At 43.5% G+C, this 144,179-nt stretch overlaps 2 protein-coding genes across 5 annotated transcripts; one reads left to right on the top strand and one right to left on the bottom strand.

Annotated features, from left to right (window-relative positions):
- Positions 1-73,073: 73,073 nt before the first annotated feature.
- Positions 73,074-97,991, bottom strand: MTPAP (mitochondrial poly(A) polymerase). Of its 2 annotated transcripts, none has more exons than XM_084618452.1 (9): positions 97,705-97,991; positions 94,156-94,328; positions 92,691-92,924; positions 90,360-90,584; positions 82,304-82,515; positions 78,703-78,929; positions 76,477-76,569; positions 76,320-76,393; positions 73,074-73,961 (listed from the first exon to the last, which is right to left on the bottom strand). In XM_084618452.1, the coding sequence occupies exons 1-9, from the start codon at positions 97,898-97,900 to the stop codon at positions 73,596-73,598; spliced, it is 1,800 nt and encodes a 599-aa protein (XP_084474578.1). In that variant the 5' UTR covers positions 97,901-97,991; the 3' UTR covers positions 73,074-73,595. The 2 variants fall into 2 exon arrangements, with proteins under 2 accessions (XP_084474578.1, XP_084474579.1); XM_084618453.1 differs by having other exon boundaries at positions 97,176-97,798.
- A 7,601-nt stretch (positions 97,992-105,592) lies between these two features.
- MAP3K8 (mitogen-activated protein kinase kinase kinase 8) lies at positions 105,593-131,778 on the top strand. 3 transcript variants are annotated; one of them, XM_084618456.1, is made up of 8 exons: positions 105,593-105,666; positions 114,830-115,190; positions 119,044-119,208; positions 121,009-121,270; positions 124,672-124,778; positions 127,642-127,794; positions 128,489-128,735; positions 130,336-131,778. In XM_084618456.1, the coding sequence occupies exons 2-8, from the start codon at positions 114,855-114,857 to the stop codon at positions 130,467-130,469; spliced, it is 1,404 nt and encodes a 467-aa protein (XP_084474582.1). In that variant the 5' UTR covers positions 105,593-105,666; positions 114,830-114,854; the 3' UTR covers positions 130,470-131,778. The 3 variants fall into 3 exon arrangements, with proteins under 3 accessions (XP_084474582.1, XP_084474581.1, XP_084474580.1); XM_084618455.1 differs by having other exon boundaries at positions 105,630-105,731; XM_084618454.1 differs by lacking the exon at positions 105,593-105,666 and adding an exon at positions 105,848-106,006.
- The last annotated feature ends 12,401 nt before the right edge of the window (positions 131,779-144,179 follow it).

The following is a 144,179-nucleotide window of genomic DNA, read 5'->3' as shown; positions in this document are numbered from 1 at the left end:
AGTCACTTTTGAAAAGGAAATGAATAAAGGGAAGAACTATTCTGTATGAAGGATGGAAAATATCCTGCATAGTAGCTTTAATGTTTGTGAAATATGGCTATTTGTCATCCATACCTTCACCTCTTAAATGCATTAATAAGTGATAACTAATGAGGGCCTCTGAAAATGATGAAGGCTAACCAAGTGACCTGGCAGTGTACGGGCATAGCAGGATGCCTTTCAAAATGGGATACCCGTCTACATACATTGGACATCGGAAGGAACTCCAATAAAATTTAAAAAGCAATATACGAAAAGCAACACAGTCCAACCATAATCTCAAATGAAAAATACAAATATAGACTGCTTTGGAAACAGTGGTTCTCAGCCTATAGGTTGTTACCTCCAAGGAGGTCACTAGCAATTGTCTGTGGAGAATGTGAGTCTGATCCCAACCCTCTCTTTCATCTTCTGCTGAAAACAGTCTGTTAAGTCAGTCATTGGCAAATGGCCTTCCTCAGACACCAAGAGCCAAATGCTGCTCTCCATTGCCCTACTGTACATCTGGAGGGATTCCATTGACTTTAGTCATGTTACTCTGCACTGCAATGGTAAATTGTTCTGCGAGACCATAAACCACTCCACTGATTCCCCCAATAATTTCTTAGAGTGACATAAGAACTGGCACAAGGGATTCTGAGGAGCATCTGAGTGATCGCTGAGTAAGGGCCAGCATTTGGGAAAGCTCAAGAATCTCTGTTCTAACACCTGCTTATGTAGGAACTTCACCGAGAGCCTGTCACAAGGAATCCCACACTGTAAGAGTTCAACAGGAGAAGAAACAGTCTATTTTTGATCTGGCTTGGTCAGAAGTTAGAAGACATGTGCTAGAGCAGTGTTTCTCAACCTTTTTGATACCAGGGACCGACTCGCTGTCTTACTAAACCATGTTAGGGATATCTCAGGGACTGGCGCCAGTCCACGTTGAGAAACACTGAGCTAGAGGACCTTAAAGAACTGGCCTTTACACAGCAGTCCTGAGGGTGAGCAGCTCACAAAAAAAGTAAGGTGTCCACCCAGAGATGACTTCATATGTAAATACCATGGGCCTGAGTCTGATCTCACTCACCTAGTAAAAATTAGGATTAAATCCACTGAAGTCAATAGTTACGTGATATCAAATCAGTGTGACTGGAGAATCAGGCCCCAACATTTTTAAACCAATTAACTGACTTTCAGGGAGTCAACTCAGCCATGTAATGCAGGTATGACCCACACAACCCATCTCAGAAATGTACGTGCCACATTCTGAACCAGTAGAAAGAACAGTGAAAGCACATATCTGTCAGAGAAAGTATATGCTTTTTCTTGGCTACATCTTTCTGACGGAAACATAGATTGCACTAAAAGTCTGCTCCAACATGGAACGCAGCCCAGAAATTCACAGAAGAATGACTTTTTGGAAGGTTTTGTCTGTAGAGTCTGTGCTGAATGAACAAGAGAATAAAACCACTTTATAACTGCTAACCAGAAACCCTGCAATTACTGTAGTCAAAGAGTCACAGATATTGGAGATGACAAAGAGCTATTAAATTAGGTCAGCTAGTCCATCAGCCCTGCCAGTGCACATCCTAAGGTGCAGAGGGCTTCCCTTACAGAAATACACATACACAAAATACATGCAGTATGTTTGCCACCCACATATAAGGACAGGCCAGTGTTTTGCACCAGTGAATAAGGATGGACCAGTGGTTCCAGCCCTACCCTGAACCATAGCAAACCTAGGTTCAGTACCTTGCTCTGCCGTAGACTTCTCATGTGATCTTAGGCACATCTCTATGCCTCAGTTCTCACTCTGTAAAATGTGGATAAAAGCATTGCTCGACCTCATAGGGGTGATGATGATAAATACATTAGAGATTGTGAGGTTCTCAGATACTACAATAATAGAAGCCATATAAGCAGCTAGATATGCCAGTGTAACTGCACTAAGAGTGGTGAATCAGGCCCAAGATATTTGTCATCACTTTTAAAATCCTGGCATCTACTGGTCTGTAATTCACACTAGAACTACTATCTGCACTGGGAAAGCTCACCTTTAAAAACTGCCTGGTAGAGCTGTCCAAACAGGGATACTTTTCTACATTACGTCATGGGAGGCTTGAATTCTGACCCTGGTCTCTCACTTCCTTAGCTGCAACAAGGACTGGGCCCGCTACAGAGCATGGAGTAGAGAATGACTGCCGCTCATTGTTTTATACCCAATTTACAGAGAGAAATGGAGGCATGGAGAAGTCAATTATCTCAGTCACACAGAAAGTCTGCAGCAGAGCTAGGAACAGATCTCCCACCTCTGTATCCTGTGCTCTAACCACAAAACCCAGCTTTTGCCTAGTATTCCAGACTGAACATTTGATTTCTGAGGAGAGGGCACTGGAATCGTCCTCATCTACAAGAATTATGACCACAGTGAGGATCCTTGATGGAGAGGAGCAGGGTTCCAAGAGACATGCAGAGGACTCTCTGCAAAACAAGACCGTGGCATTACATTTAGCAAGGCAGTTTGCTCCGCTAACCTATATCAACAAAAATTTCCTGAGGAATTTTAGCAAAAATAATCTAAAGCGAGAATAGCCCCTAGGCACGCACTGATACAGTACCCCTTTTAACAGCTGCAAGAAGCCCCGAGGAGTGTATTTCACCCTGAAACCTGAATTTCCTGATTTGGGTGTATTTGCGCTAGACTCTAAACATTGTTTTTGTGAGGGAATAAGATCCAAGGTGCTTTGAGAAATGAACACTTTTATGTTATGTAGGGAAAGGAATGTCCTGTGTATATAAAACTCACAATGCCACACTGTATCATCAGCTGAGAGTCCAGGGTACCTAGCAGAAAACGGCTTCCCCAAGACTGTCTGGTGGAGACAGATTTAACAGCTGCATAGCATGAACAGCAATCGTTTAATGGCTCTGCTGTGCTGCCTGTTTTTCTTTCTTTACAGTGTGCTACTGTTTTTCTATGGGTAGGGCTATGATATTGGTGAGAGGAAATTAGGTTCCTGGGCTCTTCTCATGTGTACTGAGGTGAGCTTCAAAATTAACAGGGAGTCTTTCCTATTCCACTCTCAAATATGAAGCCCTGTGAGGTGCTGAGGGCCTTCAACTCTCATTGTCTTCAGTAAACTAACAGGAGGTGCTGAATGAGGCCCAATCTGAGCTAATTTCATGGCCATCAGACATAGGTACTAAACAGGGCCAGGGAAAGACCACTTGGCGATGAATTTGAGTTGTGGGGAATTTGCCTCTGCCCTCCGAGGCATGAGAGAGGGTTCTGGGGAATCTGCGGAGGCCCTCACTTATCTGAGTGAGCCAGCTTGACATTTCTGAGTGAGGTGTCTTGGGTCTAATTCCTTCGCCAGACATGCTTTAAAAAAAGCCTTAAAATCACAATGGCATGTCTGTCACCTCCTCTACCTGCCAGCAGAAGGAAATCCTATTTGTACAGCATCTTGGGGGCCCATCTCAAGCTGGAACAACAGAAGCAAATTTCAAGGGCCGACTTCCTCTCCTCTCCTCAAATTCAAATGGAAAGCAGAGAACCCAGTTAACCTCATTTCCCTCCACGCAGCCTGACCACACAGACAGGGGTTTTGTGCTTTATCTGGTAAAAAACTGCAGCAATGTGACTGCTTTACCTTGGAGCACTGCTCTCCTTTAACCCAGCCTGAATGCAGCGCCTCTGCAGCCCCCACACAGCTCCGACACGCTCATGTTTGATTTCCTCCTCTCTGCAGGTGCGCAGAGGTGGGAAGTACATTTCACCACTCAGTCGCTTTCATTTCCTCTGACGCTAGTCAGGCCTGTGACTTCGCTGCCAACAGACACTCAGAAGCCAGGGCTACCCTAGTCTTGGCTAGTATTTAACAGGTCTCCAGTCAATCAATCAACCATACTCACGAAGAGAGGCCGAGATGTGAATATTTTAGAGCACCAGCTAGTGTGCATGTGCACCACTGCCCCCTAGTGGCTAGCTTACAGCATATAAAAGGCCTATTAGTGACACCAAAGGAAGATTCTTCTGAAAAGCTCTTGGATACTACAGTGATAAGGCTGTATAGGTACCGACATAGAATTCATAGAATTTTGTTTAGCTGGGGATCTTTCACCTGCTATGCAAGCTAGGGATTCTCTCTCCCCAGCTTTCTCCATTTAATTTCCTCTTTAGCTCTCTTCCTTCCCCCCGATTTCACCACACACCAAAAGGTTTTTACACGAGCACCAGCTCCAGCTGTACTATAAAGATACAGAGAAGTCAGATGCTTCTAGCAAAGGCATCAAAACAGATTTTCTCTCCTAGTACTCTCAGGGGACCCTTTTAGCATCTGCTTTCTCTGAAGTGCTAGCATATCATTGATACTAATAAGAAACATCAGGGTCATTTTGACAGAAATGATAATTATTTTGTGCAATTGGGTGATAATTTTAGGAACTTCTCCAGAGGAAAATATTTCACTGTTTAATGAGAAAGAATTCTAACAAGCAGCAGCTTCCAGAATGATGGGCATTGAGTCAGTTCCCTTAGCACATGAAGGAGGAGAAATGTTAGATTTTCCCCCTATAAAGAAGCTATGTACAGTGGCAGATTAACGTACAGACCCACAAGGCCTGTGTCCAGGGGTCCTGGCCAATTTGGGGGCCCTTGTAGAAGCACCAGAACCTGTATAGAAGTGGGGGAGCCATCATCTCCAAAACTGTGGCCCTGCCCCCTGCTCCTCCTCTTCCCCCAGGCCCTTGCCTTCCTCTTCTCCCCCCTCAAGGCCCTGGCCACGACCAGGCTGGAAGCCAGAACAGGACCATGGTAAGACCTGCCCAGGGAACCTGGGCCACCGTGGGGAGCCCCATACCCTCCATCTGCCCTGAGAAGAGGCTGGTGCTACTAGCAGGGGCTATACTTTACAGCAGGGGAGCTGATCACCTTATCAGCTCCCCTGCTGCGAAGTGCAATCCCTGCTGCCACCACCATTCCACACCTGCCTGAGGCTACTACACCCATGATAAAAAGTGGGCGGGCATGGTTCCAGTGCCCCTGGGCCCTGGGAGGCCGAAATGTTCTTTGTCCCCCGTGCTCCAATAAATCTTAATCCGCCTCTGTATATCGAGAGAGAGAGAGAGAGCACCTGTGCAAACTAGCCAAATCTAATGTAGAGGCAGGCTCTTTGATAGACAGAGGCAAAGTCAAGGGATCTAAGCACAGGCCAGCGAGTTAGGAACTCCTCAGTGTTAATCCTTCCTGATACGAGCTCTCTCTGTGGCACTGAAGTCACTGAACCTGTCTGCCTCAACTTCCTCATCTGTAAAACGGAGCTAATCATGCTTACCTCACAGAGGATTTCAATATAATTTGAAGATGAAAAATATTATTAGCTAACATGGCAAATAAAGCCAGCTCACATAACTCAAGCTTGACTAAGGGGTGCTGTTTACTGCTATTGAGCAGGCAGCAGTGTTAGTCACACATCAGTTTTGTGCTCAGAAAAAAATGTACTTTTTGTTTTAAGAAAAAAACTGTAATGAAAGGGATAAAATCTGTAAAATTTCTCTGTGGCCCCTTCCAGACCTGCATATCTCACATATTTAGATACATATGCTGTGTGTATTTTAGGTACTTTTATTGCTTATACTGTAACAACTCATTTGCAACAGAGCAACACTAGCATGTATGAATCATGCGTGCCAGACATGGACATTCATTTCCAAGTGACATATGCTGCCCAGATGCAACACACATTTCAGTGTGTGGCATGCATGTGTACTTTATTGCTTGGAACTTACATCTGCCTACTCTAAAAGGATGAGGTGTGTGCCCTGACATCCAACACAAAGAAAAGGTCCTTAATTTTCCTAATTTGAAAACAGTTTGAGAATTTAGGATACTTATTTAGGATGTCACCATTCAGTCTCCTCCACACTCTGTCAGCTCGTATCAACATGCATGGTACTGAAGCCTTGTCTACATTACAAATGAGTTGCCGGTATAGCTGTATTAGCAGAGCCCCCTTAGTGTAGATGCAATGTACACCAACAGGAGTTTTGCTGCTGGCATCTAACTCCTTGAATGACATTAGCAATGCCAACAGAAGCATTCCTCTGTTGGCAAAGCTGTGTCTGCACTGGAGGTTTGCCAGCAGAGCTAAGTCAGCTAGGGGTATAGTTCTTTCCACATCCTTGACAGACATCGCTATGCTGACAAAACTTTCTAGTGTAGACCTGGCCTGACTTAGCCTTACATCCCAACCCAACCCTTTGTTTAGATCAATGATAAGTACCTGAAGAGTATAAATAACTCCCTTCTGCAGGGAAGGCTAGATTGAAGGTGGCATAAACATGATTAATGGGATGAAACTGAGCAAAGAAATATTCAGGATGAATATCAGGAAAAGTTTTCTAACGGGAATACTAGGGATTGTGGAAGTCTCCCAAGGGCAGCAGAGCAAACCCCACTGCTAGGCAGATTAAAACCCCCAGAAATTACTTGAGAAGAGTTATTTGCTTGAATTGCCAAAATGCATTTATCTCAAACTCAAGTCACATTACTAAGTGTACAGGAAAGCAATGGAAAAGCCTAACGGAACAGGGTACCACACCAAAAGCTACCTCCCTTAAATGATGTAAAAGGGATGGAGCAATGTAAAAGGGCCCCTGGCTCCAGCCAGGAGAGGCTACCCCAAATGCAGGTACTGTGGTGACAGCCTTCTGGCTGCCTTTCAAGGACCTCTCCTAAGCGCTGCACTGGCATGGGGTTGGGCTGCTGGGGTATGTCAGGAACAAAGCTGCTGTCTATATTATGCTGGGGGCTCCTCAGCCCCCAAAGCAGCCCATGATTGGGAAAATGCAAAGGTGGCTTAAAGCCAGCTCCCTCCCCTCACCCTGGGCTCTGAGTTCTCACCCCTTAGAAAGATACGCCCTCCCACAACCTCTTGCTGACTCCAAACAACATTACCCACTCCATCCGCCTATTTGTCTCCTGCTACAATGAAAACTGTAGAGCTGGAGTGAAAGGTACCACCTCATGACCTGAGCATTCCTTCATACTATACCATTGAAGTGGCATGTGGACAGTGACCGACCGGAAGGGGTTCCCCAGCATATAGTACCTAAGGGTGTCAATCACCCACTTCACCATCAGGGCCTCCTTCTCTATCATTGAATACTTATTCTCTCAGAAAAACAACTTCCTGCTCAAACTGAGCACTGGATGCTCCCCTCCCTCAACCTCTTGGGACAACACTGCTCCCAGCTCCACTTCTGATGCACCAGTCTGTAATATGAAGGGTCTGTTGAAGTCTGGGTGGAATAGGACAGGCTCCCTAGTTAATTGGTCCTTCAATTCCTGGAAGGCTCTCCTGTGCTCTGTTGACCACTGTATCTTGCAAGGCTGCAAGCTTTTCATTAGGTCGGATAAGGGTGCCGCGAGCATTGCAAACAGCGGTCGGCACCACCATGTTGCGCGATGGACATTTGACAAAATTATCATACTTAGTGACGGACATGGGGGGGTGAAGGTAGGCTTATGTCATTCAGTCATTCAACCCATCAAATGGTGCAACATTTTCCACACTGAAACCCCCCCCAGTAACCTAGCTATCTAATAAATAATAATAGTAATAAATTCAACTCACTTTAATGTTTTTGAACGTACATCGCCACCGCAGCTACATCGACGTCCTTTGTGCTCATTGCTGAAGTTGCAATATGTAGACAGGCATCAACCCAATAGTTCTCAAGGCAATTCCTTGTGGATGCTTTGATTGAGTTCATGTGGCTGAAGCCTCATTCGCAGCAACATGTGTCAGGGCTCAGTGTCAGTAAAAGAAGTGAAAGCCTTGCCAGGTCACTGTATTCACTCTCACTTGACTTAAACAAAAGACACCATAATTTGATAATGTTACTGCCACAGCAGTCTGAGTTGAAAAGTGTCTTGACTGCGTCATCCTCACAGTACAATGTATACTGCATTTCAACCTTGCTGGAGTCAATGTGCTTTGTAAATTTTGCTGAAAGTTTTTGAATTTCTGAGAGTGGTGGCTTCTTTTGGTTGACTTGCAGGGGTCCAAGTAAAGCATGCTTTTCACCAGGTCTTTTTCAGGAAATCTGGCCTTGAATGCCTGTTCAAGTTTCTTTGCACATTCGATGAGTGTTGCTTTTACCTGAAGAATCTCCATTTCTGGCAAGTAGCGCTGCTCCTCACACTCCCTGAGCATCTCTCTGACCTTGGCACAAGGAACAGACAGGTTGCTTGGAGATATGAAAGATTCCAGCGTTGAATCCCCATTTGAAGGCTGTTTAAATGGCTTCAAAATGACCTTGCAGTACTTCTCCAGAGAGCAGTATGTGTTGTACAGATCAGAGATCTCTTCCTGCAATGCCAAATTCATTGCTGCAAGAAGTGGTAAAACCCGATTCAGGAAACTGAGATATAGAATTAATTTAGGAGACTGTAGCATGTCATAGATATTCTGGCAACCTGTTCTATAATTCAGCAACCCATTCCCAAATGACTCTCTCTCCAAGTATTGCACTAGAGAATCCTGCAGTAGCTTGAACCTCTCAACACAGGCAGCCAAACTTAACCAGATTTGAATATTCCTCTTCATTCAGCTCACAGATCTGTCCAAACTCCTTTTTTCTCAAAGCCCCACTGAAATGTCTAAGTGTTGCTTTGATTGTATCTTCCACAAAGTCAGGTATGACTGATTCAGCATCTCTAACCATTAAGGCCTGGCAATGGGTCATACTGTGCTGGATGAATAAATCATCATAGCTATCTTTCAGTCGCTTTGAAATGCTTTCATGTGTGGCTACTATTGCAGATGCCCCATCCGATATAAATCCCACAATTTTCTCCACAGGATACTTGTTCTGGTCATTTTCCAAACAATCAACGATGGCTGCATTCAGATTTTCAGCATTACAGCGTTCAGCTATTTCAATTAAGCTCAAAAACTTGGAGTGAATTTCACTTGTGTCAACATTCACAAAGCTATGGTAAATAATAAGCTGACTCTTGTCACTGTGGTCAGTACTCTTGTCACGCATTAAGTTAACAAACAGAGCATTTATTGCTGCTTTAACATTTTCACTGTAAAAGGTAGCCACCTAAATCCTCAGAGTTTCTTGCCACAGTTCTGGCACTGCAGTGCACTCTATGAAAAGGAGCAGATTTTGGGTCAATTTTTTCAGTGATTTCTTTTAAGCTAACACCTGCTGTAAATGGCAATTTGGCTTTTACTAAACTGTAGGCAAGGCAAAGATCATTCTGTGCATCTTTGACATCCTGGTTAAGAAAGTCGATCATTGACTTTACCTGGCTTTCTCTTTTGGCTTTGGCCTCCTCGATGAATTTGTCCTTCTCTACACTCGACATATTTGAAGTCTTGGACATTTTTTTGCACCACTTCTCAGCATGGTCACAAACTACAGTTGAGTTGAGCTGTTTTATTACTTGGTCACATCTTGCACATTCCATAGAACAACCTTTGGGTCTTTCGAACATAAAATATTCTCTTTCCCAAGCTGGGTTGAACAATCTTTTTTTCAAATTTAGCGCCATGTTGTGTACATTTCCCCCCCGCCCCCCACTGGAATGAGCGTAAAAAAGGTGCACAACATTGAATGTAGCTAATGCTTTGTCTGATTGGATAACAAAGCCTCTTTTGTTAAGTGTCAAGATTCTACAGTAACTATAGTGACTGTAGAATCTTGGCTTCACTGTCACTTTATGGAGAGCTATAGATGCCAGATCTGGTCCAGTCTCATCGTAATTGGAGATGTTCCTCCCATGTGAGGTTGTACACCACTATATTGTCTCTGTCAGCTGCTGCATATGGGTGGTGGAGTTGCAGCAGCCTGTCCATCAGTCATTGGAATGTGGCTGCAGCCCCATGCAGAACAAAAGTTGACAGCATGGTGGGAAAGGCCCAGACTAGGTGCTGTAGCTCTTCTTGTTGCTCTGGGTCTAGTTCTACTCCAGCTGAGACAGGTGTTGGGTCTATGAGTTCACTGGCCAGTGGGCCCAGTTCAGATTTTGGGGGATACAGAGTGATCAGTTAAGTCCTCCTGGGTCTTTCGCTCCTTTAGGAGGTTTATGTGATAAGTCTGGACTTCTTTTCATTTACTCGACACACGCACCTCATAATCTATTGGCCCTACTTGTCTGACCACCTTAAATGGCCCTTGTCATTTGGTGAGCAGTTTGGACTCGGTGGAGAGTAGCAGTAACAGGAGACTACCTTCAGGTTCGAAAGTGCGTCGTAGTCTCACTCCTTGATTGTAGTGGTGTGCCTGGGACTGTTGTGCTCATAGGAGGTTTTCTTGTGCCGAGCTAGTCTTCAGTTCTCCAACCACCTCCCCGTAAAGACTCCCTGGGTTACTTCCTACCCACTTCTCTGCAGCTTGTGGCATCGTGCTTCCCCCAGTTTCTCCTCCCTCTGCGGCACCCGGAGCCAGGGGGGTCGTAGGTTGCTGCCATCTGGCTGGCCTCCATGTTGTGAAGTGCTGGTAGTCCTTCAGCAGAAGCCTGCAGCACACCTCCTTCCTCTCCGGCGGTCAGCCCTAAATGAAATGGGCTGCTCCCTACTGTACCTGGCCTCTAGCCGGAACATGCCCAACAGGGTCGAGGTGGCATGACCTCCTCGGCCCAAAGAGAGGAATTAACCCCTGCAGTCCTAGTGTAGGCCATGCACATCTCGTCACACAGACCAAGGAATGAAGTCCCAGACTCAAGGACCCTTCCAGAAAACACCCTGCTATCAGCTCCCTCCCATGTTTTGTATAGATGAAGGGGGTGCTTAGCTCAAGTGCCCCCGAGAGTAATTGTCATGGGAATGCATGAAAAAAGAGAGAGAGAGAGAGTCTGCATCCGATGAAGTGAGCTGTAGCTCACAAAAGCTCATGCTCAAATAAATTGGTTAGTCTCTAAGGTGCCACAAGTCCTCCTTTTCCTTTTGCGAATACAGACTAACACGGCTGTTACTCTGAAATCTCTCAAACAGCTGGCCCCCAAACCAGGAGAGGATTATATAGTACTTAACAGGGAACCAGGTAGCATTGGCAGGGGGCGGACAGGTCGGGGGGCTGCAGTGGGGGTTCAGATAATACGCCTATGGTATGCATGCAGACACTCCCCCTAGCAAACCAGCTATTTGTTTAGGTTGCATAAAATGGAGGTAAGTGGTGACACTGATTCAATTTTTCTCACTTCACTTCCTGCTCCAGCTGAGGAGGCACATGTCCATGCCAGCACCGGCAAAAAGGGAGGAAAGAAGCAGCGGGAGCCACTGGTGGGCGTGGCTGCCTCCGACAATGCTGCTGCTGGAGGCAGAGCACTACACTACGGTGACCCACACTGAGGAGAGGCAATGAAGGAAGATGTCAGAGTGGAACGTAGTTCCTGACATGCTGGCGATCTGCCTGTGTTCAAGAGAGCGCAGGCTCCAAGGTGTAGATTTAGGCCCCTTGCTAGTTTAAATGTGGCTCTTTAATTCAGACTAAAAGCCAGAGACACAGCAATTCCCCACTGTACTGCAAATAGAAAATTACTGTGCAGTTCAGCCCTCCTTGTTCCTCGGTCACCCTCGTCACTTAGCAGCCCCATTCTGTTGTCTACTGCAGCCCGCTCAAAGATTCAGTCACCTGCAGGGCTTGGCGGCTGCAAACCTTAAGCATGGCCTTTGTGATGCCAGAGGTTGAATTACTTCAGGATACCATCAGTTAACAAAGGAAAATGAGCAGGAGGAGATTTTCCCAGCTGCGAGCAAGCCTGGGAGGAAGTGTGGCTCAGTGAATCAGGCAATGCTGGCCGAACAATTGGAGGAACTGGCTGGAGGAAATGACTAAACTCAGCCAGACGGGCAGTGCTGGAGAGGCTGTTTTTAAAATAAATAACTTTTAATAATAAATTTTTTTGATCCACAAAAGCTAAACTGTAAAGGTGAGAGGGAGAGACTTAGGTCAAACTTCTGTGAACAGAGGTTGCAAGATGAAGGCTGATAGGTATCCCCCACTTCCTATATAGATGAGTGGCACTTCAGCTGTGAAGTTATTGCCACAGGTCGGGGATATTCAGCCAGTGCTGCTCCAGAAGGGGCATCTCCTGGGGCTTGCATAGACTGCAGGGATGTGATCAGCATGCCAGTTGTAGGAACAGTTCCCAATGCTGCCTGACATGCATGCCAGCCCGTGGAGTACAGGGTCCAGTAGTCATGGCCAGCAGGTTCCCCACCGGCAGAGTGGAGGGTGGGAGAGACAAAAACAGACGTTTGCCCTCCCACCGCTGCATTGTCCCAAAATGCAAACAGAGTGCCATGATGTCAGGCTGTCAACACACTCTAGGCTCTGGCTCTCTGTGACTGTTCAATCACGTGGCGCTTGGAGTGCAGATCTGCTCTGAAAAGTGACAGTGAGGCTTCATTCATCTCTCAATGTGCTTGGGTTACAAAGGTAAAAGGCAGCTTCTCTAACTGCCAGTCCTGCAAACAGACCACAATCAAACTAGGCTCTTGCCATTTCATACATTATCACGAGTCAGGAAGATTCTGCCGGCCAATTCAGACCATTGGTTATACCCGTGCAACCCCCTTTGTACAGCTGGATTTTGGACAACAGATCTCTTGACACACAAGGTGGAACAGACTTGTGCTCAGTCTTTCTTAGTTGTGCTGACTCTGCAAGACACACAAGAGTAAACAGCTGTAAAATCTACTTTCTTCCCTGAAGTCAGCAGCCGTGACACCGAATTCACACATTTCAACAGACGTGTTGGGTGAGAAAGGGAATACCTAGTCACTTTACAGACTGGAACTGAACTTCCAGGCTTAGACATTGTTTCCATTACAGAGCATATTTCTGTTTAACATTCAACGAATGTTTAGACGTGATAGTGGTTCACTCAAATACAGGTTCTTCACTATCTCCTGTCCTTTTGAAACACTGGGGACAAATTAATCCTTGGCCTAGCAACACTGAAATTAAAATGTTTTCCAAGTGGCTTGGATGAAGAGAAGAGTCACACAGCCATTGAAGTAAAACCCAACCCCTGTCCCCTCCACTACAGCTCAGATTAATACTGAAATTCACTTTCAGGAGAGAAAGAGCTTTACTGCCTTGTGGGTTCAGCTAAGAAAACAACAAGCCTGCGGAGCATAAACATTCGTCTGTTATCACACTCATTAGCCTCAGCTTCAAAGAACCCAACTGTGTTTATACAAAGTACAGGAGAGTTAGCTGAGTTTATTTTAAAATAGGAGCTCTAATAAACAGTACTTTTATAAAAACAAACAAAAGAACATAACTGTTTCTGCCTTTGTTTTATAGAAGAATCAAAACAGAGCTCTCTCCTTTGACTCTAGAATAAATGAGTTTGTTTCTTCGCAACAGTTATCCCCCCTATACAAAATGTATTGTTTAATAGCTTTGATCTCCCTACAGGCAGTACTTGAATTTGATTCAAAGTTCCGTATAGTTAAATGCTACCACATGCTATAAAATCTCTCTACGGCCTTTGCTGTTAACTACAGTAAATTGGAATAAGAATTTGAAAGTCATGCTGCCAAAATTGAGGGTGGTGCCCTTCACTCAAGCTAAACACTTTTTCCATCCCTGACCTGTTCACAGTCACCGTGCAACTTAGAGGTCTGAAGTTTATACAATAGCCATTATGCTATCTACAGTAACACTGCAACCTTTCTATGGCACTGGGAAATGCAGAATAAATATATCAGCCAAAACCAGCAACAGCTATAAAAGTCTTTCTGATCCTTGTTAATCCCTCAGCAACCTGGTTATACTTGTTTATAAAAACCACAAATGCTTAGACAAAAAAATGAAGAAGAAAATCAGCAGAATGTGTGAAAAATCCCCATGCAGTGAAGTCTGATGTAATGATTTGGGGAGTTTCATGGAGGGGGCACGGCCCTTTCAGGATAAAGAATTTTTTCCATTTCAAACTTTTTCCTGAAACGGATAAGTCAGTATTCTTCAAAAGCTCAGTCAGCTGCCGTAAATCCGTTACAATTTCACCTTTCCTAGATACAATCCAGACACCATTGTTTATAAACAGGTATTGCTGTACAAATGATTACATGACTCCTATTTGTCACATAATTCTGCCCCCTTTTAAAGATGATCATGTTTATTTGAATTGTGGTAACTGATGAAGGCCCAGCCTTGCTTTGCTAGGCACCATAAAAACATATAACCAATGGATGGTCCTTGCCGTGAAGAGTTTGCATCTAAAATGCTGCATCATTTCTTATAGACATAATCTTGATACCATAATTTCCATTCTTGTGTAGGTTAGGAGCACTGAGTGGTAGCAATCTCTTCCCTTCCTGCAGATCTCCTAAACTGTTCAAGAGTGGAACAAAACATTGTCCAGGCTTAGAAGTAGTTTGTGGCATGCTACCAGGGTCCATACCATTGCCACTTTTAGAATGGGCTACTCTACTGCAATATGACTGTGCCATTTAGGAGCTGAATCTAGTGCAGAACATGGCAGCTCACTTATACAGTGAGCACATGACACCTGTCTTTCGTGATCTCCACTGGCCGATTGTTGGCTTCTGGGTGGAGCTGAAGGAGTTGTTTTTGACTTATAAAGGACTAACCAATTTGAGATCACCACTCTCTTTGTGCCACATTGCTGCAGCTGAGATTATCAAGAGAGCTTGGAAACAACTCACAAATCACAACTCTGGGGCTGAAGCACCCATGTTAAAAAAACAGTGGGTGCTTAGCACCCACTGGACGATCAGCTGTTGGCAGCCAATCAGCTAGTGCATGGGCAGCCCCCTTCAACTGTTTTCTCCACTGCAGCCAATCAGCTCTCACCATCCGGCCAATCAGGCGGCTTCGTGCGAAAAGCTATCTTCAGCTGTTTTGGCCTGAAGCCAGGTTCCCAGCGTGTGCAGTGGCTGCAGTTCCCAGCCTGGCTCTGACTGCAGGCAGGTGAGTCTTTTTCCAGGGCAGAGGGAGCTGGGCTGGGGCAAGGAGAGACACAGGCAGCTTCTGGGCTGGCCTCAGGGAGCTGCAGGGAGACAGCCTGGGGAGGCCAGCAACTTCTTGCCTGGCCGCAGGGGCCTGGGGCTCGGGCTGGGGTGAAACAGGCAGGCAGCTAAGCTGATGCAGTGTCTGGCACCCCTCTTTGGTATGAGGACCTCAAAATCCAAACTTCCCTCCACCCGAGAACCACCCTGAACCTCCCAAGCCAACCCAGTAGCTTATGCACTCTCCCACAGTCTACCCCCACAGGCACTCTGGGGTTATAGTTTAACTTTTTGGGGACCACATAACATTAAAGCAAGGAACACAAGTTCCTTTGCAAAGCCTCAAACACACATACACACGCACTTTATCCAGACAACACTAGAGCTAGGCAAAACAAAGCTTCTAAAACCCCCTTAGACTGGTTTCACCCTTGTTCTGAGTCTCTGGGTTTGGTTCAAGTCTTTAAGGGAAGCCAGGTCCTTCCTGCCTCCATTCTTTCTGCTGACACTTCTGATTCTGGAAATGACATGACTCCCCTTGCTTAAAGAGCATGTCATTTTTAGAAACAGTGACCGTTTTTCTTTGGTCCTGTACTTCTGCTGGGATTTCCATCCTGCAACCCTGTATGGGATTGCTGGCAAAGAGTTGTTAGAAGTCAAGAAGTCTTACTCCAGGGTAGAGCTAATCAATGTTGATGACTTGTTGATGACCATGGTTCAGTTTCCAGAATAGCCTGTTTTCTGCTACAAAAATGGAAGTTAAATCCACTTTGAAGTTTACAAGTAAATGCTATAAAACAGGAATTCATATTTGGACACAAACATGCTCCCCAAACTGTCACAATGCGTGATCTTTGATTAAAGCACTGCTTTTTAGTATTTATTTATTAGTGTTCAGAATATTTCATACCATACTAAGTAATTGAATTATGTACCAATAAAACAAATTCAAACATCTATTAATAACATGTTGTAGGATCACACTTTGTGTTTTGGCCCTCATGGGGATACTTAAAAGACAAAAATAAAACCCCAAACAAAACAAAGTATAGCTCTTCAAGCTTGGCTCGCTGCATGGGGCTAGGGCTGGGAAGAGGCAGGAGGGCAGACAGCTTCTCAGCTCAGGGGATGGAACGTAGGGAGTGGGGGTTGGGCTTATGTGGAGGGATGGAGCCAGAACGGGGCACCCACTGGCAAAACCAAAAGTTAGCACTTCTGTCACAAATTGTCACCCTTGTGCTTCCTCTCCATTTTCTCTACCTCTTGCCTGTTTTTGACCCCCAAGACATATGCGTAAGGCTACAGTTTTGTCACAGAGGTTATGAAAATTGTGAATTTGAATAAAGTCTGTGAAATTTTGGAAATGGCTGTAAAAACATTTGATTAGGCCACAGAAGCAAGTGGCATTGCAACCCGGTGCATAGAGTTGCAGTGCCACTTACGTTGGCCATCTGCCCCTCTGGAGATGGAAGCAGAGGGATGGATGGGGCAAAGTGAGTGGTTTACAAGCCTACGTGCTAGGTTCCAATGCTCAGAGCAGAGAGCTGGCCCGAGCTCCATGGGACAGGAGCTGCCGCTGCAGTATGAGTGCAGGGCAGACTTGCTCTCCAACCCCCTGACTCCCTTGAGCTTCACCTTTCAGCATCCCCACTATTCTATAGTGTATGTTAATGTAGAAAAAGCTACATTTGGTGACCTTTCTGTGACTTAGCAGAGAGGCTAACAGAGGGAGTTTGCCTGGGATCTGTCTGAGAGGAGGTACGCTAAGGGCTGCATTAGGGAGGCTGTGTTGGTGAGTATCTGAGTGTCTGTTCTGGGGACAGTTTGACAGTTTGACCGTGTGCTTGATTGGTTGTTTGAAAAGTGTGAATTGGGAGTGCTTTGTTCCAGGAGAGCCTTGAGTAGGCCTGACTGTCATAAAAAACCAGTCAGCTGTGAACCAGCTGAGCGGCAAACAGCAGAGAGGCTAACAGAGGGAGTTTGCCTGGGGAGAGCCCACTGAGGCTTACATCTTGCCGGCTTCTCTGAGTAGTCACTACAACTCCTGAGGAAGCTCGTAGAAGGAAGGTAATATGGATGGGGAGTGTTCAGCTGTTGTGACCTGCACTGGATGTGCCATGTTTGTCCTTCTTCCACAGGACAGAAGTGACTTTGTCTGTACAAAGTGCAAGCTGGTCTCCATATTGGAAGAGAAGGTTCAAGGTCTGTAGAAACAAGTATCGACCCTGCGTTGCATAAGAGAAACTGAAGATTTCCTGGACAGACGTCAGGATATGCTTCTATGGACACAGTGTTCTGAAGATTCAGAGCAGGCTGCGCAGCGGGGACAGGAGGACGGTGAAGAAATTTGGCAGCATATGACCTCCAGAAGAAGAAAGGGGAGTGTCCATGTACCAGCAACACACATACAGGTAAGCAACCGTTTTCATGTTCTCTCCACAGGTGCTAATGTGGAGAGTGAACTAGATGACACATTTGAGGGAAGGGAGCACAAGGAGACTCCGCCGATTGGAAGGCATGAGATGCAGTGTCCTAGGGATGGGGGTTCCACAACCACCGCTCCCAAGAGAAGGAGGCGGGTGGTGGTGGTCGGAGACTCTCTCCTCAGGGGGACTGGGTCATCTGTCTGCCGCCCCGACCGGGAAAACTGAGAAGTCTGCTGCTTGCCAGGAGCTAGGATTCACGATGTGACGGAGAGACTGCCGAGACTCAGCAAGCCCTCGGATCGCTACCCCTTCCTGCTTCTGCACATGGGCACCAATGAAACTGCCAAGAATGACCTTGAGCAGATCACTGCAGACTACGTGGCTCTGGGAAGAAGGATAAAGGAGTTTGAGGCGCAAGTGGTGTTCTCGTCCATCCTCCCCGCGGAAGGAAAAGGCCTGGGTAGAGACGGTCGAATTGTGGAAGTCAACGAATGGCTACGCAGGTGGTGTCGGAGAGAAAGCTTTGGATTCTTTGACCATGGGATGGCGTTCCAAGAAGGAGGAGTGCTAGGCAGAGACCAAAGCCCTGAGGTAAGTGGGGACATGGGATACCGGGAGGAAGCACGAGCAGAAGAGCGCGAGAGGGGAGGGCTCCTGCCTCATACTAAGAAAGCAGGACAAACAGCAAATTATTTCAAGTGCCTATACACAAATGCAAGAAGCCTGGGAAACAAGCAGGGAGAACTGGAAGTCCTGGCACAGTCAAGGAATTATGATGTGATTGGAATAACAGAGACTTGGTGGGATAACTCATATGACTGGAGTACTGTCATGGATGGATATAAACAGTTCAGGAAGGACAGGCAGGAGAGAAAAGGTGGGGGAGTTGCATTGTATGTAAGAGAGCAATATGACTGCTCAGAGCTCCAGTATGAAACTTCAGAAAAACGTGAGAGTCTCTGGATTAAGTTTAGACATGTGAGCAACAAGGGTGATGTCGTGGTGGGAGTCTGCTATAGATGACCGGGTAATGAGGTGGATGAGGCTTTCTTCCGGCAACTAATGGAAGTTACTCGATTGCAGGCCCTGATTCTCATGGGAGACTTCAATCATCCTGATATCTGCTGGGAGAGCAATACAGCGGTGCACAGGCAATCCAGGAAGTTTTTGGAAAGTGTAGGGGACAATTTCCTGGTACAAGTACTGGAGGAACCAACTAGGGGCAGAGCTCTTTTTGACCTGCTGCTCACAAACAGGGAAGAATTAGTAGGGGAAGCAAAAGTGGATGGGAACCTGGGAGGCAGTGACCATGAGATGGTCGAGTTCAGGATCCTGACACAAGGAAGAAAGGAGAGCAGCAGAATATGGACTCTGGACTTCAGAAAAGCAGACTTTGACAACCTCAGGGAACTGATGGGCAGGATCCCCTGGGAGAATAACATGAGGGGGAAAGGAGTCCAGGACAGCTGGCTGTATTTTAAAGAATCCTTATTGAAGTTACAGGGACAAACCATCCCGATGTGTAAAAAGAACAGTAAATATGGCAGACGACCAGCTTGGCTTCACAGTGAAATCCTTGCTGATCTTAAACACAAAAAAGAAGTTTACAAGAAGTGGAAGATTGGACAAATGACCAGGGAAGAGTATAAAAATATTGCTCGAGCATGCAGGAGTGAAATCAGGAAGGCCAAATCACACCTGGAGGTGCAGCTAGCAAGAGATGTTAAGAGTAAGAAGAAGGGTTTCTTCAGGTATGTTAGCAACAAGAAAGTCAAGGAAAATGTGGGCCCCTTACTGAATGAGGGAGGCAACCTAGTGACAGAGGATGTGGAAAAAGCTAACATACTCAATGCTTTTTTTGCCTCTGTCTTCACGAACAAGGTCAGTTCCCAGACTACTGCACTGGGCAGCACAGCATGGGGAGGAGGTGACCAGCCCTCTGTGGAGAAAGAAGTGGTTCGGAACTATTTAGAAAAGCTGGATGAGCACAAGTCCATGGGGCCGGATGCATTGCATCCGAGGGTGCTAAAGGAGTTGGCGGATGTGATTGCAGAGCCATTGGCCATTATCTTTGAAAACTCATGGTGATTGGGGGAGGTTCCAGACGACTGGAAAAAGGCTAATGTAGTGCCCATCTTTAAAAAAGGAAAGAAGGAGGATCCTGGGAACTACAGGCCAGTCAACCTCACCTCAGTCCCTGGAAAAATCAATTCTGATACTTAATATGGGGAAATAATGTTTATTTCTACCTCTTGCCTGTTTTTAAATGTTTATTTCCCCATGTTAACTATCCTCACACCTCCTTGTCAACTGTCTAAATGGGCCATCTTGATTATCACTACAAAAGTTTTTTTCTTCTGCTGATAATAGCTCATCTTAATTAATTAGCCTCTTACAGTTTGTATGGCAACTTCCACCTTCTCTGTATGTATATATATACACATCTTCTTACTATATGTTCCATTCTATGCATCTGATGAAGTGGGCTGTAGCCCACGAAAGCTTATGCTCTAATAGATTTGTTAGTCTCTAGGGTGCCACAAGTACTCCTGTTCTTTCTATGGAGGTGGTTGCACTTTGCACCAGCTCCCTTGCTGTAGAAAAAGAATGAACCCATCATCCACATGTCAACCAACTGATCTGCCAAGCTACCTTACTCTCTCCTTCTCCTGGGTAAATCTGCATATCATTTGGCTCATGGCTTGCCTGGTTTTTACAGTGTGCAGACTTGGCGCTTCCTTGGTAGAATAAAAGAGTACATGCAGAGCACTGTTAGCTCTCTCTCTCTCTTCTCCAGCCTTTTGGTGTGAGGGAGACACTGATTGGCCTTGGCAGATTTAACACAGGACAGTACATTTTCCCAAGGCAGGTCGTGTGGCAGTGAGAAGGTGATTGAACTTTCTGCCATGCAGCCTGCCCTAGGAACAGTGAAGTGTTTTCTTTGGGTCAGGACTGGCACAAGTCATTTTCTCAGCATGTCTTCAGGTTTCATGCTACATAGGGATTGTTCTTCTTGCATGAGTTCTTTTTCCTTTGGGCAGTCTCTGAGGATTGTTGGAGGTGTTTACAGTCACTTTTCCACAGTGTGGTTGCTTGTTGTTCTCTGGGGCTGCAAATGCAAGGATAGGTTCTCTGGATTGATAAAATATGTGGGTATACTACCCTGCTTGACGGGAATGGTGATCCACCAGGAATTCCTGAAGAGAAGCTCCTGCATGGACTTTCCCAGTTTCTAACTGTACATCACCACCCTGATACACCGGCCTCAGTGGCAAGTTTCTTGTGAATCCTTTCAGCATAAGGGCCTGGAGTGCTGAAGGCAGCTTTTTCCTGCAGTGGACTGAAAACAAGAAGTAAGAGACCATCTTCAAAGAGGATTAGGATATTAACTTGATTTGGTTTTTCAGTTTATGCAATTCTTATACTTTGCAGCACTGATGGCTCTTTGGAGAGGTTTCAAAAATTCAATGTATTAAAAAAAAAAAAAAGCAATTAGCGCTTACTCCTGCTAACTGTTGAAGTACGAACAACTGATCCTTCTTCCATCTGGCACCCACCTTTGACCCCGATTTCTTACTTGGGACACAAACAGGAATAGCTCAGAGGGGAAAAAACAGTGGGAGAGATATTAAGATTCTGCACTTGTGTTAGAAATATAAATTATCTTTGAAGTATTCAAGATTTTTTGGCCTCATTAGAGAAAGAACTTTCCCAATCAGAATAAGGTCACATTGTTGTTATTACCAAAAATGTACTATTATTCCGGCTGCTGGAAACTGGTATTTTTTCCCACACATTCCACTGGTGATGTGTTAATGGCAATATTTGATGATAAGCTTATTAAAGAAGGGAAAATATAAAATCAGAGAGCGTTAAAAAGACAGCGGTTGATATAATTACAATCCCTGCCGTGAAAGTGTTACTTTCAGGGAAATATGAGAACAAAGCTAAAGAGAATACATCCCACAACAGTCCCAAACTGTAAGCAGGAACATGTTTTAACTTAAATGAAGCATGCGGAGAAATGAGGAGACCATGGGAAAAAAGAGGACTCTACTCTTGTTCCTCTTGTGTATCTATTTTCTTGTCTTTATTCTCTATTTTTACCAGGTTACTACTGATTCCCTCCACAAGTCTTATTGCAGGAGGTTCCTCCTATGCTGACTCAGCAGCGTTTGCCTCACACACTTACTAGCTGAATGGCAGGAAGTGCTGAGTCCCTAACATTTATGCTGGGGGACTGGTTCATTAGTAATTCAGAGGAAAGAGTGCCATCTGCTGAATCAGCACAACCTGCTGCAGTACTGAGATCTTCCCAGAGGTCCCCACGCTGATTAGACTATGCAACCTGAAAAGATCAAAGCCGGAGGTGGTTTATACAGCTGTGAGACAGATATACAGCTGCTGGCCAGATACAGTCCTATATTTGAGTTCAGTGTCAACAAGACAGTTAGTTTGTTTTTATCAGATGAATAAGCAAAAGAAACCATTTGTTCAACTTTAACTGATATTAGTCTTGAGAAAAGAAGACTGGCAGAGGGTGAGCCTGTTAATAGTTTTCCAACATGTTAAAGGATGTTATAAAGATGATGGTGATCAGTTGTTCTCCATGCCCACTGAAGGTAGGATAAGAAGTAATCAGCTTAATCTGCAGCAAGAAAGATTTAGGTTAGACATTAGGAAAAAACTTCCTAACTTAAGGGTAGCTAAATAGTTGAAAAGGTCAACAAGGGAGGTTGTGGAATCCCCATCACTGGAGGTTTTTAAGAACAGATTAACAAACACCTGTCAGGGATGGTCTAGGTTTACTTGGTCCTGCCTCAGCAGACTAGATGACCTTTCAAGGTCCCTCCCAGCCCTACATTTCTATAATTCTAAATTAAATACGTGCAAATGAGACTGGAAACGCTTGCGGCTGCCTGCCTATTAGTCTAGCAGTCCTTCTCCTACTGAGCTCCTGGGAGAAATAGTAGTTTAAACACAAAGTCCAAACAAACATTCTAGAATCCAAAGAAAGTTTCTGCCTCCAAATCTGTGGTCGTGTCTGCACATTCCATTTAGTTCCACGTGCACAGAACAAAAAGCCCAGGTCCCACTACAGATTCATCCACCCCAAAAATGCTAAAGCACAGGTTAGTCGTTGCAACTTCCCAACTGCCACAGCATGACTTTACAGATCTAGGATAATCATTTTTAACTAATCCTGTGCATCAAAGCAGAACTTTAACTTTAAAAACGGTCATTCATTTGTGCCCAGAATCCTTTATTGCATTCTGCCTTATGGAGTCCTCCTAATCCTCCCTTTCTGGATTTGAAGTTAATTGCTCAGATAACATATCCAAAAATATGCAAACCAGAGGAGTTTTGCAGGATATATGGAAGATCTGCCCCAGTGCTTTATTCTTTAAAACTTGCTTTTAAAAGGAATATATATTTTGCTCCTATCCTTTATGAGGTCATTGGCATCTAGGAATACAGTTCAACTCTCCAGGGCCAAAACATGTGCCTCTAACATTTTAATGTGTGACAAAGATCCAGAATGAGAGAGAACAAAAATATTTGAGAAACTATTTCAGTAACTGGGGAGGGAAGAAGGGTTAAATAAATAAAGAGCTTTACACTTCTTTTTCAAGGTGTTTAAAATTAATTATAATTTAAACAAATCAGCAGTGAAAAGATAAGGGCCTGCATGGAGTGGAAGCAAATTTGGATCTCAGGTTAGCAATACATCTCATCTCAGGGAAATATGAGAACAAAGCTAAAGAGAATACATCCCACAACAGTCTCAAACTGTAAGCAGGAACATGTTTTAACTTAAAGGAAAGCTGAGAAATGCCCACTAATAATAGACCTTTCTCTTCATATTTAGTTCTTCTTTAAACATGTAGATAACCCAAACTCCCAGGACCAGCTCCCTCTCCAAACTGGTACTGTAAAGCTTAATATTAAACCTGCTTTCTTCCTGCAATCTGTTATCCACAATAGCAAAACAAAATTTACTACCTTGGACACAGTCATCTCCAATTGCTTTTCTAGTGTACTTGTTCCCAGTTCTGAGTTTCCCAATCTGGCTCTGATCTTTTAATCACAGTGTTCATAACACTGAAGTTAGATGTCAGAGGGGTCTTCTCTTTTGCACGCAAAAACTTCTGTCAGTCTGAAGGGAGAAGATCTTTCTGGAAATTGAGAGCTACCATGGGCCTCAGTCTTGAGAGAGAGGAAGATGGCAGTGGAGCTTTTTCTGCCCTCAGGGGGGGTCTTGTATAAAACCAGTACTATTCCTTTTCTATTCACTGGTCCTAGACTAATGATCAGAAAGAAAAATTAGCTCCCCAAATCCCAACATGACTACCCATCTGCAATGACCCAAAAGCACGATTACCACCCACATGCATCCAGCAGCACCACCCTTCAACACTTGCGACCAGCACTTAACACGGGTGCACAATGCATGTGCACTACAAGGAGAAGAGGACAATGAGAAAAAGTTGAGTAGGTATCTGCACTAGCAGCAGACCATGCCCATTGTGTCCTGTATTTGTAGCATAGCATCCAAGCTTGTTTCCCAGCCAGTCCACCTTTGATCTGCAGTACGCTGATCTTTGAAATCATCCATGAAGACAATTCTGCTCTCCACTTCAACCAGTCTACTTTTTTCAAGCATACTCCCTCACTGATACGCCTTGGTCATTTCCACAAGTTATTGTGGAATACAAGCATTCACAGGGAGAAAATGGTTCTGTTGCTGGCTGATGAGATGAGGGCTTTAAAAACAAAACACTAAGGATATGTCTACACTGCAATTAGGCTCCCAGGGCTGGCTTTGCCAGCTGACTTGGCCTTGCTGGGCTTGGGTTAAGGGGCTGTTTAACCCCTGGGTAGACATTCGGGCTTAGGCTGGAGCCTGAGCTCTCGGACCCTCCCCCTCACAGGTACTAGAGCCTGGGCTCCAGCTGGAGCCTGAACATCTGCACAGAAGTTAAACAGCCTCTTAGCCCAAGTCAGCTGGCAATGGCTGGCCACAGTTTTTAATTGCAGTGTAGACATATCCTAAGATGTCTAGATTCCTTCTTCAGCTGTTTGGTCAGTGCCAATATCACTAAGCTAACTACATGGGATGGAATCTTTCCCTCATTTCTCTAATGGAAATGTGCTGAAGCACACAGTTGTTTTTCAGTCACTTATTTAGCAGCAAACACAAAAAATTATACTAGCACTGAAACATAAGGTTGATCTCCGACTAAAGAACACAGGCAGCTGGAGGTACTTTGACTTCAATATTGATCACGATTTTTCATCATTTTAATTTAATTTCAAATTGTTTCTTCAATCCATCCCCCTTTTGTAGGCTCTACATTGGTCTAGCCTAGAGCTGGTCAGGAATTTTTGAACTAAACTTTTTCTCTTTCCCTGCAAAAAATGCTGATTCATTGAAACAAACTGTTCATGAAACAGTGCTGATTTAGATGAATCTCCCAACTCAACATTTTTAAAAAACAAAGTTTCAAAAATCATCACAACATTTTGTTTCAACATTTTTGAACCAAAAATTCCAGTTTTCCAGTGTGAAATAACTTTTAATTAGAAATTGAAGGTAATTAGACTGAAAAATGTTTTTAAAATGGTCAAAATCAAATCAAAGCATTTTGAAATAATTGAAATTAAATGTCTGGAGTGACCCAAACTGAAACAGAAATTGGTTTTTTGGTTCATGAACATTCTAGATATTTTGACACTTCATCCCAATTCAGGACATTAAAAACATTCAAACTCTCATAACTATTTGCAAACTGGGAAAACCATTTCCTGAATAGTCCTGTCTAATCACATTACCAAGGGCTAATGCAGTCTGTGCAATATGTTTTAAACTAAAAGAGTGACTTTAACTGTTAGAAGATGAGAGTAGGTAGAGTTGGAGAAAAACCACGATTACCATATTGCAACTCCTTTCAAGGGAAGACATAGTTCCCAAGAAAGAACACATCACACAACAAATTCAGTCTTAGCCAAAAAGCTCTTTTTGGGTGTAGTCACATACTGATATTTATTTGATCACCTAAAGCAAGTCAACATGACTCTTTCAAAGGTACTTGAAAAACATACTTTTCCATTTTCACTAGTGTCCCTAGCCTCTGCGAGGGGTCAGATCACTTGATGATTACCTGTTTTGTTTATTCCCTCTGAAGCACCTGGCATTGGCCACTGTCGGAAGACAGGATACTGGGTTAAATGGACCTTTGGGCTGACCCAATATGGCCGTTCTTATGTTCTTATTGTACATCAGTGTGAATGTTCTAGATGAAAAGCCTTACATCAAGGACTGGATTTTAAAGAGTGGTACTGACCTTAATGTTTGTGTACTCTTAACTTCTCCAGTGTCCCCTATTGAAAAGAACAGCCCTGGTACAACTGTCATTATCTTTCAGTGTCTCTTAGAATCATAGAATATTAGGGTTGGAAGAGACCTCAGGAGGTCATCTACTTCAATCCCCTGCTCAAAGCAGGACCAACACCAACTAAATCATCCCAGCCAGGGCTTTGTCAAGCGGGGCCTTAAAAACCTCTAAGGATGGAGATTCTACCACTTCCCTAGGTAACCCATTCCAGTGTTTCACCACCCTCCTAGTGAAATAGTTTCCTAATATCCAACCTAGACCTCCCTCACTGCAACTTGAGACCATTGCTTCTTGTTCTGTCATCTGCCACCACTGAGAACAACCTAGCTCCATCCTCTTTGGAATCCCTCTTCAGGTAGTTGAAGGCATCTATCAAATCCCCCTCACTCTTCTCTTCTGCAGACTAAATAACCCCAGTTCCTTCAGCCTCTCCTCGTAAGTCATGTGCCCAAGCCCCCTAATCATTTTCATTGCCCTCTGCTGGACCCTCTCCAATTTGTTCACATCTCTTCTGTAGTGGGGGGACCAAAACTGAACACAATACTCCAGGTGTGGCCTCACCAGTGCTGAACAGAGGGGAATAATCACTTCCCTCGATCTGCTGGCCATGCTCCTACTAATACAGCCCAATATGCCATTGGCCTTCTTGGCAACAAGGGCACACTGCTGACTCATATCCAACTTCTCATCCACTGTAATCCCCAGGTCCTTTTCTGCAGAACTGCTGCTTAGCCAGTCGGTCCCCAGCCTGTAGCAGTGCATGGGATTCTTCCTTCCTAAGTGCAGGACTCGGCACTTGTCCTTGTTGAACCTCATCAGATTTCTTTTGGCCCAATCCTCCAATTTGTCTAGGTCACTCTGGACCTATCCCTACCCTCCAGTGTATCTACCTCTCCCCCCAGTTTAGTGTCATCTGCGAACTCACTGAGGGTGCAATTCATCCCATCATCCAACTCATTAATAAAGGTGTTGAACAAAACCAGCCCCAGGACCGACCCCTGGGGCACTCCGCTTGATGCCAGCTGCCAACTAGACATCAAGCCACTGATCACTTCCTGTTGAGCCCGACAATCTAGCCAGCTTTCTATCCACTTTATAGTCCACTCATCCAATCCATACTTCTTTAACTTGCTGGCAAGAATACTGTGGGATACTGTATCAAAAGCTTTGCTAAAGTCAAGATATATAACAATCATTTTCAGTGCTTTGTGGTTTTGGACTTTTACTGTACAGTACATAGATGCCTTGTGAGAGGTGGCCTATAATTGGGTTAAACTGTCTGATCTTAACATAATAAGTATTTTAATACTCCAGCCTTAGTATTTAACTCAACCTTTATGAAAAAGTCCTATAGATTTTAATAATGATTAATCCAATAGGATTCTACAGAAATTGCTCTACAATTTTATAGAATTTAATGAAGGATAACAAAGGAATTAACTTTCTATTAAATTCAATAGGGTGGTTAAAAAAAGCCCTATGGCAAACTTCTCTATTTGTATTCAACCCTCTAAGAGCTTTCCTATCTCAAAGTTAAAATTACACACTCAACCAGCATGTAATTTAATTGACAACTTTAACAGAAATCTTAAATCCTGAGGCCTGGTAGGCCGAAAATTAGACACAGCCACTTTTGGTTTGGTTTGTGGGTGCACATGTGCACATTGTGTTGACCCTGTGCTTTGCCCTGGGGAGCAGGATTCCTGCCAAATGCAATACCCTGTGGGTTCACAAACATGGAGCTCTGGGGAGGGGCAAAGGAAGCGCACATATGCCCATCGCTGCGGAGAAATACCGCTCTGAAAGCGTTGTTGTTATAGGGTCTCCCAGGAGAGCACTTTTCTGTTGGTTTCTGAACTTTTCACTACTTTTTCTCCCCAAGGAAAGATTTTGTTTTCCAGGGTGTGGCTTTGGCAGTGGTATGTCTCACAGGCTACGTGGCAAGTTTTCAAAGCAGTAGAGTCCAAACTCAAGAGAGAGAACACTCAGATGTTAAAGCTATGGTAGGATCCAGTTGTATTAACGGAGCAGAAGAACAGTGACCATCTCAGAAGACAGAGGTGGCATTGTGCAGCTGGAATGGAGGATGGTGAGTAAGGATCAGTATAGGGCTGGGCTGGGATTCAGTTGCTGGGGAGGTGAATGGCATGTCAGGGGAAAAGAGGAGGATTTTTAAAACATCAGCTGGTTGGGACTCTGAACAGGCAAAGGACACATCAATATTTAATAAACTATTTTGAATTTTTAAAATCAGGATAGCATTCTTCTGCTTGAAGAGACATGCATAAAAGGGAAAAAATCTTTCAGAAAAAAAATGTCATTTTAAAATATACCTGCTCTGCTGAAGCGCGAGGATTGGCACGTTTAAAAGTAGTAGCTGGAAACTTTAATTGTGCTTGGCTTTGACTCATTTGTGAGCTTGATGTGTTTGAAGTGAGTGTTAAAAAAAATTCAAATGCTGCTGCTCGCTTGACCAGACAGGATTTTCCAAGCTCTACAGTAACCCTAAGCCTGGTCTGTCATCTGTTTTGATGCTGATCATTTTAACCTTGTATGGGCTGTGGGTTGGGGCACCTGCCAAATGACTGGTTAAAGGCTGGTTACCAAGGTCTACCACAGAAAGCAACTTATCCCAAGCATGCTGTAGGGGGCAAACCTTTCTGGGAATGTGGGAGCACCATCTTCTGTTGGAACCCTGCTGCTTGAGACAGGAAGACATGAAACAACATACCAGATAGGCTAAGGGGCGGGCTAAGAAGAAAAGCGCAGAGAGGAGCCAGCCAGAGACTCCAGCCAATAGGAGCAGAAGCAGCCAAAACAGGAACCTTTGGTCTTCTAGGCAATCGGAGAACTTTCTACAGTTATGACTGGGACTTTCTCTGCTCGGTGCTGATTGGCTGTTTGCACCAACCCTCTCCTTCTCTCACCATCACCTCAGCCTCATTCCACACCTGCCCCTCATACCCTCTTCTCCCCTGCCCTGTCCCCATCATGGCCACTCCTTCCCTTTTCTTTTCATTTAGCTGATCCCCTCCTCGCTAAACTCAACCCCCACCCTACGGAACTAACATGACCTTTGCTCCCATCACTTAGTGCACTCTGCTTGAGTTACACCCTTCCCCCACCCAGTGTCTGTCTAGTCTACTTAGACTGTAAGCTCTTCAGGGCAGGGACTATCTGCTACTCTTTGTACGGCCCCCTAGCACAATGGGCTCCCACGTGGGGAGCACAAGGAAACAATGAGACCATGTGGGTCAGCATGACAGGCAGTAAGCTCAGCACACCATCAGTCTAACTTGTCCGCTTGCTGCAGGCATCATGGCAAAGGAGAGTTTTAAAGAGGACAATGAGGTGGCTTTGGGGATATTTACAGCCTTGCATTTTCACACCTTTCCAGGGATTGCTGCTGATATTTTAATAAGAGGCTTCCACAAAATTCTCCCTTTTAGCCTGCAGTTAGACCCTTTTTCCCACCCCCTCACCTCCAGAGCTTCCTACACTCGCAGAGAGGAGTAGGGATGCATTGGAAAATCTATTTGACTCCCCATGTAAACAAAAACCATAACTAACCAAACAAACAGTGCATTTTCTGGCAATGCTAATACTTTGTCCCTGAATACAGCACTCAGCATATTGACTGTGTAATACAGTGTTCGACTCAGCTAATAAAGTGGTAATTTTGGGGCCAAGGCCCTGTACCCAATAAACTTTTGAAGATACTCCTGACACTTGTAATCTGTTGAGTTTCAGGTGTATTTTTGAGTGTTGCCTACTAGAAGTATTGATTATTTACCATGTTTATTAGGGTAGGGCCTAAGGATATTTGGATGTAGACAGCTGGGGTTTTTTGCCTTATACTTTGATTGTAAGCTCTTGGGGGGGGGGAAGTGTCTATTTGTTCTGTATTTAGTATTCGATACAGAGAGGGGTTCAGTCAGACTAGGCTGCATTATCACCCTTGGTGCCAGGACCCTGATCCAAAGACTTTCAGCTAATTTCAATGTGTTTAGGATCAAAGCACAGGTAAATTGCAAGTCACCTCATCAATGTTAATGAAGCAGATTACCCACAGAACAGAAAAGATAAAACACACTGAAACCCAAATATCACCCATGCGCTGAAACTTAGCAGCAGAAAGCAGACTCATGCTATTCTCTCATGCTGACCAATACTTTCCTGAACACAGTAACTATTTGAGTAGTTCCTACCTCTCCTGTTGCTTTCAGTGTGTGTGCAGCCACTGGGGAAAGCACAGACCTTGATGCCCTCTGTTGGCCACACTAGGCTACAATACAGCATGGACAACAATAATAGTTCAGAAGGGATGGGGTGAATAGTTCTGAGCAGAGGTGAAAGTAAGCCGGTAAGCCCCGGTACGGCATACTGGTAAGAGCCGGTGCGCCGTACCGGGACCGGCTTTCCCAGACAGCAGTTTAAAGCCCTGGGGTGTAGTGGTGGCGGGGCTGCGGTGGGAATTTAAAGGGCCCCCAGAGCTCCAGCTGCTGCTACTGCCCTGGCCCTTTAAATCCCCACCTGAGCCCTGCTGCCGAAGCCCTAGGGTAGTGGCGGCAGGGCTCTGGTGGGGATTTAAAGGGCCCCGGAGCTCCAGCCCCTGCTACTGCCCCGGCCCTTTAAATCCCCGCTGCTGCTACCCCAGGGCTCAGGAAGCAGGGCTCAGGCAGGGATTTAAAGGGCCCCGGAGCTCCAGCCACCACAACCCCCCCGGGTCCTTTAACTCTCCACCTGAGCCCTGCTGCCGAAACCCTGGGGTAGCGGCGGCGGGGCTCCGGAGGGGATTTAAAGGGCCGGGGCGGTAGCGGCTGCTAGAGCCCCAAACCCTTTAAATCTCCACCTGAGCCCTGCTGCCCCAGTCCTGGGGTAGCAGCAGCGGGGCTCTGGCAGAGATTTAAAGGGCCACAGAGCTTCAGCCGCCACTACCGCCCCGGCTCTTTAAATCCCCTCCGGAGCCCTGCTGCCGAAGCCCCGCAGTAGCGGCGGCTGGAGCCACGAGGCCCTTTAAATCCCCGACAGAGCCCGGCCGCCGCTACCCCAGGGCTCGGGCAGCAGGGTTCAGGTGGGGATTTAAAGGCCTCGGGGCTCCGGCAGCCGCTACCACAGCGGAGTCCCAGGCCCTTTAAAGCTCTGCCAGAGCCCAGAGCCCCGGGGTAGCAGTGGCAGCTGGGAGCCCACAGGGCTCCTCAGTGATTTAAAGAGCCCGGGGCACCGCTGCAGTAGCAGCAGCTGGAGCCCTGGGCCCTTTAAATCGCCCCCGAGCCACGGGGTTCCCAGCTGCCTGTGCAGCTGGTAGCTTGGGGGTGATTTAAAGGCCCCTGTGTTCCCAGCCGCCAGTACTGCAGCTGGAGCCCTGGCCCTTTAAATCAAGATTTAAAAGGCCCGGGGATTTAAGGCCCTGCCTCTTCCGGTTAAGGCCATGCCTCTTCCGGTTAAGGCCACGTCCCCTGCTCAGGACTCCGGCATACTGGTAAGTCCTCTAACTTACTTTTACCCCTGGTTCTGAGGCTCACGTTCACAGATTTGCCACTTTGTTTTCCCTTGTTCCTCCTCTCTTGTTATACTGGGATACTCCCTCGGCCATGGCATTATATTTAAAAGTCCACTGAAAAGACTGAACCCATTTTGAAACTATTAAGGATCTCAAATTAGGAACAAGATGTAGACTTAAAACTAGAGCTATGGTCTAAGGAGCCAGATAGTTCAGAAATGGATCTGAATTTCTGCCACAGTGGTATGTGGTTTAATTTTCATGCCCGTCTCATTTACACACTAAATTTAAAACTAAAATATTTGAAATTCAAGTTTGTTCTAAGAAATTCAAGTTTGTTCAAGGTTATTTTTCTCCCTTCCAATACCTGATGCAGTAACATAAGCACTTAGGGCCTGATCCTACTCCCATTAAAATCAAAAACAATCTTTGTATAGATTTTAATGGGAACTGGGCCAGCATCTTAAAGCATAGCAATTCTCTGCTTGAGATCATCTCTGCTTGTTGGGGAGATACAAATCTGTACTCAGTACTTGGTAGAATTTTGATTATTTTTTAAAAGTGTAAATATATTGGTGTAATTTAAATCCACACATTTGACACAATTGATCTGGGATCTTAAACAGTATTTTAAAATTGACAGAACGTCTCCCTTGTAGGGCAAAGAGGCACTGCTTCCATGCCTGCATTTGGCTTTTACAGTGCCAGAATCAGAATATGTTTCTAAATGCAGCTGATTTCTCCCTTTGGAACGTCTGATCATCATTAACTTTTCAGGAAAAGCCCATAAAATTCTTATGCATACACTAGACTTCAGGCCAATATAGATATTTGAACATCTCTTTTTCCTTATATACTGAATATTTGTTGGCAATAGCCCTTCACTAGAGACCTCAATTGTTATTGCTGTGTTGTATGCAAGATCAGTGGGATGAGGTTAATAAAAAGCCTTCCCTGTAGCTCTCTCTCTCTTTCTCTCTCTCTCTCACACACACACGCACACACCATTGTCAGCAATTGATTTAGTGTATGATCTTAGTTCCCAGAGTCATGATGTGTTAGACTTCTGGACATGCTGCAAAACCCATTAATTCTCTCCGACATTCAGGAAGAAAGTGGGTTGAGGAATGAAATGTTGATGTGTGGATTATTCTTCTGTGGGGACATTTTTACAGTTGTCCTTTATGGAAAAGTCCAATAGAATTTATTACAAAAAATGAATGTTTATGGGTTTTTAAACCATCTCAGAGAGTTTAATGGCAAATTAATCCTTGATTTCTATAGGATGGTTCAAAGAAAAAAAACAATAGAAATGTATTGTATCAAATTCTATAGGTTTTTAGAGTAATTTCCACAGAAATCTACCAAATGTGTATAGAGTCCTACTGTTTTCATCACTATTTGATTCTGCAGAAGCTACAGACCACAAATACAAGTTGAAATACATAAGCAAAATCGCCTGGGGTCTACCTCAATAGATTCAGAGCCTGTACTGGCTGGCACTAAAATCAATGGCCCTAGAAGAAGCTTGCCTCAGATTATTGAGTTCCACCTTTTCATGTGATTTGGCTCCTTGTTTATCAAAGGGAATAATACATGGACCTTTTCATTAATAAGAAGCATCTGATAATCTAGAAATTATCAACTTTCATTCCTACTGGAACAGTTCTATTAAATTTCACAGGGATTAAACCCATGCATTTCTATAGAAATTTAATAAGGTTTTAAATAATTGCTCTAAAACACTAATAGAAAGTAGAAAGCCACAAAATGGCATTTTCTAATAAATTCTATAGGATAGCACAAAAAACCCCCCCAACACACTACAGAAAAGCTGTTTTCCATTAAATTCTAATTGGCTTTCCCATAAGGGATTGGAAAAACTGGAATTCTTGAACAAGCTAAGGGAGGTGGGCATCTAACTCCTTTAGGCCCCTTTGATAAATTAATGTTTCAACCTCACAATCAAAGGTCAAACGTATTTGATTCTACGAATGCTGTAGCTTTTTGTGCATTGACACATGCGTCTGGCACCTGCAGGAGCAATTTCACATTTCAAAGTACACACTCCAAAAACTCCCTCCCGGTTACAGCCACATTAGAAAACCAAGGTTTGTAGGCTGGAAGGGAGCTGGGTCAGTGAGTCTAGTGGGAGGCAGAACAGACATATGGCTCATACTGGAAAACCCACCCAAGCTGCTATGATAGCTATTAAGTGACTCCTTTAACCTCCCCACCACTAGTTTGATGTCCTATGATTTATTGAAAAGTGGGCCCTCCTCATAAAAGTTTTCAGTTATTTTCCCTCCTTAGGAGCTATTTTTTCTGGCAGAGCCAGGAACACTCTTTGTTTTTCAAAGGTTTCCAAGCAATCTGTTGTGACTTTCTAAAAACTCCAATAAGCTACACTGGGATGTGTAACTTGGCTACTGCAGTGCGCCTTGGGTGGCTGAAGGTGCTTTGCCTCCCAATGCACTTGAACATATACTAAGACACTCAAATATGTGCCCATAGCCAAGTAACCCACACTTTGTCGTTGTGCCTTACAATGCTTAAGGTACTGGAAAATGGGAGAATGCTTCAGTTTAGTTAAGTAGCAAATATGTTCTGACAATGAAGAGCAGTGTAAATTTTAGTCTTCTGTGCACCATTGAAGTCATGCAAAATCATGATGTGTGGCAGTTCCCTTACCCACCAATTTGCTATCCAAGGGGCAGACAACCCAGTGTATCTTTCCGTGTATTACATTGCTAAGACAATTCTGTACTTTGCCACTCCCATGCCTAATGGAAAGAAAAACTTTACACACCACTACATTTGCTGCATGAAAAGATCAGTTGCTCCAAAAATGAATGTGAATTTAAACCGTTTCAATTAATGCTGAGGATAAACCAAAATTAGAACTAGCCTATTTCTTGGGGTTGCAGAAAGTATTGTAATAGGAAGGCAGGTGTAGCTGTGACTGCTCGGTGAGAGGCCAGGTTGAGAATCCTGGGCAAAGGCAGTCCCATCCAGCACTGCCTCTTTAGGCCAGGAATCCCCCCTGCCTCCATTCTGCCTGGCCACTCTCCTACTTTCAGTGCCTGTCCCCCACACTGGCTGACTTGGAGATATGCAGAAAAGGGCAGCCAGCTCCGAGAGCCACAAGTGTCCAGGATAAGGGACTTCCTAGCGTTGAGCCCAAAAGCGGATCTATGCTGAATAAGTTGGTAGGTAGATGGCAGAGAGAGACTGAAGAGCAGGAGGATGGATAACCACCCACCCACCATCCCTTTCAGCACATGGGAGGGAGAGGAACAAGAAGGGGGAGGTGGTTCTGAGCAGGGGGGGAAGGAAAGGACAAAATAGAAGCACAGAATGTGCTCTTCTTTTATCGCGATTTCACCAACAAAAGCAAAACAAAACCAAAAAGAACGCAGGCACAGGTTTCCCAAGGAGAGAAACAGAGGAGGAGTCACGCAAGACACGGCTTAATGCACCGCTGCAATGCACTCACGTCACCGTGATGGGCATGGAATACGAACAGAAATAAAACAGAAGACTCTGCTCTAATCCGTCACTTTAGGGTTCTAGAGCAAAACACATAAACTGCCTAAATACATGGATTTGTGACAAAATCTATTTAACACAAAACAGCTACATTTATAAAAAAGGCTGATCAAGGACAATTCCAAAGCAGCTAGTCACTAATTTGGGGCTAAAGCGTCAGTAAGGTCTCTGTCCGTATGAGCGTACTTTGGTGCATGTAGCTGAATGACGCTAACATTTGGGGCCGGGGGGGGTGGGGGTAGTACAGTTTTCACTAGTAAAACGTATGTGTCCCAGTGGGTTTGGCCTTGGAGAATTCTATTGTCTACTGTGACAGAGTGCAGGGAGTGTGTAGGTAAGCCTGCACTCTGATCACTCTAGAGGCTGATTAGTGCCCCAGGAGAAGCTGACTGCGGGCTATGATCTGAATCAGTCTGGTGGAGATAGGAACTTAACTGGCCCCATCAGCCCAGGGCTGATAAAAAAAAAGGCACAGGAAGGAAGTGCGGCCGGGGTGGGGTGGGGAGGAAGGAAGGAACAAACAAGTAGGGCTAGCTGAGCCTAGGCATACAGAGACTCAGAGATCTCTGTTCCCCTCAGGTCTTGCTCAGAGATCCTAAAGCTCGGCAAATATTGTTAATAGGCAAGAGCACAGGAGACCATGATGACATTGGTAAAGGGAAACAGAAATAAAGTTACACTAAGAGCACACCTGGTGGAGTCCGTGTGGGTTCTGCAGGGAAGATGATGGGGGTGGAACGGGCCCCTGTTACACTTACACATGCAAGTACTGGAATCTTAGGCACCTGCCTGCAGGATAGTGCATAGAAGTGTGTCCACCAAAGTGCAACATGGTCAGGATCGTAAAGTCAGTCCTTTGCTTAGATTAGAGTGTGTGCATGTCTATACATACATACACAGGCACAGAAGTATAGCTCTCTCTAGGATGAACTCATGATAACTGTTTAAAAGTACACAGCACCAGTACGTGAACATTTAGTACAAGATGCGAAGATATAACAGTAACATAGAAAATGAACAAACCTTGAGGACTTCTTCTCTCAGTCAGGGTTGTTGGCTTACACGCTGGAAAATAAAGTTTTAAGTTAGCACCTGAGCTTCAGGTCATAAATAAGTGCAGGTAGGAATTTTTTGTTTCTAAATTGCTTTTAAGACACTAACTTTGAAAACGATATGCAGTCACACATTCCTTTATGTATCCAAAGGGCTAAGAGTGGGTACATGGGGAGACAGTCAGAAGGGAGACTTTCCTAGACATTTTGGGGTAGCATTGGAGAAGTGATTTTGATCAATTGTTGTAACCCTTAACTCAGTGGTTCTTAGCCTACATCTAAGGGGACCACGAAAGGTTGTCATTACGATAGAACAGTGGTTTTCAGCCTGTGGTCCGTGGGGACCCACGGACATGGTCAGCATGTCATGGAGGCTAGGGGAGGTTGAAAGAGCTCTTGTTCCCCACTGCTGCCCTGCAGGAACAGCAGAGGCACAGAGCTTTTCCGATATTGGGTTGGGGTGGTGGGGAGAGGAGCGAGCTGGGAGCAGGGCCTTGGGGGGAAGAGGTGGAAAGGGGTGGAACAGGGATGGAGCCATGGGCAGAACAGGGACAGGGCTGCGGGGGAAAGGGTGAAATGGGGTGGGGCCATGGGTGGAACCACAGTTGGAACAGCGAAGGGGCTCCAGGCTTGGAGGTCCACCAGGGCAGAGAGCTCTGCCGTGGTCCCGGCCAGGGCTGAGCTTTCAGCTGCCCCCCCCCCATGGCCCCAATGAAACTCTCAGCACCTCTCCCAGCCTGTCTGGGGCTGTGAGGGTGCAGAGAGCAGCAAGAGGGGGCAGGGCCTTGGGCAGAAGAGGCAGCGCAGGGAGCTAGCCTCCTCAAGAGGAAGCTTCATCCACTGCCCATGCTCACAGAGTATGTCTAAGATTTCCAAACGGGTCCATATATCCATTCAAAAATGTTTAGGGATCCGCAAATGAAAAACAGTTGAGAACCACTGTCTTAACTGACTTGCAGTAATATTGGCACTGATCTGACTTTCAACTTTCACTTTACAATTGAGCCTTGCACAGAGATAAAACCTTGACCTCTGCCCACCTGACCTGCCTATATAATCTGTAACTCAACCACCACACGACTGAAGGGTTTGTGAGTCTGCCTGGAGGGTGAGTTAGACTCACAATTGAGGAAAAATTGAGCTATAATTCATCCACAAATTCTAGTCAAAACAAGGCTATGAAGGGAAGTCTGTTTTCTGCAAGGAGCAATTAGGAGAGACTGGCATGGGAGTAACTCACTAGCTTTAGTGTCTCCGACCTGGCTTTTCAGATTGGTGATAAAAAAGTAATTGTCTCTGTATATCTGGTGTGAGGTTGATTTCTTGTAGCATTAAGGCTGTTTGTGATCTCACAATTTCCCTGCAGATCTTATTAGATCCAGATAAAATCCTCTTTTTTAAAGAGAGACCATCATAAAAAGGCAAGTGGTCTTTTTTGCCCGGAATCATCCCAGAGCAATACAGCTCCCTTTCTGCCTGTAAACCCATTCATATTTACTAATCAGCTGTTCTTATCATGAAAAAGGTTTGGGCTGTTTTTGTTTTGTTTTTTAAAAATAAGACAATGAGAAAAGTATCACACTGCTGAATATCAAGACACTGGTGCAAATCCTAATGTCGCTTTGTGATGAATCCCTCCCTAACCCAGCCCATTTTTAAATTGGGCCAGTACATTTTCAAACATCCAGATGTACTACTACAGATGAGGCTACAGGAACAGCCTCAGAAACCCCACCACACTCTCTCACACATTGACATTAGAACTGACTCTACGTCTGAATTTGCAACATGTTCCACTGCCTGATCACCTGAAAAACAAAATACACCTATTCAAACTGAGCAAACTATCTTTAAAAGAAAAAAAAGGAACAGAATAAGCAGTTTTAAACAGTTTCAGTGTAGAGAGGGGTTTCACCCCCACAACTGTTGTGCTAGGGGAAACTGCTTTGGACTAATCCCCTAACAGGACTGTAACACAATTTATATCACCCAGAATTATGCTATGTGCTTCACGCAAGAGACAGTGAAATCTTGGCCCCCACTGAAGTCAATGGAAATTTTGTCATTGACTTCAGTGGAGCTAGGATTTCACAAACAAAACCTAACCAGAGTTGTGATCAACGTTTTACACATGACCACACAAGTGAAGACGATAAAGCAGTAGGCAGAAGTTGAAGTGGGTAAGGCCAAGGGTCACAACAATACAACCATGTGGTTACTTGGTTAAGCCATGTGCACAACCTGATGGCTGTTTTCGCCCACTTCTTCCATACATATATAAAAATGATAAAAGATACAGATTATTGAATATCTATGACTTGCTTATTGTGAGCCTCAGGGGAAAAGCATGTTTCCTAGAGATGGTGGCAGCTTGCTGGGCCAGAGTAATGGGTGCCATGGGGAAAGGTCTCCATGTTTTGGAACAGTGTTGAATGTGTATACAGACATGTTACTATTGTCATATAGGAATGTGAAAGTAGAATGAATTATATTTAAATTATAATTCATTAAAGAAATGCTGCTTGAAACGTTTGTTGAAATATAGTTGTCAGGAAGAGAAACATTAAGGGACATGAGACAATGGGTCCTCAAACTAATTAACTTAGAGCTCCTACTGAGCTAGGAGATTGGTAAACATTAGTATGCAAATAAGATATGTATGTATATTTGTCAGTTTCTCTTCCTTTTGTCTCATGTTAAATTGGCTTTGGCTTATCTGTATAAATAAGTTAGCTTGAGCTTTTGCAGGAGTCTCACACATATCTGGGTGCATTGGCAAAGCGCTTTGCTAATAAACAGAGTGGTCTGACAAATTTGTGACAGATTTGTGACTTTGACAGGAAGATGTCCAAGAAACTCATAGACAGCAGCAATGCTGGTCTCGTTCTAAAATCTTAAAAGGTAGATTTACCAGTTTATAATTTTCTTATTGATTGCTCACATTAAATTATATGAATATTAATTTATTTCTGAAAACTGATTGCTAAACTATTATATAGACTACCCTATGGTTAATTTACTACATAGACATAAAAACACTTTAGTGTGGTGGGCTAAAGAAGAACCATGTCTACACAAATCAGAGAAGTGATGCCCAAATCTCACTAGGGATCCTTCTAATTTACACAAAGTCAAAATTTTAAGAAGCATTTCAAGTAAACACTTCCACTCCACACTGTCAAATGCCTTCTCAGCATAAAGGGAGAATGCCTTACGAAGACCATTTTTGTATATATTGACTTAGACTAAAGCAAGAAACACATTATTTTAAAATAGTTTTATTAAAAATAAGTACATAAAAATTAGAGGCATAATTTCTATATATCCATAATCTAGGATATATGTAAATACTACATTATATAATATCTGTGCATGCCTCTCTCCATCTTCCATTACTCTTTACCAGACTTAGAAACACCAGATGTGAGCCTTGGATAAAGGCTATGTGGTTAAGACTTATCTACATTTTTCCATTATTTGGCTACCATATTGATGGTTCAAAAATTAAACAGGAAGCTTAGGTGTTATAATATGACCCACATGCCTTTCTATATTTGTTTTAACAGTAAAAAGTAGTGGCCATGTTAATTGCAACTATATTATCTTCTTTGACTGAATGATTGAACACATTCAACAGTGTGAAGGTCAATCACACTTTTATCCTAGCATCACCTAGTCTATTTGCTGGATCAGTTTTTGAGTTCAAGATGACTTTCATTCCTTCTAAATGCACGTTAGTTTGTTTATAGAAATGGAAGATTTGCCAGGCCAGATCAGTCTGTCAGTTCAACAAATCTCGTACTCTGTGGCCAATATCTGGTGCTCTAGGAGAAGGCATGCCCCCTTCCCTATGCCCTATATATACTGCAATATATATTCAATTGATGTAGTCTGGGGTTTTCAAAAGGTGCCTAAGAACTGAAAATCCCAACCTTGATTACTTAAACAGAGATGCTTATCCACATCATCCAAAATATTTTAATGTGGTGTCCTACTGCTATATTCCCCATAAAAAAGAGTGCAATAATAAAAGCCAAGAAAAGCTTTTATTATTTTTCTTATGCACCATTTTCCATCAACAGTGTGCAAGATTCTCAGCTGGCACAAATCCATGTAGCTGTAGCTCAAGAAATCCATGGACCTACAGCCATTTATACCAACTGAGGATCTATCCCAAAATGCTTAGTTAGTAAAATAGTAGTAGGGGAAGACTGACCTTTAATTAGACAGGCTAGGATTTCCCGAGGCTTACTTTTTTGCTGATAAAACTTCAGTTTAACAAGAGACAGATTAATTTTAGCCTTCTGGATGAGATTTTGACTTTAAAGAGATCCTAGACCATTCACTTCTCTTCAGAACCCCAAGTTTTAATTTAAGTTGTTTGCATAAGCATATTTTTGCTTCAAATCTATTATCGCCTCGCTTGATTTTTTTAAATGATTGAGGCTGATGTTTATGAAATAATTGCACCCTAGAGAAAAGTCTTTCTGCCTTCTACAAAGGGTTGGGATTGATAGAAAGAGAGGGAACAGTCTCATAAAAATCCACAATGTGCATTTGAATGTGCCAAGAAAAGTAGGATCACTAGACAATGTCATGTCCAACCACCAGGATTTATGTACTTTTTTTCAAGAGAAAAATAAAGTGGTGTGTAATCTGATCTAGGAACATTGCCTGCAACTGCTTCAAAGACACATTTGAATCCAAAGGTTAGGAGACTAGAAAATAAATCTGTCCTTGAAAGGAAATGATGCAAAGCCCCGTAAAATATCCTTTTGTTGCAATCTTTGCCATAATGTATATTCACCTAATTCTGTATGCCACTGTACATTTTCCCCAAGAATATGAGAACAGACACCCATTCTCGAAGAGAAGGATGGGCTGGGACAGAAGATAGTTGCCTGTTGTCAGAAGACTAAGGTACTTCTAGATTTCTGTGCATCTTTTCTGGCTGTATAGCCATAACTAAATAACTAGTCTTAGAACTTATTTATTATTTGTAGTGTGGAGGCACCTAGACACTCCAGTCACGGACCATGCACCTGTTATGCTAAATACTGTACACGTGCGCATACACACCAGAAAACTTACAGTCTAAAGAACTGTGCTGATCTCAGGCCTATTTCTGTTCACTTCACTCATACACTCACACGACTGAGTTGAGGGACGCATGCTTTGGCAAATTATCTCTGACCAGAGTAAAATTTAGGATGTTTCAGGAAAAGACAGTGGGCTGAAGTTAATTGACACTCATTAGAAGGCATTTTGTGGTGATGGAGTAAGGATGCCAAATAAGCATTGTATTAAAGAAAAGAATACCCACGTTGACTTTGTCTCCAAAATGTATATGTGTGTGTGTCCTGTGTTTACCAAATGGAGAAGAGAAAGAACTGGCGGGTGGACAACGGCTTGAAAAGACTGTTACAAACATTAAAAAGGTACCATATTACAGAAGAGAAATACAAGTTACCTGACAATTTTTCCCATTCTTTAAAATTGTATGTGAATTTAGCACACATGAAATGGCTACATTAACAGCTCTGGAAAATTAACCCCCTCCTTCATCTACAGAACATGTACAGCAATGTCAGTGACAGGAATTGCTCTACACCAAGCTGCCTATACCTACCCCCTTTGCTGCAGGGACCAAAAAGAGGCCAGGGACTAATTCCTTCTCCAAGCCCACTCAGTCCTTTGTCTCTTTTTTAAGACTGCAAACAAAGATGCCAGTTAGAATCCTTTATGCTTTGTGTGTTGCAACAAGTATGACTGCATTATTAATGTGTCATAAAAACACTGGGACTGGGTCATTACTTTGTCCCCTGGCATCATGGCAGGACTGAAAATGTTCTGTTGCAGAATGTCATCTGGATTCTGAATCTACTGTTTGCAGTCCACCATGACACCAACAAGCAAATAATAGCCACTATCTGTGAAGGACCTAGTTTGTATTCTTCTAGCAAAGAGAGAAAAAAACACCCACCAAAGAAAACACAATTTTAAATTATATTTCCATGGCTGTGCCAGGACAAACAAGGGAGCAAACAAAGCATAACTCTATTGGCTTTGGCTCGTTAAACTCAGGAAAAAATTCCAGTATGTCAAATAAAAAAAGGAGAAAGATGTTTGGAAAATGAACATTATTTTCAAACATTTTAAGAGGTGATAGAAACACTGCAGAGTGAAAACAGCAAATTACTTTCCCTTTAGATGGGCCATCATCTCAAAATGATACTCCTCAGTTATATTTTCTCTCCAAATAGCCCCTGGTATAACATTTCTACCCACTTTACCTTTAAGAAACTAAGAATTTTAAGACCTGATATCTACTGTCATTTAAGTCAGTGGGAATACGATCAAGATTAGATGTTTTTCTAAAAGATAGTTCCTGTTTGAACTAGACCCTATTTAAGGGAATTTGTGTGGCCTGTGTTGTATAAGAGGTCAGACTAGATGATCACAATGGTCCCTTCTGGCCTTGGAATCTAATCTGTGAACACTCCATGTAAAATTTGTGTAAGAAACAAACAATTCTCTGGGACATAAGAGAGGCTGATAAAAACAAACAGATGACCTGGGAAGTCCATGATCAGCTTGACATTAAAAGTTCCCCATTGTCAGAAAGGTTACCAACTCCAAGTGTGTAGGACAGTGAAATTAAACCTGTACAGTGAACAGCTGGTGCTGGTTAATATTTATGGTCTTCTGCAGCAATGGTGGAGAGGTTTAAACTGATTCAGGAAACTCAGAGACAAGGTGTCTTTGAATCAAGTCAGCATTGACCTATGTGATCTGAAGCATCTCTCTTACCAGTATTTGGAGCATAAAATCATATCATTTATGCCTAACTGCCACATGTAACTCTGTACATTTGGGATAAAATTAAAGCAAAGCAAACTGAGATGTCCATATTCTCCCTCTGTAATTTACTGCGACAAAGTCTACATTTTCTGACTGCCCTGGCTTCAAAACTTCAGAGATTCTGCTAAAATAAGAATAAAACGTCAGTTCTGCCCAGTAAGGGTTTCTGTTTGTTTCGTTGTTTGTTTGTTTGTTTGTTTGTTTTTTAAAGAATTTGTCAGTGCTGCAAAACAATGTTCCCAATCACTTCAGTGAAATTCAGGATTCAGGAAGCCTTCCATCCCATCACTAATATTTCATAAGCAAGAAGATATAAACCTTGTGTATACTGTCATTTAATCAGACAAAATATTAATCATAAAGTGGTGACAAAGTGACAGGAGGCAGGAAATTCTACGCTGAGGCTATTATTTTATAACCATGCCTTTATAGTATGCACATGTATTTCAGCATGCAAACTAATTTCCTCTACATCTGGAGAAAGAAAGAACTGCACATTTTACTCTTTTTTCTTGAAAGACAGAACAGTAATATACTGAAATACATGTAATACAGACATCTTATAATGTTGTTACTTACCTTGTAAGGGTATGGGAGGATTAAGAACATAAGAACAGCCATACTGGGTCAGACCAATGGTCCATCTAGCCCAGTATCCTGTCTTCTGACAGTGGCCAATGCCAGGTGCTTCAGAGAGAATGAACAGAACAGGCAATCATCAAGTGATCCATCCCTTGTTGTCCACTCCCAGCTTCTGGCAAACAGAGGCTATGGACACTCACAGCTCAGTGTTGCATTCCTGACCATCCTGGCTAATAGCCATTGATGGACCTATCCTCCATGAATTTATCTTGTTTTTTTTAACCTTGTTATACTTTTGGCCCAGAACATCCCCTGGCAAAGAATTCCACAGGTGTGTTGCAAAGCAGTTAGCACAGTGTTTTTATTATTCTAAGTATATTGGTTGTAATGTGTGAGGAGGAGGGCCCCCTCAGTTTACACAACTTACACAGGAAAGTGCAAAAGTTGGTTTTTCACTGTAGGAGTCTGTCTGCATACTCTAGATAAGTGGAAATCTTAATAGTCCACATTTCCTAGCCAACCGTAATTTAGCAAGGGCAAGTTAAATATGTATTTTATCCTGCAGCTAGTAATAAAGTAGGATTTAGTGGTACAAAACAAAGTGTTTGAAAATTTCATGCTCTTTTTAAAATAAGTCTTACTTGACAAGTTTATATATTTGGCAATTACATCAAATCCTCCTTTGACAGATGTCTTAACAATAACAGCATTTTGAAAAGAAAAAAGCATAAGCCACATTAAGACCATTTTTAATACCATTTTTAATACTGATTCACCATTTTAATACTAATATTTGCAGTCACTAAAGATTTCTGAATCTATGTCCATCTGACACCTTTAAAATAGAGTTCAGAAGACTGTACGCTCAATTTTATTTACCTGATACCAGAGCTAAATACTCTTCAAGTACATTTTAGTATTCATCCTTTCCATTCAATTAGATATCTCAAATAATGTCCTTTTATAACAAATTATGTTTCTTTGGAAAGTCCTATAATAAATTGAAAAGGAGAAATTATTTACCTTGTACAGCAACTGGAATCCTTCGAGCCGTGTGTCACTACATATGCTCCATGTGAGCATATGTACGCACCTGTGTACTCTAGACTGGAGATTTTCAGCAGCAGTGTCCACTGGTCTGTGCCTGCTCTTTCAATGCCCTTGTGCTCCAGCATGAGAGTATATAGAGGGGGTGGACCCGCTGCCATGCCACTTCCTTCTCAACCATTAAAGTCCAGCAAGAGACTCTGAAGCAGAGGTGAAGGAGGGTGGGTAGTGGAGCACCCATAGGGACGCACATCTCGAAGAACTCTAGTTGCTGTACAAGGTATGTAACCTCTCCTTCTTCAAGTAGTGTCCCTATAGGTGCTCCATCTGAGGAGACTACCGAGCAGTACCCCCATCATGAAGGTAATGCCAAAGAGGAGGATTCAGTACAGATGGTAAAACAGCTTTACAGAAAGACATATCAGCTCTTCAAGCATTTAGGCTTCAGTACATTCCTTAAAATCAGAAGGCGCATTCCCATCTGAATCAACAACGGATGATTTTGGCTATGTGGAAAATCATTAAGTACAGTACACACCACTGGCTGTGGGTGACTGGCAAATGACATGATGCAGCACCGGTCTGGGCAGTAGTCCCTTTTCCAGCATGCTGAATGGAAGGTACCTGTTGCGGGGTGAGCACCCACTCCAGCCCTGAAGGGGTTGGAAAAGCCCTGCAGAGGGCTGTGGCAGGGAGCAAACCCCCCCGGCTGACTGGGGGAAGTGGTAGCAGCTGGGGGCCATGCCCCAATCAGGGCCCAGCTGGCACTATAAAGGCTTTGAACCAGAAGTTCCAGTAGAGACTCTCTCTATCTTGAAGAGAGAGTGACCTGGCTGCAAGGGCTGAGAAAGTACCTGGATTGGAAGCAGAGCTGGGGAAGGCCAAGGGAGCCAGGGAGCTCGGGCCTAGAAAAGCCCCAGGCTGCAGGCCTATTAGATATGGGGGTTTCAGGGGCAGCCACGGGTAGGCAGAGGCAGCAGGTCCAAGTGATAAGTGGATTATATTGCAATCTGCCCCAGGGAACAGGAGCTAGTTGGTGACTAGCAGTAGCTTAAGACTGAGGTGAGGTGGGGATAGTTGGTGGGAGTTTCCCTGGGAGGGGGAGACCCAGAACTGTGGGGGTTACTGTCAGGGGGCAGCACCCAAGACAAGGGCACTGGGGTCCAGGGGGGACACAGGGGCCAGGGGTGGCAAGACACTGGCCTGAAGAGGGCACTCCAGAGGCTGGAACACTAATTCCACAAGACGGTCAGCAGGAGGCGCTACCTGGTGAGTCAGCTCTGTGACAGTACCACACTGCTTAGAGTCATGGACCAGTGCAAGATCATTATTTGTTGCCCACTCCAACAGTTGTTCACCATTTGAGGCTGCAGTCACATTACCCTACTTGCTATGATGACTATTAAAGTCATCAGTATACACTGGTGGTTGGTTAAGCTTTGGGAGAACTTGTGGACCCCATCTTTCACTTGGTGGCTTATATACATTTGTGATTTGAAACCCACCAACTTTAATCATGTCACAAAAGGGTGAAAATTCAATATGGACAGCATCCAATATATCACTATAGATGTACATGGCTTGGCCATATTTCACCTGAAGATCATAACTTAACAGATCAAAATCAATGACCTTAAACTGACGTGCTTCATTCAGTGCAATGTGAATTTCTTGTAGACAAATGACATCAGCTAGAATTTCCTCTGCCAGAGCACCAGTTAGTTTCCACTTGGCAGCAGACAACCCTTCAACATTAAGCTGGAGGACCTTAAGTACCCAACTTATGACTAGAAAATGATCGTCCAGAACCTGGTTGACTGAGATTCGCAGTAATCCTTTCATTCAATCTGCTAGTTGGATTGTCCATTTCTCCAGACCGCAAACAAGTACAACTGGGTACTTATGGGGGACGTGTTGTGAACGCCGATCCATTGGAGCAGTTAACCATAGGTTCAAATGGGAGTTTCCTCAGCATGTTGAGGACTAGAGTTGAGGTCCCATGGTGGGGTTGGTTCCTAGACAGGAGGGCAGAGATTGTGCCACAAAACAACTGTTTCGCATGGCAAGCACTGGAGGGGGAGAGGAGGGGGAATGTGGCACACTCGGGGAAGAGGAGGGGCTGGGGTGGGGATTTGGGGAAGGGGTCCAATAGGGGCAGGGAGGGCACGGAAGGGTTGGAGTCATGGCGGGCCTGGGGGCAGAGGGGCGCGTGTACCCACTGATGCTGGGGAAAGTTGGCACCTATGCACGGAACTGAGAGACAGCATCCTTCAGCTGGGCAGCTCTGCGCTTGCAGAAATGGGGGGGGGCAATGGCATATAACCCCATGTGTCCCCCCCGCCCCACCTCTGTTGGGGGGGGCAATCCCATCAAAAAACTGCACACAGGGTCCTCCCCACACCCCATACAGCTTCCCTTTGCTTCTCTGCCCTTTTCTTCAGGGAAGCACAGGAATTCTGTGGGGGGGGGGATGGCATTTTCTGCGGGCACCAGGGCTGGATTACCCAGTAGGCAGACTAAGCACATGCTTGGGACACCAGCAAAGCAGGGGGCACCAAAACAAATGAGATTTTTTTTTAAAAAAAATTGATATTTGACATTTCAAAGAAAGCATCGAAGTAGTCATCATGGGACAAATCAGAACTTTGTTAGACTTCCTTACTCTCCACTACACGCTCTTCCATTTTTCTGTTCTCTTTTTATTACTTATCCCCTCCTAAACCAAGGGGGGCGTCCTACTAACGTAGAACAAAATAATGTTAGGAAATCAGATCCCTGTCATGTATTGCAATACATTTATGTTTTATTATTGATATATTCTGAGTTACACATACTTGATTTGTTTTTTTCTTTCATATATATTTTCATAAAAATAGTGTACGTTGTGTAATTTGGTTTTTTTTAAAGTTCAGATAACTGAGATAAGCGGCAGGATGAAACATAACCAACTGAGTGGAGCACAGAAATGTAAACTGGAGAAAGAAAAGAAACAAAAAACTAGTGAAATTTTCCAAAATCTTTCAAAGCTGACATTTTTCAAAGCAAATCCATCAGAAGCAACATCTTCTCTCAGTAGCACAGACATCGTTCCAAAAACTGTAGGTGTTTCAGAGACTGATCCTTCTTCCATCGGTGAAACAAACACCATTCTAGAACATGTGGATGTGTCAGAGACTGTAACTGATCATCCTACTCCTGGTGGTAAACCAGGCATTGTTCTAGAAGGTGTGGATGGGTCAGAGACTGAGCCTGCCCATGCTGTAAATAATAGGAGAAAAGATCCTGGTATGTGGGTTGATTTCAGTATTGATGATGTAGCTTACTGGATAGACTGTGGACCAAATGACTGTCAACACCACACAAGGCCTTTTGAGAAATCACATCGGACTTTTACCAATGGCAAACAAACAAGATATTGCCCACAAAAAATATTTTTCGGTATGAAAGCAAATGGTGAGAAATACACTTGAGAATGGCTACTGTATTCACCATCAACAGGATCTGTGTACTGTTTTGTTTGCAAACTTTTTGCATATAAACCTTCAACATCCTGGTTTAACATCCATTCTTATAGAATCTGGGCTTCTTGCAGATGGATTTAGTGACTGGCAGAATACTGTTTTAATTGAACAACATGAAAATAGCACTACTCACAGAGATTCAATGTTGACATATTTAAATCGAAGACAGGGCTGTGGATTGACACAAAAATTGGAACAACAAATTAAAGGGGCGTGGGAATATTGGCAACATATCTTGCAGCGTGTTATAGCTGTTATTCAAACATTAGCTGAATGTGGTCTGCCTTTCCGGGGATCAAATGACACATTTGGATCATTGCAGAATGGAAATTTCTTGGGATTGTTGGAGCTTGTGGCTCAGTTTGACCCATTTTTAGCAGGCCATATCTCAAAATATGGGAATGCTGGCAAAGGTAACCCATCGTCCTTATCCAAGACAATATGTGATGAACTCATTGGTCTAATGAGTGACAAAGTTCATTCAGCTATTGTGGATGAAATAAGTACTGCTGGGTACTTCAGTTTATCTGTCGACTCTACACCTGATCTTTCACAATTGATCAATTGAGTATTGTACTAAGACATGTGTTTCCCACAGATGGAAAACCAGTTGAATGATTTATAACATTCCTCAATTTGAAAAGCCACACTGGTGAAGAAATGGCAAATCAAGTACTGCATTATCTGTGCCAAGTTTGCAAAATAGATTTCTCAAAGTGCAGAGGTCAATCTTATGACAATGCTGCCAACATGTCAGGGCGTTATCAAGGACCATGCAGAAGAAGCTTTTAGAACAGAACAAATGTACCATATTCATACCACGTGCTGCACACTCTCTCAATCTTGTTGGCCTCAGTGCTGTTGATTGTTGTCCGGTGGCAGTAAGTTTTTTCTCAACAATCCAGTTACTGTATATATTTTTCTCTGCCTCAACACACCGATGGGCAGTTCTTAAAACATATCTGGGCAATGTTCGTGTGTTGAAATCTCTTTCTAATACTCGCTGGGAGGCACATGCAGTGGCAACAAGTGCAATTCTGGAGTCCTACTCAAAGATTGTGGATGCATTAGAAAGTATAGCTGAAGACCAATCCCAAAAGGGAGAAACTATACGAGAGGCAGAAAACATTGCAAACAAGATGCAAGAACTAGAGTTTGTATTCATGTTGACCATGTGGAATGAAATTTTACAACACTTTTACCACACAAGTCAAGCTCTCCAAGAAAAAGAATTGGATTTGAAAACATGTGCAGACCTCTGTCAATCATTAGCAGACCACTTACACACTTTGAGGAATGATTTCGAAAGATTTGAAGACATACCAAAAGATATCTTGCCTGATACTAACTACAAAGAAGCCCAGTCCCTCAAGCGAATCAGGAAAAAAACAAGCAAATGATAGCAATGCAACAGAAACAGCATTGAATCCTAGAGACAAATTTCACGTATCTACTTACTACACTACAATTGATACACTTGAAGCTCATATGAAAAGGAGAGGTGAAGTGTACAAAGAAGTATCAAGTAGATTTTCTTTTCTAAATGATATGGACTTATCTGACGAACAATATTCACAAGGTTCCCAAAAGCTAGTTGACTCATACCCTGTTGACTTGAACATGAATCCATGTGGAGAAGTATGGCAGTTCCAATGTTATATGCATGCAAAGTTTAATGAAACAGGAAAAATGAAATTCAATCACATTGATCTTCATGACACAATATTGAAAGATTGAATACAATGTGTATTTCCAAATGTAGAGATCGCACTACGTATTTTTCTAACATTGATGATTACTAACTGCTCTGCAGAATGCTCTTTTTTTCAGCTGAAAAGAATAAAAAACTCTCAGAGAACAACAGTGTGTCAGGACAGACTTGATTCACTTTCCCTATTGTGTATGGAAGCGGACATGCTTCGTTGAGTCAGCTTCAATGAACTTATCCAGAATTTTACAATCAGAAAATCTAGAAAGAAGCTATTTTAATTTCAGCATACATGGGTCATTTCGAAAAATAAAATGTTATTTTACGGTATAGTATTGTTTTTATTTTGAATTACGTATGGGGGGGGCACCACAATCTTTTTAGTGCTTAAGGCCTCTAAAGGTCTTAATCCAGCCCTGGCGGGCATGCAGTCACGCAGAATCCTCCCCAAAGTAATCATTTGTATATCTGGGAAGTAGTCTTGTTCTAGACCAGAGAGCCCTCTCATAGCCACATCTTGAGGTGAAGTGCTGGAAGATTGGGGTGTGTTATGGATCTTGACTGTTGGGTGAGGAGATTCACCGTCAAGGGAAGACAGAGAGGTGGCCACAAAGACATGTGAACCAGTTCTGGGAGCCACACCTGTCTTGGCCAAGATGGTGCTATGAGGATGGCTACTAATTTTTCTTGTTTCAATTTGCTTCAATGTATTCTGATCAGGTGGCCCACGATATGAAATAGGAAGTGCTGGCAAGTGTAACAAACTGCTCTGAGCTGTAATATGTTGCTATGGAGGATAGCCACAGGAGGGGTTCATCTTCCTTGAACTGTGAGAGGCTGGGGTGCACACTCCCAGAACATCAGGGAGGTGTCTGTGGTGATGATTCTCATGGGAGGAACAGAACTTCCATGCACACTTTTTGTGGATCCTTCCACCAATTTAGAGAGTAAAGGACACCCTGAGATACAGACATCTGTTTGCATAGACTGTGCTTGTTGGGAGGACAGACAGTTTTCAGCCAGGCCTGAAGACACCAAGAATGTAGTCTTGCTACAGGTGTCACAAACATATAGGCTGCAATATGGTCCAGAAACTTCAGACAAGCCTGTGCTGTGATTTACGAACTTTGTTGTGTGTTTGAAACAAGGTTAGACATTGTGGTAAATCTGTCCTTGGGCAAACATACTCTGGCAGTGCAGAAGTCTAAAGTGGCCCCCATGAAGTCTATGCATGTATTGGTATATTTTTTTCTCATGGAGGCAGAGGCCTAGTGAGTGGAACAGAGATAGAACCTTGCTGGTTGCTGTTTGAGCCTCTAGAAGTGAGCAACCTTTCAGGAACCAATTGCCCAGGTAGGGAAAAACAATTATTCCCATCTGGGCTGCAGCAATTGATAGGACCTTGGAAAAACCCTTAGGGTGGCAGAAAGGCCAAAGGGTAGGTAGTGGTTCCTGCCTACCTCAAAATGTAACTATTGTTTGTGTGAGGGATGAACGGCGATATGGAAATAAGCATCCTCAAGTTTGAGGAAACAAATCAATCTCCAGAATCCAGAAAAGGAATGGATTTCATTTCTAGGGTTATCATTCTAAACATTTAGCACAGATGAAAGTGTTCAAAGTCCTGAGGTCCAGAATTAGTTTCCATCCCTCGTATCTCTATCTCTTCAGGACCAGGAAGTACTGAGAAAAGAACCCTTTTCCAATGAAGTCCAGTGGAACAGGTTCGATCACCCCCAGTGTTAGAGGGATTATACTTCCTGTCTGAAGAGATTTGCATGAGGTGGATCCCTGAAGAGGGACAGAGAGGGAGAGTGAGGTGGTGGTAAGAAGCTGAACTGAATGGAATAGCCTGTAGAAATAATTTGCAGGATTCATCTGTCTGAGGTGATGAGCTCCCAGGAAGGTAGAAAATGGGATAGATAATCCCCATAAGGGTGAAGGGGAGAGAGGTGCAGTGTGGGATCCACAGTGGGAAGTATTTCATGACCCTCGACCAATGGCTCAATTCAGATGTTTTGAGGACATCACCGGCTTAGAGGCTGCTGAAGAGGAGGGCCCATTCTTATGGAATCTGGGCTTCTTCCTGGGAAGTTCAGCCAGTCTGTGAGCTGTCGTCAGACTGGATGAGATTGATGATCCCTCTGCAACCTGCTGTCTTTTTCTTGTCACAGATGTAGAAATGGCCAGAGATTATAGTGTCACCTGGGAGTTTTTGAGAGAGTGAAAGGACCTATCCATGGCATCACTAAACAACTTGGGCCCTCAAAAGGAAAATCCTCAACAGTGTTTTGCATCTCCTGTGGGAGGCCAGATGGCTTGCAGTCAGGAAGATCAGTATGACAACTGCTACAGCCATGGAACATGCAGATATGTTGGTGGCCTCGAGTGAGGCCTGGATAGACATCTTGGCAACTGTCTGGCCTTCTGTAATGAGGACTTGAAATTGTTCTCTCTGATCCTGTGGCCGGTGTTCAATAAAGGCTGAGAACTTAGAATAATTTGTTGTCCTTCACCATCAGGGCTTGGTCATTGGCTACTCTGAACTGCAGAAAGGCCAAGCAGTAGCTCTTGCGACCCAGGAGGTCCAGTCACTTTAGCTCATAGTCTGATGGCATTGACTGGAAATGGTGTTGTCTGTTTCTCTTTTTAGTGGTCTCAACCACCAGGAAGTTGGGTGTAGGGTGAGAGGAAAAAAAACACAAACGGAGACCATAGGTGGAATGTAATTTTTTTGTCAGCCTGTTTGCACTTGGTGGGATGGTAGCTGGAGTTTGCCACACCGTGAGTACTAGGGCCTAGAGAGTCATTGACGGGAACGGAGATCTTGCCCTGGTGAGATGTATGAAGAATATCCAACAGGGAGCATTGAGTCTCCTGTATCTCCTCCAATGGAATTTGTAAACTGTCCATTATATGTTTCATCAGATTTTGCAAGGCCTTGAAATCATCAGGGTAAGATGGTGGATGAGACATGACAGTCTTATCTAGTGAGGAAGAGGACTTGTAAGAGGGAAATGTTTCTTCCTCCTCAGCTGGTTCCTGCTTCTCAGTGAGATGTACCTGAAAAGCAAGGCTCGACAGCACCAGTTATTGTTCCTCAGGTGTCCTCTTACAACCCAGTAGAACTGGTCACTGTAGGGGGCCCATGGGTTCCAATTTGCCCACAGAGGTGGGGCATAAGGGAAAGAAGCGCGGTTTCAAAGATTGTCCTTGAAAGGGTCTCTGGATGTATCTCCTACTGGGAGGCAGGAAGGGGAGGACTCTTATATGGACACCTCAGAGTCAGATGAGTCATGCCCCGTGTCCATTGGAGGGGTGGAAGGTACTGGTACTGAAGGTTGAAGGGCTCAGTACTGGGCCCTCAGAGGAAGGGACCTGAGTTTGTGTAGGTACCAAGATTTGATTGCTGGTTGGCTGGTGAGGAGCTACCAGGAAATGTCACCTCAATGTACTATCTAGAAATATCTCTCTGCACCCTCAAAAAGTCTGTGTGGGAACCATGTTGGCACTGGAGGGCAAGTCACTGTTGAAGACGATGGTGATGGAAGGAAAGTGAGTCTGTACCTGCAAAGAGCGTCTCTTAGTACCGCTCAGTAGGTGATTCAGACTCTTGCAGGGTGCAAATGTCCTTGTGGAACAGGAGCCTGGATGGTACCGGGGACTCTGGATAGGGATCCTCAGGAGTCAGTATGTCAGGTGATAATGGAAACAGTACCGAAGAACTATTGTTGCGTGATGAAGATTTCATCTTAACTGCAGTCCCTACGTTTCAAAGGCACTGAGTGTGATGCCGACGTTGGTGCCCTTCTAGGAGGCTTCTTGGTACATGGCTTCTTTGTCGGTGCTATGATATCAGTACCAGAGGGGACAAGAACCTCAGCAGTACCATAACAGGATGCAAGTTCTCCTAAGACCCAGACCGTGAGGGATGACCTTCCCCTTCTCTTATTCAGTTCTGGACTATGGGGTCTTTTCTTCTTGAATGTCAGTGTGGTTCTGTAAGGCCTGCCAGGATCTTTGCTTACTGTAGGAGCAGAGGTTGTCAGTGGATCCGATGTACAGTGCGATGACTCGAACCCTGCAGGTCTCAAAGTGGTCCATTAATAGATGTTTTAGCTCATCCTCCCTCAATTTCTTAGATCTGCTCTTGAAATCTGAGCAGATCTTACATTTGGAGGGGATGTGAGACTCCCTGAGGCAGTGGAGGCAGCTGGAATGTCGGTTGCTTCAGTGAAAAGATCTGGCAGGGTTTGAAGGCGGGGGTCTTGGGAATAACCTGAACTCAAGGCAGTGGATCAAGGCCTGAGATAAAACAATAAAGGATCAGATGGGGGGTGGAGGGAGAAGAAAAAGCAGGGAACCCCAAACTCACAGATTGTTCTAAATAACAGAAAAAATTATTAAAATAAAGATATTACAAAAATAAAGAAAATAAATGAATGTACACCATGGCGGTCTGTCTCAAGCCACAGGTGATTAAGTAGACACTGAAGTGACGCTGAGTCCTGTTAAGGAAAAGTTAGCACATGTGACTCCATTTTGGTTTGGGGCCCACCATTGTCTAAAAGCAAGCACATCATGCACCAGGAGGAGTGTTCCTTAGATACTTCATTCCTGTGAAAATCCTCCTCCTTGTCTCCAGCCTGCCTTGACTCCCAGTATTTGCTCTTTGTCAGTCCCTAAACTCCCTATCTCCTGGCCTTTGATGTGAAGCCTCCCATCTTGATAATAAAAGTTACTGATGCATGGCTTTAGGACCATGCTGTGTAATTAACATACTAGTTTAGCACGAGGAATGCACCAAGCAGGGATAGGTGGTAGATAAGAAAAGGGTTTGTTTATTGGCTAAGGTTTCCGATGCACGAGGGCAACATGCTTTGCTAAAAAGTATATAACCTTTGTATAAACTGTATTCGGGGTCCTCTCCTGGCTAGTAGGGGGGGCCACGCTCGAGCATAATAAACTTAGTATTTTTGGGGAACTCTGCAGTTGTGGACTTTGTTTATGTGCCTCGGCCTAGATTCGAACTGTGTGTGTCCCACCAGGTGTAATTCGCAGCACTTGTGTGCGTGTCCCACCAGGTGTAATTCGTAGAGTTGAGGAAAAGTAGCATAATATAAAGCAATACAATGCTATTGTTTAGACCGTCAACATTTGAAAAGAATGAAAAGACACGTCATTTACATTTCATCAGGTCAGATGAATAGCTGCGGTGGGGTTAAATTTCAGTAGAGTAAGTCTGGATTTACACTGGTGTGATTGAGATCAGATTCTGACCTAGCAGACAGGTCTGTTCAGGAAGAATGACATTGTATAGTCACTTTTCGTAGAAGAACTGCATTTTAAAACACTACATATGCACAAGAGGGCCATATTACTGTTGCTGTGTGATGTAATTTTGGACTTCCTGACTATGGCCCAGATTCAGCAGAGCAGTTAAGCATGCGCTTAACCTCAATGAGGCTGTGTGTGTGTTTAAGGCTAAGCATGTGCTTAAGTGCTCTGCTGAATCAGGGCCTCGATGTTTTACCGTAATAGAATTTTACATGTGTGATATAATTTGCAGTTTGCTATATTTAATATATCATGCCATGCCACTATCTCTTTGTATTACAGGGTATCCCATCAATAGTTCAAAGGATTTACAGTATAATACATCACACTTGGACTCCTGTCCTTTCATCCAAGACATTGAATAATTGCCCACAAGTATGTAGCATGTAATATCTTAAGCATGAGAAATAATCAGCTATTTCATATTTCAATGCCTTGACTAAATTAACGTCCCTATGTGCTTTTTGGTTTCACTTAATTCTCTACCAGTGGCATGATTTAAGTTTCTTAGACCTTTGGTAATAAGTCAAAATTCATGACTTAAGAATTGTTGGTTATATAATAAGGGACTGGTTCTCCAGTATTTGAGTCAATGGGGGTTTTGCTATTGGCTTCAATGGGATTATTATCATCACTGAGTAAACGAGGGGTACAATAAAGATAGGAAAAGGTTCAAAATACAAAATATAAAAGTAGGAAGATTAAAATAGAGAGCTTCAATTGATAAGGCCTGAGCCCCAAGCAAAAAGAGAAGGACTTGAAATGGCAAAGCAAACTCTTAGGCCATGTCTATACTAAAAAATTTTGCCAACGCAAGTTCCATCAATATACAGATGCCGTAGTTACTATATCACTTGTGCCTGTGCACATTTGGCTCCTTGCATCAGTGCAGCACTTACTTACAAGTAGTGCTTAAGTTGTTGTATAGCGCAGTGCATCATGGGTAGTTTTCCCAGTGCACAACCTGCCACAGTTCAGCGTGCTCTCTTTTGGGTACTTTTGGCAATGAATGATGGGGCAGAAATGACTGGGAGCAAAGGGTCATAATGCAATGTTCTCAATCCCATAGTATCATCTCCATCCCATAATTTTCAATTTCTGATTCATCTGTGTGAGACTTGTCGCTACCCTCCATCTCTGACAGAAGCATGGAGCCTGAACAGCTCTGCACTATTTCCATTAACATTGCAAGCACAACACACATGATCCTCTAGTATTAGAAGAACTGATGATTTACTTGTGGTCAGCTTGCCATGGGACATACCAAGAACCAATTCAATCACAAGTCACAGTCATATGAGGGTCTTGATGCAAGAGACCTTAAAATTATGTAAAAATAGGGGAATATCCCATAAAAAGAAAGCCTCAGTACCTGAAAGCTTTGCTCATAGGCTTTCACCAGGCATCCAGTGACCTTGCTGCCTCAGACACTGCAGGGGAACAGGCCCAATTGCAGTACCTAGAAGCCCAGAAAATACATGAGTATGAGGAAAGGATGGCAGAGCACCAGATCAAGGAGCCTGAGGCAACCCAAGCAGCAGCAAGAAAAACAAAAGAAGATGAGAAGAGAGCCCACCAAAGATGCACGGACCATCTGGCAGCAGTCAAAGCCAGTGCTGACATGGAGGAGAAAGACCACCAAAGATGCATGGAACAACTAGAAGCTGAGGAGAAAACTGACACGTTATAGCTCAAAGTCCTGGAGTGGCAAATGCAGCAGCCTCTGCGAGTGAGTACCACCCTCCCCGAGCACCAGGGGGTGGGAGAAAACCTGCACAATTTATCAAGAGACTGGCTGTATTGAGGAATTCCTGTCCACCTTTGAGAGACTGTGTGATTCACAGAGGATGAATGGATGCCTATCCTCTGGACCCAGGTAATGGGGAAAGCCAGACAAGTTTTTAAATATATGGAGGAGGGTAATGCTAAGGTGTATAAGAAATGTAAAGAAAATATTAAAAGGTTTAAGATTACCCGAGTCCTATCGATTGAAGGATAGAACTCTTAAGCTGTTTGACAATATCACTCGTGTTGAATATGTGCATAAGGTGTGTAATTTTATAAGAAAATGGATAATAGAGGTGGTTGCTGAAGGTAAAACTGATCTGATGGCCCAAGAGCAATTGTTATGGACAGCTACTGCTGAGGTGAAATTGGCCATATCTGATGAACAACCTTCCACAGTTTTGAAGGCAGCAGACATTGCTAATGAATATATTGAGTCCGGGCTCATGCTGGGCACAATCTCTAGGGGAAGGAAAATCCCTGTCGCACTGTCTGGAATGGCTCATGATCGTGAGCGCCTACCTCAGGGCAGACTGTCAAAAAGCAGGACAGACACTCCAAGATGGTGGTATGTTCTACACTTTAATTTCACAAACGTAGAACCAAAATATGAACTCCCAAAGTACTACAATAGTCCTATAATAGAGTAACAGACAGCCCCATTAGACACTCTCATCTATCTTACCACCCAGGCAAGCTGGACAATGTGATAAATTTCAGAGTAGCAGCCGTGTTGGTCTGTATCTGCAAAAAGAAAAGGAGTACTTGTGGCACCTTAGAGACTAACAAATTTATTTGAGCATAAGCTTTCGTGAACTACAGCTCACTTCATCGGCTGCATTCAGTAGCTCACGAAAGCTTATGCTCAAATAAATTTGTTAGTCTCTAAGGTGCCACAAGTACTCCTTTTCTAAATGTGATAAATGTTTGCTTAAATCAAAAATCACAAATATGCAGGTTAAACCTAGTCCCAAGAGACCAGTCACTCACGCAGGTCAATTTCCATCCTAGATCTCACACCAAAGACAACACCGGTAGCCAATTTTATAGTAAACTAACTAAAGGCTTATTAGCTAAGAAAAAAAAATCAGAGTTATTGATAAGTTAAAGCAGGTAAAAAAATATATGTACAGGTGAGTCACAGTTTACAATTTCAACCGGTAGCAGAGATGTAATAATCTACCAGTTTCCCAAAAGTCTTTTAGTGCTACCCACAGTAACTCTGTGGATCTCTGTCTTCTTGTTTATTTTGCCCTGTTAGAATCTAAACGGACACAAGCAAAAATTCTTTGTTTCTGGTCTATATTTATAGCTTCTTCTCACAACAGCCAAGATCACAGCAACAATCCCCATGCAGATCCCTTCTTCATGGAGGGAGGAGTAGGAATGCACTTTTATTTCCCACACAATGACCATTTGCTTTCCATGAGCAGGAATTAGCACTTTCCTGTTAAAGGTATTCATTTGTATTACACAAGGCTTCTTTCTTGTTTGATGAGTTACTTAATTGCAGGGGTATATACAATGCAAACTGTTTGCTATTACATTATAAGAGGTTACAGATAAGTGAAAACAATGCATGCAACTTCCCACCAGTCTTTCATGACGTTTAAACACTACACACATTCTTATACATTTTAACATCTACTCTGAACTATACTAACACACAAGTGAGCTAATCTGACTTCCAGCTGTGAGTTTGTCAGTTCTTAGCTGACACCTAACCCTTGGCCACAGCTGGCACTTGGCTTACCAGTATCACAGTGGCATTCATAGAGCCACTTCAAATGGTGGACCGCCGCTTCTGGGCCTGAGAAATGAGCACTGACTGGTTGGATCACATATAATACAGGTTTGAGTTGAGGAGCAGTGGCTGCAGAACTTTTGGATGTCCAAGGCCACATTCCTGGATCTGTGCACCAGGCTTGCCCCAGCCATCCAATGCAAGGATACCAAATTGAAAGCTGTACTGACAGTGGAGAAGTGAGTGGTGATCACCCTGTGGAAACTTGGAACGGTGGATTGTTACTGGTCAGTGGGAAATCATTTTGGAATCGGAAACTCCACTGCAGGGGCTGTTGTCATGCACAGCAGATGATAATGGCCCTGCACACATGCAGGACTGTGACTCTGGACAATGTGCAGAACATAGAGGAGAGCTTTGCAGCTATGGGATTTCCAAACTGCAGTGGAGCAATAGATGGCAAAAACATCCCTATTTTGGTACCAGACCACCTTGCCACAGAAAGGGCTACTTTTCCATGGTTATGCAAGCACTGGTGGATCACCAAGGATGCTTCACTGACATTGATGTTGGCTGGTCAGGGTAGGTGCATGACACTTGCATCTTTAAGAATGTGGGACTCTGGGGATGTTGAAATGACAATAGTGATTCTGGGGGATCCAGCTAACCCCTTACTCCCATGGCTCATGAAGTCATACACTGGCCACCTTGATAGCACCATGGAAAGATTCAACCACAGGCTCAGCAGGTGCAGAATGATAGGTGCTTTTGATAGACTGGAAGGGCGGTGGTGTTGTTTACTCACCAGACTGGATCTCAGAGTGAAAAATCTCTCAATGGTTATAGCTGCCTGCTCTGTCCTGCACAACATCTCTGAAACAAAGGGGGAAAACTTACTCCAGGGTGGAGGAAGGAGGCGGAGTGGCTGTCTGCTGAGTTTGAACAGCCAGACACAAGGGCTATCAGACAAGCTCAACAAGGAGCTATACGGCTTAGCGAAGCTTTGAAAGAGCACTTAAACAGCAAGCCACAGTCATGAGGAATGCTGCTATGCTGCAGTTCTCCACAGACTGCAATGGGAGTTGAGCCAAGAATTGGTGAACCTAGAGGTCTGTAAGAGTCTGCAGCATCTGAGTTTGCTGACCGAGAAGCCCCATTACATTCTGGAGCATCTCCCTCGTCTTTTCCCAGGCCTGTCTCCTCTCCACTCGTTACTTCTCCATACAGTCTGCAATATTCACCCTCCAGGCCCTCTGTCCAAGGTTGGATGCAACAATGGCTTGTGGGATCTTGCAGTACAAGTCCTCCCATGTACGCTTTTTTTCTCCTCATCTGGGACAGTCATTCCACAGTCCATACACCTCAAGGCCACAATGGCTGCAGCTACAGATAAAACACACCGAAGGTACTATTGTCAGCATAGTAGGAACAGAAAGCTAAACTTAAGATTCAAAACTCCCCTGTTCCCTCGTTCCCCTAAAATGTTAAACAAGACAAGCTTATTGACACTTCTGCTTTGGAGTTCTTGATTCCTGGTGCCACACACCGCTCAAACCAATGTTGAGCATAGCCCACTGGGGTCATGGGAATGAGAAGGGAATTGCTCAGTTGAATGCAGTTATGGGTATAAGGCAGTGGCACTGAATACTAGCACCATTTTCCACGAGTGGTGGTGGTTTTAGTTGATCTATCACTCCTGTGGGTAACAAAAGCACAGAGAGCACAGCTGCTGCTGGTGTCTCACAGCCGCCTGGGTCCATATGCTGCTAGCCTGTTTACTGCAATGTTGTCTGCTGAAGTTATTGCTGACTGGCATGGGAAAGTGTCCTATCATGGAAGAAGAAATAAGGCTGCAATCCTTAGAAACTTCCAGGAGAGAATTGCAGTAAACTTCCTTGGAAGTTTCATTGAGATTTCTCAGGAGGATTCAAAGGACATCTCTGTGTACAGAAACAAAGTGATCAGCATGCCACCTTCCCTGCCTACCTTCATAGGGGAATGAAAAGGAGATAGCACCTCTACCTCTCTTTATTGTACCATTACCTCTTGTAGTACGAGTGCATTAATGAAAATTGATAGTTGGGGGTGCTATCACGGCTATGGAAAATTTATTTACACACCTACCCAAGGTTCTTTTCCCGGCATCAGGCTAGTCTGTGCTTGACTGGATTGTGGTGCAGTTAAAGACAGGTCCTGGCTCACGGCACAGCTGGATCCCCTTGTTGACCATCCCCCAGACTCCTACTCCTCTTCCTCATCGGTTCTTGCTGTTCATTGCAGGGGCCTGTGATTTGGGCTCTTCAGAGGTATCCACAGTGGTGTGCAAGGTGGTGGTGGTGTGTCCACCAAGTATGGCATGCAGCTCTTTATAATAGTGCCAGGTCAGAGACTTGGCACCAGTTTGACTGTTGGCCTTGCTGGGCTTCTAGTATGCCTGTTGCAGGTCCTTTGCTTTCATGCAGCACTGCTGCTGGTCCCTATCGTACCCCTTCTTCTGCATCCCCTGTGCAATCGGCTAATAGATGCCGATGTTTCTGTGGCTGGTTGGGAGCTGTGCTTGCATAGCCTCTTCTCCCCACAGACCAAAGAGATTCCATTCTCTCCTGTCTAAGCTAGGCAGGAACATGCCTGGAGCATGTAGCCAGCATGGTCAGCTGGGCAGTTGTGCACAACAAAGAGCAGATAGGTGTGTGCTCAACAAGCTGGACAACCAGGAAAAGGCATTTCCAAAATTCGCAAGAGTATTAAGGGGGAACTTTTGGTCTACGTGACCCCTGGGTGGTAAAATTATGACCAGTGCAATAAGTGTTGGGCATTGTGGGACAGCAGCTGGAGGATTTTAGGATTGACTTAGGTAATGCAGGGTCTACACTTGCGCTGCAGCAGCCTTGTACATCAACCATGGCTCAACCCCACTCAGGTAGGTGGTGTTACTATGTTGGCATAAACAGCGCACTTACATCAGTGAGAGACAAATTTAAGCGTAAACCCCTGCACAACTAGGTCACTGGGAGGCAGCTTACATGGACCTAACTTTTTAGTGTAAACCAGGGCTTAGCAAAACTTTAGTAAATATCTGAATGCATGATGAGTTTCCTTATTCCACAGAGGAAGCAGATTTCAGAAGTAGTTTTGGCACCTAGTGTGATCTGTCACCTGACAAGAAAGCAGGTGACATACAAGGTAATAGATGGCTTGCATGAGAACGTGTCTTGGTTAGCTCAATCTATCTAGCTTAACAAAGAGAAAGTTAAGGGGTGACCTGATTACAGACTATAAGTCTCTACATGGTGAACAAATATTTAATAATGGGTTTTTCAATCTAGCAGAGAAAGGTATAATAATCCAACGGGTGGAAGTTAAAGCTAGAAAAATTCAGACTGGAAATAAGATGCAATTTTTTAACAGTGAGGGTAATTAACCATTGGAACAATTTATCAAGGGTCACAGTGGATTCTTCATCACTGACAATTTTTAAATCAAAATTGAATGTTTTTCTAAAACTTATGCTCTAGGAATTACTTTGGAGAAGTTCTATGGCCTATGTTAAAGAGGTCAGGTTAGATTATCACGATGGTCCCTTTTCGCCTTGGAATCTATGATGCTATGAATGCTTTGCTGTATTCAGGTAAGCAATACAAAGGTCTGCATTATATATTTATTTAACATAACAGCAAGTCCTTCACAAGCCAGTAAAAACAGGAAAAGTATAACCAATGTTACTTGGTTGGAGAGTCAGGGAAGAGATGTATTTCTAGAATTTCAATGTGTTACCAGCCTGGTTTTTAAGTAATATCATTATGTTTTAAGTAATATCGTGTTTATTTCCAAACTGTGTTAGAACAAGATTTTAATAACTAGGGAAAAGCCTTCTACTGTGTATTAATTTTAGAATTTTATCTAGTCTAATTAAAAAGCATATGCTGTAAACAGAGCCATATTTAGTCAGCTGCTGCTCACTGCTTACGTATTGTTAACAGGGAAATGGAAAGTGAAAGACAAAGACTGGAAAATCTTAATAAAATTTTAAAAGATGAACTGGAGCAGAGGAGTTTAAACAAGCAACCACACAGTAAACTACCTGATGAACTGGAAAGCAAAGGGGACACGGAAAAGAAAAAGAAGAATTTGTTGGAGCCATTAAGGTAAAGAGAAAGCATCAATGGATCAAAATTCTTCCAAAGGTCTGAATTTTCCATTGAGAAGTTGCACAGACAGCACACTAGTTTCAGAGGGACTAGCTAGGAAATAAAAGCAAAACAGAAGGTTATCTAAAAATATTAATATTTTCAGGGCCCCAATTTATGTATTTATAGAGAGAGCTTCACCATATTATGCAAGGGCTGCTTAGATCTCCCTTCTGTCACCAGATCACACTAACGCTACTGCTTGCTCATCAAACCAGATGAGACTGGGAGGATGAAAGGGTAATATGTTATTAAAAGAAAAGAGAATGTGACCCCCATGCAAATATGAAACAGTTACCTAATAACGGGTAACAAATCCAAAAGTTAAAAGATACTGAACCAGTGTGCTATGCCAATGTAAAGCTGTGGAATATAAATGAAATTTTAATCACTTAAGGAAAAAATCCTTGTCTGAAACAAACTAGAATCATGCATACAAAATAAAAATTAGTTGGATTAAGGAATGGCAATCACAGGGCAATAGAGTAATTTAACAAATATATATATGTTCAGAGAATCTTAGAAAATTGGTTATCCTACTAATGCCGGATTGTTTACTACAGTATATTTTTACTTCTTTGTCTATTACAGTGTTATCTGTCTAAAGCAATGGGTCTTCCCCCACTCTGTGTGACAAAAACTATTCCCTGTGTAATAGAGAGATGCTCCTGCTAGGAAGTTTTTCCTGATATTCAGCCTAATTGTACCTTTCCTTAATTGTATCCAATTACTTGTAGTTTGAAAACTTTATGTATCATCCTAAACAATGCTTCTCTCTCCTTGGAAAACTCCAAAAGAGAACAGAGAAGCAGGGTTTAAAACACCCTCAATGTTAGACGCAAATAAATGAGGGGATGGAGGAATAAGTTGATACTGGACAGAAAAAGGAAGCTGATGTTAACAGCTTGGAATATTCAAAAAGATGTACATATTCCTCTATTTGAAAGAGAACAGTGGAGTTTTATCTGTGCTTGAAATGGGAAAGAGTCATACAGAGTTATGGCAGTGGTTATATCCTGAGGAATCATGTTAGAAAAATGAATGGGAGTATATGTCTCAGTAATTCATGGTGGTTTTACTTCCTGTATCAGACTATAAAGATAATATGTAGAATCGACATTTTCTGGGAGTAGTTCCATTAAAATTCCAAAACAAGGCTGTAATGTTTATGTTTAACATGAATTTGTATCTATAAGTAAGAGAGAGCTCAGCACAAGAACTAAAATTTAACTGAGGCCTTTTTGTAAAATAAATTGAAAATAAGTTTCCCATCGTTTTTCTTTAATGGAACTACTTTTAAAGTGCAAAAGAAAAACTGTCACAAGTTTCAGGCACTCTATATGGAAGTTATAACTTCCCACACTGCAGACAGGGTTAAACAATAATTCCTTATCTGAAGAGACATTTTCATGCAAATCCTGAATATACAAGCCATCTGACACTTATGGTGTGTCTACACTGCAATTCAAAACCCACAGCTAGCCCAGGCCAGCTGATTTGGTCTCACGGGGCTTAGGCTAAAGGCTGTTTAATTGCAGTGTAGACGTTTGAGCTCAGGCTGGAGCCTGGGCTCTGGGACCCTGTATGGTGGGTGGGTCCCATAGCTCGGGCTCCAGACTGATCACGAATTTCTACACTAAAAGTAAAGAGACTCTTAGCCTGAACCAGCTGGCATGGGCCAGCCGCGGGTGTCTAATTGCAGTGTAGACATACCCTTAAAGTCCAGCTTTGACCACAAAGATTTACACCATAATACTAATCCATTAAATAGGTATGGGCAGTGGTGCTCATAGACTTGAGATACACAGGTTAAGCAGTGCAGAAGAAAGTGAGATGCACAGTGATTGAGAAGAGCCACTTAAAAATGACCACAACTTCTTGGATATGACAGTCTCTGCAAGATGCCAATGGCTGTGGCCAGATCAACTGGCTTTAATGTTATTGCTTGTAAATAAAACCCAGATGAGCCAGGCAGGACAAAAGCAGCATGTTTACAGAACAGTAACACTGGAGAAAGAATCTTTCATCGACATCACAATGGCACCGAATGGTGAGATTTAAATAAAAGGTCAAATAAGGAATGCACAACCACAGCTGTTGAAGACCTACCTCAGAGAACAAGTACAATGAACAGTTTTACAGTTAAATAGATATACTGTTTTAGAGAAGGATTAAAAAGGATTTTGAGAATCAGTTTTAGTTAAAGATTTTCAAGCCGCATGTCAAACTACCTGCCTACTAGATTTGGAGGGCTAATCACCCACCCATTTATTTCAGGCTGGCAAAGGAGATTCTGAATTCTGGATCACCTGATATATCATCCAACTCAGATGATTGACTAGAGTAAGTACAGATAGGTTACCAAAATGAACGACAGACAGGCAGAGAGTGATAGACAAGTAAGACCACTCATGAAGCAGGATACTGAAAGGTCCATCAGCTCCTGCTCTATAAACCAAGGCCCCAGTCCTGCAATCCAATCCATTATGGCAGATCCTCTTCCCTGTGTGGAGTCACTCTGAAGTCCCCAAGGGTCTGCCTGCACAAATACAAATGCAAGATCAGAATCCAAAGGAGCTACACAAATCTACCCTTATAAAAGGTGTGGGTCACTAGACAAATCCTCAAGGAACTGGAGAATCTCTGTTTAAAATAATATGCAGCAGAAGTGTATTTACCGATACACAAGAGTTTTTAGTAGCAGTATGTTAAAGATAGATTTTAGCCTTTTCATAGCTAAAGTTCAAATTAAGTTGTCTTTCAAATCCAGTTTTTTAATCTTGGTCCATAACATCAAACCTAAACCAATCTACTCAAAGTGTCATGGTAAGATCTTATATAAGGGTAGAATCTTACTGAAAGTTTTGAGAAACTGAACAAGGCATATGGGAGACACAAGGTTTCAAAATAAATGGGATGATCTCATTTTTGACCAATTTCCCAACTGTTGATTCATCACAGCTCCAAAACAGCTCAGTCTAGAAATCCTAAGCTTGTGTTAGTTGATCTTGGCTTGAATCTTCAACTAGTTTGTTGGCAGAATTTAAGTAAAAATGATTTATGTATCTTTATTCTTCCAAGTACCCAAAACTTGTGTTGGATGTCTCACTACACAAGTAAAAACCACAGTTCCTGCCCTATAGAGCATACAAACAAAGTTCAATATGACAGAACTAAGGAAAGAGAAATATGGGGAAGGAGAGGGCTAGAGGACAGGATGTTAAGAGTGACAAGAAGGATGTGGTTCCTCATTAAAGAATGTACGCATCTTGAGAGCTATGTTGCTTTTCTGTTGTGTTACATTCCATGGCTCCCCCACGCCCCAGGCTTCATAGAAATGAATTTTTAGAGGGATTTGAAGGTGACAAGGGAAAATGACTAGGACCAGGAAGGACATACCAAATGTAAGGGACAAACAGACAACCAGGGTACCAAGGCTACTGTCAGTGGCAGACTAGAGAGTGTGTATGATCAGCTCTGAAATTCTCAACTCTGTGGTCACACTTGGGCACAGAATCATATAGGAGGTGGATTCTTGTCTGACGGAGTGAGGGAAAAGCTGAAGACCTCAAGTCTGGGGAGCAAAAGGAAACTACAGGATGTAGAGAAAAAAGGGAGAGGGTGGAGGGGTCAGTGGCAGCAGTCTCCATCAACACTACCTGCAGACTCCTTTGGGACACTGTCACTGAGCAACTTCAAAACCTAAGGAAATCCTGGAGCACAAGGCTATGTTAACTTGCAGTTAAATGATATTTACCACCTTATGGCAAGACACTCTTAACAGAATGCTGCTGGTTTCCTTAAATAATTTAATAATTAGAAAACATGGGGTTTTACAGTTGAGGTTGCACTTAAAAATAATTCCAGGCATAGAAAATATGGAAATGCAATTAAGATCACACACCTCTTTAGTTCTGCCCACAGACCCTCTCCTAGGAGGCAATCCAATAATGCACATCAGCAACAAAAAACAGAGGAGTGATCTACTTAGACTCCCTTCCTCTTGTTGGATTGTTTGTACACAACTGTCACATGTAAAGCAGAAGTTGTCAAACTGCTTCTTAGCAGACCACCTTCTGGGCACAGCAACCCTGGGACAAACATCAGCAGTTGCTGCCCTGGAAAGAACAATGTTTAGGAAAACATCTAGTGATTTTTAACGCTCTAATGTGCTAAGCCTTGTGTCATTTAAGGGCAAAGGTAATCATGTCATCTCTCTGCTACATGTTTCTTTTGCCCTTCTCTCCCCAGGCATACACTCCCCTTGATATTTCACCCTCCTCTTCCCTGCCTACTTCTCTTCTCACAAGTAGCTTTCATCCCTTTAGCATGTAGTTCCTCTTGTTTGTAGCTTCAGTTCCTAAAGACAGCTCCTCTTTCCTTTCTTCCTCCTTGTAGCAGCTGCCTTTGTGGAAACAGGCTGACTTCTTGTTTACGGATGTTTTATAGGCATCTAGGTTCCTCTTTGCAAGGAAGCTACATGCTTGTTTGTGTAGTAGCAGCTGAAAGCAAGGTGAAGTAGCCAGCACTACATGGCCTACCAGCTTTCGGATCATCAGATGTCTAAACCAAAGTGCACCTGTCTTTACAGCAAACTACTACTGCCTTCTTTATGTTCACATGCAAATAGTAGGAAGATACCCTTTTCCATCTTCTTTATCGCAAGTGACCATTAGCCAGAACAATCATTTGGGACTATTCTCTGAAGATATACAGGGTTTCAAGGGTAACAGTGTTGCAACACTGTAAAGCTACTAGGGCTGATGGTTAATCGCAGTTAACTCACATGATTAACTAAAAAAAAATTAATCGCGATTAATCGCAGTTTTAAGCGCACTGTTAATAGAATACCAACTGAAATGTATTAAATAGTTTTGGATGTTTTTCTATATTTTCAAATATATTGATTTAAATTACAACACAATATACAAAGTTGACAGTGCTGACTATATTATTATTAAAAATATATTATTTTTATTACAAATATCTGCCCTGTAAAAATGGCAAAAGAAACAGTATTTTTCAATTCACCTCACACTGTACAGTACTGCAATCTCTTTATCATGTAAGTGCAACTTACAATTGTAGATTTTTTTTTGTTACATAACTGCACTCAAAAACAAAACAATATAAAACTTTAGAGCCTACTAGTCCATTCAGTCCTACTTCTTGTTCAGCCAATTGCTAAGAAAAACAAGTTTGTTTACATTGTATAAGTAGGGGCATAGCGAGCAGATCGAGGGACGTGATCGTTCCCCTCTATTCGACATTGGTGAGGCCTCATCTGGAGTACTGTGTCCAGTTTTGGGCCCCACACTTCAAGAAGGATGTGGATAAATTGGAGAGAGTCCAGCGAAGGGCAACAAAAATGATTAGGGGTCTGGAACACATGACTTATGAGGAGAGGCTGAGGGAGCTGGGATTGTTTAGCCTGCAGAAGAGAAGAATGAGGGGGGATTTGATAGCTGCTTTCAACTACCTGAAAGGGGGTTCCAAAGAGGATGGCTCTAGACTGTTCTCAATGGTAGCAGATGACAGAACGAGGAGTAATGGTCTCAAGTTGCAGTGGGGGAGGTTTAGATTGGATATTAGGAAAAACTTTTTCACTAAGAGGGTGGTGAAACACTGGAATGCGTTACCTAGGGAGGTGGTAGAATCTCCTTCCTTAGAGGTTTTTAAGGTCAGGCTTGACAAAGCCCTGGCTGGGATGATTTAACTGGGAATTGGTCCTGCTTTGAGCAGGGGGTTGGACTAGATGACCTTCTGGGGTCCCTTCCAACCCTGATATTCTATGATTCTATGGGAGATAATGCTGCCTGCTTCTTATTTACAAGGTTACAAGGAAAGTGAGAACAGGTGTTCCCATGGCACTTTTGTAGCTGGCATTGCAAGGTATTTATGTGCCAGTTATGCTAAGCATTTGTGTGCAGTTTCATGCTTCGGCCACCATTCCAGAGGACATGCTTCCATGCTGATGATGGTTGTTAAAAAAAAATAATGCATTAATTAAATTTGTGACTAAATTCCTTGGAGGAGAATTGTACGTCTCTTACTCTGTTTTACCCACATTCTGCCATGTATTTCGTGTTATAGCAGTCTCGGATGATGACCCAGCATATTTTGTTCATTTTAAGAACACTTTCACTGCAGATTTGACAAAACACAAAGGTACCAATGTGAGTGTGACATTACACCCCATATTCTTCATAGAAATATGATGATATGAATATGGCATAACTAAGATATGTTTTATGCAAGATGGGTCTTGTGAGGTTTTATTGGATATGATTATCCTATTTGTATGCATGTATCATTTCTATAACTGAAGTTAGGAATATGGACTATGTATCATTTACAAAAGTGCTTGCACCTGGGGAATGCCCACCGGACAGCAGGCAGTCACCATGGATGGACCATTAGTATCTTCAAGCTCCCACCTTCCTGAGAAGCTTCCTGGGATGCTGCTTTGACACTGCAGGGTCATATGATCATGGCACCTGGTACAGGATACCATCTTGAACTACTGGTATTTCTCCACTGGAAGGAGGTAGGGATCAAACTAGGAAAGAAAGGATTTACATATGGCAGGAATCCTATTTAAGGCTAGGGAATGAATTAATCTTGGTTCTTCTCCACTTCCTCCCCACCCAGGAAGGAAGACTGCTGAAAACACCTGAAGAAATAAAGAAACTAAGTGGGGGGGGGAGAAGGGGTGCTGAGCCAAGGCGAGAAAGGTCTAGGCTGTAAAAGGAATACCTGGAGATTTAAACTGCAAGTAGTGCAGTTTAGCTTCAAGAAATTCTGCAACCTGCATAAAACAACATTTAGGGTGAGAATTTGCCACTATTAAACAGTTAATTTAGTGCATTAAGCTTAGTTTGCGTGTTTTGTTTGCTATCCCTTATAATCACTTAACATTTATCCTTTGTAGTGAATAAACTTATTTTGTTTTCTAAATCCCAGTTTGTGCAATTCATAAGTGGTGGTTGTTGTGGGGGAAGAGGGGGAGAAAGCTGTGTATATCTTCCTTCACATTGTGGGAGGGAGCGAATTGTATAGATTGTACAATCCCCGAGCTGAGACTTCCCACACAGAGCTGATTGCAGACTGTGTGATTCTACAGCTGGGTGTGTTCCTACCTGTGTGTGTGCTAGAAAAGGCCTGAGGGCCGGGCCCAGCAGGACAGCGTGAGGGAGCCCAGACTGGTGGAGTGGGCAGGCTCAGTGGGACCCCACTACATCAAGTGGCTCCCCAAAAGGAGGGGGCAACTCATCACAGTGACTTTCTATAGACAGCTACATCATTTGACCCCAGGTTTAAGAATCTGAAGTGCCTTCCAAAATCTGAGAGGGACAAAGTGTAGAGCATGCTTTCAGAAATCTCGAAAGGGCAACACTCCAATGCGGAAACTACAGAACCCGAACCCCCAAAAAAGAAAATCAACCTTCTGCTGGTGGCATCTGACTCAGATGATGAAAATGAACACGTGTCGGTCCACACTGCTTTGGATGGTTATCAAGCAGATCCTGTTATCAGCATGGACACATGTCCTCTGGAATGGTGGTTGAAGCATGAAGGGACATATGAATCTTTAGCGCATCTGGCATGTAAATATCTTACGACGCCAGCTACAACAATGTCATGCGAACTCCTGTTCTCACTTTCAGCTGATATTGTAAACAAGAAGCAGGCAGCATTAGCTCCTGCAAATGTAAACAAACTTGTTTGTCTGTGTGATTGGCAGAACAAGTAGTAGGACTGAGTGGACTTGTAGGCTCTAAAGTTTTAAATTGTTCTATTTTTGAATGGTTATTTTTTGCACATAATTCTACATTTGTAAGGTCAACTTTCATGATAAAGAGATTGCACTACAGTACTTATCTGAGGTGAATTGAAAAATACTATTTCTTTTGTTTTTTATAGTGCAAATAATAAATGTGAGCACTGTATACTTTGTATTCTGTGTTGTAATTGAAATCAATATATTTGAAAATGTAGAAAACATCCAAAACTGCTTAAATAAATGGTATTCTATTATTAACAGCGTGATTAATCGCCATTTTTTAAATTGCACCATTAATGATGATTTTTTTAATCGCGCAATTAATTTTTTTAAGCACTTGACAGCCCTAATAGCTACATACTTACCATGCCTAGGGCTGCAAACCTTTTTAAGGACCAGACTAACTATAAAGTAGTTTGCATGCCTAGGCACAAAGAATCACATTTGCAATAAGACATTTTAAACATGGCCATGTGCTCCAGTGTCAACTACACAGGTAAAATATGATTTTAGTGGACTCCATGCCTACAACCACAGACTAACAGCTTCTGAATGTTCATATCAAATCCTTATCAATTCTGCTTAAAATTGTTTACATGGGAATTAACTTCTAGTGCTAAGATGATGAATAAAGGAAAAATCATTCCTTTGACAAAGCATTTGTGAATCAGAAATTCATACGTGCAGATGGATATTACTATTTTAAAAACTATATTAATATAAAATTTATCTAATAAAGTACTTTTAACTCTCATGAAGAATCTAACAGATTATAGTGATGTCTGTTGAAAAATAATATTCCTTGCTGTGCAGGATGTACATGACTTTACAGAAAAGCGCTGCTTTCAGCCACCACACCTCAGGCAAGAGGAAGTGTATTTTTCTGCAGTTAATACTACCATACCAGATCAGACTGCAATTCCAGAAAGGAAAATCAAGCCTAAGTCATACCACTGCAACTCTGAAAAGTCTGATATATTAAAAATAAATGGTAAATATAAATCTCAATATCAGGGCTATTTCTCTGGAGTGCAAAGAAGGTATCAAAGTGTCAATATTACTTTCTAGTGACCCTCCACGTAACCCTTCTTTCTCTAGAGACAAGGGTCACAGTCTACTGAGCCATTTTTATCATAAGCCAGCAAGGGAGGTGAGGAGAAGTTATCCTTCCTTGCACAGTCTCTGTTGTCTCCCAGTCTCAGTGATTAATCAGGGGGCAAAGGTGGGGGTGGGAAGAGCCCGGGCCCACCCTCTGCTCCAGGCTCCAGCCCAGGGACCCAAATAGTATCAGATATGGTAGCTGACCTTTTAGAAACATGACATGTACAATTCCCTGGGCTACTTCCCCCACAGCAGCTCTCACTTCCTCAAGCTCCACTTCACCCTTACCTCAGGGCCTCCTTCCTTGTACCTGATATGGTGTGTACTGCTCAATCTCTCCAACAGCACAACTTCCTTCCACAGCTCCTGACACGCACACCCACCTGACTGGCTAGGAGGCTTTTAACTAGTTTCAGCCAGCCCCTGATTGGCTTCAGGTGTCCCAATCAACCTAGCATTCCTCCCTGCCTTCTGGAAAGTTCTTAATTGGCCCCAGGTGTCTTAATTGACCTGGAGCAGCTTCCATTTCACTTAACTTGGCACCAGGGATTTGTTTAGCCTGGAGCTAATATATCTATCTCCCACTACTTTTCTATAACCATCTGGCCTTGCCCTGTCACACCACCAAAACACCCCCAGACTTGATGCCTCCCCTTCCTGATGTCTATGGGAAGGAGACAGACAGAGCTAGGATTCCAGATGCTCCAGCCAGATGAGAACAGCTGGGGAACCTTCCCACCAACTGGAAAGGAGGCACAGAAAGCCAAGATGCCCCCCAAAATCACACAGCCCTCCCCCTCTTGGCCTCTGGGGGACAGAAGGTAAGGGGTGGAGGAAATTTGGGGGCCTGGAGGTGAAGTGGGGAGATTGACGACCCTGAAAAAAACAGTGAAGAAGTTTTGGGGCTTCTGGGTAGAGGAGTCCAGGGGGAGGGGCAGCAAGCCAATAACTCCCCCAAAACCACAGTTCCTCCCCACACAGCTCATAAGGACAGAGGGTAAAGGGTTGGGGGGGGATTTGGGATGCTGGGGACCAGGATGGGTGGGGCAGAGGGGAAGTCACCCGGCTGTGGAGGAAGGGATACATCAGAGGGCCAGTATTTACTGGAAAACATGACACCAACCACTCCTTCCCAGCTCCTGTCCTGTGGGGTCAGCTGGGCTTGGCCCCCCGCTCCAAGCATTACCTCCAGGGTCACAGCACCTGACTGGGATGGGGGGGGGGAGAAGGACGGGGGGGAGTGTGGAAGGAGAGGCATGTGATCTGGCACATGGGATTGCAGTACCACTCAAATTTGGCCCAGTTGCTCTCCTGTCATCATGAAGAGCAGCTCCGTGATCTTTTGATCCATTCTGGCAACCCAATTTTGGGTCATGACAAACACTGCACTGCAGCAAACCCTTGTTTGTTTAGTTTAAAATGGTTAAGAAATGCCTTGAGAGCATTGCTCTATGAAATTACATGTTAACTATACAGTACTAACAAGTTCCAGTTGCTTTATTATATCTTGCATCATTTACATGCGTGGAAAACTGTTACAAAAGGCACACAAGAACTTTGATTTAAAATAGCTTCTAGTGCACTGATGTGGTGTGGGGGGGGTGCTAGCATTGCATCATCTTTTAAGCCATGGTTTCATGGGAAAGAAGTTGCTTCTGGCACCTCCTTTGCTTAGCGTTGTTTGTCCAGTAGCTGACAGGGTTCCGGAAGTCCTTCTCCCAGGCCCAATCTGTTTTGCTTTTTGAACTGTACCCAGCATAAGGCTGATTTTAAGAAGGTATATATGAAAGCTGATGGCTGGATGGTCTTCATCCATAGGTCAGATGGAAGAGCGAGGAGGGCTTTAGAGGAGAGAATGCCCAGAGGAACTAAATAGCTCTGCACAAGGTTTAGAACAGTGGAAGCAGGAGGTAATTTTCTCCATCTCATTTCAAGCAGAAACTAAGTTCAAGTAATGTTCTTCCAATTATTACCACAAGCAACAGAGTAGCAGCTACCGTGTTTGATTGCTAAAGGTCCTTTTCCCACCATTGTTTACCAAACTGTTTGCATTATTTATTTTCAAAGAGTCCAACAGGCTTTTGATTCGTTCACTTGTCGGTCCCTTCCTTCTCTTCTTGCCCTTGACACAGTTACTTGCTACAGATGGTAGCAGTAGGGCTGCCAGTCCCCAAGGCTGGCTATTACTCAATGAAGAATGACCTTTATCTTCCTGCTGTAAAATCCAGGCACACTCTCTAGCCAAAGCTACAAATCTATCCAGCTGGCTTTGATTAACATTCTTGCTGATATTGAGGGCCTGTTCAAAGGGGTTCTGGATGTAGAGAGGAGAAGGCTCAGGCTTATTTTGCTCCTTTCCCTGCAGATATTTTAAAGATAGGAAAGACATATTTCACATGGGTATTATACACACAGCAAACAGAACAGTTCAGCTAAGTTATTACAGCAATTTTAAATATTATCACCTGACTGCAAAGGTCCTTTGACCTAACAAGGAATTTCTTTCATAAAAAGGAAAGTAGATGTTCATCAACTTAATTAGCCTGTCAATCTGACCATGTCATTTCCCACTCTTTGCGTCCTTTCAATGGCTACTTCTTGTTCACCATAGCACGTTTAAATGTCTCATCTCCTTCAAGGCAATGCACATCTCAGACTTTGTCTTTGATGCAATTCTCCCATTCTCTCTTCTACACCAGCAAGATAAGTTTCAGCCTTCCACTATTGTCTCCATCCTGCCCTTTATGCATGGAATGAATACCTTCTCCCATGTTGTCCTTCATGCACAGAATGATTTCTATAGCTCCATTTGTTAAGCCAACATGGCTACAAAAATCCCTCCAAAATGCTCCATTCTTTCACAATGCCCAGTAAAGAGTTAATGATTTTTTAAAAGCAGTAAGTTATTTCCTCCCCTGGATTTCCCCCAGTGCCTCCTGTCTTTTGCACGTCACTCTCTCAGATTTGAAGCTTTTTACAGTGTGATCTGCCTTCTTGTGTTTTCTACAGTGCTGAGTGCCATTTCACTATTCTAAAGTACTCTTTTGAGCTGTTTAGGCAACACCAACTGCTGCGTCCCGTGGTGTAAATCTCATGGGCTCTCTCACAAACTAAGGAAGGAACCAATTCCATGCCAGAGGCTGTTTCAGGTCCTTGCCTTAGGGCACAACTTATTGGTTAACAGAAAACTCATGAGTAACACCAAAAGCAAGCAATTCTCCTGCCAATCATGCCCTGCAGTCCTTGGCGGCTTCGCCCTTGGCTCTCTCAGAACTGAAAGGAGAACACACCCTTCCTTTAAATCTCTTACTGGTTCAGGGACAGGAAGGTAGCCCTTAACCCTTACCTGTCTATTTTACCCTATTACCCAGAGGCAATAGGGAACACAAACAACAAATTCTCTCTTATTTGAAAGGAAGAGGCCAGGAAGTCCTTATACAGGTAACAGAAAGCAACAACACAGAAGAGCTGAAGGCCCGCTCCACACAGCAACTTTTAAATGTGACCTACGTAAGCAGTTTGGTCACCTTATTTATTTACATTTCTGCAAATTCTAAAAAAGGGTTATCTTAATTAGTCACAAGTTAACAATGTTCAGGCTGTGTCTGCAAATTAACTTTTCTGCCATGTCAACCAACTGATAAGTCCCCACATATTACGACACCTAGCAGAGTTTGTGTAAGTGTCTTCCGTGAATATCTGGGTAGGTATCTCCTAGTGTCTGAGCAGGAAATTGAGTGCCCAAAGGGTATACTCACATAGCAGCACATGGGACAACATACTCTGGCATCTCCTATCTCACAAAGGGCTAGTAAAATACGGACTGGTTAAGCCAGTTACAAAACATCGTTAGGGAGTCCTGTAAACATTGCAAACAACTGTGCTGAATGAATTACATGCAGAAATGCACGTGCCAGAATAGCTCTCTAAGCAGACACAAAACATGTAACTGTCAGAGTTACTAACCAGATTTTATCCATTATGAGTAGGCACACCAACCGTGGTGAACAGCTATGCCAGTAAATAGTTTCAAACTCAGTTAGAAGCTGAAGTATGGATGGGGTCTAAACTCTGGGTTCCCAATCCAGAACACAGTTATTTAAAACTGCAAAGTGTTTAGGGACACACTGTTTGTGTCAAGACCAAAAAAAAATGTTGGATTGTGTTGTACAGTCCAGGTTTAAAAAAACCCAACTCTCTAACCACTAAAGTGGGACAAAGAAGGCAGCTACTATTGAACAATGACACCTCATGTAATAGAGCATTCAGCTGAGAAGCTTTATTGACTTATAGCGAGTGCTTTATAATACAACAAATAATTAGTGCTGCAGCACAATCAGGAAGTAGGTGATCAATGGTTTTGCTTTGTTCTACAGAATTTAACTTTCTTTGTGAATCTGACTGCCAGTTTTAAAACTAGTTTTATGGATAAAATCAGTTTACAGCTATTCTATGTGTAATTTCTGCAACTGCAAAATGTGCTACACAATTACAAAACACAAAATGTTTCCTGAATGATACTATTTCCTTATGATAAGAAAATTAATCTTTTATGGTTATGAATATACATTAGATACTCATGTATCATTTAGCAGGATAAATGGATAAGGGCAGCAGAATTTGGCCCTTTATGCAGTATTTAATATTTGTACCTCTTTCATATAAATGAGAAAGGTGACAGTAAAAGAGTAATGGGAAGAGATTAAAATGCATTTACCTTTCGAATATTTATAGAGTTCTTATTGAAAGCAAAATTCCCAAAATATTCAAAGAAGTCACTCAGCAGCACATCTGAAAGGGAAAAGGGAAAATAAGGAAAGGGATATAGTTCTCCCAGAAATGGAAAAAAAAACACTGAATGAAGATTCACCTACCCAATGTTTCTGTATTTTCTGTAGGCTTAATTTTGTTCACATTGCTAGCAAAGGTACAGTCATGACCTTCGACTATATGCTTATCTTCTGCATCTGAAATGACAAGTTGGGAACAATGTGTTTAAATGTGATACACAGTAAAAAGAAGTCCCCCATATTTATTAAGCATAACTCAGACATCCTCTTCAAAAAGAGAGCAGTACCTTAAATCAGTGCAAGTGGGTACAGAAGATAAACTACTTTTTACAATTAATTAAAGATTTAAATGCTTTAAATTTTTGGATGGGGGAGGGAGAGTGCTTAGGACTAAACAGGAGATTTTTCAAAAGCAAAACTGGGTAAGTGCATGACTCCTATTTGTTCCTTTGAAAATCAGCCACTAAGGGCATGGCTACACTTGCAGATGTAGAGTGCTTTGAGTTAAACCAGCCTTCGGAGAGCACGGGAGGGAAAGCGCTGCAGTCTGTCCACACTGATAGCTTCAAGCGCACTGGTGTGGCCACATTTGCAGCACTTGCAGCGGCACTGGGCATTGTGGGCAGCTATCCCAGCATGCAAGTGACTGCAACATGCTTTTCAAATGGGGGAGGAGGGGTGGAGTCTGACAGGGAGTGTGTTGTGTGTATGTGGGGGAGAGAGAGTGGGTTTTTGGAGGGCTGAGAGCATGTCAGCATGCTGTCTTGTAAATTCAGATAGCAGCACACACCCCCCCACCACCACCCCCCATCTCTCTCTCTCTCACACACACATCATTCCACACTTATGGCTTGTTTTGCCTCGGAGCAGATAAGCAGCCGGCTGTCAGAAACAAAGCTTTCAAAGGGCATATCCGCATTCCTGCAGCGATTCAAAAACAATGACAAGAGTGGTCACTTGACTTAAGGGGATTATGGGACGTTTCCGGAGGCTGATCAGAGCGCAGCAATGCAACACCTCGTTCGCACTGGCGCTGCGGCGCTCCAGCAGGGGGCGCAGCAAACGTTATTCCACTCGCCGAGGTGGAGTACCAGCAGCACTGTAGCCGTGGAGTCAGAGCACTCTACTTGCCTTGTCAGTGTGGACGAGCAGTGAGCTAGTGCGCCCAGAGCTCCTTTATTGCGCTGTAATGGCAAGTGTAGCCAAGCCCAAAGACATTTTACACAAGGAGGCCTTATGGCCTGTACCATCACAGATCAGTGGGCTTACAGACACAAGTAAGGGTTGCATGATCAGTATCCTTCCTCTCAGATACTTATCACAGTGCATTGGGATTTTTCTTGAAACATTTCAAGACACCTATTCCACTGTGACTGTCGTAATTCCCCATTTGAAATTTCAAAGGGAATTAAAAAATAACTTTTCGGTAACTGATTTTGAAAGCTTTAAAAGTTTTTACTTCAAAACCACTAAAATTCAGCATGCACCTTAGCCTTTATTCTCCATTTCAAAGCCTGGGAGGAAGCATGTCTAAAGGTTAGAACAGATGACTGGTGAGTCAGGATTCTTGAATTCTATTCTGTACTTTTTTGCTGGCATACCTTCTTTGATCTTGGGCAAAACCTAATCCATTTACCCGTTTATAAAATGAGTAACAGCTACCTCACAGGTACATTGAGAATTATTTACAAGTCACTGAGCCCTCTTCGATAAAAGTCAGTCAAATATATCTTTTGCTTTTAATTTCTTTAAAAGTTTGATATTGATGTCAAAGTTGATGAGTATAAAAAACATATATGATACCAAATGACAGTGAAAAGATTATATTATATGGTAGTTTATGGTTTAATTTATTGAGGAACAGAAGATCAGCAAATCAGAAGAAACAACCACCTGGACTTTTAAGAAAAGACTGATTTTTAATTGTCAGATGCACAGAACAAGCCCACTCTCTAAGCCAGTTAAAATAAAGCTTTTCTGTAAGTACTGCAGCTCTCCTACTGGAATTAAATGAATAATTTAGTCTCAAATTAATGTTGTCAATGGAATTTAATATTGTGACTTGAAAAATTTAAAAAAGCAAAATAAATCTAAGTGTCTGATTCTCCAAAATATTCATCTTGCAACAATGAATCACTAACAATGTTCAACGACTTGGATGGTCTCTCAAATATTTGGCATTTGCAACATGCAAGATTATTTTGGACCATCAAAAGTGACCGAGATTCACACAAGACTCAATGAAACCAGAGTGGAGAGAAAACACATGAGAGCTAGTTCAGTCCTACTCCAAAATGGAAATGTTCTTACCTGCTAGATCTTTAAGTTGGTCTAGAGTTGGAATGATAGGTGGCGTTCTCTTTTGAAGGAAAAACAAGGCCATCATTGTTAGAGAGAAGTTTGTAATCCAGGGACCGGGAATGGTACTTGTGATGCCATGTGCACGGGCCCAGCACCGTACACTGAACACAAGAGCTCTTACACGTGAGTCAAGGCTACCATATATATAAAGGAGTTCTGAACTTCTCATGGCAACTCTGTGAGACACAAGTCGAAGGAACAAATTGTAAACATTAAAGAGAACCGCCAACTGTCAAATGTAACCATAACACATGCTGCTCTAAGACGTAACAATTATAAAGAAAGAGGATCTTTTGTTCAAATTGTTGCATATGACATAAAAGTAGGAGAGAACATCTGAAAATGTCTAGGATGAAGTTCCGGGTGGCCCTATAATTAGAGACTTAAGTACAGAGGAAGAGAAATACTATCAGTACACTTTAGCAGTGGAATTTGCATTGTGTAAAATGTCCATAAAAAAATAAATGCAACATTATAATGGAGAAATAAAGCATTCCAGAGTTAGAAAATGCAGAATTAATTTAAACTCTTATACTTTTGAGTACACGATAAATTGTCTAATACAAAACCAAATATAATCTGGAATTTCTTAGATAACTTTGGCTACAAAGGGTTACAATACAATGCATTCAAAAATCAAGTAAAATCTAAAGGCCTTAACCTCAATGAGATCTACTAAGTCTCAGTGAGATCTACAAAAGAAGCCACATTTAAAGAAAGTCAATTCAGCAGTTTTCAAATGATGAAGGTTTAAAGTGAAACATCCCCAAGTTTGTGACAGTCCAGTGTAAAGTTTTTTTTAAAAGCAAAGTATTAATACCACAAGAGGCAGGTATGGATACATGAGTCACTGGCTCCCAGCATTGCACATACTCCTCTAGGTTATGTGGCATCACCTCAAAAGGACAAACAAACTTCCTAAAGTATAAGTCAGATTTTGGGAGTAGAAAAGGTACTTTTCTTTTAAAATTTAGACTGTGCTGAAGTGCTTTACACCATCCCCAATGTTCTATGCTGTTTTAGAACAAGCAAAAGTGAAGACAATTCCTCCTCCATCTTTATATGCACCAAAAAAGGAAAAAAAAAAGCTTTCTACATGCAAACTACTGAACCACATTTTGCAGTCTTAGTTTGTACCACAGCCTCATTGCGTATATCAACGCTGCACACTAAACCCAAGCTCTGACTCAGATTTGAGCACAAGCCCACCTACCATCCACACCCAAATCTGCCTGACTTTGGTCAGCAATCACTTAGGACCTGAGTTCTAGTACCCTGCTAGTGGGTGGGTCAGTGTGTCCCACCATGGCTAAGGTCTAAACCCTGTCATTCTGCATGGTGGTTGCAGCTTAAGCTGCAGACCCAAGACAGAAGGTCTGTGTAGCACAGAATGGATGTGTTACAATAACTGGACCTGGCTCCCAGCTGTACTAACCCCAAATTTACAATGCACTGTGGACACTCAAGTGCCGGCTTGGAAACAAAGTCCACTAGCCCAGGTCCCACAGACCTAGGTTTAAAATGCAGTGTAGACATAGTCTTAGCATGTCAAAATTTCAATAAAGGCACACACAGTACTCACAGTTAACTTTAAAAAAATTTCACTGATCCGAGTACAAGTTCAAAGGAATTTTTCTCTAAAGTTTATGTGCAGTTAAAAAAAGGAGGATTATGATCATGCTATAAAAAACAGATCAGTCTACACATACATGTCAGTTACCCCATTCTCCCTTTTTCACATGGCTGTCCACAAGTAGAATTTGTTAAGAATCGGAGGAGCAGGGAAGGGTACATGTTTAAATCCGACTTAAAAATGATAATGCAACGAAAGAATTAAGTGGCATACAAACTACAGAAGTAGGCAATTTAAGACCCTCTTTTCAGTGGCTTATAAGTCAAACTAACAGGGAGAAATTTTCCATGTCAGGCATATGTCTTAGGATACATTTTTTTGGAAAGTTTCAGCGAAAATGGTTCAGCCATTTCCCAGAACAGGACTAGGGAAAAACACCATGTTTTGCCTATGTTAAAATTCAGATTCCACTAAGCAGCTCTAATGCCTCTGTGCTTTGGAGTGGGGACCTGAAATTTGGCAAGGGGTTTGCATTGTGTCAAGGATGGGCCTTTTTCTGTTCCCATGAAATATCACCCAAATGTGGCCAAAGTTATAAACTTCTGAAAAATCTGTTTGTGTACATTTAGTAAAGAATTGCAAAAATTGGGCAGCTAAATTCTCCAAATGTTCCATTGTCACTGGACATATTCCTGTGTTTTTATGGGTTTGGGCTTGTACCTTTATATGCATAAAAGAGAACAGCAGCTCACAAGTCACAAGAAATGTAACTCAAATAAACAAGAGTCCAATGGACAACAGGGAAATGGTAAAGAAACATTTCAGTTGGAAGCTTCCAAGAAATTATTAACTACAGAATTACAAATAATAGTAAGCATACTTATTTTTAATGATACTATCATTTACAATTAAACAAACTTAAGTCTTGCAGTTATCAAGAGAAGACAACCTCATCTGGTTCTACAACAGTACTGCCCATACAGTATAGTTAAATTTTGGCCCATAGTCAGCGATTAAATGTAGTTCCTTGCTTTGCTATTCTCCTCTTCCTCTCTTGTATAATCACTTTTATCACTAATGTACAAGATACCACAAGTAAATACTGCAGGTGATGCAACAGTCTCAGGAAAAAAGGCAGAAAAGTAAAGGGGAGGAATACCAAAATTAATTACAGGCATAACTCAGGAGCTTGTTCCAGTATCTTCTACAGCACACCAGATCTTTCCCAACCCATGATCAATAAAAACAAAACGGCATTCATGTGGCTATTTGGTACATGTAATCAAAAAATGAAAGCAAACCTAGGAAGAGAAGTGGCAGGCCAAAGGGCTATTTTTAAGAAATCTACTCCCCCTATTGGGCATCATCATGAAAGGCATCAAGTCTCAATTCCTTTCTCTTAAAAAAGAATTGCCTGTTTGCTACTTAGGTGGCAATATGCTAGGCTAATATAAAATAATTCCGTGTTTGTCTGTGTTCAGGCCAAGAAAAAGACAACTTCAAATAACCTGAATCTGATCACTGAAAGGCAATTGAAGAAATATAAATTAACATTGGTATTATACAATTGCCAAGTTCTAAAAGCAACAGAGAATCAAAAAAGTTAATGAAAACTCCATATATTCTTGATTTCATATCCATTTTATTATATTGTTTTGTATCCGTGTATTATTGTATTGACAAGTTTTCATGTCTCTAGTTTTAGAAAGTATTTATAATCTGTATTTTTACTGCTAAATTAAAAAAGACCAGTCCTCAAAATTAGTCTTCAAAAGTTGGGGTTTTTTTTTAAGAGTTATCAAATTTATTTCCTAGTTTAGACTCATGTAGAAAAGGAAAAAAGTTATCAAATGTATCATTTGTTTAATATATAGACACACATACAGAAGCCTATAAAAGTAACTTACATTATAGCTTTCCAACATACATATTATTCTTCTATTTACATTTTTAAAAATGCTATTGCCATATCATTACCTATTGTTAGTTGTCAGGTCACACTGGAACCCCGTTGGTTGATGGGAAAATCTCACCAATGGACAGCGAGCATTGAGTATCTTTTGCACACCCACACAGCCAGGGCCAAAGTTGTCAATGCAATCACCAATCACAGAGAGGATTCTCTGTGATGCTATTCTCTGAGAAGGTACTCTCTTCATCTGATATTCCATATAAAAAGGACCTATTTTCTAACACAAAAAAGATGAAGATAAATTACCAGTTCTGAAAATGACGTAAGATTCTGGGACACTTCTGAAAGACAACAGGAATCACTTGCAAAGAATGGTTCGTGATTAAAGATTTAAAAAACACACATTGCAAGTAGTTTTTAGGACTCGATAAAAGAAAACATTTTAAAATATCACTTTATCTTTGCCTCTCTTACATTCTTTCCAGATTAACAACTGGGAAATCAAGAATTCAATTGCTTAGATAAATATATGAATGCTGTAATCTCAGTACTGTATATAATAAGTAGTACAGTAGTTTCCAAGATTTTTTTTCAGTTACGTAAAAACAGAGAGGTCAAGATGAAGCACACTGTTTTAGAGACCTAATTTAATAAAAAACTAGAAACAAGAAGCACAACCAAGCCACAGAACATGTTATTTCCTCTCTTTTGAGCAAGGTGTTTGTTAGCTTGTACCAACCACATTTGTGAGGTTCTTTGTTAAAGAACATTTCCTTTTAGCTTTTGGAAAATCCCAGAGTTTCAGCACATTGGTTTATTACCTCATAATGCATCCCAGATTCTTGAAGACTATTAAATTCACTATCTCAGAAAAGAAAGCTAATGTTCTATGTATTTTATAGAGTCAGAACAATTCTCTATAGCAGTATTCTAACCATGCCAATGTGCATTTTCCTATAATGTGTCCTTATACCTGCTAATTCATGTCTAGTTTAGGCTGCAGTAATAAATTTTTATTCGCACTTTTGAAATAACTGTTCTAGCAAATTTAAAAAAAATTCTCAGACCTTGTCTTCACTGCATGCTAACCTTGTGCTCAGCCTGTTTCCCCCCTTAATATGATATGCCTTCACACATCCACGTTTGCCACAAGGCCACCACAACACACCAAGCTATAGGGCACACCATAAGGCAGCTTTTAATGAGTGTTGCTATTATGAGGTTTAATGAAATGAATACGTACAGCTGAGGCACCCACAACAAATCAAGATATCATGGTCCTCCAATACCTTTCCATAAACACACTGGGCACCCCTCCTATGCATTACTTTGCCATCTACCGGTGCTCTCACCCATGACTGGAAGTGGTCCACCCTCATATCCCTTTGCTCAGCATCCATGGTCCCACCCTATCTGCAGTTTCTCCATACTTGCCCACCTCTGTTTGAAACAACAGAATAGCAGCCCCTAAGCCTGTGTATTACCCACCTGAACATATGAACACACCAGAATCTTGGTGCAGCTTTGGACTAAAGTGAGCAAAATCCACATTTAACACCAGAGGAAAAATATCACATTGATCATGAGATTGACCAGATGGGACAACAGGACACGGAGAAGAGAAATGGGATACAAGATGAGCTACTGGAAGGCCAGAAATAAAAAGAAGAAATTTGGTGAGAGCCCCAAAAACCTGTCCATTTTATGGTGTGCTGAGAACCCTCATAAGCAGAAAAGCCCATTTCAGCACAGACTCATCTTCAGAGCCAGTGTGGAAAGGAGTCTGGAACCTGCATGTCTGTGAAGATACAACCCAGCCCCTCCTGAATAGCCAGCAAGGAGATGGAGCAGAGGAATTGGAAGAGGAAGGTGGCCTTAGCCTGGGAGACGACCTTTGCCCCGATTTACAGGAGCTGTTCCCTTATACAGCCCAGAAAGTCACAACGTGGTGGAGGCTTCCCAGGCAGAGGAAGCAATGAAGGACTCAGAATCTCAGGCCAGTAAGATGGAGGCTGTCACCTTTGTTATTATGCAGAATATTACAAAATAAATACATTATCTTATAATCCTAACTTGGATTTCAGTTAAGGGTGGATGCAACACCATTATGCTTGAATATCTTCCACCTCATCCCTTTCTTCCAATCATGCTAGTCAAAATGGGGTATAGGCAAAGAAAAAGAATGCAAATTGGAACTTCACACAGTGGCAGAATGCAGCAGCTTTTTTTTATTTTTTAAATGAAAGTGTCTAATACTAAAGTTTAAAGGTTTGTGGACATATCCTGGCCAAAATATAAACTGCCATAAAATTGTACTCAAAGGCACTCATCACTATCCCAACCCACCTGCATGTTCAGACCCCATGCCACCAGTGCAGCCAGCTTATTATGGATATGATTTTGGTCCAATCCTGGAGAGTAACTCAGCTCAGGACAATTGCACCTGTATTCCGCTTCCATGCATCAGCAGTCACCCAGTTTTAGGGTTGCTCCCGGCCATCACCTCTCTTGGGAGGAGACCAGCATCTTTCTGCTTCCTGACTGGCATTTTTTTAGGCTGCACAATTCCCTGCCTACACTGTGCTATTCCCAGGAAACCAGACAGCCTAGAAAGGCCAGCATCTGCGCTTCACTTTCTCCTTAGAGGCTATAAACAGTGTAATTACCAGACATCTCCTTCTAAGCAAGCATGTTTATTCTTAAGATGACAACATTACATGGAACACATATTAAAAACAATAAAGAGAACCTACAAGCTAAGAAGCTTATCAGAGGTCACCCCAACTCCAATCTCAGGCTCTGGCAGATGTCAGCTCTTCCAGCTTCCCCTATGGATTGAGGCCCCCTTTTAAATAGAAGGTTCTGTCTGTTTGCTGAATCACCAAGAAGGCCGTGAGTCAGTTTAAACTCAGGCTACTTTAGCCAAAAGTCCTTTCTTTGTCTGTTGGTCTCTGGAGAATTCAGTTAGAACTAGTATATACGAGTCTCTCTGAAGGTGTTACAACCTGACTGAATTTGCCTAATCACCCCACACTGTCCATAATTCTTAAAGGAGCTGTGGTCACCCTCCCCCATGGAATTACATACAATAGCCGGCCCACAACTATACATAAATTGAATATAGTAAAATCCCCCAAAGATATTGCACAAAACTGCCATATCTGTCACAGAAATAAAACAGAATCTGTCACTCAGTAAAAGTTTCAGGTGATCTCTGATATCCCTTGGTAAGCCTCCCTCTGCCACTATCATAACTCGAAATCACTATCCAGTCATTTATCAGTCCTTCTGTTGCAAGACAGATTCTTTAGCATAAAAGCAGGGCCTCATCCCCGATACCTGGAATAACTGTTCTGTCTTCCATTCTGGTATCTGAAGCAGCACATCTTGTAAGGATGAAGAGGGTGCAATATACTCACCACTGCTGCCATGTCTTCCAGTAACAGGCTCCCCACCCATTCTCCCTTCTCCCCAAAATTGTTTTGGATAGTTGGAAGGTAAAATTAACTTGCCATTTATTCTCCTGGGATAATTCCAGGCAGAAATTTGATGGCAGAATGAAAGTGCAAAGGGCACAGTATTCTTTTGAGATAAAAATTGTTATTTTACATGTGGCTACATAGACCGAAGATAAAATTGCATGAATTCTAGGGCATGCAATATTTTCCCTCTGTATTTCAAGAACAAGTGCACCAGCATTAGACTCATTAAGGAAGGGCCTGGCAACCAAGAGACCACTCTATCAGTGATGTGATGGAGTTGTCGGGATGACTTGATAATGGAGGTGCACAAGCTCACTTTTTTAACATCCATGAATTTCAATAAAGGTGAAGAGAAAGGAATTTTTCTCTAGTGCATGCACCAACACTACATTTGAATATAACGCAAAAGCCCAAATGCACCATGCAACCCCACTGTTCAGCCCCATTGTACTCACCATGTAACTTGACTATGCAAGTACAAATGCCATCCCTTACAGTCTTTGCTGTAGCAGACTCTGTGGTAGTAAAAGGTTCATTTTTTGGTGGTCTGCAAGTATGCCTTGAATCAGGATTGTTGGCAAGCCAGTAAAGTACTCTCATTTAAGTTCACTTATATTGTGAAGCACACAATACGCCCCAATCACATATACTGTGTTAAAAACTCTACAGTCCAAACAAGTCAGTAAGCAGTGCCATCTTATCTTTAGCTGGCCAAAGGCACATTCCACTACCAATCTGCATTTGCTAGCATGTATTTAAACTGCCTCATTCTCTTGATGCACATCAGAGCCAGCAGACACCTTAAGTTGCCTAAAGTCAGAAGTCACAGCTGGCATGGACACTGCACTGATTTTGGGCGGGGGGGGGAAGATAACATGTCAGCTTACCCAAGTTGAAACAGGCCAGATCTCTAGAACACCCTGGCATCATGAACCCAGCCAGTGTATCTGATGTAGGTATCCATGGATATGCCCTAGAGGTACACAAGGGCCTTCATAATAATGTAGTATCATTTCCTATTAATATACTTGCTTGATTGAGATGGTGGATGGGTATATATGTCCCAATCAATCACACCTGTGCGGTTCAGGAAGCCCATCTGTTTAAGCCCTGCAATTACTTCAGGAATATTTCCAATTTTGGCAAGCCTGGAGGACAGCACATCATTAATTACCTTGCAAACTTCAATGACCACTGAATTACCTGTAAATTTTCCAAACCCAAATGGATTGCCAACAGATCTGTATCAGTCTGAGGTTGTCAGTTTTCACAAGGCAAAGAGCAACACAATTCAGGACCATTACCAGCTCTCATGCTCTCTGCGAGGGCAAGGTCCCCATGGAGCTGTGTGAATGTGTCTTCATGTGAAAGTTCTGGGCTCACTGCTGGTCATTTCATGTTTCCATCACAAAAAGGTCTCACCAGTGAATGCTTGTATTCCTGTCCCAGAAGCAGTGGTCTGAGGAGGGATTATCTGTCATTACAAACAGTACCCGCTCAGTTCAGGCCTCCGTGTCCAGAGGGTCCTGGGGAATTGCTGTTGCTATGCTATTTCTAACAGCAATTTGCTGCCTCTGTCTTCTCTAGCCTCAAAATAATCTTTGAAACCCCTGCCAATGTCTTCTGGTAGCAGATGGTGCAGGCACATGAAAAAGAAACACTGCCTCCATAAAAAGCAGTACTTTTAGACCCTGGTAATTAGGGATAGGAGGATCCATACCTTTGGCCAGCACATAGCAACACAACACCACACCAACTAGGTTACTGCCAGGAAATGAATTTCGTGGGCCTAGACCATTCCATCCAGCAATCCAAACAGTGAACTAACAAGTTGCACAACACCACCCTGAGAATCTGAGCACAGTGTGACAGTGAGTTGTGGCATCATGAATCTCAATTTACAAGCTCAGATAGCTGTACTGTTTGTCATAGCCAGTGCGGCAAAAGAGTGTGACAGCAATGTGCTATCATCAACAATGTGGTTGCACAGCAGCAGGGCAGGCTACCATGGGTTGACAAGCACATGATTACTTACCCCATGGTTACATGCAGTGAAGAAAAAGTTTCATTCTATTTCCTTCTTTTGACACAGCATCATTACATATGGACACTATTTGTTTATATCTTCAAGTCCACTTGTTGCTACTAATCTGACAATATTCTAACTGGATGAGCTCAATGAGAAAACCCAAAATGGCTTTTGTAGCCTCACTGAGAATGTGTGTCAACACCGCCAACTAAAACAACAGCATTGCCAAAGGAAGTGGCTTTAGTATCTTGATTGAGCAGAGCTCCATTAAATGGCATCAGCAAACAATAGAGTGGGGTTAGGGAAAACAAGCAAGATAACCTGTAGCTTTAATTTTACAATACAGGGTGGACAAAAATTAATTACTATTTTTTTAAAATCTGATTTCTATTTAAAAATGGAACTCTTATTTAAATTAAGTACATTTTGATAATGTATGTAATCTACAAAAATCATTTAAATTAGAAAAAATATTAGGCAGGACATGTTTGTGGCCAAAGTTTTAAAGAAAGTCAAACCACTGAACTGGTGGAAGTCAACGGCTAAGCACATGTAAACCAGCTTTTGACAGCCTTCTTGCAGGTACAGAAAGCTATTTTCCTAACTTCAGTTTACTGCACTAGTTCAGTTCAATGACTAGATCATTAAAACTTAAGAAACCAACTGGTAGCTGAATTAGGAAAGCTTATTTTCCTCTTCCAATCTATGAAGAGAAACGAATTGTCGGACAAGATCTACAGTTCTGAAATCCTGAAGGACATGGCAAACAGAAACAGTCAGTTCAATTCCCTAACTACATTACTTTTTTGTTTAATAAATCTGTTAGGTTTCTATCAACATATTTTTTGCATTTAACTTACTTTTTTTCCTCATGTATCCAGCACATTTAATATGTTTTTATCAGTTAAATAAAACTAATTTGAAAACACTGTTTTTATGCAGTTAATTCCAATTTCCAAATAGAGCTTGACACAAATCACAAGTAAAACATTAAATCTAGTAAAGAAGAAATGCATACTTCACAGTTTTCTAACATAATACAAAATGTAAAAATTAAGAATGAATAAATGTACGCTAAGCTTAAACTGTTTAAATAAATGTGCGTAGATACAGTCTATCCTCCCGGTTAGCAAGAAGTAGTATCAATTTTAATGTAAAGGCTACGTTTAGTTGCAAAAATCAACATTTTAATGGTTACCAACTAATGAAGAATCAACTTTTCTTTAGGAAAATAACTAAGTACAAACGCAAAACCAGATTTAAATGATTTAAATCAAGATTTCCTGCTTGCTGATTTAAATCAATCCACCCTATTACACTAAAGTACTAGATGCCAGCTGGACAGATTTACTAAAGAAAATCCAGAGCAAGACATCTCAGACCTGCTCACATCCCGGGTAATGGCCAAGAAAGATTTCAATAGAAGGAGGTTCACCTATGGAACACTGTTCTTGAGTTTAGTTCAACTGACTAACAAAATATTTAGAGGTTCTATGAATGCAAATTGCCAACATTCCAGTACATTCACTGCATTCATTTTTATTGGCAGATGTCTTCTCAATTTGTTCTGATTAATGAAGTTAGTTGGTGCAGTAAATTATACAAACTCAGTACCAGAAAAACTTGCCCAACTGCCATGGGTAAGTGCCAATAATTGGGCAAAATAAAAATTACTCATTCATATACTTCCATGAGGCAGTGAAATACAGTAGCATACGTCGGAGGTGGGTCACAAAGACTAAAGAGCTGAAGTGAGGGGTCATTAGACAGACTGTGGCCAAATCGACACTCGAAAGTTAGGTTGATCCAGCTATGTCACTCAGGGATGTGAAAAATATGCATTCCTAAGTGACATAGTTAAGCTGACCTAAACCCCGGGGTAGACAGCTCTAGGTTGACAGAAGAATTCTTCCATCAACCCAGCTACCACCTCTTAGGGAAGCAGATCAACTATAGCAACAGGAGAACCCCCTTCACTGTAGTGAGTGTCTGTACTGAAGCAGTACAGTGGCCTTGCTGTAGCAATTTAAGTGTAAACACAGTCCTAGTCTTACAAAATATGGTGTCCTAGAAACTTAGGACATGCATGGAAAATTCAACAATTTTATATTAAGTTTTTAATCTTCCATGATCCAAATTCTCAGAAAAAAATTCTGTGCGTCTTATTTTAAATGAGCCAACTTGGAAACAAATTGGTTACTTCACTCAGCAAATTCAGTTTGGGGGTTTAAAGTATAGACGTCTATTCTAAGCCCTAAGGGTTTTGTCCTGGTGCTTGTCACTGTGGCATCTGAATGCCTCAGCATTAACTATGGAGTGCAGTTGCTCTATAGTAGAGTGAACACTACAGTTTACTTCTTGCCATGATGAGAAAAACCTCAGTTTATTTTTACTCTGTTTCCACATCACAATTGTTAATTCATTAAAGGTCTCTATCTCTGTACACCTCGCCCCAAAACACCAAATCCTCTTAACGGACTCTTGTGAGAGACTTTATCTGAAATCTTTAAAAAACCTCAGTATAGCGTATCCACTGTTTTACTTATATCACTATGTGGTTAAATCTGTCAAAGAATTCCTACAAGTTAGAGACATGCAGTTTACCCTTACCGTTCTTGTAGGGCTCCTCTCAATTTCATCCAGGTCCAAAAACATGTCTAAATCACATCCTAATTTGCCAAAGGTATTCACTGAGGAGCCAAATGGCTTCACTGTGCACTCTGGAAAATATGCACATGCAATTTCCTGAATCAGAGAACAGGCTAGAAACCGGAGCTTAGTGTTCTCCTCTGTTAGCTGATACTCATCCATTAGTGTGTACAACTGATTACTTACCTAAAGAAAAAAAACAAACATCAAAATATATGTTAGTTCCATTTTCTTATTTGTTTGCTTAGCATCCAGTCTTTCTGCCCTAATTTAATACTCCCCTCAGAGGCTATTTCTTCAACTCCTTAAAACGAATGTCAATGGTATGTCACTCCTATAGAAGTAAACAAAATATTTACAAATTAAGATGTCCTCTAGAGCTTTAGACACCAGTTCCTTCATTTCAGAAACCACTACAAATTTATAGATATTATTGAGGATTCTTCCTTATGGAGCAGCAAAGTAAAACCAAAAGGAAAAAGAAGATAATAGATCCAAATGAAAACATGAACAGTGTAGGCCATGATACCCAGCATTTTGACTCTTATCAGATACCAAAGTATTCACCATAAATGATGCAAATGCATCCTGAATGCCCCAATTCCCAGGCTATTCAACTCGCCACTGGGGGTTAATCTAGCTCTAGCCTGTGTGGTTGCAATTTGGTAATGGTTTTTCCAAAAAAAAAAAAAACCAAAAAAAACGCATTTTTGTTTTGAAGTAGTAATGGAATGTGCCCCTCACCTCTACAGATCCCTTCATCCTATCAAGCCATCCAGTCCATTACTGGTGCAATTTCCTACTGCAGGAAGAGTGCCCCCATTTCTGTTCAGTCATCTGCAGTGGGTGCCATTAACTCAGCTCTGAAAGGTATCCCAAATATCTTTGCACTGATAGCAGTAGTGCATCAAAGAAGGTGCTGTGACAGCCTGTGCAGAGTTCTGGAGTACATATGAAATTCACAGGTAAATAAGAGGAGAGTGAAGAAAGGTAGAGGGATACATTCCTCAGCTGGAGAACAACACTGGTAGGATTCCATAATTCTCTCAGACATTAACACTGTAAGCAATGTCCTACTTAGCTTATGCCTAAGGCTTTCCTGTCTGGGACTCTCCGAGCATACTCTTTGCTCACTACCGTTGAAGAATCTAATCACCATATATGAACCAAAGTGGGCAGTCTTTGGGCAAGATTACAGTCCCAGTTACAGCACTGTAAATCCAAAGTAACTCAGCACAAGTCAATGGAGTTAGTCTGGATTTACACTCTTACAGCAGTATAAATCCTGAGCAACTCCACTGGCCTGCCTGCATTCCTGGGATGGGATACTACAGAATGCTTAATCAGGAATTCTGCTGCTACTAGATAGGGAACATTTCCCCTCTCAACAATTTTTCTCTGTGGAGACCTAAGTCCACCAGTCACTTCTGGCTTGATCAGTACATATATGTATTTCAGTCTAAAAAAAAAAAAAGTGGATATAAGAGGTATATTTTACTTATAGCCTGGGAACCTGGTCCCATATTGTAATACTCCAAGAGCCCTCACTCCTATTACCTTCAAAAGAAGCTTTAGTTAGAGTAATAAATAAAGAGCAAAAAAACCTTGCTCTGGACTGAAGACTCAAAAAAGGTAAATATTAATGTATTGTAAGACTTCTGAAAACAATATTTTCCCAAAAAAAATTGTAGGGAAATTGTACAAGTCCTCTATGTTCCTGTCTTAGCCTGATATGTTACATTACTCAGACATTATACTTCAAGGTATCAGCCCTACTCTCACAGTAGTTTACTTAAACATGCACCTCCCTCTCCCTTCCACCTCTTTTCACCGTTTTTTCCTTCTAATTTTTAAAGCTTAGAAATATCAAGTCTTTCTTGTTTTTACTAATGGATTCAGATATGGGCTCAGAAATCTCAAACCACAAGTGAAGGCATGGGAATAGTGGAAATAAATATCAGTTTCTTGAAGAGTCAACTGTTTAATACAAACAGGTGTTAAAAAAGATTTGCAAGACTGAACAGAAGTAGACCATCTCATTCAGAGATTGCTTTCATACACACTAATGGTCATAGCAACTAAAGTAACCACTTGATGTATTTATTTCAATTTATGAAATGCTCTTATCCAAGGCAATCCTCTAATAGCTCAGATAAATATTTCTGACCAGTGGAATTAACCTGTAAAATCCCAAAAGAATCTTTAGATAATTACACATTTCCATGCGCAAAATTAAAAAAAAAAAGAAAAAGAAAAAAAGTAACCTTAAGAGAGCTATAGCCATAGACTTACACTGTCAGCACTACAAAGCTTCTGAACAAGATCATTGACTAAAATGGTGGATTGCTTATGACAGTGAACTGGTGCTTGATCAGCAGCTTGAATTGATGAGTTTTTCAGTGTTAAAGTAAAAAGTCTAGATTTAAATGGAACAGCACATTCCTCTTCAATGCCTGGGGTTCGGGTAATATCCTGTAGTGAAGCTATGCTGTCTTTTTCAGAAAATTCTACCACAGCGTAGGTACCCTAAAAGCATTAAAAAGTGAAGAGACATGGTAAAATAGCTGCTACAAGGCATAAACAATTACATTGATATTACTGTTTCAACAGTAATCACAGCTGTCTAGATTCAATATGATTTTTAGCCTATGCATTTCACACTAATTCACACCTCAACACCTTTATACTCTTTCACAAGCTGTAAAAAGAGAATTTAAGATGTATACCATTTGGCATAATGAACACATTTCTGCATTAGAAAGTAATCAAACTAATGAAAATATTTATTTCCACTACTGCTAGGTTTAGGAAGTTGAATGTAGTGCAAATGACTATGTTCTGCTGTTAGGCAAGCAGACTGAGTGGTATGAAAGTTACTGATAGAGCTTTAGCCCCGTCCAAAAACGTGTGCTATCTTCAACTCATTTTGGGTGTCACTATTCAACTAAAAGAAACAAATCTTGACTGAAAAATTTAGAAATAAAAATTCTTGATTTACTTAACATCTTGTAAAATTTAACAAATATGAAAAGAAACACACAAGTCATTTGTCAAAGAAAGGTTTCAGAGTGGTAGCTGTGTTAGTCTGTATCAGCAAAAACAACAAGGAGTCCTTGTGGCACCTTAGAGACTAACAAATTTATTTGGGCATAAGCTTTCGTGGGTTAGAACCCACTTCATCAGATGCATGGAGTGAAAATACAGGAGAAGGTATAAATACATGAAAGGATGGGGGTTGCTTTACCAAGTGTGAGGTCAGTCCAACGAGATAAATCAATTAACAGCAGGATACCAAGGGAGGAAAAATAACTTCTGAAGTGGTAAGAGAGTGGCCCATTATAGACAGTTGACAAGAAGCTGTGAGTAACAGTAGGGAGAAATTAGTATTGGGGAAATTAAGTTTAGGTTTTGTAATGACCCAGCCACTCCCAGTCTCTATTCAGGGCTAATCTGATGGTATTGGTTGGGTCAATTTCTCCCTACGGACCACACACTTGGTAAAGCAACCCCCATCCCTTCATGTATTTATACCTGCTCCTGTATTTTCACTCCATGCATCCAATGAAGTGGGTTCTAACCCACAAAAGCTTATGCCCAAATAAATTTGTTAGTCTCTAAGGTGCCACAAGGACTCCTCGTTATTTTTGTCAAAGAAAGAAGCCCAACTTTTGAGGGAGACATGAAAACTAATTTCTTGCTTTTGCCCAAATTCAACTCTTAACAAAAGATTTTAATATAAAATACTCCAAGTACGTACATAGCTTTCATAAAAGTAGTGACTGTTAATTTTTCCATGATGGGACAAATACTTGAGAAATTTTTTCTCACTGATCTTGGCTGGGCAGTTAATTAAAACAGTCCGTTGTGCTTGCTCTAGCCTTTCTGCTTGCACCTCAGGAAATGTCTTCTTCCAGCTACTGACTTTAGAATCTGTGGGAAGGGGTAGAAAAAAAATTGTAGGTTTTATACAGATTTTGGTAGCTTGATGTTAAGGAACCTACAGAACTCAATTTTAAAGTTTATAATGGGCAATCCCTCAAAAGAGAGGTTCTCTGCCCACATCAATTTCTCTTCACCTCCCTACTGTTTTACTTGTTCACCTCTAGTTTTCCCTTCTCTTCCCATGTGTGCATTCCCAAGAGGTTTGCACTGGTGCTCTTTTTCAGCACACAGTATTTCCCCACTGGCACTGAAAGGTGCCACCGTGAAACTGGGAACAAAAAGGAACACCCCCCACTCCCCCCCCAAAACCAACCAATCAACCAAAACCACAGGAATGCTATATGGAAGTGCAATTCTTCCATAATTTTACTAAAGTCAGATAAGGGGGAAAACCAAAAACAATGAATTCCCATCCCACAGAAAATGTATTTCTATAGTGAACCTGTTATGTTGACATTAACGACTAGCTCACTATTTTCTATGTAAAATATCTACTTAAACTGAGACAGAGCATATTACAGTTGAAAGCAGTTGTGATACAAATGCACAACAATCAGATAGTGACACATTCTTCAGCCCAGACCAGTGGCTCTCGTCCTTCCTTGATCATAAAACTTTATACAGAATACCCAACAGAATAGGGTCTGGAAACTCATGCCAACTCCCCCTTAATATTGTGCACTATGTCTTAGTGTAGTCGTCACATTTCTCTTTTCCCCCTTCTTTGTTTTTCCCTTTTCTGTCTTTTTTTTGTTTTGCTTTCTGCTTTTTATTCTCTCCCCCTTCCCCCGCAATTTTCTCTCTCTCATTTCCCAACTTTTTGCTTATTTTCCCCAAATACTTTATGCTTATTTTTCTCTCCCACCCTTTTATCTGTTGCAGGTTCTGTCACCCTACCGCAGTAGCTGACACTAGATCAGTGGTTCTCAACCTATTCACCATTGTGGGACGCATATGCAGCTTTCTGTGTGTTATGTGGGACTCATCCACACAATATATATATACTATCTGTATGGCCCTGAGGATGACACATGGGCCGCATCTGTGTGCTGACTGGGCTGCCCACGGGCGGCAAGTTGAGAACCACTGCTCTAGGGAATGCTGCTCCTTGCATGCTGCCTGTGTCTATTGTACAGAGCTGGCAGGCAACAGTGCTATTTAGTGTCACCTGAAGAGGAGCTGGTGGGAGAACACAGAAATAAAGAGGATGAGCTGCTGCCACTATCTGCAGCACTGAAGCTGGGTTTCTGAACAAATTATCAGGTTTACACAGTAGCAAAGTGGTACTGAACTTTAACAGTAATGATTAATATGTGTTGTACAAACACATGACAAATATGATCACTGTCCATTCTATGTGATGCTTGCTAAAGCTATTCCTAGCAGGGACTTTTGTTTGTTTATTTTTAACATAAGAATCATCTCTTTTGAGAATCCCAGAGATTCCGTAAACTCAACTTTCAATAATTCCTGAACAATTTTCTAGGAATAACTGGCAGCACTCTATGAAGAATCATATTGACCCTTTTTCAGTCTTTTGTATTTAACTTTAAAAAAAACACCTTTACACAAGTTCAACTGATATGCTTAATGAGAAAAAAGGTCTATCTTGAAAAAAACTAGCCACTAGACACTGAAAATAATATATTTCAGTTTTTAAACTTTTGTTTCTTAACATGACTATTCAGGAGGAAAAGTCAAGATAGGATGTATTCAAATGGGTTGTTTCTGGTTTGCAGAGATTAAATTTAGATATTTTAACTTGCATGGTATGCAAGGCAAAAGCTATAAAAATATAAGCAGATACAGTTTAAGTCCCAATTAGACATAGCCTGAAATAGAACACTGGAATTACCAACAAGTACTGTAACGAATGTGACAATGCTCTTCAAAACTAGACGCTTAGTACCGCGTCTTCCCTGGACACACAAGCCCTCCACCCGCCTTTTGACAAAAACAGGATGGTTATTCTCCTTTGATCTTAGTGATGCATATTCAGGAACTGGTATATGGCAGACAATGACAGCTCTGCCACATTCTAACATAGTGGTGTCTAGCATGCAGCCCACTGACTGGAAATAAGATGGAAAACTTTTAACAATGAGAATAATCAACCAGTGGAACAATTTGCCAAATGTCATGGTGGATTCTGCATCACTGGGCATTTTTAATTAAGATTAATTTTTTTTTCAAATTATATCCTCTAGGAATTATTTGGAGGGAGTTATCTGGCTTGTGTTAAGCAGGGCAGCCTAAATGAGCACAGGGGTCCCCTCTGGCCTTGGAATCTATGAATTCTGCAACGTGGTCTCATTTCACACGGCAGCGCAGCCCCTACGGGGCTGTTACACACCTCAGCCTGAGGGAAGGCTACTGGTTCCTGTAGCATCGGCAGGCCACCTGCTCCTGACGGCAGCTCGGAGCGAGGCTGCATGCAACCCGCCCGGTTTGTACACAAGCTGCCAACGCAGCCCCTCAAGCAGGCAGAGTCTAGCCCCCCCCAGCCCTAACCCGAGCCACGGGGGCTGGCAAGTGATTCCCACGGGGCCGGCTCTTGCGCGGAGGGCGAGCCGCGGCGGGGCGGGCACTTACCGTTCCCCGGAAAAGCCGAGTCACAGCCCGCTGCGCTCCAGCGACAGCCCCGCCCGGCTGCGGGGCTGCTATCAGCCTCCTGGCCCGCAGAAAAGTGGAGGCGCAGCCCCAGACAGACCCCGGCGCCCAGCAGCCTCCCACCCCATTGTCCGGCAGCACCCCAGCCCCGGACCCGGGAGCTGCCCCCTTGCCCAGTGCAGCCACCCCCAGCCAGGCCCTGTCCCGCCACAGAAGCCGCCTCACCTGCCTCCTCCCGGCCAGGGGCCCTCTGCGTGGCGGCGCCGGTGGAGCTGAGCCGGACCGGGCTGAGGCGCGGCCTCCCCGGAGCGCGGCGCGTCTGGCCTGTCCCCGGCACGGGGAAGCGCAACCGGCACCACAGCAGCAGCAGCCGCCCCATGCGGGACGCCATTACCGGAACGTGAGGCACGGGTCAGGGTGAGCCGCCGTGCGCAGGCGCGAACTCGCGCGGCGTACGGAGCGGCACGAGAGTCAAACCTCGCACCTAGTTCTGCTTCCTGGCTACCGCCGCCCGGAGCCCAGCCCCCCCTGAAGCCACTAGGAGCCTCCACCCGGGCTCAGTGGGACCGGGATCCGATCCTCCAGCCGTCACCCGTTCGCCTCACCGGGCTCGGGCCTGATCCTGCGGGGTGAGGGCGCTGCGAGCCCCTGCTCCCGGGGGCGCTCAGCATCCGCCAGGCGGGGTCCCCGGCGCCGCCAGCCCGCCCCGGAGCGCGTCCAGCGCTCGCTCCGCATTCAGTGGCGTAGCGCGCACCTAATATCAAAGAGCCGCTCCTCCCTTTCATGCACGGCGCGTTGCCGCCGCTGTGCGAGAGCCCTGGCGTGAGCGGGGCTCGGAAACACGCGTTTCGGCGGAAGGAGGCGCTCCAAGGGGCTCCTGGCTGCAGCGCAGCCCCCGGCCGGAGGCGCAAGCGAAGGTCCCAGTCCTGCAAACAGTAACCCACGTGCATATCCTCCCGTGGGCAGCGGCGACGGCAGCCTGTGACTGCCTAGTGCGACCGTGCCCACGGGCTCCTCCTTCCCGGGACATAAAAGCAAAGGCGGGTGTGAGACAGACACGGAAGAGAAAAGGGACGAGCCGTGCAAGGGTTTTGGGACGCAGTCAGGACCCCGTTGCAAGTAAACTGATTATTTGATAAGGCAAAATAAAATACTGCATGTTCCCTGTTCTTGTTATTGGTGTGAACACACACAATGAGCTACTGCAGTAAAGTCAGGTTACAGAGTAGCAGCCCTGTTAGTCTGTATCCGCAAAAAGAAAAGGAGTACTTGTGGCACATTAGAGACTAACCAATTTATTTGAGCATAAGCTTTCATGACCTACAGCTCACTTCATTGGATGCATTCAGTGGAAAATACAGTGGGGAGATTTATATACACAGAGAACATGAAACAATGGGTGTTACCATACACACTGTTAGGTGAGAAAAGCTAAACAGGAGGCAGTTATGCCAACTGAACCAAAGTCAGGCTAAGAGAGGCTGCTGGGAAAGTCTCTGAAAGTAGAACGAAGGAATATGTGTTTAAGTTACAGAGAGTGAGAAAAAAGGGGAGGCCTGCATTCCTGCATTTTTGTACCAGATGTGCTAGGAACAGTCCTTGAGATACAGAGGCCCTATTTTCCACTCCCTGCTCTTGTGTTATGTCTGTTTTAACTCCTCGTCTCCTGGTTGATACACATAGTGAAGCACTATGATTTCCTAAAAGTTATCTACAATAAGGGGGGTAGATGTGCATGCATATAGAGAAAGAGGATTTTAACTAATATGGGGGGGGGGGCTGCTTTATGAATAAATCTGTGACGTGACAGGACTGTCTTTAAAAACCAATGAGTTTTACTTAGAGGCTGGCTGGTTCTCTTTGGAGACGGGCTGCTCTCTATTGTTGTGTGCACTCTTCGATAAAGAGCTTTGAGTTCGGACCTTGCTGGTGTTGCCTGTCTCTCTCCGTCAGACGACGAATCGTGCCATCTGGGGTTCAAATCCTCGACAACACTGTAAGGAGAGTGATCAGGTAAGGTGAGCTATCACCAGCAGGAGGGGGGGACCTTTTGTAGTGCTAATCAAGATGGGCCATTTCCAGCAATTGACAAGAACGTCTGAGGAACAGCGGGGTGGGGGTGGAATAAACATGGGGAAATAGTTTTACTTTGTGTAATGACCCATCCACTCCCAGTCTTTATTCAAGCCTAAGTTAATTGTATCCAGTTTGCAAATTAATTCCAATTCAGCAGTCTCTCCTTGGAGTCTGTTTTTGAAGTTTTTTTGTTGAAGAATTGCCACTTTTAGGTCTGTAATCGAGTGACCAGAGAGACTGAAGTGTTCTCCGACTGGTTTTTGAATGTTACAATTCTTGACGTCTGATTTGTGTCCATTTATTTTTTTACGTAGAGACTGTCCAGTTTGGTCAATGTACATAGCAGAGGGGCATTGCTGGCACGTGATGGCATATATCACATTGGTAGATGTGCAGGTGAACGAGCCTCTGATAGTGTGGCTAATGTGATTAGGCCCTATGATGATGTCCCCTGTATAGATATTGTGGACACAGTTGGCAACGGGCTTTGTTGCAAGGATAGGTTCCTGGCTTAGTGGTTCTGTTGTGTTTCTTCACTTCCGCAGGTGGGTATTGTAGTTGTAAGAACGCTTGATAGAGATATTGTAGGTGTTTGTCTCTGTCTGAGGGGTTGGAGCAAATGCGGTTGTATCGTAGAGCTTGGCTGTAGACAATGGATCGTGTGGTGTGGTCTGGATGAAAGCTGGAGGCATGTAGGTAGGCATAGCGGTCAGTAGGTTTCCGGTATAGAGTGGTGTTTATGTGACCATCATTTATTAGCACCGTAGTGTCCAGGAAGTGGATCTCTTGTGTGGACTGGTCCAGGATGAGGTTGATGTTGGGATGGAAATTGTTGAAATCATGATGGAATTCCTCAAGGGCTTCTTTTCCATAAGTCCAAAATGATGAAGATGTCATCAATGTAGCGCAAGTAGAGTAGGGGCATTAGGGGACGAGAGCTGAGGAAGCGTTGTTCTAAGTCAGCCATAAAAATGTTGGCATACTGTGGGGCCATGCGGTGCCCCATGTTTATTCCCCCCCGCTGTTCCTCAAATGTTCTTGTCAACTGCTGGAAATGGCCCACCTTGATTATCACTACAAAAGGTTTTTTTCCCCCCACTCTCCTGCTGGTAATAGTTCACATTACCTGATCGCTCTCATTACAGTGTCTATGGTAACACCCATTATTTCATGTTCTCTGTGTATATAAATCTCCCCACTGTATTTTCCACTGAATGCAGCCGATGAAGTGAGCTGTAGCTCACAAAAGCTTATGCTCAAATAAATTTGTTAGTCTCTAAAGTGCCACAAGTACTCCTTTTCTTTTTGCAGTAAAGCCCATATACAGACTCTGTACTTTTATTACAGTACAGACATGACAACACGCCTACCTTTGTCAGTGGTATAACTGTACCATTACATGTACCCATAGTGAAACGTTACAGCTATTCATTTCCCTTGGTTACATCTTTTAGAGGTCTCTTTGGAGGGCTCATTTGGCTCTGCACAGGTATATACAATTAAGCATATGAGTAGATGTAGGATCAGAAACTTGGGATAAGCGATAGGACTGTATGGCCTTGAGCAAGTCACACCAGTCTCATTTTCAGTTACCCCATCCGTCAAATGGAGATATCTAGTTTTGTATAGTACCTTGAAATTTATGGATGAACATTCATATCAGTGTAAAGAATTACTTGGTAATCTTAGCCTTGGTTTTAGGATGACACGGGACAGAAGAAAGAAGATATTTTAAAGATTACTTCTAGAATTGTCCTTACATGTGACAGGAACATTTCAGTTTACTCCACCTATACGTAGTAACTGTGTGTTTTTCCTCTGGAATACTATGACACATTCCTCATTAATTCACTGAGGTGATTAAGAGCAGAACTCTTCCTCTCTTCCTGTGAGGCTGGTCTAAAAGAAAAATGATCTAATTAAAATTAATTGTGGGTGTAAGAAAACTAACAACCACACCAGGTTCCTGAATAATAGCTAAGGTCCAGCTGCATGATAGTTGGTACATAACCCACCACTAAAACTGTGTTATTCAAACTCATCCTCCCAACTTCTAGCCTCTGTGCAACTCCACCCTTTTCTATACCCCAGCTCTCACTTCTTAGAGCAGTAGTTTTCAACTTTTCCAGACTACTGTACCCCTTTCAGGAATCTGATTTGTTTTCACCTCACGTAAAAACTCCTTACTTACAAAATCAGACATAAAAATACAGAAGTGGCATGGTACACTATTACTGAAAAATTGCTGACTTTCTCTTTTTTTTTAACCATATAATTATAAAATAAATCAACTGGAATATAAATATTGTACAGTACTTACATTGCAGTGTATAGTAGAGCAGTATAAATGTAACCCTTCTGCCTATCAGAATTGGCAGAAACAAGGGCCGGGTTCAGTATCTAGGGGTTCCATTCCAATAACACAATGCAAAACCGGCTCGAGCCCCCACCCAGTGACCTGGGACAAATATATACCACCCCCGCTGGGCGCCTCCAAGAGGCAATACTTCCCCTCTCGCAAGCACATAGTCTGAGTGTAGCAAAAAGCCTTTTAATAACAGAGAGAAACAATGTGGCATTATGTTGGGGAAACACCAGCAACAGGATTCATAACACAACCCATGAGCAAAACCCACTCCAAGCAAATTTGGGGCACGTCCTTTCCCTTTGGTTCTTGAGTCCAGCAACCCAAAATCACCCAAAGTCCCAAAAGTCCAATGACCCAAAGTCTCTGTCCTTGGTCAGGGCAGCCCCAGAGTTCAAAAGTTTATCTGCAGAGTTTTACCTCCCAACCTGGGTGGAGATTGGGGGGTGGGGTGGGGTATGTTAAGGGGCATCTTACCTGGTCCAACACTGATGGCCCCACCTCTCCATGGGGCTCCACTCCGCCAGCCACTCTGCTCACGGCCCTGCAAACTACTCTGCCAGCCGCTCCACTCACCACCCCGCAAACTGCTCTACCGTATAGCTTCAGGCTCCCCCACTACTTAACACAACACTCAGTGATTTCAGCTCTTTTGTGACTTCCGTTTGTAGTAGGGGAGCCTCACTGCTGGTACACCATTAGCCCAAAGTGAATTCAGCTCAGCAGCCTGTAACTAGACTCCTAGTAGAATCAAAACTAGCTCTGATATTCCACACTGGAGAGAGGAGGCAGTGCAATTAGCATGTAAGGCCCTCACTAGAGGGCCCATACTACCAAGCATTAATACCTGTTCCCAGCCTCTCTCAATTCACAGAGTTTTGGAACCCATGTGCCTTGCCTAGCGAGTGCTACTTAGTTGATGGCGAGTCCCTCCATCATAACAAAAGGCCAAGTACAGTTCCACTGTCCTTGATTCCCATAATCAGAGTAAGAACAATTTATTCTTCCTGCCCCAATAACAGAGACACTGGGGATCCCACAGCAGCCAAAGTGACCATTTAGGCAGCTATGGCTTCATTCTAGGTGGGGTGGGTGTGCCTATGCAAATGAGGTCAGCCCCTGAAGTTCTTTTCCACAACTTGCCACACCTCACCACCAGATGTCAGGGTGGAGCTCATCCTGACTCTGCTTACATAAACATGTTATTGTATGAAATTTTAGTTTGTATTGACTTCACTAGTGCTTTTTATGTAGCTTGTAAAACTAGGCAATATCTAGATGAGTTGATGTACCTCCTGGAAGACCTCTGTGTGCCCCAGAGGTACATGTACCTATGATTGAGAACCACTGTCTTAGAGGTCACCTGAGTGTTGCAGGAAGTGATTTAGGTGCTCACTAGGTGGCAGTCTGTAATTCTGGAGGATGTCTCTTGCCTCTAACTAAACAAGTGCTAATTTACTGGAACAGCGTGTTAGATGGAGCTATGCTGCTGGAGCTGTTGCCTTTTGGATGCATAGACAACTGGTGCCTCCTGGTAACTGGGGGGGCACAATGTAAAGGGGGGGGGGACATGTAACCCCCCCACGTCACCTCTGGGAGGAACTTCCAGCCCCACTTCCGTGGGCCAGAGCTGCCAATTCCACCAGCTCCTGGGGAGCTGGGGCTGCAGGAGCAGGAAGCATGTGCCTTTGCACCCGGCTGGGGCCAGCCCTGGCACAGGGAGACTCACAGCACCAGGGTCTGCCTAGAGATCTTGGACACCTCAGCAGAGGGAGAGGCATGGGCAATGCCCTTACCTCCGGCTGAGCAGAAGCCAAGGAACCTGCTCCCGGTACCATCCCCAGCAACCCCTGCGCCCAGCCCAGGCCTGCTGCACTTTCCCCACCCCACCAGAGTTACCTGTGAAGGAGGGCTCTGTCCTTCTCCCGTTGTGCCTCTGCCCCTCCGGCATATTTGGCCACTTTTGCTGGCAACAGAGCCTGGGTGGGGAACAGGAGGGAGCCACCTCTTACGCTGTCTGAAGATGGCCGCTCCTGGTCGCTGACCCTGTGCAGCATGACAGCTGTCTGAGAGAGCCTGGCTAGGAAGGCGGCAGCGGCCCACCCCCTTCGCTCACTGCCCAGGCCCTGCTGCCAGAGACAGGGTCTGAGCAGGTCGGAAACGTGTGGGGAGAGGAGGGCTCTGGCTCACTTGTCCCCTGTCTGCGGCAACCAGGCCCAAGCCGCCTCCCCCGCTGGGTTCTCGCAAGCAGTCACCACGCTGCAGAAAGCAGCGGCCGCCCTTAGGCAGATGGAGAAGTGGCTGGTCGTGCTCCCCACCCAGGCCCGGCTGCCAGGGACAGGAGCTGAACAAGCCTGTGGGGGCGCAGCAGAAGGATAGAGCCCTTCCCACCTCCTCCTGCAGGCTGAGCAGAAATCTGGGGGGGGGCACTTGATGCTGCATGGCCCCTCTACGCGTTGCCTATGTTTGGATGAGATGTAAAACTGTAGTCCTGAACATTTGTAGTGATTCCAACTCTCGTGACCCTTTCCAAGAGTAAGGGTTGTTCACCCCAGGGCCTCCACCAGATTTTAAGTTCTTTACAGTGCCTGCCTCAATCAGCAGTTCCAGCTAAAGAGGGTAGTCAGATCCTGCTCTAAGTGTGTCAGCCTCTTGCTATTAAAGGGCACCTCTGGTCCACCAGTAGGTGACTGCATTTCAGTGGTAAGCGAAATGGTTGCCAACTCTCATGATAATTATTGTTTTCCTTAAAGAACCAGCTTCCTGGAGTCCAGTGGATATGTGATGATTTCAGCCTTCATTCTTAAAGAGAAACTAAGTTTCTAGCCCTCATGGCTGTGGAGAAAATGTGACTCCAGTGCACCCTAAAGGCTCAATAAGCAGAAGGCAAATAAAAACAAGAGCAAATCTATTATTTTTACATAATCTCCTGGTTTTAAAGTCAATCTCATGATTTTTGCTGTGTCTGATTCATGATGTTTAAACATTTAGGAAAAAGAAAAGGAGTACTTGTGGCACCTTAGAGACTAACCAATTTATTTGAGCATAAGCTTTTGTGAGCTACAGCTCACTTCATCAGAGTCTGCTGCAGTTTCCACGATATGCATCTGCAGTGAGCTGTAGCTCACGAAAGCTCATGCTCAAATAAATTGGTTAGTCTCTAAGGTGCCACAAGTACTCCTTTTCTTTTTGCGAATACAGACTAACACGGCTGTTACTCTGAAACCTAAACATTTAGGGTTGGCCATACTGGATGCCTCTCATAGGGGGTTGTGAGACTTAATTCGTAATCTGCGTGGAGTTCTGTGAGCTAAGGGGGCTGGAGAGGAGCTGCCGGGTTATGCTGTTTAGGCTCTGCAGACCTAGGTGCTCCCCGAGGCTGGAGCCCTGGCCTATTTGGTCGCCAGGTATATGATGGATCCCCGAAAGGCCTCCTCCTCGTTTGTATCATACGGGGACGGGCATTGCGAAACAGGCTGGCGGCCGGGCAGCTGGGCGGGGACTTCTGGTAACTAGGTCAGCAAAAGCCAAGAACAATCTGCACTTTCCAGTGTGGAAAGCGGGGGGCGGGGGGGGAGGTAGCTAGCCTCACGTTCACATCCCACGACTAGCCTCCTTCCTTCTCCCCTGCATTGCAGCGTGGTGGGGATCGGGAAAATACACCTCCACTCTCCCATCAGCCCTCTTGCATTGCACCAGGGTGGGGGTCGGGAAAATACACTTCCGCCCCCATCAGCCCTCTTGCATTGCACCGGGGTGGGGGTCGGGAAAATACACTTCCGCCCCCATCAGCCCTCTTGCATTGCACCGGGGTGGGGGTCGGGAAAATACACCTCCACTCTCCCATCAGCCCTCTTGCATTGCACCGGGGTGGGGGTCGGGAAAATACACTTCCGCCCCCATCAGCCCTCTTGCATTGCACCGGGGTGGGGGTCGGGAAAATACACCTCCACTCTCCCATCAGCCCTCTTGCATTGCACCGGGGTGGGGGTCGGGAAAATACACCTCCACTCTCCCATCAGCCCTCTTGCATTGCACCGGGGTGGGGGTCGGGAAAATACACTTCCGCCCCCATCAGCCCTCTTGCATTGCACCGGCCCGGGGTCAGGAACACTCCCTCTCCCATCAGCCTTCTTGCATTGCACCGGGGTGGGGGTCGGGACCGGGACGATGTTCTTAGGGTTGCACAGAGAAACCATCACTGCAGCTCCCTTGCACGTTACGCATCGGGAGGGGACGGGAGACTTTGCTCCTGCCATGCGTTGCCCAGAAAAGGTAGCGCTGTGGCCCCGCGGACCCCTCCTCGGGGCTAGGAAAGACCCTTCCCCAGCAGAGCTCAGGTGGGAGGCGGCTGCAGCGGTGGATTTTCCGCCGGTTTCCAGACGCGCTGGCTTTTCTCTTTCGGGTTCCGGCAAGTGAAATAGAAACTGTCAGGCCCGCCCCGTCTCCCTCCCTGCGGGTGCGTCACCACCCCCGGGGCGGCTGCTCAGGCACCCGGAGCTACCTGCTCTTCCGCCTCTCGCGGAGTTACTAGCTGGAGCTCAGCGCTGCCGATGCGCCCGGCCGGCGCCCCGCTCACTGGAGCCCTGCCTCTCGCGGGGGCGCATAGCGGCAGGTAACGCTGGCTGGGAGCGGGGCTGGGCGATGCGTGCCGGGGGGGGGGCGGGCAGATCCCCAGCTGGGGGGGGGGGTAGAGCCTCTTGTTTCAGGGGTCGCCCTGATTTCCCCGCCGCGACCCACATGGCGAGAGCATCTGCCCCCATGTTAGGGGATGTCACTGCTCCTGGGCTGGGGGCCTGTATACCGCCCTCCAAACACACCGGCTCCAGGAACTGCTCTCGAGAGGAGACGGGGGTTTCCCGGGCTCTGCGAATTGCTGGAGCTGCCATCTCTGCCAGTGGGATTTCATTTGCTCAAACGCCATTTGCAGTTAAGCGGTATTGTTTGTAAAATGCTTTGGCAGCTGTTGCCAAAACTGGAGGGGAAACGAGCTGGGCACAAGCCGCCCGCTGTATTGGAGTGGGATGCTCCTTGCTGTTAGAAAGAAATGTTGCTTGGAAATGTGTAAAAATATATACATATGAATTTTGGGGAGGAGGGGAAGTTAAGGAAGGAGAGTGGTTAGAGTATTAGCTTTTTCCCTGTGACACTTTTGGTGGGTTTTAATGACACACACGTGTAAAGATAGAAGAAGTGGTGAGTAAGACAGTGTAGCAGGCAGCAGTGTAGACTTTGTTTTCTATTGAAGTGAAATGTTTAGTGTAACCCAACCTATTCCCTGGGGTTCCAGCAGGGATATTCCTTTGACCCACATTGAAGTATGTGTTCTAGGTTCTTGCATGGCCCCCACCATGAATTATCTGCTTTGGTCATGTATTTTACTATGGCAAGTTGTATTAGATCAGGTATGGGAAAGATGTAGTCAGAAAACATATTTCTCCAAAATTAGGTTATGTCTGTGCTAAAGAGGAACATAGCTGATGTAATGCACCAAGGTAATTCTGTGGATGCTCCTAGTGGATCTGTGGTTCACACACTTGAAGCTTGAGTTGGCCAGGGTTGTGTTTTAACTAGCTGATAAAGCCCTGGTAGGCAGTAACCTTTTCCACCTCCCATTGAATTAGTTAAGCACTATGTTAAGCATTATTGTTTAAAGGCTACATCATAAACTGTAGACAGGGTCCACTTTAAATATAGATAGAACAAATGGCTGTTCAAGGTACCACAGTTGTAGCAGGTCATATTGTTTGATGGCATTGTATAAGTGACCGTGAGGTGCAGCCATGTTCTCATTTAAAAACCCTTTTGAAGGGACCCCTGTCTCCTAGTGAAGATTACTGTCCAGAAAATATTCCATCACACTGACTATATTCAATTAATGAGATAAAGACACAGAGACAAATTCTGCTTTGAATTACACAAATGTAAGTCTAGTAACTCCAGAGAGTTTAATGAAGTAACACCAAATGTCTGTCTATGGAACTCAGCACAGAATTTGGCCCACTATCGGTAGCTAGTGGCAAATGTAAAAATGGGGGAATGACCTGATACTTCCTGGACTTTGTTAGTATGTGATAAGAAGCCTAGGAATGTTGCTTAGAAGGTGCTGGGATTCCTACCAAAGCACTGTCCATATTCAGGGGTTCTGTCTAACTTATTAGCCTGTGTCTAGCAGCAGTCTGTCAAGTTTGAAGATTCCGCTCTAGAGTTCCTTAGACTGTAGATTGACATGGTTCTTGTCCATTTCATGGCTCCTCTCCCCAATCTGAGCAGCCCTAAAGACAATTTAAGGTCATTTATATTTTTTACACTGCTGCAGGTGTCTTTCCTCCAGTTTTATGGGAACTGTCTGTCTGCAGACTAAAGGAGATATAGTTGTGTTGGTTTATATCTGGAAGGTTATCAGTTACAATCATTAGGGCTAGAAGTTTTTTTTCCCTGTTGAGAGCCTAAATTTTGTAGAAATAAATGTCATAGGCTTTTCTGCAGGGAAAGTTTCTTCGGTGGTGGGAGAGTGTACTTTCCAAGCCATGTCACTCTTTCTTTGAAAGCACTTAAAGTAAAAATACAGGATTCACTCTTTTATGTATTACTGATGGCCGGTCACACTACAGTAAGACCATGGCTTTTTTTTTTTTTAATGAGGAAAAAGGTAAGTAGAGATGTGTTTTCATTGAGTCAATTAGTTTTCATTTTCAGGCTCTGATCCTGCAAGGAATCCTGTATGGATGCAGGTGCCCTGGGGTCTCAGAGAACTGAGACCTCCAGTTATGTGTAGGGTTTTTGATTTCTTTTTAAGACTGAAAATGCAGAAGTTGTTAAAGCAACAGATTTTTCTTTTTTTTGTGAGGAGGCTTGTGGCTAAAAACTGCTCTTGAAAAAATAGTCTGACTTGCTAATTACTCATGTGATGATGATGATGGAGTGATGACCGAGGATCAAGGAAGTCTCATGCTTAAACTTTAGTCAGCTCACATAAATGCATACATTTTATTTTATTATTTGGCTTCTGTAGGTGAAAGCAGAATTCCATTTAAACATGAGTGAAACCAATTTACAGACTTGACTTCTACAAACATTTGGACAGTGAACTAAAGTGGGAGTGACTTGATCCCTATTTTGCATATTCAAATATATGCAGTACTAAGTAGGCTTGGGGGGAAATAGTAAATTCTCCAGGGGCAAGTGGGAGCCATCCTTGTTGCGTGGTGCTTAAGATGTTAATTTCTGTGGAATTTTAGCTATTTTTTATTAAAAGAAAAACCTTCTACATCTTATTGTAATGAAAATCATCTTCCAAATAAGAAAACAGTGTTGTTCATTGCTTTTCCCCACCTGCAGTAACCTCCCAAGTCTCTGATGCAGTCTGCATTTTCCCCAAGCCATAGATAAGGAAAATTGACAATATTCTGGCCATTTTCATTGCTGTTTTTTTGTGGCCCTCCCACCCTCATAATGCTAGTAATTATTGCTAGTGCCATGCTTTGCTCAGCTCCCCTAAAGCCCCCTTCTTAAGGACAGGGGATATGTGCTTGCATTCACTTGGCAGAGGGTGATCTGAATTGGTCTAGGTTAGTGCAGCAACATTAATTTATGCTGCACGTGGGTGTGGGGAGATGCTTTTGCTTTCTGCCCCCTTCTCTTTCTAGCCATGGAGCCTGAAGGGACAGCAGAGAAGTGGGGGAGCATGTTGCAGAGCTACCACTTCCCTTTCCGTGGTCCAGATCTGCTGAGTTTTCCTGACCTACACTCAAACCTGCACCATGTGGTCTGAAGTTATCAGCCATGTCAACCACGTCATTTGCTTTACTTTTCTCCAATGCTGGTTCTGACGTAAATGCTCTCTATGTGTGACATATTTGCCAGAAGGGTTCCATGACCTCACAGGGAGGGGAGCAAAGATAACATCTTGACCAGAAACTACAGCTAGGCATGCTGCACTTCCTGACAGCCTTAGCAGAGTATGTCTGCTACCTGTCCTCAAGATGAGTAGCTTGTACTTACCTGGTTTTTTTAGGTGTCACTTTCTGGTTTTCCTCTGCTACCCTGGTGTATGTGGTTATGTTAGATTGTGGAAAAAGCAAACAGAAGATATGTGAATGGGCTGCACTTTACTCCATTCTAGGGGAAAGGCAGGATCCTCTTTCCCTGGTGTATCCAAATGGCAGGCATAGAAATTAAAATGTGGAAACCGACACTGCGGAACTGATTTCCTACCCTACTTGGAAATCTAGATCTTTTTGATTCTCGTGTGCACTGTCATCTTTTTCTCTTCAAAAATTCCCCTTATCTGAATCTTGTGATCTTCTGCTTTTCTTTCCATGAGACCAATGAAGTGATGATCATATGAGCATGGGGCAGTCATTCAGTTTTAGGAGGTTGGTCATTTCTGGACAGGTTTGCAGAGTGGTTTGAAAAGAACAAACAAAGGTGTAGAATTTTGTGCAGTCAACTGTGAAGAGGGACTGAATATACAGAAAAATCAGATTGAACTCATTGTATTAGGTTTTTTTTTTTATGGTTTTGTGCAGTGCAACCAGAATTAATTTCAGGTAAGAGTTCGTTGGCTAATGAAATCTGTATGAAAGAGCCCCCTTAGTCTTATTTAACCTGCATTTAAGGGGGCTGGCGTGTGGATGCAGTTTGAGTAGGAAGATTCTTAGCGTTTGTGGGTTGGGGAGTAATTTGGTTGAAATAGCATTAAATTTTTGTTAGTGGAAAAGTGCTCTATATAACCTGAAAAACAAATGAAGAAAAAAATAAACGTGGAATAAAGATGAGGATGGTAAGGACAGACATGCTACAGTTCAGCAATCTGAAAAAAAGTATTTTCTTGGCTCCTCTGGATCCTCTTACAGATTTGAATACTGAGCATTTGCTAGCATATATATACACTGTGGCAAATTGCTGGCACTACTTTAATGGGTCTCATGCTTTCTCTTCTTGGGGAGCGTTCAGGGCACCGTTTCTCACCCCTGAACTGGGGTATTAATTGCCCCACTAGTGTCCTAGAGGAGGGGAGTGGAAAGGGAGGGACCCGGGCCCGCCCTCTACTCTAGGTCCTAGCCCAGGGGCCCTAGGGATAGCAGTAAACCACTTGAACTAGCAGTTCCTTCCCCTAGGTGACTTCCCTCTCCTGCCCTTCAGCTTGTGGGGCTTCCTGCCCTCCCTCTGCACAAACCAGGTATCCCTTTACCTCAGGTCTTAGTCTTCTTAGCCCACCACAGCATTTTTCCAAATTCTCCTCTGCTTCCCTCCAAACTGCTCTCTGCTCCAAGGCCAATCCACTCTGCTTCAACTCCTTTCCTTGTCTGATTGAAGCAGGGGGGGGTTTATGAGGTGCTCTAATTGGCTTCAGGTGCTTTAATTAATCTATAGCAAACTTTCTTCCCTCTACAGGGAAGAAGGCTCCCTTCTTACACTCTCCTGCTGCCCTCTGGCCTGGGCTTTCCTTGCTTTTTGCCCCTGCTTTAGTTCCGAGACCCCCGAGACCCGGCAGGACATCGGCTCCGTCATTGCCGACGCCCCTGGCCGCCCGACATCTGAAACCACCTCTTCTCCTGCTCGATCCACCGCTGCTCCTGCCCAGGCCCAAGAGACACCTCCCCTACAACGCCCAGACGAGCGAGGAAGCCCCGCCCTTGCTGTTAACAGTCCAGCAGAGACTATGGAGGAGGGTGCAGCAAAGATATTACCGGGCATAGGAGAGGGCCCGCCCCAAGGAGAACCGCTCCCCACCCCATGCTGCCTCAGACGTCACCTGCCTTCTAGCAGAAGACGGCGCCCCCCTCACGGATCCGGTGGAGATGTGTGGGAGGGCCCGTGACTTCTACACAAGCCTTTTCTCCCCGGATCCGACCGATCCTGGCGCTTGCAGGGTGCTCTGGGAGGAACTCCCCACGGTCAGCGTGGGCGACCGAGACCGACTAGAGCTGCCTCTCATCCTGGCCGAGTTCTCGGAAGCCCTCCGTTGCATGCCCACCAATAAATCTACGGGCATGGACGGGCTGACTGTGGACTTCTACCGCGCGTTCTGGGACATCCTTTGCCCAGACCTGGCCATTGTCTGGGCTGAGTCTTTGCAGGGTGGGGTCCTACCTCTTTCATGCAGGCGAGCAGTGCTCGCCTTGTTGCAGAAGAAGGGGGACCTCCGCGATTTACAAAACTGGCGTCCCGTCTCACTCCTTAGCACGGACTACAAAATCGTAGCGAAAGCAACCTCGCTGCGGCTAGGGTCCATGATGGCGGACGTGATCCACCCAGACCAGACCTATACTGTCCCGGGTCGCAGCATTTTTGACAACCTATTTCTAGTCCGAGATCTTTTGGAACTCGGGCATAGAGACGGTCTGTCATTCGCCGTCCTGTCTCTTGATCAAGAGAAGGCGTTCGATAGAGTGGACCATGGGTACCTCCTGGGCACTCTGCAGGCATTTGGATTTGGACCTCAGTTTGTGAGTTTTCTCCAGGTGCTGTACGCTTCCGCAGAGTGTCTGGTTAGGCTCAACTGGACCCTGACCGAACCGGTCAGCTTCGGGCGAGGGAGTACGGCAGGGGTGCCCCCTCTCGGGCCAGCTGTACGCTCTGGCAATCGAGCCCTTCCTCTGTCTCCTCTGCAGGAGGTTGACGGGGTTGGTGCTGCGGGAGTCGGAGCTGCGGCTGGTCCTGTCAGCGTACGCAGATGATGTGCTGCTCGTGGTCCAGGACCCGGGCGACTTGGCGCGGGTGGAGGCTTGCCAGGCCATCTATTCGGCAGCCTTCTCCACCCGAGTCAACTGGGTCAAGAGCTCTGGCTTGGCGGTGGGGGACTGGTGGCAGGTGAGCTCCCTCCCACCCGCGCGTCAGACCATCCGGTGAAGCGCGGGTCCACTGCTCTACCTAGGCGTTTACCTTTCTGCCACGCACCCTTCTCCGCCGGAGAACTGGCAAAATTTAGAAGGCGGGGTGATAGAGCGGCTCCGGAAATGGACGAGACTACTCCGATGTCTCTCCCTCCGAGGGAGAGCACTGGTGCTTAACCAACTAGTCCTGTCCATGCTCTGGTACCGGCTCAACACCCTGGTCCCGGCCCCGGGTTTCCTGACCAACCTCCGGACATCGATTCTAGAGTTCTTTTGGTCAGGAATGCACTGTTGGGGTTCTTCATCTACCCCTGAAGGAAGGAGGGCAGGGCCTGAAGTGTCTGCACACTCAGGTCCGTGTCTTCTGCCTCCAGGCCCTGCAGAGGCTCCTTTATAGTGCAGGTAGTTCAACGTGGAGCATATTGGCGCATGCCTTCCTGCGTCGCTTCCAAGGGCTCCGATATGACCGGCAGCTCTTTTATTTTTGTCCGGGAGATTTTCTGCGAGACCTCTCCGGGCTGCCGGTCTTCTACAAGGACCTCCTCCGGACCTGGAAACTGTTTTCAATGACCAGGTCCGTGGCGGCCACCGTGGGAGCAGACCTCCTCGCGGAGCCCCTGCTACGCAACCCCCAGCTCCGTGTGCAGGCGGCGGAGTCCCACTCGGTGCGCCAGAGTTTGGTCCTGGCGGAAGTCACGAGAGTCGGAGACCTCCTGGACTACAACCGGGGAGACTGGCTGGATCCCCTGATGCTGGCTCGGCGCATGGGGCTCTCCAGACCTCGTACCCCCCGGCGCGTACTTCAGGAGGTGAAGGCCGCCTTGACGCCCGCTGCTCGGGCTTATCTCAACCGAGCCCTGAGCGAGGGCGCGGCGCACCCCACCCACCCTCTACCCCAGGCCTGCCAGACCTTTCAATTGAGCCCCTACCCCGTAGATCCCAACAAACCCCTCACCCTTTCACGGCGAGCCGGCAGCATGAACTGCAGCCGGTCAGCTTCCAAATCGCGCCACGGAAACATCTATACACACTCACGCTTCACACCCTGGTGTCCCGCCCCGATACAAAGTGGCGGGACCTCCTGCCACCTTTGGAGGGTGAGCAACCCCGGTGGGCCAGCCTGTATTCCACCTTGGTCCCGAGGCCCGTCGGGGACATTAGTTGGCGGCTCCTTCACGGAGCTGTGAGCATGGGCGTGTTTTTGACACGGTTCACCCCCATCCTGGATACTTGCCCTTTTTGCAACGTGAGGGAAACCCTGGCGCACGTATATTTAGAGTGTGCCAGGCTGCAGCCCCTTTTCCGGCTCCTCACGAATATTTTATTATGCTTTTGGCTACACTTTTCCCCTCTCCTTTTTATTTACACACTCCCCATCCGTGGCCCCACAAAATTGCGAGATCTCCTGGTTATCCTCCTCCTAGCCCTAGCTAAAACAGCCATTTATAAAACCAGAGAGGGGAGGTTGGCTAATGAAGCGTCCTGCGATTGTAGGGCCGTTTTCTGATCCTCAGTACATTCACGTATCCGGGTGGAGTTCCTCTGGGCGGCGTCCACCGACTCCCTTGACGCCTTCGAGGAGCGGTGGGCGCTGTCCGAGGTTCTCTGCTTGGTGACCCCGTCCGGTTCCCTCCGTCTGACCCTTTGATTGAGGGGAAGAGTGAGAGACCCCAGCCCCAGCCGTTGCCGCTGTGGATACCATCATCACTGTCACCTAGGAGGGGTCCTATCACATGTGGTGTACGTCCCCCCCCACCCCCAAACCGCCCACCCCGCAGCCGTGCCCATCTTGTCGGGCACTCTCAGGAGAGGAATAATCGGTGACACTGGGCGTGGCACTAGGTAACTCGAGGGGGTGGAAGACCATGAGTGTCGAGGAAGCCCCCCCTGCTCTAGGCCACCAGGTAACTCAGGAGGGTGGAAGACCACGAGTGTCGAGGAAGCCCCCCGGCTCTGGGCCCAGGCTAGCCTGAACACGTCTCCCTCCTGAAGGCTGCTGTGTTATACCTTGTGTTTGCTTTGGTTTGTTGCATAGTTTTGCTTTATCCTTTTTGGTGATTCTTTGTAAGTGTTACACAAATAAAATTCTTTCTGCTTCAAAAAATACACTCTCCTGCTGTCCTCTGGCCATGCTGTATCACAATACTTGCATCTTAAAGTCAAACCCCATATTTTTTTACTGTGTAGATTATCCTGTGGCAGACACTAGTGGTGATGCACCATTTAATTTGTACCATGGTATTACACAACCTGCATTTTGCTTCTCGCATTGTTTGCTGATCAGTGTCCTTGATCATTGAATGCTTTATGGGATATCTAGTGTTCTTTGGGAGTCATAGCAGAGAAGGAGAAATGACACCTTTTTGTAAAGCTGTTGTTCGCTTCTGATATAAAAACAAGGTATATCACTAACATTACTTCAGTGTACTGCTAATTATGTGCAGATTTACCAATTATATGTGGGAAAAAGATTTCAATTTAAAACCTAACAGTATAATAAATACACATTCCTCATCCTGTTCTTGTCTATTTAGCCAAAACTATTTGTTTAAATGCTAGTAATGCTTCTAACATTTATTTTTGTTTGACTTTTACAGGTGAAGTTTAGAAAACCAGATAGTAATGGAGTATATGAGCACTGATAGCGACAATAAAGAGGAGATTGACTTGTTGCTAACGCACTTAAATGTGTCTGATGTGATAGACATTATGGAGAACTTTTACCCAAATGGAGAGCTGGCAGTTTACGAAGACAGTCTGATTACTATGTGCCAAGAAACTAATCAAAATGGGGGATGTACAGAATCCTTATTATTCCGTGGAAGAGAGGTGTCTTTGCTGTCATGTGTCAGGTACGGGACTGAGGAAGACTTGCTCGCTTTTGCAAATCAGGTGTCCAACACTGCAAAGCAAATTAATGGACAGAGACGACAAGAATCTGGAATCCTATTAAACATGGTATGTCATTTTGCAAGAAAAAGAGAATAGAACATTTTGAATGTAATTACTGCAAACTAAAAACAAACCTACAAATTCTTAAACATACATTGACATAGTAACACCCAACAATAACAATAGGAGGTATGTCATAATTGTAAGGAAAAGAGTGATCAATAAGATTATTCCACCTGATTTTAATCAAAAAGCATCCCTCCCTCCCCCAAAAGTCAATATTGGAACAGTGTATCTCATTAGAATTACTTCTCCCTATTAGTGCTAACTGGTACAAAATGTGATAATCGACATACACACAATCCATTTACAGACTGTAGAAAATTACAATAAGGAATGGTTAGCAACGCAGTGATTGTTTAAGAATTACAAAACGCTTTGTTACCATAACTGTCAAATGCCCCTCATTTTGAAGTGTTCATTTTGGTCCCAAAGTTATTTGCATTCCATAGAAGTCTGTTGTTGAAAACTACTTACATACATAAATAAACGGTCATGGAACAGAGGTGGTAGAAAGAGTTACGCACAAAACAAATGAATCCCAGAGCATTTAAAGTTTCCAGGATGGATTTTTTTTTTTTTTTTGTCTCCCTCATTTTCGATCTTTGCCACACTTTGCATCCCACATTTTGGCCCTTGGTAGGTAGAGAGGTATGTTTGTTACCCATATATATATATATATATATATATATATATATATATATATATATAAAAGATGGGCCCATGTCCAGAGTTAAAATGTTCCCAAAGTTCAGATCCAGGGTTTTCAGACTGGGGGCATGGGCATATATATGTATGTATGTATGTGTGTGTGTGTGTGTGTATATATATATATATATATATATATATATATATATATATATATATATATGAAAACCCTGGATCTGAACTTTGGTAACATTTAAACTCTGGACTTGAGCCCATCTTTTATACACAGCCGTGAGTAATGATAACTATGAGTGGTGGCTTTCAGAGCAGTCCTATTATTACACGTTCTAAGATTCAAAATTAAAAGCTCACTGGGAGTTGGTAGAAATCTAAAAGTAAGGGCTGATGGTTTCTCTAATTCTTGACCTTAGGTCATGGGGTATGAAGAACTTGTTTCTGCTGACTCAAAGCTCTTGTCATCCTTAAATCTGCTAATACAGTGTCAGGAGACCTTCAGGTTAAAGATTGAGCGTACATAAAGAACAGACTAGTTCTAAAGCTGAATGAAAAACATTTGAGTCTAAACTCTCAAATGCGCTGTTTATTGTATATTGTACCTATTTCTTTTCTTGAGTTCAAAATTCTCTCTCCCTCTCTATCCTAATCTAAATATTAGCATGACCCCCCCATCACCAAAACAGTCCTTTTCCATGTGTTCTCTCCGTTATGTTGGCAAGGCATTGGCGCAATCAATCCCAATTGTCTCAAATGTTTATAAGTTTTTCAAACTGTGCAGTATTTTTGTGAACATATGTTCACTTTTTAAACTAGATGACACTGTGAAATGTGGCTTTGCTTATTTAGCCTATGCACAGAAACTATTGAAAATATTGTGCTGCATATTTGTGACGCACCTGGATAGACGTTCAATTAGGTACACGGTTATTTTGTGTGCATATCATTTATGCAGATAATAGATGTGTATGCATGAACCTGCAGTTTGTGGGTGCACGCAACCAGTTAGGCAACTGAGGAGTGGAGTCCAGGGTATTGCCAACGGGTCACCTCTATGCGGATCCACCAGTCTCTGCCCACTGAAAAGCGGAGGAGTGGCGGGGAGGTGCAGAATGATTGTCATCTTTGGTCTGCTGCAGTGGAAGCAGAGTGATTCCACTACCATGCAGGTGTTGGTGGGACAGATGTCCCTCCATCCCATTCCTTTGCACTCACTTACATAGCTTGGCCTCAAGGACTTCATTCTGGGATGCAGGAATTGCTCTTTTAGTGAAAAGGCTCCAGGGCGTCTGTTTTTTAGTTACTGCCATACCCTGTGTTTTAGTAACCAAGTTACCTGTGTATTTTTCAAGCCACTTTAAATTAAATTAGATATAAATAAATGATCCTACAGTGATCATAATGTAGGGAACTGTTTATTTTGCTACATGTTCGGTTGCTCATTCCACTGAGGTGAGAGATCAATTATCCTCTCAAAATTTGCTGGGATAGCACACCAGAAATTGGGTTGTTTGACAGATTCAGGCCTCTAGTCTTAGTTTATTTTTAATAAAGTTTTCATCTTGTTTTTTAAAATTACCATTGAACCTTGAAGGTTACTTCAAAGCATCTCCATTTTCTAAACAACCCAATAGCTAGATTTAACAAAAGTGAAATTACCAGTTGCACCGTTGGTCTTGGTTTTCCCATGGAGCAATTCATATGTTTTTAGGGCTCCAAGATAAAAAGTCCTGTGTCTTCCAGAATACAGAATTGCTTTTGCTCCTTCTCACAGAGTGCTTCCAAAATTCTGCCAGAGCAAACTTTGAGGAGAGAGAACCTCCTGATGATATCTTGTGGTCTGGGAAAGCATGAGAAATTTTATAAGGGGAAAACTCACGGTTGATCTGTGGCAGAGGCCATAATAGTTTCTTACAAATGTATTTGCTACTTTCTAAAAGATGGAAAAAAATTCCTAAGAAATACGAAATGTTGTTCTACTGGAAAACTTATTACATTTTTCAGCCTCTGTGCTAGTAATATATGGAATGAACAGAGAGATGGACATTAAATATATGTTCCTTTTGCGTCAGCTTTTGCTCCACTGTCCACAATGTGTATGTAGTGTAATTTGAAGTATAACAACTTGTTTTTGTGTCTGCTCATAATCATCAAAATATAAACAAAGCTTTCATTATTTTAACATCTTATTCTTGCAGGTAGGTGCAATACATAACTATCAGTTTTGACCATCAAGAAAATCCTTTTGTTATTGAAAAAATCTGCTGTTATTTCAAACATAGATAGATTAGATTTGTTTTTACATGAATGACACTTTAAAAACATTAATCTCCACAACATGCTATTGTGTGTAGTGTGCAACTGAGGTGCTTTGCAATACAGTATGTGAGACACCTTGTGTCGCAGGTGTGAAACTAATGTACTGCATTGGTCTGTTTTTGTTTCTTTATGTGAATTCAGAACCTTGTTAAATCCCAGTAAACAGACTATCCATATCTGGAATATAATATCTTTATTGTAAAATAAGACTGAATTAATTGAAAACTTATTCGCTGGAAGTATAATAGCATCAAAGATTGAAGTGCTACATATATCATTACAGATTTATAAAATCATGTATAACTTTGTTTCATGGTATAATTCAAAGAATGTGAGGACACATGGCAAAGTTTAAGCCATATTTGTGCCTTTTAATAAGCTGCAGAAAATCTCATTTCTTGATGATTTGTAAGTCTTATTCCCCTGCACTGTGTGATGTTAGGAAATGCAGAAAGTCTTACTCATCTTCTGTGACATAGTCTGTGAGTAATAGCTATGTGGCATAACAGGTTTATCAGAACCCAGTAAAGAACAAACAAGCCTTCAGGTAAACTTACACAACCCTCATGGTTAGTCTCAGTAAATGTGGTGGTGTTGCCAGGCAATTAATTGCAACTTATAGAAGATTAATCATTGGATAAAAATGTAAATATATCTGCCAGTAATGAGTAGGCCTCATGCTATTCTCATTCTATGTTTCTAAATAAAGATGACTAAATTATATCATAGGAATCACATGTATGCAAAGGTGTTGATCAGGAAATGCTGAATTATGTAGACTCAAGTGATGACCCTTTCACTGCACGTGTAGAATTTTCTGAAGTTGAAGTACCTACCTTTATAACATTTGTTTCTTTGCTATTTTTTTCTTTTATAGATCACTCCAAAAAATGGGCGCTATCAAATTGACTCCGATGTACTTTTGTTTCCATGGAAGCTGACCTACAGGAATATTGGCTCTGATTTTATTCCTCGAGGAGCTTTTGGGAAAGTGTACTTGGCACAAGACAGAGAGACAAAAAAGCGAATGGCATGCAAGCTGGTATGTTAGCATGGTGCTTTTCTCCCCAAATAAATATTGTGCAATGTGATATATTTAACGCGTTAAAAGAGGATATTTCTGCATTTAATTTCAGTGCTAGTTGCGGGTATCGCTTTTGGTTTTATTGGATTAGTGGGGGGAGCGGGAGACGTTCTACAATTAACGTTTGTACTAATTCATTTTTTTGAAGAGTGCTTAGTGTTTGAATTACTAAGCATGGCTTTTTTTCCTGCTGCACTGTCAGCCAAAATGTTGAAATGTTGCATTCTGCATTTTTTAAGAAAGTGCATTTCTTTAGAGGAAAACCGTCGTTTGGGGGATGTAAGAGGTAAAAGCTTCAGCATTCTGAAAACATACAGTGATTTGTGTAACTGCAGTGCTGAGCAGACCTGTTGCTTAACTAGTATTCTTTAGAAGTATTTACATTAAATCTTACAGCCATCGGTATAACACAACATCGGAGATGAAAACCTAGCCCCATTGAAGTCAATGGCAAAACTCTCATTGGCTGACTCAAAAGGAGCCAGGATTTCATCATGACTCTTTCTTTTGAATGAGAGAGGCTTGCATTAAGGCCCCAGTTCAGCAACACACTTACGTGCTATTGATTTCACTGGGACTTAAGCTCATGTATAAATGCTTTCCTATATCTGCTTAAGTGAGACTAAATATGTGCTATTTCCATATTTGCTTTGGGTGTACTGTAAGGATAAGTAGAAAAAAATTCCATGATTTTCCACAGCCTAGGGTTTTGTGTCAGGCCCATCTCTTGTATGGAAACAACTCCGCATTTAACTTCAAAGTACTATATTGTCTTTAGTAATAAACACATCAGGCCAAACTAAGGCTCAGGTGGAGCCATGCTCCATGCCTTCCCATCCCCCCTTATGGGCCATGTAACAGTGCCAAGAGTGGGTGCCCTCCTTGCCTTTGCTCAGGGAACATGGACCTGGCTTTCCCCTGTGCAGAAGAGCTGGAAGGAGGGACTCACATGCCCTTTTCAACTCCATGCACCCAAACTGGGACTTCTTTAGTTTGGCACTTAACCACAACACACCTCAGGCTTAGGATTGTGTAGCTGTGCACGATGCAAACAGTACTTCTCAATGAAATAAAAATGAACCTCTGAAACAGCTGGTTCGGGGCAGTGAATGCGGAGTAAAAGAATGGCCATTGACCTTTGTAGCTGCAGATCACAGCTCTGTATTTTCTATCAATGCCACTTAAAGAATAAACAAAATCCGAGTAGTCATTTCACAGTGACTTTCTTTACCATCGTACCTATGGTAGCTTTGTGATTTTGATCAGGATTTAACCCAGGTTTCTCAAGTTGCTGAACTTGTTTGTTTAGTTGCAAGTGTAAGTAGGGACAGCCACACCTGTTCAGACAGATGTTAGCAGCAGGAGGTGATTCTCGGAGTATAGATGAGACTTCAGATGGCTAATCAGAAAATGGAGCTTTTCTTTTCTTTTTTCTTTTTTCTGAGCCAGGAAGTCTGGTCAGAATTTTGCATACTCCTTTAGGGTTTGATGGGAATGGACGTTGCTAAATCGCTTTGTCTGGGACAGTACAATCTCTTTGGGCATAAGTCCAAAAGCTGCGTCTGTTTTACACAGGATGTGTCTGAAACCAAAAGGAGGAACAATTCAAGAGAACAAAAATAAGCCTATTTTAATGACTAAATAGTTGTATTTGCCTTTGTGAAACCAGTTTACATATAGAAAACCTAGCCATAGAACGGCTAACTTCAGAATAAGTTTTGTTCGAGCTGGTCTGTCTGTTTTGTCTCAACTTGCTAGGTCCCAGTGGAACAGTTCAAACCATCAGATGTTGAAATCCAGGTTCGCTTCCGCCATGAGAACATTGCTGAGTTGTATGGTGCTATCCTGTGGGATGAGACTATCCATCTCTTTATGGAAGCAGGAGAGGGAGGATCTGTCATGGAAAAGTTGGAGAGCTGTGGGCCTATGAGAGAATTTGAGATCATTTGGGTGACCAAGCATATCCTCAAAGGACTTGATTTCCTTCACTCAAAAGGAGTCATCCACCATGATATAAAACGTATGTATCTTTCATTCTTTGTAAGGCTATTTCTTTTCCTTGTTACACACAGAATACTTACACTTTTTTTTTTAATGCTTCTACTGTAGAGGACAGTTTTGAGGTGCTGAGGACCATCAAATCCTATTGGCCTTAGAGGGGAATTGGCTGACTGACACTCAGTATCTCACAATATCAGGCCCTCAGAATAGAAGCTATTTAAAAATATCTTTTTACTGCTTTTCTTTAATGATTCTGGTGCACTGAAACATCACTGTTTGTTCTGGGAGGGAATGTTAGAGCCCCTTAAGTAATCCAATTCAAAATGAAAAAAAGAACCTGAAGAGTTAAAACATACACTCTGATCGACTGGGCGAAAACTTTGCCCCTCTGTCTGTTTTGACCCAGGGTGAACAGTTTGCCCTTCTGTTTTCATTTTACCGTGTTGGTTTTTGTGTTGTGGCTTTGCATTGCTGTTTCTGAGACTTTGTTCCCACTCTGTAATTGAACTAGGCACATGATTAATTTTTTATTGGGGATTATAGTTTACCTTCTATCAAGGCGCCTGTAAGTGCTAGAGCCCATAAATATGACTTCTGCCCAGCAACACCACCAGAGGTCAAATCCTGCTTGTCTTTCTCAGGGAAGCATGGTTCTTAATTAGTATTTGGCCTCTAATATTTATTTTGCAGCTGATTCTTGCTAAACGTGAGGCTTTGAAACATTAGAACTCACTGTTAGATTAACAATACACAAAATGGTGGCCACAGTAGTTTGTCAAGAGCTGCTTAATCTGTGCATATGATTTAAAAAAAAAAAAAATCTTACAAGTAAACTTTGAAACAGTGACAACTATTAAGTTAAATCATTTTTTTTCCTAGTTGCATTTTGTGTGTCTTTTTTTTCCAGTAAATATCTTACAGAGCAATTCAGTCATTGACCGTAAGAATGGAATTACTTAAAAGTCTTTCTAAACACTATATATGAATGATTGATACATATCTGAGGTTTGAAAGGTTTCAATTCCCTTCCCCTCCCCCACTCCCCCTAAGTTTCCAGCACCTTTTCACTTCCCTGTTTTGGCTGGGTTAGGAGCATTGGTTAGGTAGATCAAAACGTGGGCTTGAGAGCACCCGTTTCGATGGCTGTCACCACAAGCTTGGATGCTGTGTGGTGGTGATGCATTGCATCACCTTGTGGTGACAAGATGCGTCATTGTCAGGAGAATGGGGATAAGAGAAGAATTATGTCTGAAAGGAGCCAAGCAGCCTGCAGCTAGCCAGACAAAACCACATGTGTGTGCAGTGTGCTGAGCGGGGCAGGAGGGTGTCAGTGGTGTTCCCCTCCTCCTGTTTCTATCTGAATGAAGAGCTTGACCATGGTGGAGAATGTGTATTGGTGGAAAACTAACTGTAAATGGATGGGGAGGAGGAGACTGTCTCTGCTTCCTGGAGCTTTTAGATATTTCATCCATTCTACAAGTTGAAGTTTCAGAAGTGAAATTATGTAAAATCTCTGGAGCTGGCAATGAAGTCTTCTGTCTCCTTTTGGAGGAGGGGCAGGTTGCAGCGGGTATCTCCCTCTTGCCTTCCAGGTAGGAGGGAGGGGACATTTGTGGATGGGATGAATCTTTCTTTAAGGGAGAAGAGGTCAAAAAGGACTCCCAGCTGGGACAATATTTCTTTCCCCTCCAGATTCTGTTGCTGGGGAAATCTCAAACTCCAGGATCCACTTCAGATTCCCCTATCAGCAAATCCTCCCTTCGCCATCCCCCAGTGGAGGAGAAATTCAGGGGAGCAGAGCTCCCCCAGGCGAGGGACAGGAGGAGAAACTCCCCCTTGGCTTTCAGCTGCACCTCTCTGAGCTCCTTATTTTTAACCCCTGGCTAAAATGCTGTGATATCAAGAAACTGCTCTTTTGGGGCCCAATCCAAAGCCCATGAAAGTTAATAGGAGTCCTCCCATTCACTTGAGTGAGCTTAGGATCAGGCCCTTGGTATTTGCAGCCCGGCCAAAATGAGGAGTTACTGGAAGTCTTGTGCTAGAGCTTACCCAGATAAGATTTCAAGCACTTATCTCAAACTTTGTAGTCTAGGGAACAATAAGTGCAGTTTCAGGTACCTCTCTCAGTTACTACTTGTGTTTGTAGCAGGGTCATGTTCTGCACTCTCTTGTTCATTTTCATACCATATTAATCTGTATCTTCACAACTGTGCTAACAGATAGATGTTAATAAATCTGTGAAACCAGAGAGCAGACTCAAAACCAGAAAAACAGCCAAAAGCTCACTTAAAGAACCAGTAAGGTGCAAAATGACGAGTCCGCTTCATTTTTCAACTTGAACAAAGGTGGATTCTCAGGGACCACAAGGTTGGATGCGGTTTTGGTTTTTGAGTTTTGGGCAAGCAGAAAGTCCCATTTTAAAATACAAATAGCTTCCTCTACTCATTTGAAAAGAAGAATAGCTTTGCAAGAATTTAGCTGAGACTTTCCAGACACAAACAATCAATCTCAACCCATAAGTTGTTCTTAAACATGGAAAGTTTCATCCCCCAAAGAGTTGGGTGTTTTATTTATTTATTTATTTTAAGTTAAGAGCAATTGGAAACAACACTAATGATTTTTCTTGCAACTTAAACTATGATGTTCACTACCCTGAAAGGTACAACTACATAATAAATATGTGATTCTGCAGATTACTTGGTACTTGCATTCAAGTTCTAGGATAACTATTATAGCATGTAACCCGCACTCTGATTTAAAAGACAATCCTGCCTGGATGTAGGAAACCTTGAAAGAGACTCAGAGCAGGCCTGTAGCCGGGGGAATAGCCACTCCGTGCATTCTCCCTTCCCAATCATTTTTACTAGGAAAACCATCAAGAAGTTATTGGTCTGAACAGTATTCAATTCAATTCCGCACTGCTGAGTTGTACAGGAGGGGCAGTAAGGCACAGGGGTGGTGGTGGAAGCCAGTGGGACCATGTCAACTGAATGATGACAGCTGCCAGTGAGGCTGAGGGCTCAGAGCTCTGCAGAGAGAAAAACCCTTACATGTGAAATCCCTCTCCGCTCTGAATCCTAGGACCCCTAAGGAGTTGGAGGCTATACCATTTACCTGCTTCATGACGCCCAAACACCTCGAGATGACTCTTGTGGAATTGTCAGTGCCATGCCTTTGGCTTTCACTGTTGGAAAATAGTCTGACCTATAAGATCCATGTAATACTTAGAGCTAAATAACTTGCTGCCGGTGATAGTGTTGATCTGTGAAGTGACATATAGGCTAAATATATGTTTAGAGCTAGAGCTTGGGCTGTCTTCCCTTTTCCCATTCTAGTTCTGCACACGATGTTTGTTGTACAATAAGTGGCACCAGCTTGCTAGAACCTAAAACCCTGTCTTTTTTGTTTGTTTACCTTTAGCCAGCAACATTGTTTTCATGTCAACTAAGGCCGTTTTGGTGGATTTTGGTCTAAGTGTTCAAATGACTGACGACACCTACTACCCCAAAGACCTCCGAGGAACAGAGGTAGGAATGTGTGCACAAGGAAAAGCCCTGTGATTGCATCATTGAGAATCGTTACAATGCAATAGACTTTCCAGAAGACTTCAGTGAAATTAATGTTTTATCGTTTTTTAAAAATCAGTTTTTCTCACACTTAATTCATTTTGTGACATAGTCTTAATTACAGTTGACTTTTTAGATTAGTGACTGGGGAAGTGTGACTGTTCTATCTTGTGAATTTGATTTATTATCCTCAAACTTGTCCATTTACTAACTATGGTTAAATCCAGATCCAAGGGCGAAATTCTGGTCCCACTAAAGCCAATGGTAAAACTCCCATTGACCTCAGTAGGGCTGGTGTGTTATTCCGAGGGATAGCTCCACAAAAGGAGTTATATGCCTAAATCCAACATTTGGATCCCAAACCCCCTGCTCAGCTGCACCCAACCCTGTAGACGTCTAAATCCCCTAGGTGCCTAAGTTTCTGCTGGTGAGCACGTGCAAATCCACCTCCATCCTGATACCTGGTGCCTAGCTTTCGCTTAAGCCCCAGCAGGATCCTCAAACCTGACATTCCCCCATATAGGTGTCTAAAATAGATTTTAGGCCCCGATTACACACAGATGTAAGCTCTTGGATAAGCCAATGGGGCTCCTCACAGGCTTAAGTCTTTCCAAGACTGGGGCCTTGCTTAGCGACCGAGAAGCGGCAGTTGGCTTGGATGGACGAAAAAAGCATGGCCTTGCTTAGTATTGCCAAAGAGGCTGTGCTACAGGAAATGTTTCCGCTGGAATGCTGATTCTTGTCATTTTGATAGCCTTTCCGAGCAAAGAATAAGTATGTGTTTAAAGGAAACGTTTACATAACCCTCTCCAGAGGAGTGACGTGCTACTTGCTAGGGCAGCACAGACTAGTACGTTTCAAAGACGCAACTGATATTTCAGAGAACATTTTGTTTGAGAAGGATGCTGGAACATTTTTTCTGGCTTCCCAGTCAGAAGAGTTCAGAACTGAGACATTTTTACCTTACTAAAAATAACTAGCTCTGTGCCGTTAAGCTGACAAAATGCCTTTTCATTCTGTACGACAATGCTGGTTATGGAGCTGTGTGGTAGGAAAGAGGTGAAATCCTGACGGGGACTTTCCAAGGGAGGGAGAAGATGTGTGTAAATGGGGAATATTTAGGTTTGTGACATGGAAAGGTGGAGTTAGGCTTGCTTGGAATTAGACCAAGAGTGCATGAGCCAAGTTCAGCTTAATGAGAAAAACACACTTGTTTATTTGTGTGGGATTGATTAAATGACTCTGTAGTGTGAAGCCAGTTAGGTGCTCACAGTCCTGTACCTTCACAAGGCATATGCAAATTCATCCAGTCCCTTAGTGCATAGACACACCTTCCACCTTCTTTGGAGGGAAAAAATAAAAAAAAGACACGGGGGGGCAATAGTCCTCTGTGGCTGCTCTGCTGTTGGTGCACTGCAGCCTCGTGAGAGACCTAGGTGGGATTGTGGCGAATGGGGATGGGGAGACTCAAACTTTAGGTAAAGCTTTGTGGGAATGCGCACAGGCTACCCCATGAATTTTAGGGCCTAGAGGGAAAGACACATGCTGTGCTTCCTGCTGGCCTTCATCTCCCTCCAACCTCACCCTCAGCACTGCCTGCTTGGCTTGCAAGGTTGCTGTGCCATCAGTGGATGGCTTAGCTGCCACTGACCCACCTGTGTCCCCTCTGAAAGCCCTAGAGGGATGGTTACTGCTATTCTCTCTGTCTCGGCAGGTATTTATACTGCAATCACAGCTCTGTTATCTGAGTGGTAACTGTTGGTAATGTTGTGTGTGACTTGCCACACAGAGCATGCCAAGGTTAAGTTCTTGTTGCAGGTATCAGAGGGGTAGCCGTGTTAGTCTGGATCAGTAAAAGTGGCAAAGAGTCCTGTGGCACCTTATAGACTAACAGATGTATTGGAGCAAAAGCTTTCGTGGGGGAATACCCGCTTCGTCGGATGCATGTAGTGGAAATTTCCAGAGGCAGGTATAAATATGCAAGCAAGAATCAGGCTAGGGATAACGAGGTTAGTTCTGTCATGGAGGTTGAGGCCCTCTTCTAGCAGTTGAGGTGTGAACACCAAGGGAGGAGAAACTGCTTTTGTAGTTGGCGAGCCATTCACTGCTTTTGTAGTTGGCGAGCCATTAAACAAAGACTGTGAATGGCTCGCCAACTACAAAAGCAGTTTCTTCTCCCTTGGTGTTCACACCTCAACTGCTAGAAGAGGGCCTCATCCTCCCTGACTGAACTAACCTCGTTATCCCTAGCCTGATTCTTGCTTGCATATTTATACCTGCCTCTGGAAATTTCCACTACATGCATCCGACAAAGTGGGTATTCACCCATGAAAGCTTATGTTCCAATACGTCTGTTAGTCTATAAGGTGCCACAGGATTCTTTGCCGTTCTTATTGCAGGATGATTTCGGATAATGCCAGTGCTGTTTTACCAGTTTTTTAGAGGGTGTTGGATGAGGGTGAAATGTACACTAAAGCAAATATACTGGCCTGCAAACCTAATGGGTGGACAGTGCAATGGCCTATTGAAATTTAGCTCTCCAGGCCCATGAGCTGTGGGAGTGCTGTGCAGACAGCATCCTCATCCACCAGCAAGAGGGAGTGCCTCAGGCAGCCTGGCCAGCTGATTACTGAATGGAGCTGACTGGCTCCAAATGAAGTTCTCTCCTGGCTGAACTGGAAAGTGTGATGGCTGCATTTTGAGGACATGCAGGGTGTACACTTGAACAAATGGGGAGGGGGGGGATATCACTATCCAATTGTGGTGCCTAACCTAGAGGGAAGGCAAAAGCAGAGGCTCACCTTCCTTTGAATGCCCTTCCCAGATTTACATGAGCCCCGAAGTGATACTCTGCAGAGGCCACACGACAAAAGCGGACATCTACAGCATGGGGGCTACTATCATTCACATGCAGACTGGCAGCCCACCGTGGGTGAATCGATACCCTCGCACCTCATATCCATCGTACCTCTATATAGTAAGTATCCATAGAACAGCTTAGATCAGCCAGCCAAAGGGAGAGAGACCGCTGGGTTCTTGTTGGCAAATCCCCAACCTTCCAGGGGAGTCTGAAAGTATTCGCTGCCAGAGAAATGATGCCATTGGCCCAGCTCTGAAAAAAATATTACAGAGCAGAAAAGCAGGTTGTGATAACTTAGGAGGAGACACAGAGACTGAGAGAGAGCCAATATTAAGATTAAACAGCTACCATTCTACGGCACTTGGATGTGCTGTGAGGATGATCTTAGAGTTGTGTGAAACTCAGTCATTTCAAGTGCACGTGGGTTCACATTTGTTGTCATTATGGGGTTTGAAGAAACCTAAAAAACCCAGAGCAAAATTAACTAAAAACCTCTAAATTTCACCCAGTTTTGCACTGAAGCCTGGCGAATTTCTCATGCACAATGCCTTAAATGGGCTCCAGTTTGCTTAGAAGATTTACAGGCCTTTGGCTGAACCAGTCTGAATCTTCAGGTTACATTTAAACCTGAAACCAGGTGAGGTTTGCATGATTACCTATTCCATTGTGACTGTTCAGCACAGTGCCAGAGTGGCAAGTTTTTATAACTTGTGAGTTATGAGAGAGGGGAATTCCCGATTGTCGAAACTGCCAGTGGCTATGAGGAAGTTATCATCTTAATGCTGAGAAGTCTTTCCTTCTTGTTTGCTAGATACACAAGCAAGCGCCCCCGTTAGAGGACATTGCAGAGGATTGCAGCACCAGCATGAGAGAGCTGCTGGAAGCTGCTCTGGAAAGGAACCCTAATCACAGACTGTCTGCTGCAGACTTACTAAAACATGAGGCCTTGCATCCGCCACCAGAGGACCAGCCACGGTGCCAAAGTCTGGACTCAGCCCTGTTTGAAAGGAAAAGGCTGCTGACGAGGAAGGAGCTGGAGTTGCCAGAAAACATTGCGGGTACAACAGCAAGCTTCCCACTCTTGTGCTTTTATACTGTGTTCCCTATCTACATTGTATTCACTGAAACAAACAAAGCTAAAGGGCTTCAGGGCCTCTTGACATGAGAGCTCAGTAAAAATCTTGACAAGATGAGGTCAAATGCAGGTCTCAGTGAAATATGTGGCAAAACTCCCATTCACTTCAATAGGACCAGAATTTGGCTTAAATTCTGTCATTCCAGAAGAATCAGCTGGCCAGAAAACCCTGGCAGTCCTCCAGGACAGTTTTTTAAAAGTACATATTACTTTTGTGAATTGTTTGAACTCTCTCCAGTAATAAGGCCATTTTATTATTAGCTTTTAGTTTGGGAGTTTTTTAATATGACTTTGTTTTATTTTAAAAACTCTTTTATACCTTGACCATGAAGTTGAGGAGTGTCACAGCACTGACATAGAAGGCCTCTGAAAGGGGCTGTTTAAAAACAAAAAGCAAATGATTACTCACATACCAACCTACCATACTGTGTGTGATACATGCTTATGAAGGGTGAGGCATGAATCAGTTAAAACCTTACGGGGTTCAAGAATATAATATCAGGTCCGAAAGGAGATCTGTCGCCAGCAAGCTGTTAAGACTGTGTGTCTCTTTTCCTTTCTTTTAAAATATTTGTAATCTACAAATACTTGTAAAATTTGCTGGATGCATCCTGGCAATAGGCACTTAGAAAAACAAAACACAACCAAACAAAAGCCCCAACCCTGATGAAATGCTTTCTTTTATTTACTTTGATTTAAATAATTTAAAAATACACCTGTGCACGTGCATAATCAGTAATACAGTGCAACAAAACCCCAGCAGCATTTAAAGTAATAAAAATAAAATTGTGTTTCTATAATGGCGCCGTCCTGCTGTTTGCTTTGTTAGGTGCACAGTCCTTTGGCCGCTACAGTACTCCAGAGGCAGTGCTCTACTGAGGATCAAGGGACATTTGGCCATTAATCTGGGACTCTTGAGTTTGGTGTGTGAGTGCCCAGGACACTCATAAAAGTGCTCAAGGGAGTTCTGAGGTTGCAACAGCTTCTTCAGAACCATGGCAATTTCTGAAATTATGTGCTAAGTAAAGCAGAGGCCCAGCCCCAATTCTGCATTTTGCACTGCCTAAATGGAGATGTAATCTGGCCAGTGGAGGGTAGTTCTCAACTGGCATAATGCCAGCAGAGCTCCCTCTATTACGCCAGTCTCTCCTGTGGAATCCTGGCTTCGGGGAATGTCAGGGGATGATGGAGCTCTGCTTCCCTCTGGCAATTCCCATCTGGTATAAGGGCTTTTAGAGACCAGATACAATTTTCATTCTGCTCTATCATCAGGGCTCTGGGAACCTAGGAGCTGGAACCAGTTCCAGCCCACCCACCTCCACTCTGAGTGAATCTGGCCCTTTTATTTGTCTGGAGATGCGGATGACTTAACAATAGTTTGTTTAAAAATTTAAGCTTTTTTTAAAAAGTCCAAAAAAGAGTGAAAATAAAAATTAGGCCATTAAAAAATGTTGGCAGTGTTTTAAATGAGTTTTTTTCTTGGATTCTAAGGCATTAATACATTTCACCTATTTCCTTTTCAGATTCATCTTCGTGTACAGGGAGTTCGGAGGAATCGGAGTTGTTAAAAAGGCAAAGGTCACTGTACATAGACCTTGGTGCTTTAGCTGGCTACTTTAACATTGTTAGGGGACCACCAACATTAGAATATGACTGACTCTAGTGATTTCTTGTGTCTGCTGGTCAGAGTTGGAAATCTGTCTCTTCAAGCTAATTTTGTGTATAACATAGTGCCTTTTTGAGCTGTAAAATGTGAAATGCTTTTAACTGCACAGCTGATTAAGCTAACTGATTTGTGGACTCTGGTAAATATATCCCAAGCAGTAACCTGTTCCTTGATAGCAAACCAACAATACGAAGGAGAAAAGAACACCTTGTTGGGAATATTGTTATCTGGAGACTTTCCATGCACTGTGTGTTTTTTGTACATGCACTTTACATGCTGTGGGCTATTTAAATTTTATACAAGTAGAAAAATTCTTTCATTGAAAAAAATTGAATATTTGGGGGCAGATCCTCCAGTACGACTGAGCTGCACGCACTGTTAAGTTTGGCTGGGAAGACTTTGGGCCATCTTTGGCAATCCTACCCAACCTTCAGCTGGCTCAGCCTTCGGCCAGTCTCTCAGGGCAGATTAGGGCAGCCTTTAGATTGATGTGAACCATGCCAGCCACCTGTGGGCCTTGGAGCTATGCATCACTGGGGCACGGGGGTGTACTGGTCACTGTGTCTGTTCTTCCCACACCAGGGAAAAAGTGGGGGGTATGTAAGGAGTTTCTGTGGTGGCTGCACACAGCACATGGAGGTTCTCTGAGAAGGGAGAATCCTCCACTGGCTTTAGGCCCGCTTTGTGCTATGAGAGCAGTGCAACCTCCCCTCACAAGTCAAGCATACTGGCCCTGAACCTGCACGTGATGCTGAACGTTATGTACTTTAAAGCCTATGCAAGTATGTCTAGGGCAGCGATGAGTTTGCTGCCAGTAATGTTGAGAGAATTCCTGATTGTTGTATTAATCACTAATAACCTGAACAGAATGCTTTAAAACTGTACATGTTGAACTGACTTAATAACTATGTATGGGAAAGCATGTCAATAGTGACAAGCTGTGTTTACGTTCCTATGGAAACAAAATGTATCTTGTTCTTGCTATGCCTAATACATCTAAAACGTGATGTTTTGGATGATAGTAAAACTGTGTAAACTACATAGTTCTGTACATCCCATAGGATGAGAATGTAAACTTTTATAAAACTCTTCAGTGCTTAGGATTATATCTCTCTTAAGCATTGTTAAAGATGGCATACTATGTATGTTGTATGGCAAATCCCTTATGAAGCAAGGCCTCATTTTTAGATGTAAATTATTTGATGGCACCTATCCAAGAGATGATCTTAAACTGATTATTTTCACTTTGATACCAATATGATTGGATGAATAAATCCAATGTGTTGTGTTGTGAAGTGTTCATTCTGTCAGTTCTTTCAGGATATTTAGTTATGGCTGAATTGCAGAGCCACCTGGGAGAGCTTACAGTGGGCTTGGGGAACTCTGTTTACACCTTCCCCTGCCAATGTAAATTACTCTTGTCCAGTGACAACGTGAGGGTTTGGAGGAGATCAGTGTGACAGTTCTTTGGGTGCTCCCAAATCTCTCTGAACTACCAGGTAAAAAGGAATGATCTTCATGCCATCTGCTTCCAACATTTAGAAAAGTTTCCAAGGTACCAACTTTCAATAAACGTTGGTGGAGGATGGGGATAGGTGAGGTCTTGGTGAGGTAAGCCTCCAGTCAGCAGAGGGTTTTGTGTGCACTCTGGTGAATGTTAGGCAGTTGTACAGAGTTACTTCACAAACATTAACCACTTGTTACCCCGCCCCTCCAAGGACTGGTATGTGAGGAATTGTGTCCTGGTTTCTCACATGGTGCATTAGAGGCAGTGGTGTTGACTTAACTAAAGTCACCAAGGGAGTTGATATTAGAGCTGGGATTGAACCCAGGAGCCTGTGGCTCCTAATCCTGTGTTTAGCCCACTCATTATTAAATTCTCTGTCTTTGGGACCAGGAGCCATTTTGGCTACTCAGCCTGGGAGTCAGCTCAGCTACAGAGACAGCCTGCTGTCAGCTGGAAGGGAGTTAGAGCCATTAGGGACCTGACTCAGGTGTTTGAGACTGAGGGGAACAGCTGCTTCATTAGTTAGGGTATCTGGGCTGCAGCCCCTGGCACAGGGAGGTCACAGCTTCCCCCAAATGTCTGCTGCCCCTCCGGGAGTAGAGATAGGACATTCCTGCCCCAAGAAGACAAGGATTGACTTGGGATAGTTGTGATTCTTTATTTGGACTTTTGTTTGCCCCAGAAATGGAGGAATTCTGAATTGGCTGGCGGGTCAAATCTCCATACCAGCTCAGGGAAGGTTTTCCCCAAGAATGAGGGGAGATGGGGTCATAGAGGCACTTGGATGCCATAGAAACAAGCCACCCCTTTCACTGTCCCAGCAGACTGTCGCTTTACAAAAGCATATCTCTGTCTCTGCAGCTAATGGACGCACGTCATAGTAACAAGTGTATTCTAGATCCCCCACCTCCTTACCTAGATTTTGTGACTCTTCAATGTTAATGATACAAACATGGCAAATTGATAGAACTTCCATAATGGAAAACAACACAAACTTGTAGCCGGACAGAATCCAGTATGTGCAGCACTAATGGAAGTAGAAAGCAGTAAAATCTTGGGGGGGTGAGGGGTTGCAATTGACTGGATCCACACAAAGTCTGCTAAGTAAGAAGGTGCCTGTGTTTACTTTCCAGAGTAGTTTAAAAAAACCACCCTTTTCTGCTTGCAGCTACGATGAATGGGGTTGTAGCACTGAGCCAAAGAAGGCTATGTAGTGGGCTCAGCAATTCTCAGCTCGTGGTGGCTTCTGAGCTTTCATGAGAGAAAACTGTGTGATCATTCCATTTATTCTGTCCAGTACAGGACTGGAAGTGACCTCCTGGGTAATCAAGTCCAGTCTCCTGCAGCAGGCAACCCCATCATATAATCCTGTTCATAAATGTATCAAGTTTCATCTTAAAACTAGGTTGGTTGGTTGCTCTACAACTCCTATTGGGAGGCTGTTCCAGAACCTAACTCCTCCGATGGTTAGAAACTTTCTTCAAATTTCCAGCCTCAGTTTGTCCATGGCCAGTTTTTATACCCATTTGGTTTTGTGCCAACATTGTCCTTTTGTCTAAATAGCTCATCTACCTTGCTGGTGTTTACCTCCCTAATTAATTTATAGACAGCAGTCATATCCCCTCTCAGCCTTCATTTTGCTAACTTTTAAATGTTGGTGTGAGAATAACACGGCAACATTGGACTGTTTGTGTGAGATCACTAAAAGACTCACTGTGTACATGGATAGTATTTTGGGAAATTCCATTCATGTTGGCTGTGGCTAACAAAATGAACAGGGATCAGGTTGTCGGTGTAACTGACTCAGAGCTTGTCTATACGGTGCAGCTATATGCACTGGGGGGGGTGATTTCTAAAACGCACCAATGTGCTGCACACTAACTGGCCTATGTAGACCCTCCTGGTGTACCCAAAATTTCCTTACTGTGTGTCATGCTGTATGGAGTGGTTCATGACCGTGAGTGCCAACCTTTTGAGGTGCAGTCCAGACCAGTGAGGGGCTGTGTCACCCTTGCCCTGTGAGCTTGGATGTCTCGCAATTCTTTGCTGTTGAAGCTCCCTCGCGGGTCACTCATAAACAGCCTGCCAACATGCAGGTCACACCCTGAGTGTTTATATAGGGCCACAGTTCTGGTTCAGCAACTCTGACTAGAGATGCTTGTCAGCAAGACACCAACCAAACTCTGGCTCCCACCAGCCTTGGTTATTACTTGCAGGGTGACCCCAACATACTCCCAGTCCCATATTTCCCCCCTAGAAATTGTATTCTGTAGGCACTGTCCAGCCCTCTTCTGGACTGTTCAGATAACAAAGGTATGTTGACCCTGTAAGGGAACAATATACAATTTTCCATCTTAAATGGAGTTACTCACACAGTTCAGAATACTGGATTAATTTTGACTAAAGAACAAAAAGCTTATCTAACCATAAAGAGACAGGTTTTAAGTGAGTATGAGTAACGGCATTAAAGTCAGAAATGGTTTCAAGAAAAATAAAGATGAAACCCTTCCTAGTACTTAAACTTTACAAACTAGGTTTGGTTCAAGGTAAAATTCTTATGATGTGCTTCTAACAGCATTACTGACTGATCATCAGGCCAGGATCTCTCTCAAAGTCAAAGAGCTCGATTCTTTTGTTTTCGAGAGAGATGGCTAGGGAGAGAGAACTTGGGGTGTTTTTGCCCTTCACTTTTATAGTTCCCTTACCCTTTGAAATGCATCTTCCTGAGAGTGATCCCAAGATAAAATTCTTTCCAGCTAAGAGCAAGGAGACATGTGGTCTGGGAGGGGAGGTTTGCTAAGATGCAGATCTGCTCCTGTCCCCTTTCCTTGCCAAAGAATGGCTGTGTGATAGGTGATGGCCCAACAGCTTTGATGACACCTGGCCTGGTGTGAACTTGTCCTTTGCCTTTGAGAAACAGGTTTACCCACACCCCAGACCCGTCTGGTAAACACACTTCAGTCATGAGTTCAGTGTATGTTCATAACTTTACATACAATGTTGTTACATACTTTTTTACCATGATATTATTGGCCAGTGAATTACTGGTTTTGAAATGATACTTAAAAAGGCATATTTGTACAAAATGTTGACAATAGCGTGTAGGTTGTGAATATAGGGGTGTAGTCTGTCTCAACACCTCAATCTGGTGGCATGGTCTATAACAGATTTCACCATTCCAGTAAAAAATTTGAACTCCTGAAAGACTACAACAGTCACAGCCAGTCCCCTTGCGCACTCCGGTCCATCTTGCCACTCGGGCAAGCTAGACTTAGTGATAGTTGGTTGCCATACACCAAACATCACAAAAGATTCAGGTTGCTTCCAGTCACAAGTAAAGTCACTTGTCCCCAGTCAATTTGTACCTCAGATTTTACACCAGAGACAACGCTTGTAGCCAGTGCTATAGTAAACTTAACGAAGGAGTTATTAAATAGGAAAAAAGAAATGAGAGTTATTTACAGGTTAAAGCAGACAAATATATATACACAAATGAGATATAGCTATGGTTCCAAATGGTGACAGAGTTGTTGTAATCTGTCAACACTGAATGTCTTTTAGAGCTAACCCATGCCAAGCAGCATGGGGATCTCTTGCTTATGTTTAGAAATCTTTGCCCCACTGACTCCAGACAACATAAAAGATCCAGTTTCTCTTTGTCAGGGATATTTATCCCCCCCCCCCCCCCCCCCTCACGCCAGAATCCAAGCTGATGGGATGAGTTCATGTGCAGGTCTCTCCTTCCTGGAGGGAGTTAGGAATTCAGTCCACAAAGCCTCTGTCCTTTGATGCTACACAATATGTCCTTTGCCTTCAATGGTCCATCTTGCATGCAGGACAAGCACTTTACCTTAATCAATGCTGCTTTTCCTTTTTGGTGAGTTACACAATTCCAGAGGTTTACAGTGAAAACACCAAATATAACTTTATACCATGGCCTATTGAGATTATAAGTGAGATCAGCAACGTGCAGCATCCTATAATCATTTTATAATATCTAAACACTAAACACACATTCTTATCAACTTAACATCTAATATCTATTTTGATAATGCTACCCAGAGGTAAACAAGACTGGTTTCCAGCCATGTAATTTGTAAGTATTCAGTGAGGCTTCAGGCCTTGGCTTGAGCTGGTACCTCATCTGCCAGCATCAGAGTGTGCATTAACATAGTGGTTCTCAACCTTTCCAGACTACTGTACCCCTTTCAGGAGTCTGATTTGTCCTGCGTATCCCAAGTTTCACCTCACTTAAAAACGACTTGCTTAGAAAATCAGACAATACAAAAGTGTCACAGCACACTGTTACTGAAAAATTGTTGACTTTCTCATTTTGTATCATATAATAAAATAAATCAATTGAAATATAAATATTGTATTATACACTGAACTGTAAGTACATAGAGCAATATAAACAAGTCATTGCCTGCAGGAAATTCGCTAGTGCTTTCTATGTGCCTGTTTTTAAACTAAGCAAATATCTGGATGAGTTGATGTACACCCTGGAAGACCTCTGAGTACCCCCAGGGGTACATGTACCTGGTTGAGAACCACTACACTAAAACACTACTATTTCAAACACCTGTTTAGGCATCACTGCAATCCACAAAACTTCTGCTCAGCCGCCGTTCAACTTCGTAGGCACCTAAAGTCCCTCAGAGCCCAAGTTTTTGCAGTAAAAGTTCCTTAAGCATCTATATTTCAGCCTCTGAGCATGCGCACTGCCACCTCCCCCGAGACATCCAGATGTCTGTCCCCCACCTAAGTCCTAGAGCAAGGTCCAGTATTGGTATGTTACTGAAGGCTGGAATGTCGTTGCCTTGGTAACGCTGTTCAGGCTGCTAAGCGCTTTTGTCCTAACAGAATATAATGCAGCCTGCTAATTCAGCAAACCTCGATGTTACTCATAAAGAAAGACCACAGGCACGGTTCGGTGACAAAGGCACTCGGCCAGGTTTATTGCTTTCAAGGCACAGTCCTAGTGCCCTGGCTCCATGGGTACAGCTACACTAGCCCATGAGTGTCCAGTGGCAAGGAGTGGCTCAGTCAACAGCCGGAGTCTCTGCTGTCCCCTAGGCTAGGGGTTCCCAAACTGTGGTATGTGTACCTCTGGGATATGCAAGACAGCTCGGGGGGTATGCGGGAGAAATTGTGTAATGGTGGTTTTTATTTATTATTTTATTTATTGCATTTTCATAATAGGCTACTGAGATAAAGCTTTAAAACTCTGTGGGAATTTATTATATAAAATACGATAGTTAATTTACTTCAAGATGTACCGATGAGAACACGGATACATAGAGATGCTGATGTACAGCGCCCTCACCTCCAGTCACTGGACAGTGTGGGTTCAGTTTCCCAGCAACTGTCAAGTCTACTAAGCTTAGAATTTAGAGTTGTTTCTTTTCCAGTTGTATATGTCGCACTATAACTATATCTGTATGTTACAGTGAAATAGGGATAGATGGCTAAAGACAGGTAGCGTTAAGAAGAATGCACAAAGTATCAGTGATGAGAAGGGTAAGAGTATGCAGGCAGCTAGTAGATCTGGAAGGGGGTACACAATAAGAAAAGTTTAGGAAACTCTGCCCTAGGCCACACAAAGGATCAAGGCGAGGTACCCCAACATTTATAGACTGAGATAAACAACTGGGATAAACAACTTACATACCACCTTACATGTTTCAGGACATCTGTTACCTCCCATTGTTCCTGATATCTCAGAGACTACCTCCCTACACATTGTTCTATCAAACCATCTTATCTTGTACTAGATTGGGGTGTATCTGTACCAGAAACCTTCTGAAATGTATTTAAAATTTGCAAGTGTTATTATTTAGCCAAGGCCAGGCCTACTCTGGTTCACAGCCTTTGGTTCAGGCCTCAAAGCTTGCATCAGGCCCTGTGTTCCAGGCTCTCTCTCTCTCTCTACTACATTCCCCTGCTTTTTGTTTTCTTATGGGCAGGATATTTACCCTCCATCCCAGAAAAGCATAATGCATGAACTGAAAATGACCCAGTGGGCTAAACACTGTTTCTTGTCCGTTTTGCTTTACCCCTCCATACATTCATGCCCCATGTGTCCAGTGGTCTGCACATTCCCTCATATGACATACAGACTGATTCCTTCAGTCATTTGATCTTAGTCCCATATTGTGGGCCTGGGAATGTTAGGTCCGGGACTTTGGTTGAGAGGTAGTCTTAAATTCATTTTGAAAAACTGGGCTAGGCACTAGTACACATGTTCCACAGTTCTATGTACATGAGAAGTAAAACAGGAATTGGGAATAGTGACATCAAAAAAAGGACTTCATATATAAATGTATTGTAATTAGTTACTACACAGTACTGTCCATCCATGTTACAGATTACGCTTACTGCTGGTTGTTACCATCTTGGAAGGTTTGCTGGGCAGGATACAGGAGCAGCTAGCTTCTCTGTTCCATTGGATTGGCCTCAATTATTGTGGCCACACACTGGAGTTGCAATGATAACAACATTCCTGGTATAACAAGCTGGGTGTGGTGCTCTTTAGGTTCGCATTGCTCTGTGATATACCAGTAGTTGAAGTAGATTAATTTGTTTTTTGTAGATGCTGTTTTCCAGATGACCTACTGAAAGGACAGTAACCAATTTGTCAAATATTGCTGTCAGGATTCAATATTGGTAACCTGACACTGAGCAAAATTGTTTTGAATAACATGTGTCTTAGTTAGGATGCAGTGTCACTGACCCCAAATTTTGAGTGGTACCAGCAGGAAATCTGTCTATATAAATAGCTAGTTACATACATCAGTGCTATGCTGAGTTGATCAAATTCAAATGCGGGATGGATGGATGCAGGGTACATCACAGCTCTAAAGTTACACAGAAACCTTCTTCCTTTATATACATTACACCTTTCACTGTATTTGCTATACATTGCATCACACATTTTTGCTTTGGCTTGGTTACTTTGCAGGAACCAATCCCTGTGCAGTATGCGTTGTCCACACACTGACCATGATTCGACTTCCTCTTTACCTCATCTCTTCATTCTTTGTCCCTTGTTATTGAGTTTATAGCAAATAGTTCCCTGGGTGTTCTCCCTCTTATCTGAGTTGGCTCAGACATTCTGTCTTCTTAGCCTACTGACCTATTTACATTTTTATTTAACACAAATTTTCTGTTTTCAACCTAATAATTTATTTCCTTCCCTAATCCTATCTTCCAAAAAATGAGGCCTCCCTCCATGTGTTAATTATTCATGCAGACCAGGCCACAGCTACATTCCTCTCCTTCTTTCTTTTTATATTAGTATTCATTGCATTTGCATTATATTCCTGTCTATCTGTGCTTTCCCCCTGCCAAGTTTATTACCCAGCAGCACATTCCCAAGACCACAGTGGTTGTAATAATTTGAATCTGTAATATTCAAGCTGTAATATTAGGCTTAAAGTACGAACCAGGGTGTGCAAGCTCACCTCCTCTGGTGCAGCCCACGAGGGTGTCTCCATTCCCTAAACAATATTATCTCCAATTGCCTGTTGCTTGGCTATTAGTTGGGCAATGGGCACCAATTCCCCTATTTTCCTTTGTACCAAATTAGCGATGTTAATGGACAAGGGAGGTCTGGGTGCAAAAGAGATTAGTCACCAGTGACTCCCATTCGGTATTGTCTCATAAGGATAAGGCCTTTTCCTGTAGCCATATTGTAAGGCCTAAGGGCTTTGTTAGGAGAGCAGCAGCCATTAGCCAAGAAGCAGAAAGTCACATCCTCACATTCCATCTAAATTACATTAAAACAATGTAATATCGGGCTGTTAAGAAGGCGATCCTGTCCTAATAGCACCCACCATCACCAAATAAAGAAACAGATCTTAAGATGTTTAAAGAAAGTTTAGTTTGATAGAATTCTGTGTGGTAAGCAATAGCTCTGGTTGTGAAATCCGCATTTCTTTATTGTTTTGTCTTTATGTTCCCCACTTCTCTATTGTTTGTCTGTATGATCTCTGTCTGGTTCTTTGATTGTTTCTCCCTGTTACATAATTAATTTTGCTCGGTGTAAATCAATTGAGGTGGTGGGGTATGAGTGGTTAAAGAATTGTTTTACAATATGTTAGGATTGGTTAGAGAATTGTTTAGTAATATTTTAGTGAAATGATTGGTTAAGGTACAGCTAAGCAGGACTCAAGTTTCACTATATAAACTGGGGTCCAAGAAGAAGACCAGCAGAAGGAACAGGAGAATAAGAAGAAGGAAAGACCTGGAAGAAGAAGAACTAACCTCTAAGACACAGCCTAAGATCAGAGCTCCTACGAATCCTCTGCACAACCGCAACATGCAACAACCAGAATCCAGTTGAGACTGACCTTGCCTGGCCAACAGGGAAAGTCCACCTGCCTGATCAGGATTGGTGAGCAGAGCATTGTATGCTTAGCATGTGTATTCTGCTTGGTAATTGTTAATAAATAGAGGATAAGGATATTACTGTGTAAGGCTCTTTCACTGTAAAAGATCACGCAAACCCACAGAGTGCAAGGTTACACCCTGAGCCCATGGAAGGGTAAGGGTGGGTGCCTAAATTAACAGGGTTATGTCTGAGCCCTAGGAACAGGGCAAGGGTGGGTGCCTAAATTAGGAGGGTTATGCCTGAGCCCTAGGAACTAGGTAAAGGTGGGTGCCCCTAGAGTATGCGAGTAACAGAGAACTTTGTGTGGGTAGCAGTCTGTCGTAGCCTCTGTCCGTTATCCTTCACCTGCACACTTGGATCATAGAATCATAGAATCATAGAATATCAGGGTTGGAAGGGACCCCAGAAGGTCATCTAGTCCAACCCCCTGCTCAAAGCAGGACCAATTCCCAGTTAAATCATCCCAGCCAGGGCTTTGTCAAGCCTGACCTTAAAAACCTCTAAGGAAGGAGATTCTACCACCTCCCTAGGTAACGCATTCCAGTGTTTCACCACCCTCTTAGTGAAAAAGTTTTTCCTAATATCCAATCTAAACCTCCCCCACTGCAACTTGAGACCATTACTCCTCGTTCTGTCATCTGCTACCATTGAGAACAGTCTAGAGCCATCCTCTTTGGAACCCCCTTTCAGGTAGTTGAAAGCAGCTATCAAATCCCCCCTCATTCTTCTCTTCTGCAGGCTAAACAATCCCAGCTCCCTCAGCCTCTCCTCATAACTCATGTGTTCCAGTCCCCTAATCATTTTTGTTGCCCTTCGCTGGACTCTCTCCAATTTATCCACATCCTTCTTGAAGTGTGGGGCCCAAAACTGGACACAGTACTCCAGATGAGGCCTCACCAATGTCGAATAGAGGGGAACGATCACGTCCCTCAATCTGCTCGCTATGCCCCTACTTATACATCCCAAAATGCCATTGGCCTTCTTGGCAACAAGGGCACACTGCTGACTCATATCCAGCTTCTCGTCCACTGTCACCCCTAGGTCCTTTTCCGCAGAACTGCTGCCTAGCCATTCAGTCCCTAGTCTGTAGCTGTGCATTGGGTTCTTCCGTCCTAAGTGCAGGACCCTGCACTTATCCTTATTGAACCTCATCAGATTTCTTTTGGCCCAATCCTCCAATTTGTCTAGGTCTTTCTGTATCCTATCCCTCCCCTCCAGCGTATCTACCACTCCTCCCAGTTTAGTATCATCCGCAAATTTGCTGAGAGTGCAATCCACACCATCCTCCAGATCATTTATGAAGATATTGAACAAAACCGGCCCCAGGACCGACCCTTGGGGTACTCCACTTGATACCGGCTGCCAACTAGATATGGAGCCATTGATCACTACCCGTTGAGCCCGACAATCTAGCCAGCTTTCTACCCACCTTTTAGTGCATTCATCCAGCCCATACTTCCTTAACTTGCTGACAAGAATACTGTGGGAGACCGTGTCAAAAGCTTTGCTAAAGTCAAGAAACAATACATCCACTGCTTTCCCTTCATCCACAGAACCAGTAATCTCATCATAAAAGGCGATTAGATTAGTCAGGCATGACCTTCCCTTGGTGAATCCATGCTGGCTGTTCCTGATCACTTTCCTCTCATGCAAGTGCTTCAGGATTGATTCTTTGAGGACCTGCTCCATGATTTTTCCAGGGACTGAAGTGAGGCTGACTGGCCTGTAGTTCCCAGGATCCTCCTTCTTCCCTTTTTTAAAGATTGGCACTACATTAGCCTTTTTCCAGTCATCCGGGACTTCCCCGGTTCGCCACGAGTTTTCAAAGATAATGGCCAATGGCTCTGCAATCACAGCCGCCAATTCCTTCAGCACTCTCGGATGCAACTTGTCCGGCCCCATGGACTTGTGCACGTCCAGCTTTTCTAAATAGTCCCTAACCACCTCTATCTCCACAGAGGGCTGGCCATCTCTTCCCCATTTTGTGATGCCCAGCGCAGCAGTCTGGGAGCTGACCTTGTTAGTGAAAACAGAGGCAAAAAAAGCATTGAGTACATTAGCTTTTTCCACATCCTCTGTCACTAGGTTGCCTCCCTCATTCAGTAAGGGGCCCACACATTCCTTGGCTTTCTTCTTGTTGCCAACATACCTGAAGAAACCCTTCTTGTTACTCTTGACATCTCTGGCTAGCTGCAGCTCCAGGTGCGATTTGGCCCTCCTGATAACATTCCTACATTCCCGAGCAATATTTTTATACTCTTCCCTGGTCATATGTCCAACCTTCCACTTCTTGTAAGCTTCTTTTTTATGTTTAAGATCCGCTAAGATTTCACCATTAAGCCAAGCTGGTCGCCTGCCATATTTACTATTCTTTCGACTCATTGGGATGGTTTGTTCCTGTAACCTCAACAGGGATTCCTTGAAATACAGCCAGCTCTCCTGGACTCCTTTCCCCTTCAAGTTAGTCCCCCAGGGGATCCTGGCCATCCGTTCCCTGAGGGAGTTGAAGTCTGCTTTCCTGAAGTCCAGGGTCCGTATCGTGCTGCTTACCTTTCTTCCCTGCGTCAGGATCCTGAACTCAACCAACTCATGGTCACTGCCTCCCAGATTCCCATCCACTTTTGCTTCCCCCACTAATTCTACCCGGTTTGTGAGCAGCAGGTCAAGAAAAGCGCCCCCCCTAGTTGGCTCCTCTAGCACTTGCGCCAGGAAATTGTCCCCTACGCTTTCCAAAAACTTCCTGGATTGTCTATGCACCATGGGACATGGGGCATAGGTCCCAACCTGAGTCAGAGAGGTTCCATTCAGATAAAATCCATCCAGGCTCCTCTGGCATGGTGTTGTCCTCACCAAAAAGTTGTGGTATCCCAGAGCACATACTGTGTGCCTAAGGGAAGAGGCAGGGTGAGAGGAGGTGAGGTGGGGCTTTGGGGGAAGGGGCGGAGTGGGGGTGGAGCCTGGGGCTAAGAAGGGGTTGAGCACCCCTGGGGAAAATTGGAAGCCAGTGCCTGTGGTTGCCACAGTGTCCCTTCTAACTCGCTTTAAAAGATTCTATGGTAGAGGTGCTTACTTCAGGGTGGGGTGGGGAGTTTTGTGTTATTTATTGCATGTGTTGTTATTATTCACCATCAGAACACCTGGGTTTTATTTACATCTACATCCACCAATCACTTTGGGCCTTCTAAAGTACAATTGTTGTGCCTTAGAAAAAACCCAGACTTGTTTATATGCCATAACCTTCAACCTTTCTTTACCAATTTGTTTTTTTCCTTGCCTTTATATTGTTTGCTGCAATTAGTTTGTTAATTTTTACTTGTATTTGGTTAAACAGTTTGGCAATCTCACGCACATTGTAAATGGTGTACTGTTTCTTCACTAGTCAGGGCCTTAATACCATGAATTACAGGTTCAGAGACAGTTTCCGCTGCCTGGTTATCAAAATAGTTAATGTTTTATATATATATATATATATATATGCTTACATTCACATATATGCACATACATACAAACATACTTCTCATATCACCCCTGTTCCAAATGGATATTACAGATTCAGATAATCTTGCAATATACCCAATAATTTCATCTAGATTTTGGAGTCTCCTTTTTTGAAAGACACCAGACTACGCAATAGACTTTTGCCCAGCCCTCGATTCTTGTGCACAATCCTGATAAGATGCTAGTATATCAATTAACAAAGAAATATACAGCAATAACACAGTTGCTTTTACACAGTAACCAAATTCATCCATATTTCAGTGATAAAGATTTAAAGCCACAGGAAAACGAACTTTCTTTGCTC

This window comes from Lepidochelys olivacea (genome assembly GCF_965140295.1).
Source record: "Lepidochelys olivacea isolate rLepOli2 genome assembly, chromosome: 2".
Classification (NCBI taxonomy): Eukaryota; Metazoa; Chordata; order Testudines; family Cheloniidae; genus Lepidochelys; species Lepidochelys olivacea.
This window is presented reverse-complemented; position numbering and strand designations above follow the sequence as displayed.

Bases quoted from the DNA above. Each gene is read 5' to 3' on its own strand.
- MTPAP (XM_084618452.1), bottom strand. From the start codon at position 97,900: ATGCACGTGGGTTACTGTTTGCAGGACTGGGACCTTCGCTTGCGCCTC. The intron at 78,930-82,303 runs GTAATGATATGG...TGTGTCTCACAG, and splicing joins GACCTGACAACTAACAATAG to AGTTGCCATGAGAAGTTCAG. The intron at 73,962-76,319 runs GTAAATGCATTT...AAATATCTGCAG, and splicing joins ACTCTATAAATATTCGAAAG to GGAAAGGAGCAAAATAAGCC.
- MAP3K8 (XM_084618456.1), top strand. From the start codon at position 114,855: ATGGAGTATATGAGCACTGATAGCGACAATAAAGAGGAGATTGACTTG. The intron at 127,795-128,488 runs GTAAGTATCCAT...CTTGTTTGCTAG, and splicing joins ATCCATCGTACCTCTATATA to ATACACAAGCAAGCGCCCCC. The intron at 128,736-130,335 runs GTACAACAGCAA...TTTCCTTTTCAG, and splicing joins GTTGCCAGAAAACATTGCGG to ATTCATCTTCGTGTACAGGG.